The sequence below is a fragment of the Schistocerca serialis genome, chromosome 10 (genome assembly GCF_023864345.2).
Source record: "Schistocerca serialis cubense isolate TAMUIC-IGC-003099 chromosome 10, iqSchSeri2.2, whole genome shotgun sequence".
Taxonomy (NCBI): domain Eukaryota; kingdom Metazoa; phylum Arthropoda; class Insecta; order Orthoptera; family Acrididae; genus Schistocerca; species Schistocerca serialis.
In genome coordinates, this window is record NC_064647.1 from 209,005,060 (window position 1) to 209,149,238 (window position 144,179).

Genomic DNA, 144,179 nt, shown 5'->3' on the forward strand with positions numbered 1-144,179 from the left:
GTCCTTTTCTATTATGACAAATATCTCATATGCAAAGTATCTGAAATCCAATAATATTACAACCTGTCTGAACTTCATGAAACTATAGGTTCTGAAGCGGGCATATTCCATGTCCCAAAACAAATTCCACATTTTTTGAACCGAAGTTGGCCGTGAAAAGAAATGGGTTGCATTACTTATTAAACACCCCTCCTAATAATAAAATGAAAAAAAAAAAAACCATTGCCTGTCTATGGCGCATTGCGAGAGGTCAGCGATACTACGCTTTTCAACAGTTCGATAGTATGTGACAATTGTCGCGTACCTCCTGTTATTACCTAGCCAGTTTCCAAGTGAAAAAATACAAAAAAAGTAAATAACATCAAACAGAAATATTACGTGCAAGCGTGCCTAGCCTCTACGTTCGGAATGTTACGTAATACTAGAGGTTGGTGAGGGGACTCTGTCCCACATCTATTTTCTGATTGTTTTGGTAATGTGACCGCTGGTATCCGGTGAGTACTAGCCGTTCGTTTAATTTCTTACCTCCATTCATATTTGCGTGTGTACGGCAGTGAAGATATTGGCACAGTCAGGGCAAATGTTGTCCCTGTGTGCTGTGTGTCTTGTTCGCAAACAGACTTATCCGTGCACTCGTGGCATTTCCTACTTCGTGTTGACGACAGTAACGCCCGCTTTAGTCTTTGCATTCAGTACACCTCGGTTCTCTCTTGGGTTTTGTTTTTCCAGCAGTGTTAGTTGTACGTTGACAGTGGCACACTGCGGTACGGATAGGCTCATTGAGGCAAAGTTGGGCGATTAGCATCTCGTTATGCGTTGTCTGAACGCAATGTAGTATCGCCACAAACTCACTATGCTGGGCTCTTCTCGCAGCGACAGCAACCACGTCAAACTACTTTAGTATCTGAGAGTTGAAACTTCCTGTAGCTAAGCCATGTCTCCGCAATATCCTTTCTTGCAGGAGTGCTTGTTCTGCAAGGTTCGCAGGAGAACTTCCGTGAAGTTTGGAAGGTAGGAGACGAGGTACTGGCGGAATTAAAGCTGTGAGGGCGGGGCGTGAGTCGTGCTTGGGTAGCTCAGTTGGTAGAGCACTTGCCCGCGAAAGGCAAAGGTCCCGAGTTCGAGTCTCGGTCCGGCACACAGTTGTAATCTGCCATGAAGTTTCATATCAGCGCACACTCCGCTGTAGAGTGAAAATTTCATTCTATCTGAGAGTTGTTACATTCCTCCCAGTTTTGAATTGCACATTTTGCTGACTGCGCATGACAGGCTATTGTGAAGGTATTTACGCAGAAACAAAGATAATTCGCGAACAGTCCGAATAAATCACAGTTACATTATTGGAACAGAAAGCCAAATCAAACATCTTTCAGTCGTCTAATTTCCAAACTGTTATTTTATTTGGCTACCAGTTTCGGCGATTTACTATGCCATCTTCACGAACCCTGACCGACGTGTAGGAAGATTCCAACCTCGGTTCCGGTCAAAATAGGTCCAGACTTGTGTCTGTAGATTTCTGTTTGATACAGCAGATGACGGTTGTAGTGATCGCTTTAACAAGCAGAAATCTAGTCTGGACCTATTTTGACCAGAACCGAGGTTGGAATCTTCCTACACGTCGGTCAGGGTTCCTGAAGACGGCACAGTAAATCGCCGAAACTGGTAGCCAAATAAAATAACAGTTTGGGAATTAGACGGACGAAAGGTGTTTGATTTGGCTTTCTGTTCCAATAATGTAACTGATTTATTCGGTTTGTTCGCGAATTGTCTTTGTTTCTGCGTAAATACCTTGACAATAGCCTGTCATACGCAATCAGCAAAACGTGCAATTCAAAACAGGGAATAATCTAAGAACCCTCTGATGCTAATCAGATGACGTGGTTGGTGTCGCTGAGGGAAGAGTCCAGTATAGCGCTTTTGTGGCGATACTACATTGCGTTCAGAGAACCCATAACGAAATGCTAATCGCCCAACTTTTCCTCAATGAACCTATCCGTACCGCTGTGTGCCACTATCAAGGTACAACTAACACTGCTGGAAAAAGAAAACCCAAGAGAGAACCGAGGTGTACTGAATGCAAAGACTAAAGCGGGCGTTACTGTCGTCAACACGAAGTAGGAAATGCCACGAGTGCATGGATAAAGTCTGTTGGCGAACAAGACACACAGCACACAGGGACATCATTACGTATGATGTGCCAATATCTTCAATGCGGTACAGACGCAAAGATGAATGGGGTAGGAAATTAAACGAACGGCTAGTACTCTGAAATGAGTCACCTGAGACCAATGGTTACGTAGACCAAAAGAATCAGAAAATAGATCTGGGACAGAGTCCACTCACCAACCTCTAGTATTACGTAACATTCCGAACATACAGGCCTGGTAGTCTTCCGTTATTTATAGTTCACACGTCAACTTTTCTATGCTCAGAAAATGCTTGCAGAGTCTGTGCAATCACTTGGAACCACACGTTATTTACTCCAACTTAACACATTAGTCTTACTGACTATTAGTTCCTAGATAGTTGAAATCCTCATTTTCATATATTGGCTCTCTAGAAAACACGTGATCGTACACTCCACTTACGGTCTTCAGCCATCCGTTCCTCTCATTTTCCAGAGATTCAACGTCTCTGAAAGTACCACTTACACAACAGAATATATAATTATAATTAAATGGACACCCTAGCTGCAAACAGGCGTCGATGTTCTTCATTGGGGACATGTTGAAAATGTGTGCCCCGCCGGCACTCGAACCCGGGATCTCCTGCTTACATGGCAGACGCTCTGTCCATCTGAGCCACCGAGGGCACAGAGGATGGTAAGCAGGAGATCCCGGGTTCGAGTCCCGGTCGGGGCACACATTTTCAACATGTCCCCAATGAAGTACATCGACGCCTGTTTGCAGCTAGGGTATCCATTTAATTATCATTTCATTTCTAGCAAAGCTGCATGGTCATCTACGTAACTGTTCTTTCGAGAACAGACATTACCGTCATATATATAGATAGAATATATAATGTTCAAACGTGTGTGAATTCCAAGGGACCAAACTGCTGAGGTCATCGGTCCCTGGACTTAACATTACTTAAATTAACTTATGGTAAGAACAATATATATATAATTCTTACCTGCATACAAATTTATGTAGTTTACAGAAAAATAGGTAATATTCTTTTCATCGGTGGAAAGTCTGAGACTTCAGACAGCACTATCAGCTGAGTCATTAATGTAAGACATGAAGAATGCGCCCCTAAGAAACATCCGTGGTGCGCACCAGATATTACTCCTGTCCAGCGTGCTATTTGAACAGAGCAAGTAAAGACTCCCTAGAAATTACACAATGAGTTTTTATCCCATTTTTCATGACCAAACGAAAATCGGGAAATAGACGAATTGGCTATCAAACTGACCAGCGTGAGGTCGAGTTTTACATAAAACTGTTTAATTCCTTAAAAGTAGTCAGAGTAAATTACGAAAAACTTTATTAGTGGTTTGACGGAAAACTGAAATATTTCAACAATAGTGGCTGCTAGCGAAGTAAATAAAGTGCCAAAAAGTTCGTCTCTTCAAGACCTAGCTATTCCGCGCATAAAAAGTTGTATTGGTGTAACATGCAACTATCTGTAAGAAAATATTGAACTAAAAAAATTCAAAAGAAATGATCAAATGTTTTGTGAAATATTTTGTCTGAAAGTAGTAAATAAATATAGGTACAAGTGTGTTGTCCGTTCAAATGGTGCCAAATAAGAATTTAAAGTCAACGTTTAACTTAAAATCTTAAAGTCTTAAAATGTAGTGGATGGTATCTGTCTTGTGGACTATGTAGACCGTGCTGTCTTATTTACTGTGCATGATTTCGAACACCACTGGAAGGTGTCTCAATTTTTTCTAAACTGTTTTATTTTTTTAATTTTAGACACTCCTTTTCACAAAACGTTTCTCCAGTTCTTTTTCTCAACAACAAAAAAACTCATTGCGAAGAGTCAGTATTGTCGCAGACATGACATACTCACATGAATACATATTTTTAGCTAATTTAGGAGCGATACTGGTGTTTAAAAATTGTAAAACCACATGCATTCGCATGGAGCCCCTCCACTACATTCTTAGTTATGTATGTCATTGACAATAAGACAGCGAGACCAACTTTAAAACAACATTATTTTCTCACCAGTTGTCGTCGACATTTCACATTCCTAATGTCACATAATGTTGCACGCCAGAATACTTGTTGCCTATGCTCCATATTAACTGCTGCTTTCTATTTTTTGTTTCAGGTAAGTCCTGCCCGACAGTCGAGAATTGAATAATTTGCTGCTTAAATTGGTGAGTAACTCAACACAACGTTTTTAATGCAGAAAATAGTCCAGCAGTTTTAGAGGTATCGTATACGCCTACGTCATTAGAGAGTCAAAGCCTGAAAACTGTTTACTTCTACGACGCCTCGTTGTGCAAAGGAACTGTGACATTTGCCTGCCGCAAGCCCTTGTGTCAGCGATATACAACTTGTAGTACTTATTTTCTAACTTATCACACTCACCTTCCATCCTCTCACAAGTTTCATAAGCTTCGCCACTATTTCTTCTAATATTACGGTTCCAGTCAAAAAAGATCAAAAATGTACCTATATATTTTTCAATAGCAGGATGCGAGAAGTGAATTTTTGCTTCTTTGCTTTTTGCACTATAGTTTGAATGAAATACCAAAAATAGTATGCATCTTGCTATCTGTAATAAACCTACATCTTAAAATGTATCCTTGAAGTCTTTATGTATGATATGCAATAAGATGCGAAAATCGTGAATAAACATCAGTTGATCTTTTTTTTTTTCTTTATTGTTAATTACACACCTGATACAGGTAGGCCAGCAGCGGCATACTGCACTGCTCTTCGGCCACAGATGAAACCAATGATACAAAAGAAGACAGTCGCAGAACAGACGTGGTGGATATACAAACGTAGACATACATAATTAAAACACACGGAACCGTTCACGGGCGCAGAGTCCAAAATAAAAATGTTCAGGCACGTGGACACACACAGAGATGACGGATGACACGCGCGAACGTTGGAGCACAAACGATTAAACACTGGAACACTTGAGCACGAACACGACGTCAGACACAAACACTAGACAATGATCTCCGGCGCGCGAAAGCGGGTGAGGGGAATCAAGTTTGTGGGAGTTGTAGAGAATCCGTATCTGTTCGAGGAAAAGAAGGAGGTGTGGGACCGGAAAACAGAATAAGGTCATATAGGATCCGCATGGTGGAGGGGAGATGGATACGATAGGCGAGGCGGAGCACATGGTGTTCTAGCATTTGAAGGGATTTGTAAAAGTTAGGAGGGGCGGAGATCCAGGCGGGATGAGCGTAGCAGAGGATAGCGTGGATGAGGGATTTATAAGTGTGGAGGATGGTGGAGGGGTCCAGACCCCATGTACGGCCAGACAGGAGCTTGAGTCGGGAGCGTGCCTTGGCTTGGATTATCCTGAGATGGAGGGTCCAGGAGAGGTGTCGATCAAGGTTGACGGCAAGGTACTTAAGGGTGGGGGTGATGGCGATAGGACGGCCATAAATGGTGAGATAGAAGTCGAGGAGACGGAAGGAAGGGGTGGTTTTGCCTACAATGATCGCCTGGGTCTTGGAAGGATTGACCTTGAGTTGGTTGTCGTTCTTATGGATTTATACATGTCATTCGTGTGGAAGGAAGAGAGGGGGTTGACATGATAAAGTCAGAAAAATATGAAAACCGACATAATTTCAAGCCCCTGCATATCTGTAGTCGAAATGTTAAGTATAAGGGGCGTTCCATAAGCAAAGTAGTTCTTTTTTTTCTCTCAGTGAGTTTCAATCGAAATGCAGTATTTGTTGTGGGGCATCGTGGAATATTCCCGCTCAGCTCTTATTGTTTCATGACGTTCTGATAGATGGCAGCGCTATAGGTAGCCTTCAAAATTGCATCTTGCAAATTATGTGCAACAAATATGTAACATAGCTACAGCCAATATTGCCTATGTTCGTCATTGAAAATGGACTCGATAAGCAACCTGAGCTATCAGCAAACGGAATCTAACCTGCATAACACTTTTTGCGTGTTGTATGAATGTCATTTAAGCCCTTAACAGATCGTTCATGAAAAACTTAAAACTAACATTTGGAAAAGCTATGTGACTGCGTATTTGAATACGAAAACTACAGGAACAAATGAACCTGTACCAATGAATTCTTAAGCTATGTGACTGCGTTTCTGAACAAGAATCTACAAGTGATACAGAATCTGACTTGTGCAGCGGAATTTACTGGATTAGAGTAAATGTTAGTGTCTCTGTTTTGGTCCTAAGTTTTGCACTCACCTCGTTAGATGACTGCCTTTCTCCATGTTCAAATGGCTCTGAGCACTATGGGACTCAACTGTTGAGGTCATTAGTCCCCTAGAACTTAGAACTAGTTAAACCTAACTAACCTAAGGACATCACAAACATCCATGCCCGAGGCAGGATTCGATCCTGCGACCGTAGCGGTCTTGCGGTTCCAGACTGCAGCGCCTTTAACCGCACGGCCACTTCGGCCGGCCCTTTCTCCATGTGGTTTACAGCAATTCGCAGCAGCATGCAGTAGCAGTGGCTAAAGCTTATTGCTACTAAGAATGAATTTAATAAAAAGGACTTTGCTTGGATCCTGTTAAATACTAAATAACTTGTGAGAAGGGATTTCATAATTTAAGTCTGTTTATAACTTCAAAACTGCAGAAACGCGTAAACAAGTCTGTATTTGCAATTCGAGTGTTAGCAGACATACGCGACATAAAAATGAAAAAGCTTGCATACTTCGCCTACTTTCATTCCATAATGTCATATGGTATAATATTTTGCGGTAGCTCTTCAAGTCAAACAAAAGTTTTCAGAGCCCAAAAGCGTGTAATGCGTATTATTTGTGGAGTAAATTCAGGGACGTCCTGTAGAAACCTCTTCAAAGAACTGGGTATACTAACTACTGTCTCTCAGTATATTTACCCCTTCATGAAATTGTCCTAAATAATATATCTCTTTTTCCAACAAACAGCTCAGTTCATACATACAATACCAGGAACAAAAATGATCTGCACAAGGACTTAAAAGCACTTACTTTAGTTCAAAAAGGGGTCCACTACTCAGGAACACTCATCTACAATAATTTGCCAACAAACATAAAAAATTTAGTTACAAATGAAGATCAGTTTAAAAGGAGCCTGAAAGACTTACTAGTGGCCAACTCCTTCTACTCCATTGGCGAATTTTTTAATAGAAACGAATGATGTATTGTATATATTCATACTATTAGTATTGTTATTTCAGCTTAAAAAAATAATTGACATGTTCCACATCCACGAGGATCTCCTCAGCACGGATCTATGGAACGAAAAACTAATCTAATCTATCTAATCATAACCCATAACCAATAATAGACCAGTTACAGTTACAATGACATAGGTATCAATAATGGCAGAGTGTCAGAATAATACATTATTTCAATTTCAAAGTTAAATTAACATTTAATAACCACAGCATTTATTTATTAATTAGATGTGGAGAATAATTCTTATTATTTGAAGGATAAGGAGGCTTCTTTAACTGACAAGCAAAACAGGGGATTACTGCAAACTCGGACTAACAGTGACGAGCATAACCCTGTAATTATTTTAGCGCTATGATTGCAAATTTTACCTTGAATTCCATCTTCAAGCGTATTTAAGCCATCTAAATCTCTCCTGGCTATATAAATGAAATCATGCGTTGAGTGTATTAGATCTGGCATCACTGACGTGACGGCAGCGTGGCACGTCTTCAATCTCCGAGCTGTTGACCGACACTGCTACTTCCACTCAGACCTTGTCTCACAACAATACTTAGAATCGCGCTCCCACGTTTCGCCATCAGATTGTTAGTATCGATATCTGAGTGCATACACAATGCAAAGAATAGCTTTAAGTTGGATATATTGTTTTCAATGTAATGGAGAGTTCTGACACGCTCCTTACAATCTGTAACGGACGTACGTTTCAAGCAAATATCTGTCATTGAGAGTCTTTTGGCGGGAAAGCAGAGCATCGCAGATATTCATAGGCATTTTCAGAATGTGTGCGGAGACCTAGCAGTGAACAAAGGCACGGTGAGTCGTTGGGCGAGACCTCTGTCATCATCGCAACAAGGTCCTGTAAACTTGTCCGATCTCCCGCGTGCCAGCTAGCCGCACACAGCTGTGACTCCTGCAATGTTGGAACGTGTGGACACTCTCATTCGATGGGATCGACGGATCACAATAAAACATCGCGCTGCTCAACTGGCTGTCTCTGTGCTGACACACTCGTCCATCAGATGGGGTGCTCAGATGATGTTTGGTTTGTGGAGCACTCAACTGCGTGGTCATCAGCATCCGTACAAAGTTCAAATTTTGACACAATCCAAATTTTGACACAGTCCAAATTTTGGCACAGTCCAAATTTTGACGCAATCCAATCTAGCCACTGTCACCAATGATGATGATGAGGGTGAAATGATGAGGACAATGCAAACACCCAGTCCCCAGGCAGAGAAAATTCCCAACCCGGCTGAGAATCGGACCTGGGACCCCGTGATGCAGGGACAGCAAATGGTGCTCTTAAGCGTATGCTATCCTCAGGTAATCGAAAAAACGACCTCAGCATATTCGTTGCCATGAAAATGCAAATGAACTTCTCCAGGAAAATGCAATTCCTTATACAGGTCTGCGTACACTAGAGAAGCTCACAAAACTTTATTGGATTGTTTGTTCTTCCTCACCCACCCCACAGCGTGGATCTCGCAACTTCTGGCTTCCATCTGTTTGATGCAACGAAGGATGCACTCCATGGGAATCATGCAGAGGCTATCAATGCAGCAAGATATTGGCTCTGACGTCGACCAGTAGATTGGTATCATGTGGGCATGCAGGCCATTTCAGTAAGGTGGCGTAAAGCCGTCGCATTGAACGGAGATTATGTTGAAAAATTGTTTTGTAGCCAAAAGGGTGGGGAATAATATGTTGTATTGCAGTCCTGAATAAAGTCAACCTACATTCACAGAAAAAGTGTTGCATTGCTTGTTGGACGCCTCTTGTAGACTTCATTCAATCTTTTACATTACTTTTACTTATAAAAATTTGGAAAACAAATTTCTGTACCATACATATCGTTCCCTTATATGGTTCAAATGGCTCTAAGCAGTATGGGACTTAACATCTGAGGTCATCAGTCCCCTAGACTTAGAAATACTTAAACCTAACTAACCTAAGGCTATCACACACATCCATGCCCGATGCTGGATTCGAACCTGCGACCGTAGCAGCAGCGCGTTTCCGGACTGGAGCGCCTAGAACCACTCGGCCACAGCGGCCGGCTTGTTCCCTTATACAAAGTCACCTGTAGTTTCTATACATTCATTATAACCGCTTAGAGTGTTTAAGCAATCACTTTAACTACAAGTGCTATTGGTGGCTGGTTATAGTCAATCAGCTATACAGTAACACAACAATGATAGATTTGTCACATAATGTTTATTAAAAAATATATACAAAGTTTGTTAGTGATAAATGTCGGTGTATGCATGAGAGACGTGGCAAGGGGACAGCGCTGGAGAATGGACCATGCTGGATCACTGTCCAGCTGTCATCGCAGTCCTCAGGAGGAGGATACGGGGTGATGCTCAGTCGTCCTGTTGGGAGATCCTCCTGGCGATTCCAGTTCCTACCAGCTGGCGGTAGTAGCTGAGCACCACCAGCAAACTGTAGGCTGCACCCACTGGAACACATACCACCAACATGCTGGTATTTGTCACACTCTAGACATGCCAATACTGCTAGCTCCCTTTTGGCATCAGATGCTGTTACACACCCAGCTCACTTTCTGGCACACAGCACTGCATTCTAGACACCAGAACACAATCAGCGAACAGTATGCAGTGCCCTGAGGAACCTATTCCCTGGTATACGATGAGTGTGAGAGATGTACTAATTTTGTATCTGCCAAAATTTTTATTTTTTTTTCAAACATCAGTATTTTCCGCTTCAAAGTAGTTTGCTTCGGCTGCTGTATACTGTTGGAGTCATTGTCTTGGTAACTGCTCTGAAAGGCTTGAACTGGTAGGTCCTTTTACATGCCGGTCACATTCTTTCGTATGTTCTGTAGATGCCTAAAATGACATCCTCTTAAGATATCTTTCTACTTTGGGGAAACAAAATCGCCACAAGATCTCAGATCAACTGCACAGTAGGGCATAGTATTTTACAGACTAGACAGCTGAATTCCACCGCCCATTGTACCTTCTGGCGTAAGTTGAATACCACCAGCCTATTATAGACGGCACCCCTTAGAAAACACATGGTAGACCCTCTGGAATATGATACACAACAAAATTGAATACCACTACCCTCTTGTTGGCGATGCTAGCTGGAGCAGGTACAATAAACACTCTGGTACTGATCATGTAAAAATCTATCAACGTTCTTTTTTTGTCTTACTCTGAGTTTCATTTTGACGTTACTGTTGTCGTGTCCGAAACATGAGCATTTCTCTGGATTAAGGGAGTGCCTACACGGAGTCGGCTGCCCCAAGTGAGAGGGAATCTTGGCCTGACTGTGTCGTTGAAAGTCCCTTATTACAAAAGTTAAGGATTGGGATTAGTCCTGAATGACGAACATTGATTGTTTTATAATTTCTGACTTTATTCAGAGGCTATCCTCAGCCTAGTATGCATCTGTTCTAAATGAGTTGTATCCACGAAAGACCAAGTCTTTGCAAATAGACGGCGGTTAACCAGCACCATTCGGTCGCTTGTGCAGACACGGCAGGACACGCCTAAAGTCATCAGCTACCCTGGCTAGAACTCCATCTTCCGTTCGAAACTACTGCAGATACCTCTGCTCGCCCCTGCTCGGCTAATAACTTCGGCTGTTTCTGCCAATGCTGCTACCTCTCCACGTCCACTAGGACCTGCCTGCCCTGTCTATTCTCTGCTTCTCTGTGCTCTAACTGCCATGACTTCCTCTTCGGAACGTCTGCATCCGAGTTTTCCCTTCACCACCTGCCAGACTTGGCGTTATGTTGTAGGGCCCTCGCCAACTCTTTAGTTCTAGTTATGCTCTGTTTCTCAGGAAGTGCGGAAGGTGCCTGTTGTAAATGTTGCCCTGGACCTGCTATAGCTCTTCATGACGTACATATGCCCCTTCCATATCTTCTCTCGCTTAACTCTCTCTCTTGCTCTGAATGACATTTTACGGCTTACAGTGCTATTCCTTAAGTGTGGCTGCCGTCCCCATGGTGCCACCGACCAAAAACATTTCTTCTACGTAACATTGAGTATCTGTCATTTCAAGTAAGTCTCTTGTCGTGCTCTGGTGCTCTCTGCAGGCATCATAACTTTCCCCTTGTTATGGTCGTGAAGCTCTCCCCTGTTATTAAGACTTTGCCGCTATTTTCTTGACAAGGCACTTCGTCGATGTTTACTGCTCATGTTCTGTTCACACTGAATTCTATTGTGAAATTAATGACGTACGTGTGGTTTCTTGCAAAAGAGTGACTGAATGCTTTAGTCTTGTCAGGTGAAATAAATGAATAAATAAATTATGTAAAGCGCCAATCAGCAGTCTCAATTTTGCTGGAGAAGGTAGAAAAATCGTGGATATTCGTGTCTGTGGGATTGCAATACATTCCTAGCGTTGAAACTGTGTCAGTACCTTACAGAAGACATATGTGCAGACATCAGTTGCATAGTCATGCTGGGGCATTGCGTAAAGCAAGGAGCATTTTTATTTGATCGCATCCAAACAATGGTAGAGTTTTCAGCCGAGGCAGTAAGTAGATTCGTATGGCCGTGCTACTGCCGTGACCCTCCGCCCTCTGGGAAGCCATGCGCTGAATACAAACACCTAAAATGGCTCCTTGCACCTTACCAGTTGCGTTTTCTTTCACGATCTCCACAGAAATCATTGAAAACTACGACACAAATGTCCAACCTATTACAAAATGACCAATGTCCAGTGTGAAGAGGAGGAGACAGTTTTGGTTGTACACCTCCACAGGTGTTCTCCATCTATAAACATGACCTCTAGTAGGTAACTGTGTAGACATACATCCACAGGACCCCATTACAGGTTTGCATTAGTCAGTAGTCCACTTTCTTACACCTGACAGACCACTGAAGCCTCCATCTCATAGAAAACTGTGTACTGAGAGGTTTAGCAAACGTACAGGAATGGACAACATAGTATGAACTCAATACAGTCAGTTTAGGATATTATAGAATCTTAATAATTTTAAAACTACATGCTTGGATCATCCTTTGTAGACAACTTCACTTGGCACGTATCTTGTAGGCTGTGACAAGTCATAACACATGTTTCGTAAGTTATGAGCTCACCCCCTTAAAGGAGCACTGTAATTGGTGTAGAACTAGGAATACCTACTGACAGTCACATAATCATCTACACCGACAGCAGCAAAGCGTTGTGTATGTGCCAACCGCATGTACAGAATCAGTACAGTAAGATGTGTAGACGTGGAGACATAACAGAATGGCATGGATGTGCTGAAGTCCTGACCGTGAATGAAGCTGCTATATTTGTTGGTGTACCAAGATGGACTGCCCAGTTTGTCTACCACGAATGGTCCAACACTCACTGACATGTAACATGGCATAAGAGCAGATATGGATGGTACAGAACTAACATGAGAAGATCATTTCAACCACCATCATCACAGCCATTATATGTGTGTGCCAGTCGCTTCTGTAGGATCAGCATAGTAAAATGGGTAGATGTGGAGATGTAACAGAGTGGCATGGATGTGCCAAAGTCCTCACTGTGAATGAAGCTGCCATATTTGTTAGTGTGACAAGATGAACTACCCATTGTGTCTACAATGAATGGTCCAACACTCACCGCCATGTAACATGGCATAAGAGTACATGTGGATGGTAGAGAACTAACATCAGAGGATCATTTCAACCACCACCACCACATCAGCTATGTGTGTGTGCCAGTCGTTTCTGTGGGATCAGCACAGTAAAATGGGTAGATGCGAAGATGTAACAGAGTGGCTTGGATGTGCCGATGTCCTCAATGTGAATGAAGCTGCCATATTTGTTGGTGTAAAAGCACAAACTGTCCAAGAGTGTCTACAACGAATGGTGCAACACTCACTGCCATTTAACATGGCTTAAAAACAGATGTGGATGGTGAAGATCTGGTACCAGAAGGTCATATCACCACCACAGCACCAGTGTATGTGTGCTAATCCCTTCTATGGGATGAGTGCAGTAACATGTAGAGATGTAACAGAATGGCACGGATGTGACGAAGTCTCACTGTGAATGAAATTGCCATATTTGTTAGTGTACCAATACAGATAGCCCAGTGTGTCTACAACGAATGCTGCAATATTCACTGCCATGTAACATGACATAAGAACAGATGTGGATGGTGTGGATCTGGTACCAGAAGGTCATATCAGCCACCATCAACACAGCACCAGTGTATATGTGCTAATCCCTTCTATGGGATGAGTGCAGTAAGATGTGTATATGTAGAGATGTAACAGAATGGCATGGGTATGCCAAAGTCTCACTGTGAATGAAAGTGCCATATTTGTTAGTGTACAAACACAGACTTCCCAGAGTGTCTACAATGAATGCTGCAATAGTCACTGCCATGTAACATGACATAAGAACATATGTGGATGGTGTAGATCTGGTACCAGAAGGTCGTATTACCACCATCACCACACAGCACCAGTGTGTATGTGCTAATCCCTTCTATGGGATGAGCGCAGTAAGGTGTGTAGATGTAGAGATGCAGTAGAATGGCATGGATGTGCCAAAGTCTCACTGTGAATGAAGTTGCCGTATTTGTTAGTGTACCAGCACAGACTGCTCAGAGTGCCTACAACGAATGGTGCAACACTGATTGCCACGTAACATGGCATAATAACAGATGTCGATGGTGTAGAAATGGTACCTGATGGTCATATCACCACCATCACCATAGCACCAGTGTATATGTGCTAATCCCTTCTATGGGACCAACACAGTAAGATGTATAGACATGGAGACGAAAATGAATGGCATGGCCGTGTTGGTGTCCACATTGTAATTGCTGTATTTGCTGGTGTTTCAATGCGGACTGCCCAGTGCATCGATGAGAACTGGTGTACCACTTTCTGTTACGTAGCATGGCGTAAGATCGGCGACCAGCTGTGGGATCGTCTTGCAATAAATCTCTGCCTTCACGAAAGCTTTCCTGCCACTCGAAACCACGACTTTTCTTGAAAGTGCCTCGCCTGCATGTGCTTGCTTAATCATCGTCTACGTTTCACTAGGGCTTTTCCCGAGCTTAAAGCGGGACTTGGTGTCTGCTTATCACTTTTTCTAACACCTACGGTAAAGTCAGGAAGGGTAATAAGAGAGCGGACACACCTGTTAGGACGACCGCTACGGAGAGCAGGACGAAGCCTCCAGCAACGAAGTCGACGTAGAAGATGGAGCCGTCTATGACGATCTGCAGCAGCGTGCGACTGCACGTCGTGCCGAAGAAGCCGAACAGCCAGATGAGCACGTGGCGCGCGGAGTCCTGCGGCAAGACAGAAGAGCGTCCACATCACTGGTCGTTACGAGGGTTATAATCACTGCTTTTACAGAAACTACAAAGAGAAGAAATTTTTTGGTACAAATCATTTTATTCATTATATCCGTAGTGACTAAAAGAAGGGATCGATTGGTGGGACAAGTTCTAAGGCGTCAAGGGATCACCAATTTATTATTCGAGGGAAGCGTGGAGGATAAAAATCGTAGAGGGAGACGAAGAGGTGAATACACAAATCAGAAGGATGTAGGTTCCAGTAGTTACTCGGAAATGAACAGGCTTGCACAGGATAGAGTAGCATGGAGAGCTGCATCAAACCAGTCTATGAACTGAAGACCACAAAAATAACATCCATAGTGGATGACGAACTGCGACCGTCATTTAAACTGACGATCTACGTATGTGGATACTATATGCAGCAAGTTCCTTTTTTTTTAATTTAATACGATTTTTTGTTCCATTAAGTAGTTTTCCAGTCACTGCAGGCTTATCATCATTTGGAGGTCCAATTGAAACATTGTTTTTGGAGTATAGGGTCGTGGTGATGTCGGGAATAACGGAAATTTAGGTATGAGTTAACGAAATGCGTACGGAAGGAAAAAATGATTATGTTTTAGGATACTGAAGTTAATAAATCAATCAAGAAGGCTAGGAGAGTAGTGGGCAGATAAGCAAATTGCTGGCATCCCACTTAAACAGTGAATGAACGTCATTCAGCTCCAGTATGATATGCAGTCGTGGACAAAACGAGCGAGACCCCTCGCCTTTTCGTTATGCTGATGTGCACAGCTTTAAAGTCTGCTACATAGCATAACAGGCAAGGCCACGAAGTGCTACCAACATAATATGCACAGGCGTGAAATTGAAAAACTATCCGAACTTTTTCAGACTGTTTTCAATCATGTGCAAGACTATATTAATGCCGATTAGTGTTTTAAAGTAGCGTTCTCGTTTCCCACGTCCGGGTTCCCGGGTTCGATTCCCGGCGGGGTCAGTGATTTTCTCTGCCTCGTGATGGCTGGGTGTTGTGTGCTGTTCTTAGGTTAGTTAGGTTTAAGTAGTTCTAAGTTCTAGGGGACTGATGACCTAAGATGTTAAGTCCCATAGTGCTCAGAGCCATTTGAACCATTTTTAGTGTTTTAAACACAACACTTAAATATAAGATATAAATGAAAGAAGAAACGCTAATTAATATGAACTGTACTAATAAAAATGAATTTTAGCTTATCGAGATAACGTAACTGTTTTAGTAAGACAAAGTACCCCAGATCGTAACGAATTAGCAAAATATTATGCGCATTCAGTGTCACACGTAAGTCAATTCAATTATTGACAGAAGCGGAAAAATTAGGCAGTAACAAGTATGAAATTCTACAAGAGTTTCATATCGACATCCACAGGGCACCGGTACAGAATAAAGGTAGCAATAAAACGTATTGTGGGCGCGAGAATTTCTTAAAATTGCTTTACTGATAGTCAATCTGCCTTCATCGAGATTAGAACCGAAAACAAACCAGACCTCCCTTGCAGTAGCAAACATCTTTCACTACGCTAGCAGACAACCGAGGCAAACAGCCCTCTATTATTAACCCGGACATGAATAAGCCGGCAATTTCACAATGAAAATGGGAAAATGATCTGGAGTTTCTGTTCCATAGAGCTTTCTGGACTCAAAAACATGAATTTCTACCTTTATGTCACCGCTTATATGACAATCATTCGGGATGTTTATCAAATTAATAAAATACTGTTATTAGCGAGTAAATTTAGTAGGATAATTCTGAACCACCCCTGGAAATAAACGGCGACATAGCTGGCAAACGTATCCTACAATGTTTCGAATTCTCCATTAGACTCGGCACAGCCAGAAAACGTTCATTAGCCCAAGTGTTTCTTAAGCTAACTAGCAATGGGAATGGTCTCACTTCTAAAACGCGGTGGCATTAATACTGGGATCTGAATTACCACGTGTATTGGCAAATGGATTTTATTTGCATTCCTGTAAACGTGATTTGGATCGAAAGCTTGGCTGCGATTAAAATGCTTGATGTATCGACTGCAACTAGAACATTTCGAATAAAGAGTAGGGGGAATTATATCTATGCGGCCCTCATCCTCAGTAACTGTCGTAGCTATTTTCGTTGTTAGGATTTCGTCACACGGTTCGCGCGGCTCCCCCCCCCCCCCCCCCTCCCCCCGCCGCCCCCTCGCCCCGTGTGTTATCGTTACTGTTAGTTAGTTTGTTAGTTTAAGTTAGATTAAGTAGTGTGTAAGCCTAGAGACCGATGGCCTCAGCAGTTTGGTCCCACAGGAACTTAACAATTTTTTTTCTTAAGTAACTGACGACAGAAGAAGTATATAAGCTAAAGAGGCCAAGCGCAAGAAATGCTTAAAGAGATACATGTTAAGATCAAATATAAATTTAAGTGTGGGGAAGTATTTTCTACAGGTGTCGGTCTGGAGTGAAGCCTTGCATGGAAGTAGAAAGTGGACAATAAACTGGTGTAGACGAGAATAGAATACAAGCTGTTGAAATGTAGTGTTCCTGCTAAATTTTGAAGACTGGATGGGTAGATGGGGTAACTAATTTAGAGGTACTGAATGAAGGAAGAAGCTTAGTGGCACATTACATTGGGCTGTAAGAAATCATATCTGCGGATTGAAGACTGAAAAAATAACAAGTGTTTTCGATCATATCTCCGACTACAGCCAGCATTCCGTTTTGGCCATGTGTATATTTTCCGTTAGACTGTGTCATTCATTCCACAATTGTGCTTATAATATGCCGTCTTCCGGAATATTGTAGCGAACCACGAACACTAAAGGATCTACATGAAATGTATTTGCAGTTGCGATTATGGAGATCAATCAGCTGTACAATCGAATCACGACAATGAAAATTTTACCGGACCGGGACTCGAACCCGGATTTCCCGCTTATCGCGAGCGGTCGCCTTACCATTTAGCTATCCGAGCACGACTCAAGCTTTTTTTTTTCACTTTGTTCGTTATTGATCGTTGTGTTTGGTCGTTGCGGATGTCACATGACATCCAGTCAAGTTCGTTTGTTGATCCTTTCACTCAGTTTTTTATTACAGAGGCCAACCGGCTCTCTGACCGAACACGCTGAGCTACCGTACCGGCATCGGCTAGAACCAAACTTCCATATGTCGTCAAACATGTGTATACAACCTGTAATCGTACATCCATTACGTATATTACCGTACAGGGGAGACATTTTACTCGAAGCCGGCCGCGGTGGTCTAGCGGTTCTAGGCGCTCAGTCCGGAGCCACGCGGCTGCTACGGTCGCAGGTTCGAATCCTGCCTCGGGCATGGATGTTTGTGATGTCCTTAGGTTAGTTAGGTTTAAGTAGTTCTAAGTTCTAGGGGACTGATGACCACAGATGTTAAGTCCCATAGTGCTCAGAGCCATTTGAAGCATTTTTTTACTCGAAAGCCGCTTGCCCGGTATCGAGGGGTAAATACGATATTGGTGCCTGTGTTACGCATGTCCGAAGGAGCTTTGCATCGTAATTCGGAATAAGAAAGGTGCTGCAGCATCATACGAAAAGATCTCGTCAAAGGATCTGCTCCACTGGAGCTAAAAACAGGAGGAAGTTAGTGGCAAGGAAAGACTGTTGTCAAGCTTACAAATGATTCCAGCAATAAGTACAATAACGGTGATCATCATTCTGGATTTATTCCCAATTGTAGGAAGTTACCACCTTTATAGCAACACGTTTCAAACGTTTCTGCCGGCCGCTGTGGCCGAGCGGTTCTAGGCGCTTCAGTCCAGAACCGTGATGCTGCTACGGTCGCAGGTTCGAATCCTGTCTCAGGCGTGGATGTGTGTGATGTCCTCAGGTTAGATAGTTTTAAGTAGTTCTGAGTCTAGGGGACTGATGACCCCAGATGTTAAGTCCCATAGCGCTTAGAGTCATTTAAACCGAACGATTCCAGTCTCTGTTTCTGGTGCTACGGAAGAATGTTCTGTGACAAGTAGAGAGATAATGTATTGAATAAAGAAGGGTTATAATCAACAGGTCACGAATCTCCTTACATGACATATTAATGGGACTTCTGTTACGGTACTCAGGAGTAGTTAAGCTGGTACTGAATGTGCCCTAAAGGGCATTAGAATATGCAAAAAGTGTCATATCAAAGCTGGTGGTTGTAGTAGGTATGTAGAAGAGAGACTTGTAAGGTCTTACCTTATTGGCTGCGAACATGAGCAGTATGTTGAGGATGAAGTTGATCGTCTCCGTGATGCTGAGTAGTATCATGCACCACCTCCAGACTGCAAACAAAAACATGTTTCTGTGAGCAAACAGATCGCTGGCCCGTCTTAAAGGCGCTTTTGAGAAACTTTACACAGTTATCGTGAAGTGGTTAAAATTTCTGGTACAAAAGCTGTCAATTGGCTATAAGGATGGTGAAGACTTCTGCACGTGAATAAACATATGGAAGATACACGCTAGTCATGGTATCCTGGACTTCTATCAATGGAATACATAGCCATAAAAATCGAACGGGTGCTTGACTGAAATTAATTACGAGTAATATGTTGCATTGTTAGCGTTCCAAAGAGGCAATAGATTCTAGATACCTGTTAGTTATTTAACGGATTCCACGTACGCTGTGAAGTACAGAGAAAGCTACGAAGTAGTTCACATGACAGTAATAATTTGTCTGTGAACTGATAAACTTATTGGTGGATGTCTGCGCTCAAGACTTATTCTGGGTTATATACTTTTGTTTCGAAATTTGTTTGACCACGGATATAGCAATGTGCAATTATGTTACTTCGACCCTTACAGTAAACATATACCCACAAATAACTAGATTTCTGTCTTTTATTCATTGCTGCTACACGCAAAATTAAAGAAAATGAATGTAACAAAAACTGTGTCGTTTTCCCGTTACTATCGAACGACAGTGAAAACTCTTCTACATAATTCATGGGCTTTAGTGCTTAACTTATTATTTGCTTCATAGGTATTACTCACAAGCGATGTTAAACTAATACCTTTACTATCGCCTATGCCTAGAGCGAAATGCGTTATCAGAGAAAAGGTGATGCACGCCGGTGTGCAAAACTTATGGACAAAGTAACTTCCGCAAGGTATGTCGCTGGAAGGAAACATAGCTCGATGAAATTTGTACCATACATAGAAAGAACTACTGCAGTGTAATACAGAAGGTAACGGAAAGACATACGCACTGAGACGAACAGAAATGACCCTCTTATTCTGAGACAACCGATACACTGAAGTCAAGCGATTTATGACGTTCCCCCTAAGATTGCAAAAGGTGAGACATGATTCTTAACACAATGTGTGAACACCACAGGCAGCAGTGTATGCACTGAAATGTGCTGCCAAGCTGGCCATAAGCACGGCAAGGAGTTCTATAGGAGGAGTTCCATCCCTCCGTCAGCGCGGTTCGACTGCTACATGGTCGTCGGTACGCCTCTCCAATGCATCCCTCATGTGCTCCGTGGGTTTTAAATCGAGGGAACGGGTAGGTGAATCTATTCGCCGACTATCCTCTCTCTCCAACAGCTGGTCCGCATGCCCGGTTTGTTGCTCATTGTCATCCGTAAACACGAAGTCAAGACTGGATGCCCTCCACCCCACCCCCTCCGCACCAAAATACGCATATAGGGAAGTATTGCAGTGTCACAATAAAGTTGAGCTGTGGCAGTATCGTTTTGGAGGTCAGTACGTCGATGCAAGATTATACCTCCCCATATACACTACTGGCCACTAAAATTGCTACACCAAGAAGAAATGCAGATGATAAATGGGTATTCATTGGACAAATATATTATACTATAACTGACATGTGATTACATTTTCACGCAATTTAGGTGCATAGATCCTGAAAAATCAGTACCCAAAACAACCAACTCTGGCCGTAATAACGGCCTTGATACACCTGGGCATTGAGTCAAACAAAGCTTGGATGGCTGCCCATGCAGCTTCTACACGATACCACAGTTCATCAAGACTAGTGACTGGCGTATTGTGACGAGCCAGTTGCTCGGCCACCATTGACCAGACGTTTTCAATTGGTGATAGATCTGGAGAATGTGCTGGTTAGGGCAGCAGTCGAACATTTTCTGTATCCAGAAAGACCCGTACAGGACCTGCAACATGCGGTCGTGCATTATCCTGTTGAAATGTAGGGTTTCGCAGGGATCGAATGAAGGGTAGAGCCACGGGTGGTAACACGTCTGAAATGTAACGTCCACTGGTCAAAGTGCTGCCAATGCGAACAAGAGGTGGCCGAGACGTGTAACCAATGGCACCCCATACCATCACGCCGGATGATACGCCAGTATGGCGATGACAAATACACGCTTCCAATGTGCGTTCACTTCGATGTCACCAAACACGTATGCGACCATGATGATGCTGTAAACAGAACTTGGATTCGTCCGAAAAAGTGACGCTTTGCCGTTCGTGCACCCAGGTTCGTCATTGAGTACACCATCGCAGGCGCTCCTGTCTGTGATACAGCGTCAAGGGTATCCGCAGCCATGGTCTCGGAGCTGATAGTCCATGCTGCTGCAAACGTCGTCGAACTGTTCGTGCTGATGGTTGTCGTCTTGCAAACGTCCCCGTCTGTTGACTCAGGGATCGAGACGTGGCTGCACGATCCGTTACAGCCACGCGTATAAGATGCCTGTCATCTCGACTGCTAGTCATACGAGACCGCTGGGATCCTGCACGGCGTTCCGTATTACCCTCCTGAACCCACCGGTTTCATATTCTGCTAACAGTTATTGGATCTCGACCAACGCGAGTAGCAATGTCGCGATACGATAAACCGCAATCGCGATAGGCTACAATCCGACCTTTATCGAAACCGGAAACGTGATGGTACGAAATTCTCCTCCTTACACGAGGCATCACAACAACGTTTCACCAGGCAACGCCTGTCAACTGCTGTTTGTGTATGAGAAATCGGTTGGAAACTTTCCTCATGTCAGCACGTTGTAGGTGTCGCCACCGGGGCCAACCTTGTGTAAATGCTCTGAAAAGCTAATCATTTGTACATCACAGCATCTTCTCCCTGTCGCTTAAATTTCGCGTCTGTAGCACGTCATCTTCGTGGTGTAGCAATTTTAATGGCCAGTAGTGTAATAATTACTACCCTGCAACAAGACTGTTTCTTCATCGAATATTACTTTGTTTCTAAACATTACGACTAGTTCGTAATGGATCTGCACTGCTAGCACCAGCACGGCACGGTAGTCGATCGGCGTTACGTCCATCTTCGGTAGACGGCATCTTGTACACAACGGCAGGAAACTTAACTTCATCACAGCTCAGCCAAGTAGCACTAAATGTTTTTAAATTATATACACAAACCTTCCTCGTGAACCACTCTATCTTTCACTAAAAACCTGATCAAAACACCTAACGTAGTTCCTGGCATTGTTGACGGATTACGAATGCAGTTTAAGTTTCTAAGAGCAATAAAATTTTTGTGGTATAACTTAAAACTAAGAGTTTTTTCGATTTTTTTTCTTTATAAGAATCTAGGGGCATGGTTGGGAAGAAGAGAAATTTGTTAACATCGAGTATAGATTTAAGTGTCAAAGTCGTTTCTAAAAGGATTTGTATGGAGTGTAGCCATGCATGGGAGTGAAACGTGGGCGATAAATAGTTTAGACAGGAAGAGAATAGAAGCTTTTGAAATGTGGTGCTACAGAAGAATGCTGAAGATTAGATGGGTAGATTACGTAACTAATGAGGAGGTATTGAATAGAATTGGGGAGAAGAGAAATTTGTGGCACAACTTGACTAGAAGAACGGATCGGTTGGTAGGACATATTCTGAGACGTCAAGAGATCGCCAATTTAGTATTGGAGGGCAGTGTGGAGGGTAAAAATCGTAGAGAGAGACCAAGAGATGAATACACTAAGCAGATTCAGAAGGATGTAGGCTGCAGTAGGTACTGGGAGATGAAGAAACTTGCACAGGGTAGAGTAGCATGGAGAGCTGCATCAAACCAAGTCTCTGGACTGAAGACCACAGCAACAACAACATGTGCACGGGGAAGCCTTGCTTGGTACCAAATTTCATAATTCTAAATCAGTGGGAAGATCTATGTAGGTTTTGATAAGTGATGTCGCGAGTTTCAATAAATGGCTGTGTCTTTCGATTGTATTGAATTTGAAGTTTCGAGCTCTTACACTGCAAAGGGACCGTAGTGCTGAGTATTAGATATTCAATTTGATATCTCCTCAATTTCAGTTTGATACTTGTACATGTTTCTGAGAAAAAAGGGTCTTAGTAGTCGGCAGACAGACGGACGGCAAGTGTTTCTTCCTTATGGACTGAGGTATGGAAGTGGTCCCAGAATTAAACTCTGTACACTGAGGTGACAATAGTCATGGGACACCTGCTAATATCTCGTCAGACATCCTTTAGACTTGCATAGTGCAGGAGCTCGACGTGACATGGACTCAAAAGGTCGTTGGAAGTCCCCTGCATAAGTATTGAGCCATGCTGTCTCTATAGCTACCCATAATTGCGAAAGCGTTGCCGGTGGAGGATTTTGTGCACGAACAGACCTCTCCATTATGTCTTACAAATGTGCAGTGAGATTCAAGTCGGGCGATCTGCGTGGCCAAACCATTCGCTCGAACTGTCCAGAATGTTCATCAAACTAAATGCGGACATTTATGACCCACTGACATAGCGCATTGTCGTCTGTGACGGTATAAACCCCCGTTACTAGATGAATATTTCTAGTATGAAAGGATTGCTTTGTGGACAGCGAGCGCTCTACATGGTGCGCGATTCGCGGAAGCGCGTGGCGCGTTCGCGCGTGATTTGCAACGGTCGCCGGGCTGCCACGTGGCCCGCAGCTTGGGGATTGTGTGGTTTTTCGCGCATTACTCGAAAACTATGTAACTTACGGTGAAGAGCGATGCGGTAGTGGATTGGATCAGCAATATGCACCTTCTGAAAGATAGATCTTTATTTCAAGTCACGAGACGCAAAAGTTATAGTAACCTCAAAATCGGTTAATATCACGAATACTTAAAGATTGATAAAAATAGTAAATAACAACTTACAGGGATGAGCGCGCACTCATTAAAAATGTTTCGTCATAGTGGATCGAGTTTCGTAGTCATAAGTTAAGATTCATATATAATTAAGCCCGTAAAGAGCAATAAACAAAGTTTGAGGGAAAATTGTTTATAAAATTCAAAGGAAAATTTATGACGTAAAGAACGGCACTATATAATATTTTGGGTGGCATCACACGTATTTTAAACTAGTTAAGTTATACTATACACTTAACTTGCGATAGTTTTCATTGTTTGCAAATTATTATTATTATTTTTCGCCCATAATTAATTAATTATTGTAGATATGAAGATTTTGAGCGGCGCAATGTGTATATCGCTACAGATTATGTCTAAAAACGGTGCTATATGCAGTTCTATGTAAAAACTTTGCAGCACAGATGTCAATAAACAGATTTGCGCTAAGTGGCGAAATTTTGCAGAAACTAAAACTTGATTTACGGTCGATAGAATAATTCTAGAAATTAATGTAATAGTAAATAAGGTGTACTTTTTAGCGCGGTTCCGATGGTGTGCTTATTGCTGTCGAGGGATGTATGTATCAAAATTTGTAACCTTAACTGGTGAGGTTGGTACTTGCATTACCAGGGGGTTGACGTCCGAGCCCCTATAAGCGAGCGGCCATCTTGGCCAGTGGTCAGTCGTTCGTCAGTCGTTTTGGAGGGTGGGTGGCGGGCAAGCCCCACTTGAGGGTGGCCCACGTGATCGCTTGAGAATTCTTTTTCACGCCGATTCATTTCGACAAAGAGTATTGTTTGGTAGTGCAAGTGTGCAAGCATATATTTGGTGAACTGAAAGTGCTACGATTATTTGTGTGAGTACAATTTACGAGGTGTACTTCGTCGTAATTGAACATGTGGCGAACTGTGATTTCGTGCCAAAACTGTTAGAACAAAGAGGACAGTGTTACTTGCGGTTCTGTTCGAATTATTTGAATAATTTTCGTTTATAGCAGCCTACACGACTGCTATTGGGGGCTCGGAGTCAAATTATTATTAAAGTAAAACTGTAAACCGTCTCACCAGTGCTAATTTCATTGTGTGAAAGAAAAGGACAACGCCAATAAATAGTGATTGAACTGTGTCGTGAAAAACCGATTTTGCTATAATAATCGCCCAATTTTTGTTCCCTAGCATAAACTGTACTTATGTCTGAGTGAATAATTAATTCGAAAACTATAACAAATGCACGGGTGTGGAAGTGTGCTAATGCTCCAAGTGTGCGAAAGCTTGGTTTTTGCCAGATTTCATGATTCTAAGGCAATGAGAAGTAACCTGTAGATTGTGATGGGTGACTTTACGAGTTTCAATAAATGGTTGTATCTTTCAATTGCAGGGGATTGTACACTTTGGTATGTGACTTGAACATCAATTTGATGCCTTGACTCGGGTCTGAGGAAAAGTCGTCTTGGCGGTTGGACAGGCAGACGAATAACAAAGTGACCATTTAAGTGTTCCTTTTTTACCATCTGAGGTACAGAAGCTTGAAAAACATGAGTGGTCCCAAAACTGAGCCCTGTAGAACACCAATACCAATTATAGAAAGTAACGATAAAGGCCCAAGGCTTCGGAGTCGTTCGAGGTGTGACTTACTGTTAGTGATTTTCTACCTTGTGTATGCGATATTACCACCAAGTCTACATGTGCATGTCGCTATCCCGAGCTTGTCATCTCAGTGGAAGTTTGTAATGGTGAAAAACATTTTTATATGATATAATTAAAAACTGACAGTTTTCAGAATTTTCCCTTTACTTGGGCTGCGAAACCTTTGCTTTTGCCAGATTTCATGATTCTAAGGGAATGTAGGTTGTGATGGGTGACTTCACGAGTTTGAATAAATGGCCGCATCTTTCAATTGCAAGGGATTGTAGACCTTGGTTTACGACATGAACATCAATTTGATGCCTCAACTCGTGTTTGAGGAAAAGTCCCCGTAGCAGTTGGACAGGCAGATGAATAACAAAGTGTCCATGTAAGTGTTCCATTTATACCAACTGAGGTACGGAAGCTTGAAAAACATGAGTGGTCCCAAAACTGAACCCTGTGGAACACCAGTACTAACTATAGGAAATAACGATAAAGGCCCAACGTTTTGTGCTCGTTCGAGGTATGACTTACTGTTAGTGATTTTGATCCGCAAGGTAAGGGGCACAGGGTGCTCGTAGCTGTGGTGGTGGCTCGTGTCGTTGCTGCCTAGTGGCCCTTCGTCCTCGTCCCTGGACGGCATTGAGGTCCCAGTCAACTCCTGCTCCTGGAACGCCAACTCGCCGCGCAGATAGTCGTAGCGCTCCGACAGCTCCACGGCGCCCATTGAGTACATGGTGACCTGCAGGCCCGCCAGGATCTGCAACAACACACCACGCCACACTTGTCTAAAACCACACGTTTAACGACCCACCAGCCACAGTGCCTCCATTTTTTTCTTTTTATTCATCAGTAGTCTTCTTCTTAATGGTTTGATGTGGCCCACCATTTCAGAGCAGCGCTTACAACCTACATCCTCAATTATTTACTGGGTGCATTCAAATCTCTGTTTTCGTCTACAATTTTTGCCCTCTACAGCACACAGTCTAGCGTGGCTATAGCATCATCTCAAACAATACACTAGTGGCAGAAATCCACGTCACGTAGTCGAGTCGACAGGACCCATTTAGCACCCTGCATCACTTCGAACACCTTCTGTAAATGGGCATTCAAGGCACCTTTTTGACCTTCTTCTTGACCTTACTGTTACACATTTTTGAATTTATCTCGATAGCTGCTATCAGAAAATAAGTACCAAACTAGAGCATCCTATTTAAAAACAAAGTTGACCGTATCTCTGAAGTGACCCCACCTAGCAACAAAAAACCAATGTCATATTGTGGCCCCCATTGTCCCACGCAACTTTTGTCCCACAAACTTTTCAGCTCCTATCATACTTTCGAAGTTTTTCATGGTGCCAACAGTTAGTGACTCAACCTGTATACTGAACAGTAGGGGTCAATGACTACATCCCTGTCTTGTGCCCTTTTAATCCGAGCACTTCGTTCTTGGCCTTCTACTATTATTATTCCCTCTTGGATCTTGTACATATTGTGTATTACCCGTCTCTATCTATAGCTTACCCCTATTTTCGAATGTCTTGCACCATTTTACATTGTCGTTTTTCTTCCAGGCCAACAAATCGGAACATGTCTTGACTTTTCTTTAGTCTTGCTTCCATGATCTGCCGCAACGTCAGAATTGCCTTTCTGGTGCCATTACCCTTCCTAAAGCCGAATGATCGTCATCTAACACCTCGTCCGTTTTCTTTTCCATTCTTCTATATATTATTCTTGTCAGCAGTATAAATGCATGAGCTGTTAGGCCGATTGTGTTCGCTAATTCTCGCACTTGTCAGCTCTTGAAGTATTCGGAATTGTGTGCATGATATTCTTCCGAAAGTCAGATGGTATGTCGCCAGAATAAAACACACATCGAAAAATGTTTTGCATCACCCCGGTTCCCAGAACTGTGGATATTGTATTACTGACACAGTCCCTTTGACTGACCAGAGATGTCACTAAATCCGCCTAAAAATGTAAATAACCATGCATGAGCTGCGCCTGCTACACGGAGGGGGACCGACAGCCAATCAGTTCCAGTCATAACACCAAAAAGGAGGTACACGGCTCGTGTTATCTGTAGTTCAACGAGGCCTAGATGGTCAATACCACGGTTCGATCGCGTCCGTGTTGTCACTTTGTGGCAGGAAGGGCTCTCAACGAAGGAAGAAGTGTCGAGGCGTCTCGGAGTGAACCAAAGCGATGTTCTTCGGTCATGGAGGAGATACAGAGAGACAGTAACTGTCGAGGACATGCCCCCCTCAAGAGCTATTACTGCAGTGGATGACAGCTACCTGGCTTGGAGAAACCCTCACAGCAAAGCCACCATGTTGAACAATGCTATTCGCGCAGCCACAGGACGTCGTGTTACGACTCAAACTGTGCGCAATAGGCTGCATGATACGCAACTTCACTCCCAACGTCCACGGCGAGATCCACCTTTGCAACCACGACAACATGCAGCGCGGTACAGATGGGCCCAACAACATGCCGAATGGACCGCTCAGGACTGGCATCACGTTCTCTTCACCGATGAGTATCGCACATGCCTTCAACCAGACAATCGTCGGAGATGTGTTTGGAGGCAACCAGGTCAGGCTGAAGGCTTAGACACACTGTCCAGCGAGTGCAGCAAGGTGGAGGATTCCTGATGTTTTGGGGTGGCATTACGGGGGGCCGACGTAGTGGCTGTACGATACGTGCAACCATATCGGCAGCATATTGGCGAGGCATTCGTCTTCATGGACGACAATTCGCGCCCGTATCGTGCACATCTTGTGAATGACTTTTTCCAGAATGAGATTTTCACTCTGCAGCGGTGCGCTGATATGAAACTTCCTGGCACATTAAAACTGTGTGCCGGACCGAGACTCGAACTAGGGACCTTTGCCTTTCACCAGCAAGTTCTCTGGTAGAGCACTTGCCCGCGAAAGGCAAAGGTCTCGGGTTCGAGTCTCGGTCCGGCACACAGTTTTAATCTGCCTGGAAGTTTAGACTTCCTTCAGGATAACGACATCGCTCGACTAGAGTGTCCAGCATGTTCTCCAGACATGAACCCTATCGAACATGCCTGGGATAGATTGAAAAGGGCCGTTTATGGACGACGTGACCTAGCAACCACTCTGAGGGATCTACGCCGAATCGCTGTTGACAAACAGTGCCTTGAGGGACTTGTGGATAGTATGCCACGACGAATACATTGATGCATCAGTGCAAGAGGACGTGCTACTGGGTATTAGAGGTACCGGTGTGTACAGCAATCTGGACCACTACCTCTGAAGTTCTCGCTGTATGGTGGTACAACATGCAATGTGTGGTTTTGATGAGCATTAAAAAGGGCGGAAATGATGTTGATGTTGATCTCTCTTCCAATTTTCGTTGCAGGTTCTGGAACTCTCGGAACCGAGGTAATGCAAAACTTCTCTTGATGTGTGTATTTCCAAAAGTTCGAGTGGTTGTAGTAACACTAAGTTCTGTTGAGCGTGTTTTGATTCTGTTGCTGTCATCTTGGCTCTCAAGATCATGAATTTATAAGGTGCGGCGTCTCTGATCTGGATACATGCCGCAATTAAATCCGGTATATCTGTGGCATACTTTTTCTTTAGGGTTATTTGCGAAAAAATCAAATAATAGTGTTAAATAAATGAAAACATTTCTTGTTTGCTTTTATTTTCGTTAAAATGACTTAACACCCATATTAGGTACTTCATTCAGTCTAATGAAGATCAATGGACTTTATTATTAAGTATTCCCGATTATATATACCAGCCAATTACTTAAAATTTGCCGACGGGTGTGGCCGAGCGGTTCTAAGCGCTACAGTCTGGAACCGAGCGACCGCTATGGTCGCAAGTTCGAATCCTGCCTCGGGCATGGATGTGTGTGATGTCCTTAGGTTAGTTAGGTTTAAGTAGTTCTAAGTTCTAGGGGACTCATGGCCTCAGAAGTTAAGTCCCATAGTGCTCAGAGCCATTTGAACCATTTTGAACTTAAAATTTAATCGCAAAATATTGACAAAATAAATGTATACATACAGTTTTTGACGTAAAGAAAAGTAGTTTTGAGGTTTTTTAAGATGTGGCGTTTCATCCCTAGGATAAAGGATAGACGCTGCATCGTAAGGATTTTTTCATGGTCAAATATTTTGTTTAAACGTTACATTGAATAAAATCAAAAAAATTGTATCCGGTAGACAAGTGGAGTTTTCAGTTGTTGAAAAAATTTCATACTTAAAGTTCGCTGTGGGACTTCACACATGCGATTTTGAAAATGCACGCCATCTCTCCCGGATTTACACTAATTTGAGGAAAAAGTTTCTTGGACTGTACGTTTGGAATACAACATTGTATGGTAGTGCGGGCTATCCAGGAAAGAGGAGCAGCAAAGCGTTTCTACTGATACAGAAGGATATTAAAAATTAGGTGGGCTGATAAAATAACAAGGGAGGTCCTCTGTAGAACCGGAGAGGTGAGAAACATGTGGAAAATATAGATAGGACGGTGTGGCTGGATGATAGGACATGCGTTAAGACATCAAGGAAGGAGCAGTAGAGGGTAAAAACGGTAAGAGAAGAGAGAGAGTGCTATGTATCCAACAAATAAATGAGGACATTGGATGCAGGTGCTTCTCGAAGGTGAGTAGGTTGGCCTGGGTGAGGATTCCATGGCGGACCATCTCATCCTAGTCACAAGGCTAACGCCCTCTTCCTTCCCCCCCCCCCCCCAAAAAAAAAGTAAGAAAGCAGCTGTGGCAGGTACTCACCGCAAACACGACGGCGATGATGAGGGTGCCTGTCTTGAGTGTGCACCCGCAGCAGCACTGCTTCAGCATCACCACCATGGTGGACACCACGGCGTCACCAACAGTCTAGCAGGAGCGGCCGAACCAGGAGACCTGCGCGCAGAAGACAACATAGTCAGTCAGCATTGTGTAGTCTGAGTGCACGAAATCACAGTTCAAAGTTAACTGCAGTAAAGTCGGCATTTTTACCCTGTTTGAATCAAAATTCTGACGCATCAACCCCCATCATAGTTAAACAAGACAGTTGACCACAGTTAAATTTGAATGTACTTTTCGCGACATGACGAGGGTTTTATAAGCATGTGGTATAATGATGGCGGCGCGTTTCGATGTACTGAGACAGAGTGTATGCATCATATATCATACCCTACACCTCAGATGAACCCAGAGAGTTTATTAATTTATGAATAATACTTACCAGCAGCAGAATAAAATAGTGACACAAAGAATTATAGACGTTGGCTGTGAGTGGCCTGTGATTGAAATCAATATGGAAACACGAAAATTTGTACCAGACTGGGACTGAAACCCAGGCCTCCTGCTTACTAAGCAGTTACTCTGATCGCTAAGCCGTTCTAGCACAGTGGTCACTGGAACTGCATGGACTGCTCCAGCACGCCTCCCGTCGGACCGAGATGGTCAGCTTATCCAACCACTACTAATGTAGTGCCCCTCGCCTATTATCCTCATTACTCGTGGCATTTCACCGATTTACACACACACACACACACACACACACACACACACACATATATATATATATATATATATATATATATATATATATATATATATATATATATATATACAGGGTGTTTCAAAAATGACCGGTATATTTGAAACGGCAATAAAAACTAAACGAGCAGCGATAGAAATACACCGTTTGTTGCAATATGCTTGGGACAACAGTACATTTTCAGGCAGACAAACTTTCGAAATTACAGTAGTTACAATTTTCAACAACAGATGGCGCTGCGGTCTGGGAAACTCTATAGTACAATATTTTCCACATATCCACCATGTGTAGCAATAATATGGCGTAGTCTCTGAATGAAATTACCCGAAACCTTTGACAACGTGTCTGGCGGAATGGCTTCACATGCAGATGAGATGTACTGCTTCAGCTGTTCAATTGTTTCTCGATTCTGGCGGTACACCTGGTCTTTCAAGTGTCCCCACAGAAAGAAGTCACAGGGGTTCAAGTCTGGCGAATAGGGAGGCCAATCCACGCCGCCTCCTGTATGGTTCGGATAGCCCAAAGCTATCACACGATCATCGAAATATTCATTCAGGAAATTAAAGACATCGGCCGTGCGATGTGGCCGGGCACCATCTTGCATAAACCACGAGGTGTTCGCATTGTCGTCTAAGGCAGTTTGTACCGCCACAAATTCACGAAGAATGTCCAGATAGCGTGATGCAGTAATCGTTTCGGATCTGAAAAATGGGCCAATGATTCCTTTGGAAGAAATGGCGGCCCAGACCAGTACTTTTTGAGGATACAGGGACGATGGGACTGCAACATGGGGCTTTTCGGTTCCCCATATGCGCCAGTTCTGTTTATTGACGAAGCCGTCCAGGTAAAAATAAGCTTCGTCAGTAAACCAAATGCTGCCCACACGCACATCGCCATCATCAATCCTGTGCACTATATCATTAGCGAATGTCTCTCGTGCAGCAATGGTAGCGGCGCTGAGGGGTTGCCGCGTTTGAATTTTGTATGGATAGAGGTGCAAACTCTGGTGCATGAGACGATACGTGGACGTTGGCGTCATTTGGACCGCAGCTGCAACACGGCGAACGGAAACCCGAGGCTGCTGTTGGATCACCTGCTGCACTAGCTGCGCGTTGCCCTCTGTGGTTGCCGTACGCGGTCGCCCTACCTTTCCAGCACGTTCATCCGTCACGTTCACAGTCCGTTGAAATTTTTCAAACAGAACCTTTATTGTATCGCTTTTCGGTCCTTTGGTTACATTAAACCTCCGTTGAAAACTTCGTCTTGTTGCAACAACACTGTGTTCTAGGTGGTGGTATTCCAACACCAGAAAAATCCTCTGTGCTAAGGAATAAACCATGTTGTCTACAGCACACTTGCACGTTGTGAACAGCACACGCTTACAGCAGAAAGACGACGTACAGAATGGCGCACCCACAGACTGCGTTGTCTTCTACATCTTTCACATCACTTGCAGTGCCATCTGTTGTTGAAAATTGTAACTACTGTAATTTCGAAAGTTTGTCCGCCTGAAAATGTACTGTTGTCCCAAGCATATTGCAACAAACGGTGTATTTCTATCGCTGCTCGTTTAGTTTTTATTGCCGTTTCAAATGTACCGGTCATTTTTGAAACACCCTGTATATATATATATATATATATATATATATATATATATATATATACGTCGGTTCCCTGCGAATGTGTATTAACTGGATTGTGGACCAGGGTTCGTGATTCTGTCTTAAGAGCTATTATTATCAATTTTAAAGTTCTGACATATATACCGTGTGTGGGCTTCACTAATATTGTAAAGCAATTTTTATATTCTGGCTGTATATGCCACTGTACGTAACTCTCTCGGCGTAAGCAGCACCTTCCTTTTTGATGTATAACTACATTAATTGTACCAAGGCTCCCATACTGTTATAACGGGAGTGTTAAACGCTTTCCTTCTTTTTATTGTTGCTTTATCTAAGGACGTTATTAATACTGATAATTTACACGTTGCTTTTCTACGCCAATCGGCACATGGTTCGCGCCATGAGCGCCACCTGCCCTGGCCGCAGAGTAACTACGCTGGCCGATTACACTCAGTCGGTTGTGAGCTCTGCAACATCCATGTACTAATTTATATTTACGTGACAAACCCTATTTTTAGGGCTATATTTTAATTTTGACAAATGGATCTATGCAGACATTTGTAAAAACGGCGATGATACATCAGTCCATACTAATGTAAAATTGTAAGTACCAGTCGTCGTTCTCATATTTTTGTAATGCAAGAGCTCTCTAATTTGTGTTAAAATCTATTCTTTACTTAAGTTTCATACCTTTCTAATGTAAGCTATGATGTTCATTGTCCTTAGGCCACCTTCTGAAGAAGATAAATTTAAATTTGTTGAAACCTAGGTAAAGAATTCTTTATCCATTGCAACTGGTCGGCTGTTTAAAATTTATTTAAGTGGAACCGTTGCTGTTGTGCAGCTATGTTTAAAATACTTATATATATATATATATATATATATATATATATATATATCTACTCCTGGAAATTGAAATAAGAACACCGTGAATTCATTGTCCCAGGAAGGGGAAACTTTATTGACACATTCCTGGGGTCAGATACATCACATGATCACACTGACAGAACCACAGGCACATAGACACAGGCAACAGAGCATGCACAATGTCGGCACTAGTACAGTGTATATCCACCTTTCGCAGCAATGCAGGCTGCTATTCTCCCATGGAGACGATCGTAGAGATGCTGGATGTAGTCCTGTGGAACGGCTTGCCATGCTATTTCCACCTGGCGCCTCAGTTGGACCAGCGTTCGTACTGGACGTGCAGACCGCGTGAGACGACGCTTCATCCAGTCCCAAACATGCTCAATGGGGGACAGATCCGGAGATCTTGCTGGCCAGGGTAGTTGACGTACACCTTCTAGAGCACGTTGGGTGGCACGGGATACATGCGGACGTGCATTGTCCTGTTGGAACAGCAAGTTCCCTTGCCGGTCTAGGAATGGTAGAACGATGGGTTCGATGACGGTTTGGATGTACCGTGCACTATTCAGTGTCCCCTCGACAATCACCAGTGGTGTACGGCCAGTGTAGGAGATCGCTCCCCACACCATGATGCCGGGTGTTGGCCCTGTGTGCCTCGGTCGTATGCAGTCCTGATTGTGGCGCTCACCTGCACGGCGCCAAACACGCATACGACCATCATTGGCACCAAGGCAGAAGCGACTCTCATCGCTGAAGACGACACGTCTCCATTCGTCCCTCCATTCACGCCTGTCGCGACACCACTGGAGGCGGGCTGCACGATGTTGGGGCGTGAGCGGAAGACGGCCTAACGGTGTGCGGGACCGTAGCCCAGCTTCATGGAGACGGTTGCGAATGGTCCTCGCCGATACCCCAGGAGCAACAGTGTCCCTAATTTGCTGGGAAGTGGCGGTGCGGTCCCCTACGTCACTGCTTAGGATCCTACGGTCTTGGCGTGCATCCGTGCGTCGCTGCGGTCCGGTCCCAGGTCGACGGGCACGTGCACCTTCCGCCGACCACTGGCGACAACATCGATGTACTGTGGAGACCTCACGCCCCACGTGTTGAGCAATTCGGCGGTACGTCCACCCAGCCTCCCGCATGCCCACTGTACGCCCTCGCTCAAAGTCCGTCAACTGCACATACGGTTCACGTCCACGCTGTCGCGGCATGCTACCAGTGTTAAAGACTGCGATGGAGCTCCGTATGCCACGGCAAACTGGCTGACACTGACGGCGGCGGTGCACAAATGCTGCGCAGCTAGCGCCATTCGACGGCCAACACCGCGGTTCCTGGTGTGTCCGCTGTGCCGTGCGTGTGATCATTGCTTGTACAGCCCTCTCGCAGCGTCCGGAGCAAGTATGGTGGGTCTGACACACCGGTGTCAATGTGTTCTTTTTTCCATTTCCAGGAGTGTATATATATATATATATATATATATATATATATATATATATATATACTGGGTGATCAAAAAGTCGGTATGAATTTGAAAACTTAATAAACCACGAAATAATGTAGATAGAGAGGTAAAGATTGACACACGTGCTTGGAATGACATGGGGTTTTATTAGAACCACCCCATATTGCTAGACGCGCATCGTTTGGTGATGATCATGTGCTCAGCCGCCACTTTCGTCATGTTGGCCTCCCAGGTCCCCAGACCTCAGTCCGTACGATTATTGGCTTTGGGGTTACCTGAAGTCGCAAGTGTATCGTGATCGACCGACATCTTTAGGGATGCTGAGAGACAACATCCGACGCCAATGCCTCACCATGCTTTACAGTGCTGTTCACAACATTATTCCTCGACTACAGCTGTTGTTGAGGAATGATGGTGGACATATTGAGCATTTCCTGTAGAGAATGTCATCTTTGCTTTGTCTTACTTTGTTATGCTAATTATTGCTAGTCTGATCAGTTGAGGCGCCATCTGTCGGACATTTTTTGAACTTTTGTATTTTTTTTGTTCTAATAAAACCCCATGTCATTCCAAGCATGTGTGTCAATTTGCACCTCTATCTAAATTATTCCGTGATTTATTCAGTTTTCAAATTTATGCTGACTTTTTGATCACCCTGTATATATACACAGAGTGGTCCATTGGTCGTGACCGGGCCAAATATCTCACGAAATAAGCGTCAAATGGAAAAACTACAAAGAACGAAACTCGTCTAGCTTGAAGGGGGAAACCAGATGGCGCTATGGTAGCCCCGCTAGATGGCGCTGCCTTAGGTCAAACGGATATCAACTGCGTTTTTTTAAATAGGAACCCCCATTTTAATTACATATTCGTGTATTACGTAAAGAAATATGAATGTTTTAGCTGGACCACTTCTTTCGCTTTGTAATAGATGGTGCCGTACTAGTCACAAACGTAATAGTACGTGGTATCACGTAACATTCCGCCAGTGGAGACGGTATTCGCTTCGTGATACATTACCCGTGTTAAAATGGACCGTTTACTAATTGCGGAAAAGGTCGATATCGTGTTGATGTACGGCTATTGTGATCAAAATGCCCAACGGGCGTGTGCTATGTATGCTGCTCGGTATCCTGGACGACATCACCCAAGTGTTCGGGCCGTTCGCCGGATAGTTACGTTATTTAAGGAAACAGGAAGTGTTCAGCTACGCATGAAACGTCAACCACGACCTCCAACAAATGATGATGCCCGGCTAATCTGCACATCAGTAGCAGACAAATTGTGCGAGAATCGGGAATCTGGGAAACGTCGGTGTTGAGAATGCTGCATCAACATCGATTGCACCCGTACCATATTTCTATGCAACAGGAATTGCATGGCGACGGCTTTGAACGTCGTGTACAGTTCTGCCACTGGGCACAAGAGAAATTACGGGACGATGACAGATTTTTTGCACACGTTCTACACTCCTGGAAATGGAAAAAAGAACACATTGACACCGGTGTGTCAGACCCACCATACTTGCTCCGGACACTGCGAGAGGGCTGTACAAGCAATGATCACACGTACGGCACAGCGGACACACCAGGAACCGCGGTGTTGGCCGTCGAATGGCGCTAGCTGCGCAGCATTTGTGCACCGCCGCCGTCAGTGTCAGCCAGTTTGCCGTGGCATACGGAGCTCCATCGCAGTCTTTAACACTGGTAGCATGCCGCGACAGCGTGGACGTGAACCGTATGTGCAGTTGACGGACTTTGAGCGAGGGCGTATAGTGGGCATGCGGGAGGACTGGTGGACGTACCGCCAAATTGCTCAACACGTGGGGCGTGAGGTCTCCACAGTACATCGATGTTGTCGCCAGTGGTCGGCGGAAGGTGCACGTGCCCGTCGACCTGGGACCGGACCGCAGCGACGCACGGATGCACGCCAAGACCGTAGGATCCTAAGCAGTGCCGTAGGGGACCGCACCGCCACTTCCCAGCAAATTAGGGACACTGTTGCTCCTGGGGTATCGGCGAGGACCATTCGCAACCGTCTCCATGAAGCTGGGCTACGGTCCCGCACACCGTTAGGCCGTCTTCCGCTCACGCCCCAACATCGTGCAGCCCGCCTCCAGTGGTGTCGCGACAGGCGTGAATGGAGGGACGAATGGAGACGTGTCGTCTTCAGCGATGAGAGTCGCTTCTGCCTTGGTGCCAATGATGGTCGTATGCGTGTTTGGCGCCGTGCAGGTGAGCGCCACAATCAGGACTGCATACGACCGAGGCACACAGGGCCAACACCCGGCACCATGGTGTGGGGAGCGATCTCCTACACTGGCCGTACACCACTGGTGATCGTCGAGGGGACACTGAATAGTGCACGGTACATCCAAACCGTCATCGAACCCATCGTTCTACCATTCCTAGACCGGCAAGGGAACTTGCTGTTCCAACAGGACAATGCACGTCCGCATGTATCCCGTGCCACCCAACGTGCTCTAGAAGGTGTAAGTCAACTACCCTGGCCAGCAAGATCTCGGGATCTGTCCCCCATTGAGCATGTTTGGGACTGGATGAAGCGTCGTCTTACGCGGTCTGCACGTCCAGCACGAACGCTGGTCCAACTGAGGCGCCAGGTGGAAATGGCATGGCAAGCCGTTCCACAGGACTACATCCAGCATCTCTACGATCGTCTCCATGGGAGAATAGCAGCCTGCATTGCTGCGAAAGGTGGATATACACTGTACTAGTGTCGACATTGTGCATGCTCTGTTGCCTGTGTCTATGTGCCTGTGGTTCTGTCAGTGTGATCATGTGATGTATCTGACCCCAGGAATGTGTCAATAAAGTTTCCCCTTCCTGGGACAATGAATTCACGATGTTCTTATTTCAATTTCCAGGAGTGTATTTAGCGACGAAGCGTCATTCACCAACAGCGGTAACGTAAACCAGCCTATTGAAGTAGCCGTACTGACGTGTCTGAGTGTTTATCACCGAGTTTGATACGAGTGGCTAGTGTGACGTACGGCACCCACTGCGTCTGCTCCGCGTAGCCGGTGACATCACGGGGTCAGACATGGTGACCTTTCCCGGGACGGTCTGGCCGCGGCGATACCCCGGCGCGGTTCCGCTCCCACGGAAACCAAACACTGGGCACTCGGCCTGCGTGGACAAACATCACACTGCCGGCAGAATGCTGCGGACCGTTTAAGTTGTTCAGCGGGTCGCTTCAGACGGACGATCTCTCAGCCGCTAGTGTGGCAAGGAAAATACTGTTTCCGGATTCACTCTCCAGCTTACGGTGAGCAGCACACGGTACACGAGCTAACACTATCATTTCGTCACCTTCCTGTCGGATTCGCGAAAGATTGGTTGGTTGGTTGTTTCGGGGAAGGAGACCCGACAGCGAGGTCATCGGTCTCATCGGATTAGGGAAGGATGGGGAAGGAAGTCGGCAGTGTCCTTTCAGAGGAACCATCCCGGCGTTTGCCTGGAGTGATTTAGGGAAATCACGGAAAACCTAAATCAGGATGGCCGGACGCGGGATTGAACCGTCGTCCTCCCGAATGCGAGTCCAGTGTCTAACCATTGCGCCACCTCGCTCGGTTTTTTCGCAAAAGGTGCGCGGGAGGAATTACTGTGAAAAGCCTGCGTTCGATGTCGATTTCTCCGATTTTCTCATCGGGGTCTTTTCATGAGACGTGTGTGGGAGGTTGTACGAGGCTCACTCCAAAAGAAATCCACAATACATTTTCATTCTGCATTTGTGAAAGTTTTACAGTGTGTAGATACATCCTTCCCGCTTGTTTTCAAACTTAGTTCAACCTGTTCCCGTGAGTGGCGCCGTCACAGCATGTCTTCAAGATGGCTGCTACACTTGACAATCGTCAGAAGCAACGTGCTGTCATAGAATTCCTGTGCTGTGAAAACGAGACAGTGGGAAACATCCACAAGAGGTTGAAAAATGTGTATGGAGATGCTGCTGTCGATCGCAGTGCGCAAGCAGGTTACATGATGAAAGCGGGCACGGCAATATTAAGGATTGTCCTCGCAGCGGCAGGCCTCTTACTGCACACACTCCAGACAATGTGCAGAGAGTTAACGAATTTGTGACTGCTGACAGACGCATCTCAGTGAACGAATTGTCACGCTACGTTGGGACAGGGGAAGGAAGTGTTTGCAGAATACTGAAAGTGTTGGCGTTAAAAAAGGTTTGTGCCAGGTGGGTTCCCAGGATGTTGACAGTGGCTCATAAAGAAACAAGAAAAACGGTATGCAGCGAACTTTAGGAACAGCACGAGAATGGTGGAGATGACTGTCTTGGAAGAATTGTGACAGGTGATGAAACATTGCTCCATTATTTTTGACCAGAGACGAAGAGGCAATCAATAGAGTGGCATCATGCAAATTCACCCAAGAAATAAAATTCAAAAACACACCTTCTGCTGGAAAAGTTATGGCCACGGAGTTTTTCAATTCCGAAGGACTCTTGCTTGTGGACATCATGCCAAGTGGAACCACCATATATTCTGATGCATACGTGATGACACTAAAGAAACTTCAAGCACGACTGAGTCGTGTTCGACCACATCGGCATAAGCAGGATGTTTTGCTGTTGCACAACAATGCACGGCCACATGTCAGTCAAAAAACCGTGGAAGCGGTCACAAAACTCGGATGGACAACACTGAAACACCCGCCTTACAGTTCCTGACCTGGCTCCATCTTACTATCATCTCTTTGAGAAACTGGAAGACTCTCTTCGTGGAACAAAGTTTGAAGATGATGACTCCCTTGTGCACGCTGCCAAACACTGGCTCCAACAGGTTGGTCCAGAATTTTACCGTGCGGGTAGACAGGAGCTGGTTCCAAGATGGCGTAAGGCAGTTGAGAGGGATGGAAATTATGTGGAGAAATGAAAATATTGTTCCTAAAGGATGTATCTATACACTGTAAAACTTTCAAACATATAGAATAAAAGATGGATTTTAAAAAAATAGTGTGAATTTCTTTTGGAGTGACCGTCGTACGTCGCCAGACTCTTCTTGGAAGGAATGCTATGGGAATTTTAACAGTAAACTTATCAATCAACGTCTACATCTGTACTCTGCAGAACAACGTGTTCTGCATAGCAGAAGGTACATACCATTGTACAAGTTATTAGCCTTTCTTCCTGTTCCATTCACGTATGGAGCGCGGGAACAATGATTCTCTGAACGCTCCTGTGCGGTCAGTAATTATTCTGATCTTGTCCTCACAATGCCAATGTGAGTGGTATGTAGGGCGTTCCTAGTGGCATCGTTTGTAGCCAGTTCTTGAAACTTTGTTAGCAGACTTTCTCGGGATTGTTTTCGTCTGTCTTCTCGAGTCTTCCAATTCAGTTCAAAAATTGGCTCTGAGCAGTATGGGACTTAACAGCTGAGGTCACCAGTCCCCTAGAACTTAGAACTGCTTAAACCTAACTAACCTAAGGGCATCACACACATCCATGCCCGATGCAGGATTCGAACCTGCGACCGTAGCAGCAGCACGGTTCCGGACTGAAGTGCCTAGAACCGCTCGGCCACAGCGGCCGGTGCTCAGTGTTGTCTCGACATTGCGAGGAGAATTTTCGTGTCATGAAAGTACCTCGCGTTGTGAACATAGATTTTTGACTTTTTGGCATGGTTCGTGACACTCTGGCCAGGGCATTTCCAATTTGGTGATTTTCTTACTGAGTTCGGCCTGCTGTCAGGCTTAAAGAGAACAACTGAGCAGCAGGTAATTTCGATCTTCCTGTTCCGAGGGGTAATCTTTGCAATGTAGAGTGGTCAAGCCACTGATTCTGTAGAGATGTGAAGGATAACACCCGTCTCCATTACGTATTCTTATGGTTGACGTTGTATGTCGTCATGAAAGTTTTATCTCTGAATACCAAGTTATTTGGGGAATGCATTTTGAATCCCTGCAAAGTTTTGTCGTATGAGAGGTTTTGATATTCAGTTCACATAGCTCTAAGCGCTATGGGACTTAACATCTGCGGTCATCAGTCCCCAAGACTTAGTACTACTTAAACCTAACTAACCTAAGGACATCACACACATCCATGCCCGATGGAGGTTTCGAACCTGCGACCGTAGCAGCCGCGTGGTTCCAGACTGAAGCGCCTAGAACCGCTCCGCCACAGCGGCCGGCCCAATATTCAGTACCAGTCGTCAGTTACCCCATTTAGTTACAGTAATTACGATGCCTGTGTGAACTGCGACATACAAAGAAAGGTATTTCTTCCGTGATATCATCCTTTGCTAAATAGTCAACATTTTCGTTGTCTCTGATACTGGAATGCTCTTTGATCAAGACATCTTGCACTCTTTTGTACTGTTCGATACACTAACAGCTTAGTTCCTGTCATAGCGAAGAGGTAATATTACGGGCAGTGACATGAAAATGATTCTGTGTATATACGGAACTACGTCGGGTCGGCACGGGAAACCGTGCATTCGTTGTAATGCGGAAACGGAGAGATTTATCTAACGTCCAAAAGGGCGTGAAAACTCCACATTATGTTGGACACTTTTGATCGCATAATTGTACATGTAGAACTCTTTAAGAATTAAATAAGACTATCTGAGACGGCTGTTGGACCCCCTTGTTTTACAAGTACCGAAATCACCTTTTCCTGTGTCTCTGCGGCGTCTTGGCTTCTGCTTTGTGGGCGCCTTGATGTAGAGCCCTCATTGCTTAATTAGGAAGTGGCACAGAAAAAGTCGCCTCGCGTATAAAGCCCGTCGCACAGAGTGGTGCGGTATTGCTACGGAGGTCGGCTTTAAGATTTTACCCAACGGCGCTTTTGAAGTATGACTGTTCTATTGACGTAAATTTTTTCTTTCTCATTTATTATTATTAAGACAGTGTTAGCTCAGTTGTTAGCAGAATAGTTTGCTTTCATTAAGCGTTTAAGTCAACTCGCCTGTGAACGCTGGAAAAATGCTAATAATTTTCACAAGTTTAGGCGGCTCTAAATTAAGAAAAAAGTGGGCTCTTAGCAGAATGGACGTGGTAGGATAATACGAGTGTTTATTGTTCAACATTTAGATGTACAATTATCACATTGGTTCACATATTGACATTGTTACGTTTTTTGGTGAAGGTCGGCGAATTACCTTTTTTATTTGCTGGTCTTCACTTGAAATCTACGCAGTGATTATCTTACTCAGATGCCTGGGATCTGAAGTACACTTTAACAACATTGTCTAATTTCTCTGCCTCGTGATGACTGGGTGTTGTGTGATGTCCTTAGGTTAGTTAGGTTTAAGTAGTTCTAAGTTCTAGGGGACTGATGACCATAGATGTTAAGTCCCATAGTGCTCAGAGCCATTTGAACCATTTGAACATTGTCTAACAAGTAAATTACAATCATATCATTTCAGTCACAAGTTTTTTTTCTAGAAATATCTGTATCTGACAATCAGAAGTATGGCTACTTTTTTATAACGAATCAGTGTGTATTTTTCTTCGTGTTGATAGTACGTTAGTGTCTCTAGTCTGCCTTCCTCCAAGTCGTATCCTGAAACACCTCAAAAACATTCGGAACCCTAGTTCAGACAGATTTTTTGTGCATAAAATAAATGTCAGAGAGTTTTCTTCTCAGAAAATCAGGGCCGCCTTCGAGCACGTGACGCGGTAACAAAAGTATGTAAACGGAGCAGACGTGGACGGATCACCCTAGTGAAGGTATGAGCTGTAAATGGAGAAATCCAAAGAGATTAACAACTTTGACAAAGGACAGATTATTATTAAGCAGAGCCTGTGAACGAGTATCTCGAAAGCGGGGACGCTGGTCGAATGTTCACGTGCTACTGTCGTGAGCATCTACGGAAAGAGGTACAAGTACAGTGAAACTACCACTATGCGCTAAATGCTTGGACGTCCACGACTCTTCAGAGAACTTGGGTTCCGCAGGCTTGTCTGCTGTGTAAAGTAGGGTATACGGTGATCTGTGGCATCTCTGCCGAAAGACAACATTGCTGGTGCACACACAAGTGTTTCGGAGCACATCGTTCATCGTACGTTGCAGAACACGGAGCTCCGCAGCTGATCACCCCTACGTGTTCACATGTTGACCCAACGACAATTAGGATTGCAGTGGGCACAGGACCATCGGGATTCGACGGTCGATTAATGGAAACGTGTCGGCTCTTCTGATGAATCACCTTCTTGCTACACTACGTAGATGGTCGTCTCTAGAAATGCCGTCATCGAGATGAACGGCGGCTCGGACGCAGGCTGGTTGGAGCAGTATTATGCTATCGGAGACATGCTCCTGCGCTTGCATGGGTCCTGTGGTAGTAATCGAAGACACGCTGACGGCTGCGAACCTCCTACATCCCTTAGTGCTTGATGTGTTACACGACTTCGACGTCATGTTTCCGTATCTCAGTGGTTTGAGGAACATTATAGTGAACTCACGTCGATGTCTCGGCGACCAAATACGCCTGGTGTATATCCTGAGGAATCTACGAGGGCAGTTCAATAAGTAATACAACACATTTTTTTTCTCGGCCAATTTTGGTTGAAAAAACCGGAAATTTCTTGTGGAATATTTTCAAACATTCCCGCTTCGTCTCGTATAGTTTCATTGACTTCCGACAGGTGGCAGCGCTGTACGGAGCTGTTAAAATGGCGTCTGTAACGGATGTGCGTTGCAAACAACGGGCAGTGATCGAGTTTCTTTTGGCGGAAAACCAGGGCATCTCAGATATTCATAGGCGCTTGCAGAATGTCTACGGTGATCTGGCAGTGGACAAAAGCACGGTGAGTCGTTGGGCAAAGCGTGTGTCATCATCGCCGCAAGGTCAAGCAAGACTGTCTGATCTCCCGCGTGCGGGCCGGCCGTGCACAGCTGTGACTCCTGCAATGGCGGAGCGTGCGAACACACACGTTCGAGATGATCGACGGATCACCATCAAACAACTCAGTGCTCAACTTGACATCTCTGTTGGTAGTGCTGTCACAATTGTTCACCAGTTGGGATATTCAAAGGTTTGTTCCCGCTGGGTCCCTCGTTGTCTAACCGAACACCATAAAGAGCAAAGGAGAACCATCTGTGCGGAATTGCTTGCTCGTCATGTGGCTGAGGGTGACCATTTCTTGTCAAAGATTGTTACAGGCGATGAAACATGGGTTCATCACTTCGAACCTGAAACAAAACGGCAATCAATGGAGTGGCGCCACACCCACTCCCCTACCAAGAAAAAGTTTAAAGCCATACCCCCAGCCGGTAAAGTCATGGTTACAGTCTTCTGGGACGCTGAAGGGGTTATTCTGTTCGATGTCCTTCCCCATGGTCAAACGATCAACTCTGAAGTGTATTGTGCTGCTCTTCAGAAACTGAAGAAACGACTTCAGCGTGTTCGTAGGCACAAAAATCTGAACGAACTTCTCCTTCTTCATGACAACGCAAGACCTCACACAAGTCTTCGCACCCGAGAGGAGCTCACAAAACTTCAGTGGACTGTTCTTCCTCATGCACCCTACAGCCCCGATCTCGCACCGTCGGATTTCCATATGTTTGGCCCAATGAAGGACGCAATCCGTGGGAGGCACTACGCGGATGATGAAGAAGTTATTGATGCAGTACGACGTTGGCTCCGACATCGACCAGTGGAATGGTACCATGCAGGCATACAGGCCCTCATTTCAAGGTGGCGTAAGGCCGTAGCATTGAATGGAGATTACGTTGAAAAATAGTGTTGTGTAGCTAAAAGATTGGGGAATAACCAGGTGTATTTCAATGCTGAATAAAACAACCCCTGTTTCAGAAAAAAATGTGTTGCATTACTTATTGAACTGCCCTCGTATCTGGGTGGCTATCACCTCTTACGCAAATCAGCGCGAATTATTTACGCAAATTGCAAAACCTGTGCGTAGACATCTAATGCTACATGCCCCACAAACCTACCAACAAATTGTTGGATCCCTGATACTCAGAATCAGTGAAGTATTTCGTTTCAAAGACGGACAAACAAGCTATTAAGCAGTTGGTCATAATGTTTAAGTTCACCAGTATATGTGATCTGTGCCTCACCTCTGCTGTTACTAGAACTGAAACTTCTTTATTTTAATGTGTGAGTCTGTACTTAAATTGCTAAATGACTGAGAAGATGGAACTTCTACGTTATTTGATTCTGAAACAGCTGAGTAAAACTGAACGTACTGAGCCTATTTTCTCTTTACTTTTTCTTATCATGTCAACACTGACCCACAATATTCTAGCGCAATCTAACTGCTCAGAAAAATTACAACCCGACTTGAAATAATTAATTCAAAAGAATGGCCCTGGCTAAAAAGAAATCGTAACAATAACATATACATTTCATTAAGCACTTACCTCACAAGAGTCTTCATTACGCGAACTACTGCAAAACAGCGAGTGTCAAAGCTGCTAGGTAAATAAAAGATTCTAACTACTAAAGCCACTAACTACTAATAGACTGAAATGTCCCCTTAGAACAATTATACATGACTGTGCTTAAACTGACACACAATATTTTTAGCGCAACGCAATCTGACTTTCAAAAATTCCTACAAAAGAATGGCCCTGACTAACATTAACCTATACGTTTCACAAATCACTTACCTCACCAAAAATCTTCGTTACTCGAACTACTGCAATACAGCGAACGCCACTACTGCCAGCTAAATAAAAGATTCAAACTACGGAAGGCACTAACTACTGATAGGCTTAGTTAGCAAATGAAAGATTTTAATAGAGAACAAACAATGTATTTACCTCAATAGTGTTCAAAAGTCATAATGTATATAGCAGTTCATGATATCCAGTATTACAAATTTCAAACCTCCGCCATCTCTCTCCTCACATCCACCACTGCTGGCGGCTCACCTCCAACTGCGCAACGCTACGCGCTGTTAACATCCAGCTGCCCAACACTACAATGGCAGACAACAATGCAAACTAGCCACAGACTGCACACAGCACAGCCAGTGATTTTCATACAGAGCCCTAAGTAACGTTGCCAATAAGAAAACATAAACAGCCTACTTACATAGCCCCCATGCTCCCCACAAAAAATTTTACAAATTGTTCTGGGCAGTGGCCAATAATGATTTGATAAAATTTTTCATTTTTGACTTTGTGTTACTCTGCTAAGCCAGTTTACTACTGATTTATTTTTATTGTTTGCTGCTCATTGCCTTATATTAGTTGTAATATTGTTGCTTACTTTGTCAATTTGTATTTTTTTTTGTCCTTGCTGTTTGTGTTAATTTGTTATGTGCTGCTGCATTGCCTCATCCCTTGGTATATATATCTGAGCTCAGTAGATTTAAGTTAGCTTAAGAGGGTGTAGACTATATAAGAAACTAACTATGATGAATTGGAAGAAATGCATTGAGAATTTATACGAAAAAAAGTACAGAAAGCAGGTTTAGGTAGGATTTTCTTGGAAATAAATGGTGATGTAAGATAATGGAAAATAAATAATGAGGTAAGAAATATGTGAACATATAAATACAGAAACCATGCTTGAATAGGATTTTTTTGGTGGAAACAAATGTTGAAATAAGACGAAAGATCTATGGAATGAAGTTTTGGGTTGGACTGCAGTAACAAATGTTACACTGAAAACAAACCCCGTCCTGTATTTTTGTGTTATTACACTATGTGAATTTGTGTTTTTCCTGTCTGTATGTGTGTTGCTAATAAGATTTATGTTGTAGAATTTTTCTAATAATATGTTATTTACCTTGCAAAGATGCTTAGACATTATTTATTCTGTTTTGTTTTAATGCTCATGTGTGAAGTTGATGTTTCGACAGTTATTCTGATCTTTTATGTATGTAATGTCATAATTCCGGTAACACTGATGTATATATTATTTCGATTGTTTTGTAAAGCCTGTACTACAAATGTTATCTGTATTGTTTGTTCTTTAATGATGTATTTTGTACCTTTGTAATTGTATTCTTATGTTATAAAATTGTAATTGTCACCAGTTCATGATATTATTAACTGGTTAGTTACATTACACTGCACACGTTTCTGTTGGTCATAGTATATGGACAATATGTGAGAAGTAGGGACTGTTAGTGTTTGCACGTGTGTTAATAATTCAGCAAGGGATTGGATAACATCATTGCTGGTTCTAAGGACAATTCCAAAAACTTTGTGTGCACAAGTGGTGATTCATGGACTTGCTATATTCTCCGCAAGACTCTTCGATGGTGATTGTGCACCTGCACAGTCGCAACAGATGGCTGCTGGCCATCTCTACAAGGACTACAGTGGGTCTGCACCTCTGATGGCCCACCAGTACCATTATTTCTACAAGGACTGCAGTGGGTCTGCACCTCTGATGGCCCACCAGTACCATTATTTCTACAAGGACTGTAGTGGGTCTGCACCTCTGGTGGCCCACCAAAACCGTAATCTCTACCAGGACTACAGTGGATCTGCTCTGTGATGACCTACTTACCAATATTCTTCAAAACTTCGACTGACTCTGCTGTGGGTTTGCTCTGTTGTGGCCCATTACCTGTCTGCATGTCAAAAGTCAGCACTGTCTTTCCATTGGAAGGACAACACTACTTCTTCAAGATTGCATGGAACTCCACTAATTCCGTGTGCATTTTCTTTTACTGCTCAGACTTTGAGAAAAAAAACACTGCAATTTTACTGTGATGGATGATCAGGACTGTCTTTATGAACAGTGAGAAAATTTTAGCTTTTGACCAACATTGTATCAATAAGTGTGTGCATTTGATTTCTTTGTTATTGTAATTGTGAAAAAAAATTTAACAAATATGTATTGGCCAGTGCCCAAAACAATTTGTAAAATTTTTTGTGGGGAGCATGGGGGCTATGTAAGTAGGCTGTTTATGTTTTCTTATTGGCAACGTTACGTAGCGCTCTGTATGAAAATCACTGGCTGTGCTGTGTGCAGTCTGTGGCTAGTTTGCATTGTTGTCTGCCATTGTAGTGTTGGGCAGCTGGATGTTAACAGCGCATAGCGTTCGGCAGTTGGAGGTGAGCCGCCAGCAGTGGTGGATATGGGGAGAGAAATGGCGGAGTTTTGAAATTTGTAAGACTGGATGTCATTAACTGCTATGTATATTATGATTTTTCAACACTATTGAGGTAAATACATTGTTTGTTCTCTATTAAAATCTTTCATTTGCTAACTATGCCTATCAGTAGTTAGCGCCTTCCGTAGTTTGAATCTTTTATTCAGCTGGCAGTAGTGGTGCTCGCTGTATTGCAGTAGTTCGAGTAACGAAGATTTTTGGTGAGGTAAGTGATTTGTGAAATGTATAGGTTAATGTTAGTCAGGGCCATTCTTTTGTAGGGATTTTTGAAAGTCAGATTGCGTTGCGCTGAAAATATTGTGTGTCAGTTTAAGCACAGTCCTGTATAATTGTTCTAAGGGGACGTTTCAAGGCATATGGTTAGCAAAGGAAAGATTTTGGTGCAAACCAAATAATGTATTTTTTACCTTAATAATGTGACATCCATTTCAGACACGAACATAAATCGTCATTGACATCTTGTACAAAGGTATATAATCATGAATAATATTCATTCTCCAAGTCGAACATGTACAGGTCGTTAGCCTACGCTAACACTTCAGACCTCTACCCTCCATCAACCCTAACTTTCCACATCTAACATCCATCACTGCTGGCTGTTCACCTCCAACTGCCCAACAGTACTTCCATCACTGCTGGCGACTAACTTCCAACTGCCCAACACTACTGGCGATTAACTTCCAACAACGAGTCCAACCAGCCACAGAGTCTCTTACAAAGAAAGCGCAGTCAGAGGTCCAATGCAAAGCGCTACACTCTGCTGAGATAGAAGCAGCCCACTTTACAGTACAGCTGCGTAATCTTCAGGGTTTCCACCTCTCTCTTCGCTTTCATATTTTCGCACCAACAGCAAAGACCAACCCAAACGCCAAGCTATAAAACTAAAAACACTCGTCAGTCAGTCATTAGTAACAAATGTCCACAGGGCAAAAACCCTAACGAAATGACCCTCAAAAGATGAGGAAACAAAAATAGTGCGAGAGAGAGAGAGGGGGGGGGGGGGGGAGGATATGGACCCGGTACTTCGCCTGAAAATGACGAGTAGGAAACTAGTCGGAACGTTGCCGCACAACGATGCCTTGACTCGACTGATAACAGGCGGCGGCTTCATCATATTTCACATTTGTCTGTACACGTATTTCATCCGTATATCTAGTGAATTTTGCCCGGCACTTTCATCTTAACTCGGAAGAAATTTGTAGTTCTGCCAGTAATTGATCGTCGTTGGAGAAAAAAGACTTCCTTTGACAACTGCCTGGTTGTGTACTGTTTTATACAATGCGCTTCTAGAGAGGACGCTAAACATGAGTCGATACTGAGCCGTTTGGCGTGATCTCTGGCCAGTAAACACGTCGGCAAAATTATTGGCTCGCTTCAGTGCTAATTCTCACGATGTGGATGATGCACTTAACAACGCAAATAAGAGACTGAACGCGCTTCATTCTTTTAAAGTACCCCTACTTCCCATGACTTTTATCATCTCAGTATATTCTGTAATTCTGTACTAAGACCTACAACTTGCCCAGTTTCAATCATTCTTCTTTTCTGTTAGTCCGCAGCTCGTGGTCTTGCGGCAGCGTTCTCGCTTCCGGAGCACAGGGTCCCGGGTTCGATTCCTGGCGGGGTCAGGGATTTTGTCTGCCTCGTGATGACTGGGTGTTGTGTGTTCTTCATCCTCATTTCATCAACATTGACTCGCAAGTCGCCGAAGTGGCGTCAACTAAAAAGGACTTGCAATACGGCGGCCGAACTTCCCCGTATGGTACCTCCCGGCCAACAATGCCATACGATCATTTCATTTCATTTCTGTTAATGTTCTTCTTGTGTTTTTGAATTTCTACGGCCTGTCTGTAACTCTTAGAATAGTAATGATTAGAATTTGATAAAACCTTGGTATCACAATTGTTATAACCTCTAATGGCTCCTGCAGCACTGAAGACGAAGCATTAGGCAAAGAATTATGCCTCGGACCACGGCCTAATGACCATATAATGAATATCACCAAAAATGCACATATCGGCCGCGAAAGCCTGCATTATATGATTATTTACATAGATACGTATTCAAGAGCTCCCCTCATGAGTTTTAGCTATTTAATTGGTATTTTCAGAGGATTTTTATTTTAGGCCCCCAATTTCGGAGGCTCACCCGAGTCAAACAACAAAAAAACTTCAGTTTTCAAATGGCATCGCAGATCATAAATGTTTGTGTCGTTAAACCGTCTGATGATGTCAACAGCATTGGAAGACGAAAGGTTAGGGAGAGAACTATGCTTTGGACCACGACCTAATGCCCGTAAAACACAAACAATCGAAAATTTGAATAATGTTCTGTCGCTCCAGTTGTGACCCAACTCCAAAGAGTATTAGCCTTTAGAATCTGGAGTGAACACCTGTTCTAGCAGTACGCAGCAACGTAATATATAAAAATGAATGTTTCATTGCTCATGTTCTGTGCGTTCATACACTAGTAATCCCACTGCGATGAAACTTTGGTCAATTGCGTAAGCACGCTAGAATACAGCGAGAACCAGTTAACACCGCGTAGGGTTGGGTGTTAAAAAGGGATGACATCGAAGCTTAAGTCACGAACGTTTGCAGCAGTTTCATTCAAATTTGATACATTATGCCGAAGACCTTGCTGCAGCGGTAACACCGGTTCCCGTCAAATCACCGAAGTTTAGCGCTGTCGGGCTTGGCTAGCATTTGGGAGGGGTGGGGGGTGGGAGAAGGGTCACCGTCCAGGTCTGCCGAGAGCTTTCGCAAGTGGGGTGAACTCAACCCTTTTGAGGCCAATTGAGGAGCAACTTGACAGAAATAGCGGCATCGATCAGGAAAACTAACGATGGCTGGGAGAGCGGTGTGCTGACCACACGACCCTCGGTATCTGCATCCGGTGACGCTACAGGGTTGAGGATGACGCGGCGGCCGGTCGATAGTGTACGTGTACAGATTGCACGTGTACAGATTGCGTTAGTATCGCGTACACAAGGTGTAAATGGGCAGTTCATTAGTCATTTGTAGTCAGGTGATTCATGTGCGAAGGTTTCCGACATGACTGTGATTGCCCGAAGTGGAATGGTGGTTGCAGCTAGACGCATGGAGCATTCTGTTCGGGAAATAGTTAGGTAATTTAATATTCCGAGATCGTAAGTGTAAGATTGTACCGAGAATGCCAAATTTCATGCATTATGTCTCATCAAGAACAACGCAGTGTTCGACGGCTTTCACTTAACGACGAGAGCAGCGGCATTTGCGTTGAGCTGTCAGTGCTAACAGACAAGCAGCAGTCAAAGAAATAACAGTAGAAATCGATGTGGGGTGTTGGCCAATCGTATGCGTTAGAACAGTGCGTTGAAATTTGGTTTTAATGGCCTGCGGCAGCAGACGACCGACGTGGGTGCCTTTGCTAACAGCACGACATGGCTTACAGCCCCTCTCCGTGTGACCGTAGCGGTTGGATCCAAGACGATTGGAATACCGTGGCCTTGCCAGATGACCCACGATTTCAGCTGGTAAGAGCTGATAGTAGGGTTCGAGTCTGGCGGAAGCCCTTTGGGGCCAACAACCCAAGTTGGCAACAAGGCAATGTGCAAGCTGGTGATGGCTCCGTAATGGTGTGGGCTGTATTTACATGGAATGGACTGTGTCCTCTGGTCCAACTAAACGGGTCATTGACTGGAAATGGCTATGTTCGGCTTATTGGAGCCCATTCATGGACTGCATGTTTCCATGACAGTGCGTCATGTCAACGGGACACAATTGTTCACGATTGGTTTGGGGAACATCCTGGACAGGTCGAGGGAAAGATTTGGCCCCCCAGATCGTCCGACATGAATCCCATCAGACATTCATGGGACAGAATCGAGAGGTCAGTTCGTGCAAAAAATCCTGCACCGTCAACACTTTAGTGATTATGGACAACTGTAGAGGCAGCGCTGCACATTAGTTCTGGAATGGACTTCCAGCGGCTTGTTGAGTCCATGGCATGTCGAGCTGCGGCACTAAGCTGGACAAAGGTAGGTCCGACACCATATTAGCCATGGCTTTTGTCACCTCAGTGCATATGTACCACTGAGCTTCAACGAGAAAATTATATCTGCCGTTGCCGCAGTGGATACACCGGTTCCTGTGAGATCACCGAAGTTAAGCGCTGTTGGGCGTGGTCGGCACTTGGATGGGTCACCATCCAGGCCGCCATGCTCTGTTGCCATTTTTCGGGGTGCACTCAGCCTCGTGATGCCAATTGAGGAGCTACTCGACCGAATAGTAGCGGCTTCGGTCAAGAATACCGTCGTTACGACCAGGAGAGCGGTGTGCTGACCCCACGCCCCTCCTATCCGCTACTGAGGATGACACGGCGGTCGGATTGTCCCGGTAGGCCACTCGTGGCCTGAAGACGGAGTGCTTTTTTTAAAATTTATATTTATACTTTACAAGCATGTATTCAAATAATATACTGAAATCTGACAGCTGAGTTGGTCAAGATCATACTGGAAAAAATCTTGTACTATGTAAAACTGGATACCAACTTCCGAAGCTGGTAGAAACGGTCGCAATTTTATCTCCCCTCATGAAAGCGGTCAGAAATTAATAAATGTAGGCTTTACTTTTAGATCGAGACTATCCATGAATGCCATGCCTTGAATGAAAAATTTATCCGATTGCATTTGGCTTCCAATGCTGAAGGGCATCTCCCCTGTCTTCACTGAAGGCGCGCTCATAGGCGTAGAAAAAAAATGTTCAAATTTGTGTGAAATCTTATGGGACTTAATTGCTAAGGTCATCAGTCCCCAAGCTTACACACTGCTTAACCTAAATTATCCTAAGGACAAACACACACACACCCATGCCCGAGGTACGACTCGAATCTCCGCCAGGACCAGCCGCACAGTCCATGACTGCAGCGCCTTAGACCGCTCCATAGGTGTAGAATACATGGCTTCAAGAGAGGTACAAATGGCTCTGTATTGAACCGTATACAGTATACACCTAAAGAAGCTGTTGAATCCTTGTAGCACCATATTTTCGAAGCACCAGCAGAGCGGAATAAATAATTTCCGTTTTGATTCGAAGGCGTGTAAATGTGTATGAATTTTAAAAGGAGGATATTCAGATTAGCAGTAACTCGATTTGTACAAAAAGAAATTCGTTTTCCCTGTTTCTGTAAAAATGAAAAGGCATTCCTCGCAGAGGGGTATTTGGTAAATCTTTGCATTGGGTGACGCGTCTTGCGCCATCTGTAGATAAAAAAACCATATGGATCATGTAACGCGCCTTCTTATATTATTACGCTTTGCTATTGTTATTGTTAGAAAAATCTTTATTCAGTCGGTCGTTGAAATTTTGAAATAAAAGTTATTGTGGATGTCGCGTAATAAATATTTCTCGTGAAGCACTGTTGCGACACAGGCAAAGATCAATTGTAGAAACTTGTTGTTGTTGTTGTTGTTGTGGTCTTCAGTCCTGAGACTGGTTTGATGCAGCTCTCCATGCTACTCTATCCTGTGCAAGCTTTTTCATCTCCCAGTACCTACTGCAACCTACATCCTTCTGAATCTGCTTAGTGTATTCATCTCTTGGTCTCCCTCTACGATTTTTACCCTCCACGCTTCCCTCCAATACTAAATTGGTGATCCCTTGATGCCTCAGAACATGTCCTACCAACCGATCCCTTCTTCTGGTCAAGTTGTGCCACAAACTTCTCTTCTCCCCAATCCTATTCAATACTTCCTCATTAGTTATGTGATCTACCCATCTAATCTTCAGCATTCTTCTGTAGCACCACATTTCGAAAGCTTCTATTCTCTTCTTGTCTAAGCTATTTATTGTCCACGTTTCACTTCCATACATGGCTACACTCCATACAAATACTTTGAGAAACGACTTCCTGACACTTAAATCTATACTCGATGTTAACAAATTTCTCTTCTTCAGAAACGATTTCCTTGCCATTGCCAGTCTGCATTTTATATCCTCTCTACTTCGACCATCATCAGTTATTTTACTCCCTAAATAGCAAAACTCCTTTACTACTTTAAGTCTCTCATTTCCTAATCTAATCCCCTCAGCATCACCCGATTTAATTTGACTACATTCCATTATCCTCGTTTTGCTTTTGTTGATGTTCATCTTATATCCTCCTTTCAAGACACTGTCCATTCCGTTCAACTGCTGTTCCAAGTCCTTTGCTGTCTCTGACAGAATTACAATGTCATCGGCGAACCTCAAAGTTTTTATTTCTTCTCCATGGATTTTAATACCTACTCCGAATTTTTCTTTTGTTTCCTTTACTGCTTGCTCAATATACAGATTGAATAACATCGGGGAGAGGTTACAACCCTGTCTCACTCCTTTCCCAACCACTGCTTCCCTTTCATGCCCCTCGACTCTTATAACTGCCATCTGGTTTCTGTACAAATTGTAAATAGCCTTTCGCTCCCTGTATTTTAACCCTGCCACCTTCAGAATTTGAAAGAGAGTATTCCAGTTAACGTTGTCAAAAGCTTTCTCTAAGTCTACAAATGCTAGAAACGTGGGTTTGCCTTTTCTTAATCTTTCATCTAAGATAAGTCGTAAGGTTAGTATTGCCTCACGTGTTCCAACATTTCTACGGAATCCAAACTGATCTTCCCCGAGGTCCGCTTCTACCAGTTTTTCCATTCGTCTGTAAAGAATTTGCATTAGTATTTTGCAGCTGTGACTTATTAAACTGACAGTTCGGTAATTTTCACATCTGTCAACACCTGCTTTCTTTGGGATTGGAATTATTATATTCTTCTTGAAGTCTGTGGGTATTTCGCCTGTCTCATACATCTTGCTCACCAGATGGTAGAGTTTTGTCATGACTGGCTCTCCCAAGGCCATCAGTAGTTCTAATGGAATGTCATCTACTCCCGGGGCCTTGTTTCGACTCAGGTCTTTCAGTGCTGTGTCGGACTCTTCACGCAGTATCTTATCTCCCATTTCATCTTCATCTACATCCTCTTCCATTTCCATAATATTGTTCTCAAGAACATCGCCCTTGTATAAACCCTCTATATACTCCTTCCACCTTTCTGCCTTCCCTTCTTTGCTTAGAACTGGGTTGCCATCTGAGCTCTTGATATTCATACAAGTGGTTCTCTTCTCTCCCAAGGTCTCTTTAATTTTCCTGTAGGCAGTATCTATCTTACCCCTAGTGAGACAAGCCTCTACATCCTTACATTTGTCCTCTAGCCATCCCTGCTTAGCTTGTAGAAACTAAGCCACTGAATATTACAAATAATGTTATCAAAGAATACGGCCGCCTGACTACATCAAATAAGAGGGCACGTACATTCGCGAATGAGTGGTCAAAAAAAAAAAAGGAAAAAAAAAACAAAGCGTTAATACTGTGTAGGAAATATAGTTACGTTTGTACACACTCAAATGTATGCGAACGTACGAACGGGATAGAGGCACGCACATTTTGAATGCAATCGTCCCCCGTTGCCTGGATAAAAAGAATTACAGTTAAGTGCATTTATTCATCTTAGAACGTAAATGCGTGAACTTCGAAATTAAATGAAAAGAAAGACTGCAGGTTCTAAATGTCGGTAGCGGCCACGAAAGGAAAAAGATGAACACATTCGCGTACCTCTATTGTTGAGCAGCGTCGCCGTGAAGATAGTTGCCTCCATCTAAATTCTCTGCACAAAATTAAAATAGTAGTAATAATTTCCAGAATTTCAGGATCTGGGACCCATGGTATCACAAAAGACGAAATCGCTCTGCTTCAAAATCACTTTCATTATTTAACCCAGTTTTTATCAGTAAGAAATGGCAGAACACGTGTTAACACTAGGACAGGATAACAGCGAAAGGTATTCTAAAACTAATAAATGAAGAGCGTTAAGCTTCTTTTGTTCAGCAAATGCTTTACGCATTAATCTCTGGTCGTTGAACTAGTGTCTATACATTCATAAAAAAAATTTATGTAATTCCTTTACAATCACATGAGCTATTCGGCGCCGTACGGAAGTTGCTTGACGCTAAACACGTGACTCGGTACTCCCTGACCGACGCGGTCCGCTTGTTGTGCCCATTATGCAACACCGGCACGAAAAAAGACCACTCCACTTATCTCCTCACTGAATGGAAAACACAACTTCTGCCTCCACTACTATCGCTTCTCTTATTTTGCTTACCCAACCGATTCCACAGACTGGTACCCCTCTTGAGAACTTTCCATGTAACTGGTATTCCGAAAAAAGCAGTGAATCTTTACAACGATGTATCGAAACTGCACAGCTGTGATATTGAATGACATCGAATACGCTGCTAAACACTGTTCGTAATATACATTAAGCAGTAATTTATGTGGCACTCGTAAAAAATTTCAGTAAGATTTAAAGAAAACACGTCAACTTTCAGTCACGATACATTCAAGCCGATAATGATTCTTAGAGTAGTAGTAAAACTGAATGTTCGTACTCGGATATCGTACGATAAAATTATTGTAGGTGCAGTTCCCGTCAAGTTACTAATGGTAAGCCATTAACTCATCTTGACACGTTTATAACTTTATCACTACATACTCACTTAAAATTAAAAAAAAAAATTTTAAGAAAACGTGGCAATCTTTAGTTGCCACTTCAGTGTTTAATAATACATCATCTTGTATAGGGTTTTGGACGTAAATTGCCCTAGTGGGCTGGCGACCGTTAATTACTTCCTTTTCATTCATTAGTATAACTTTGGACTCATGACCAGTGGTACCCCTTTCTGTCCAGTGTTGTTCGTGAGTGAATGCACAAAATAACTTCCATTTTCCAAATTATAGCCCTGTTCGGTTTAATTACTTTTAATTTTAGTAGACTTTCCATCAGAAGAGTCGGATGTACACTTTCCTCCTACTTATCGGTATCACTTCTTCAGGAACGATAGCCTTATACAATTAGAAAAAATCCCTTAGACATACACGCGATCCACGGTCATAGTTTATATCGCAAGCAGGATAGACCGATTAGTAAGAGGGAGGTTGCACGTGTAACAGGGCTATAATTTGGAAAATGAAAGTTATTTTGTGCTTTCACTCACGAACAACACTCGACAGGAAGGGGTACCACGTGTAACCTCCCTCTCACGTTATTTCTTGGCCACCAGATTCGTCTGCTGTGGACCTGGTGGAAAACGCCTGGGACGCTTTCGGGCACAGCTCCGCGCTCATAGAACACCGTCTCGAAATTTTTCGGGAATTTCGTGCCGCGTGCGTGGACATCTGGCGTCACATACCTCCGGGAGCCTACGAATAACTTTTCGCGTTCATGCCGCGGAGAGTTGCTGGTGTATTACGTTGCAGAGATGGAGCAACACACAGCTAAGAAAGTTGGTTAGCGTATATTAACTGGAAACAGATGTGGTTTAGGGAAACTAAAACATTTCCGTGAGGTGGAGTGTTACGTGCAGTGCCTTCGGACTGTGCAAGCGAGCCTGAGTTTTTTGTTGACTTCCAGTGGTGACAGAGACACAGCTGTCAACTGCGACATGAAACGCACTCACAGACGCATGACAGATTGTGTTTTTCTTCATAGCAGTTCACTGAGTATTCCTCATGGTAACGCCCCAAGGGTCATAACTGCTTCGGAGATACATCTCCGAAAACACCCAACATCCTCCGCAGAAGGCAGTTAACGAAAGTGTATATACTTTGTTTACTGAGGATATTAGTGGTCCTGGTACGCTCACCTGAGAGACGAAAGAAAGAAACGTCCGGGGTTAACGTGCAGCTGTACCGATACCTAATGATGACATCAAATAAAGTGAACACTTTTTTTACTGAAATATTTTTGATTATACGCAAAGACTTTGATAGAGGCGTATATAAAGAAAAAAGGAACTAAAATTAATTTAATGGCTCTGAGCACTATGCGACTTAACTTCTGAGGTCGCCTAGAACTTAGAACTAATTAAACCTAACTAACCTAAGGACATCACACACATCCATGCCCGAGGCAGGATTCGAACATGCGACCGTAGCGGTCACGCGGTTCCAGACTGAAGCGCCTTTAACCGCACGGCCACACCGGCCGGCCAAAATTAATTTAAGAATATTGTCGATAAGATCGGCATAGAAATTGTATAATAATAAAGAAACTCTTTGTTGTGTGTAATTACAATGAAAAGATTATATTTGTTAATCATTGCTCAAGGATAAAGAATTCACTACTAGTTTTCTCTTGTTCTGGAATGCACGCAACGGCCTGCGATCGCACATTGTGAGTCTGTAATAATTTAATAGTTGTTAAAGTATGTTACAGATAGAGTAATTATTTTTTCACTTAAGTGGACATCCTGTCTCTAATTTTCAGTGCCTGGAGTAGCGCGGAAAGATCGCGCAATAGAAGTCATTGTTGGCCGCCATTACCGCCCGTAACATTTATTTTAATGTTTCCATAGCTTCTCTTAGGCGTAAACGCCTGAGAGTGAGTAAATAATTTCTTTTTGACAGGCCTTACTTGAATATATTACTAACTTCAAGGCATGTGCAGTATTTATCGTAATTTGTGGACTATCAGTTGGATTCAAATAGGCCGCTTCACGGCGATCGATTACCATTTCAAAGACAATATTTTGAGGTAAGAAATAATAAATAATTTACGGTCCTTAGAAAGAGACACCGATATTTTACCGACACCTGCTAATAATAATAATAATAATAATAATAATAATAATATTTTTTCATGTGTAAGTTTATCAAAGATTCCTTGAGACATTTAGTTTTTCGATAGATCACGTAAGCATTTTACATGTAATACTTTAGGGCACCTCACGCCACACATACCTAGCAATGTTGTGCGCCGTTATTTAAAACAAAAGTTATTTTAATTAATGAATCGGAGCAGATTTCAGTATATTGTTCCCCGTTTGTAACTGGAATTCTATTCTTTCCTGTAGTATATACTTCACAGATTGCTTTTCAACATAATTCCCCCCTTATGAATAGATGCCATAAAAGCCAGTATATTTAAGGTACCTGTACACATCCGCCAATGAGCCGGCACCATTGCTTTAAAAAGACGCGATCGACTTCGTTCCTCATTTTTTCTCAATGCTAGCTTGTTACAGGAAATCGAAGTAATCATACATTGGTCTGTGGCAAGATTTTGAAGCACATGAACTACTGCGGATAAAAATGACTATTGACACACAACGACGCCGATTCAGAAAACATCGTTTTTGGAAACACAGCGGACTCTTTACTTACAAGAATTAATGAGTATTACCGACAGCAGATCTCAAGTTAATTCTGTATTTTTAGATTCCCAAAAAGTTTCTAATACCGTCGCTCACAAGCGGCCTGTAATCGAATCACGTGCCTACGGTGTATCGGTATCAGCTGTGCAAGTGGATTCGTGATTTCCTGCCAGAAAGATCACATTGTGCGAAGTCATCTAGTAGAACAGACGTGATATTTGCGGTCCTCAAGGGAGTGTTTTTGGCGCTCTACTATTCTTAATGTATATAAACGATCAGCAGACAATCTGAGCAGCACTCATAGAGTTCATGCGTATGAAGCTCTAGGGACCGATGACCGTTGCAGTCTGGTCCCTTTAATCTCACAAACCAACCAACCTCATTAAGCTCTCGTTCACCGTCTAGTAGTCATCGGATGATCAAAACGAATTCGAGAATCATTTCGACACGATATCAGTATGATTCACAACGTGGCAGTTGACCTTTAACAAGAAAAAATGTGAAGTCCTTCACCTGAGTACTAAAAAAAGATCGTTCAGTTTCAGGCACACGATAAATAACACAAATTTAAAGGTCATACATTGGAAACTCCAGGTAGAAACATCAGCAATGTAGGAAAAGACAGTTTGCTACTTACTTTAAAGAAGACACGTCAAGTTGTAGATTATAGGTTCAACTAAATATCTAATAATTATAATTAAAAACAATTTAAATCTGAACCATCACAGAAATCGTTGTTGGGAAGGCGAATCAGTGACTGTGTTTTATTGGCAGAATACTCAGAAGATGCAACAGATCTACTAAACACGGCAGTGCAGTGTTTTTATTTTACAGTGTCTGGTGGCTTGATACAATGTTCCCTTGGACATGGCTAGACCGTAGGCACGCAGTTCGATTAGTAGCCGCTTGTGAGGAACGGTGTCGAAAACTTCTGGAAACCAGAAATGCGGAATCAACTTGAGATCTGTCGATAATTGTTCTAGATATTCTGCGAGGTACAAAATTCAAAATAGTCTGTCCAATCTTCCCACTCTTAATAAAGTCAGTTAAAACAGACGGATCCAAATGTTTCGATTAACGAACAGCCTTACCGCAAAGCCACGTGCTGGTCATCATACTCGTGTGACCATCCAGGTTCTGTCGGCGTGTTTGACAAATAGCGTAGTTTCGGGTGTTCAGCCAAGCTGTTTCTTAAGTGGACCAGTGGACCAGACCATTAGAACAGCTGAGTAGAGATTCAGCACAACTGACTAAAGCAACTAAGCAAATCTGCTGTCGCAGACCACTGACTGGGATGTAACCATGAAATACAATACAATACAATACAATACAATACGGCAGGTTCATAGGAGGGCGTAGTTAATTTTCCGCAACTCGCTAGCAAGAGGGAGGAGAAGGGTACCTCGTGCCCAACCGAAGAAACTTTAAAAAAGAAAAAAATCGTCAGTTGTTGTTGAATTAGATCAACAACTTGATTTTTATAAGGGTACTGATGTGTAAGTATGGTCCAGAACCTGACAATATCTTTCAGAACACTCTTAGCAGTATCAAAGTACTTTCAATAATGTGTACTACTGAATTCATGACCACTACAAAGAAGAATTTTAAAAATACAAATTTCGTTCACTGTCGTTGATTTTTACTCTTAGTATACTTCTCAAGCAGATGTTGACGTGTTAGTAAGGCTCTGAACATCGAAATATTGAATAGGGCATTCATTGGGGAAAGTTTAATATGTTATTGAGACTTAAATTTTTGTATGAGGTTTAACTGAAAAATGTAAAAGATATTTGGCATCTGGTAGAAGTCTGCCCCCGGTAGCTGAGAGGTCAGCGCGACAGAACGTCAATCCTAAGGGCCCGGGTTTGATTCCCGGCTGGGTCGGAGATTTTCTCCGCTCAGGGACTGGGTGTTGTGTTGTCCTTATCATCATCATTTCATCTCATTCGACGCGCAAGTCGCCGAAGTGGCGTCAAATAGAAAGACTTGCACCCGGCGAACGGTCTACCCGACGGGAGGCCCTAGTCACACGACATTATATATATTATCCGGTAGAAGAATTTATTACAAACAATACATTTATTTTTCAAAGTTTTAGAATATAAAGGAACTGACTAGATTACAATTTCTTCAAAAGGTGGGCATAAAGTACCACCTCCCCCCCCCCCTTTCCGCCCCTTGGCATTGCGAGGGTTAACAAGCCTGTCGTAATAAATGCGTCGGATGACCTGCTGGCGACAATAAATGTATCACGTATATAAAGAGCAGAATAGCCTTGGCAAAGCAAGCTTTCCAAAATAAAATGAATTTACTGACAGATAATCATAAGCCTGGAAAGTAGGAAAAAGTTAGCCAAAACTTTTGTCTGGAGTGTCTTAACATTCGGATGAGAAGCGTTGACTCTGGGAAAGGCAGAGAAAAAGAACTGGAACCAATGTAAATGTGGAGATGGAGAAGAATGACGAAAACAAGCTGGATAGACAGAAAAAGTAATGAATAGGTCTTAAGAGAAGTGAATGAGAACAGAACCCTGCTAAATTATATACGAAGAAGAAAATCAAAAATGACAGGGCACATAATGAGACACAACCAATTCCTAAAGAATGTATTTGAAGGAAAAGTTTTAGGGAAAAAACCAATAGGCAGGCAAAGAGCAACGTATTTTAATAACATCAAAGAAAAATGGTTCAAATGGCTCTGAGCACTATGGGACTTAACATCTGAGGTCATCAGTTCCCAAGAACTTAGAACTACTTAAACCTAACTAACCTAAGGACATCACACACATCCATGCCCGAGGCAGGATTCGAACCTGCGACCGCTCGGCCACTCCGGCCGGCCATCAAAGAAGATATGGGGATAAAATCGTATGAAGAAACTGAAAAGGATGACAATGGAGAAAGTGACGTGGCTAAATCGACAAGGCATAGCCTTTAGTTTATGATGATGATGATGACCTGTTATAACTGGACGGAGGCTTTAACTAGGCGTCCGGAACTCAATTTATTAAGTTCTAGCCGACCATCACGTCCACCAGTGCTGGGAAAATATACGTAACACGGAATGTCATTGCGGGCTCTAAAAAACAAAAAGGACATCAAAGGGCGTAGTGGGTGCGGGAGTCGAACTCGGCTATAAATAGCGGAGTGAGACCACCAACAGTTCAGTGGCGTTGCATTCCAGGCAGCGAGCACACATAACAACAAAACTGGCAGCACCTGAAGACTAGGGTTGCGTCGGTCGTCGGAATATCGTGTGTAGAACGGAATCAGCAGCTCGGCTGAATATCCGGAAGTACACCGTTAAGCCCAGAAGGTACTTCCACATTTGTCGCTGGCTCTCCCATTTGCTGCACAGCTTACCTCGGCGAAATGCACGTCGTGGTGTAGCAGAGCGCGGTGATGTGTTCGCGGAGCCGGTCACAAGGCGACTGTTGTGACCCCGCGTGCTGTGATAGCCGCGCGGGCCGCGTGATGCCAGGAGGGGGGAGGGGGAGAGGAGGAGGCTGGACCATTATGCGGGCCACAAGTGGCAGAGAGGCCCCTCTCATGTGTATTCCGCGAACGTCGGTACAAAAACACGCTGCACCAGAGTCATTCACTTCGATGTTGAAGTTTTTATCTGATACCATGGCAGAAGCTACGAAGGTTGCCCAGAAAGCAATGCGCCAACAAAGAATGGTGTTTTACCTGCACACCCTATTTTTCAGGTAATCTCCATCCCATTCTGTGCCTTTCCCCAGCGCGAAACGAGGGCGTGTATGCCCTGTCGGTACCAAACCTACCGCTATGGTCGCAGGTTTGAATCCTGCCTCGCGCATAGATGTGTGTGATATCCTTAAGTTAGTTAGGTTTAAGTAGTTCTAAGTTCTAGGAGACTGATGACCTCAGCAGTTAAGTCCCATAGTGCTCAGAGCCATTTGAGCCACATGGCATGCCTATTCTAACAGTTGTATTTCAGGAATGAAATTTTCACTCTACAGCGGAGTGTGCGCTGATATGAAACTTCCTGGCAGATTAAAACTGTGTGCCAGACCGAGACTCGAACTCGGGACCTTTCCCTTTCGCGGGCAAGTGCTCTACCGACTGAGCTGCCCGAGCACGACTCACGCCCCGTCCTCACAGCTTCAATTCTGCCAGTACCTCGTCTCCTACCTTCCAAACTTAACAGAAGCTCTCCTGCGAACCACTTCATATCAGCGCACACTCCGCTGTAGAATGAAAATTTCATTCTAGAAACAACCCCCAGGCTGTGGTTAAGCCATGTCTCCGCAATATCCTTTCTTTCAGGAGTGCTAGTTCTGCAAGTTTTCGCAGGAGAGCTTCTGTAAAGTTTGGAAGGTAGGAGACGAGGTACTGGCGGAATTAAAGCTGTGAGTACCGGGCGTGAGTCGTGCTCGGGTAGCTCAGTTGGTAGAGCACTTGCCCGCGAAAGGCGAAGGTCCCGAGTTCGAGTCTCGGTCCGGCACACAGTTTTAATCTGCCAGGAAGTTTCAGTTGTATTTCAGATTACAGTCAGTTACGCAATTTTAATAATACTTGAAGCTTCATTTATATCAAACGTACATGTTTCAGCAGGACTGAAGAGACATATTCCTTGCAGAGCTAGACGCTATAAGCAGAAAGCTAACGCATGTTCCATGTAGTCCAGTGCCTTTACGAAACAGTACCTCTGTGCAATGCACCCTCTCCAGTCACATTACTGTGAGCACCTGCAAAAAACCTGAACAATCACCTTTTGCACTGCAGACGCGCAGCAAGAGAATCAGTGACATTCTGGAAGGTACTGTCAGGCTTATGGAGCCATGTCGACTCCAGTGTTTCGGCTGGAGGAGGATCCATGGCGGGAACAGCCCGGTCGAGGTGGTCCCATAGATTTTCGATTGAGGTTAAATCAGGGGAGGTTAATGTCCAAAGGAGTGTGGTAACACTTCAGTGCGAGATGCTTTTAATAATTTCCACAACGAAATTCTGTCTCGAAATCTGGCAGAAAACCCAAAGAGATTCTGGTCATACATTAAGCACACCAGTGGCAAAATACGCAATCAATACCTTCACTGCGCGATAACAACGGTGAAGTCACTGATGACAGTGCCACTAAAGCAGAGTTATTAAACACGGTTTCCCGAAACTCCTCCACCAAAGAAGACGAAGTAAATATTCCTAATTCCAGTCAAGAACAACTGCCAAGATGAGAAACATAGAAGTAGATATCCTCGGTATAACAAAGCAGCTTAAAACACTTAATAAAGGCAAGGCCTCCGGTCCAGATTGTATACCAGTCAGGTTCCTCTCAGAGTATTAGCAGCTATATACAACCACTAGCTCACAGAAAGCTCGTACCTAAAGACTGGAAAATTCCTCAAGTCACACCAATACCCAAAAAGGGAAGTACGAGTAATCCGCTAAATTACAGGCCTATGTCACTAACGTCGATTTGCAGTAGGGTTTTGGAACATATATACTGCATTCGAACGTTATGAAGTACCTCGAAGAAAACGATTTATTGACACATAGTCAGCACGGTTTCAGAAAATATCGTTCTTGTGAAACACAACTAGCTCTTTATACTCATGAAGTAATAAGTGCTATCGACAGGGGATGTCAAATTGATTCCATATTTTTAGATTTCCAGAAGGCTTTCGACACCGTTCCTCACAAGTGTCTTCTAACCAAACTGCGTGCCTACGAAGTATCGCCTCAGTTGTACTGGATTCGTGATTTCCTGTCAGAAAGGTCACAGTTCGTAGTAATACACGGAAAGTCATCGAGTAAAACAGAAGTAATATCCGGCGTTCCCCAAGGAAGTGTCATAGGCCCTCTATTGTTCCTGATCTATATTAACGACATAGGAGACAATCTGAGTAGCCGTTTACCGTCTTGTAAAGTCATCGGTTGATCAAAACGACTTGCAAAATTATTTACATAAAATATCTGTGTGTCCGCAGCTCGTGGTCGTGCGGTAGCGTTCTCGCATCCCGCGCCCGGGTTCCCGTGTTCGATTCCCGGCGGGGTCAGGGATTTTCTCTGCCTCGTGATGACTGGGTGTTGTGTGCTGTCCTTAGGTTAGTTAGGTTTAAGTAGTTCTAAGTTCTAGGGGACTGATGACCATAGATGTTATGTCCCATAGTGCTCAGAGCCATTTGAACTAAAAGAAATCAGCTAAATTTCGATTACGCGATAAGTCACGCAAATCTGAAGGCTGTAAATTCAGCTAAATACTTAAGGATTACAATTACAAATAACCTAAATTGGAATGATCACACAGATAATATTGTGGGTAGAGCAAAGCAAAGACTGCGATTCATTGGCAGAACACTTAGAAGGTGCAACAGTTCTACGAAAGAGACTGCTTACACCACGCTTGTCCGCCCTATTCTGGAGTACTGCTGTGCGGTGTGGGATCCGCATCAGGTGGGACTGACGGATGACATCGAAAAAGTACAAAGAAGGGCAGCTCGTTTTGTATTATCGCGAAACAGGGGAGATAGGATCACAGACATGATACTTGGATTGGAGTGGCAATCATTAAAACAAAGGCGTTTTTCGTTGCGACGAGATTTCCTCATGAGATGTCAATCACCATTTTTCTCCTCCGATTGCGAAAACATTTTGTTGGCACCCACCTACAAAGGGAGAAATGATCATCACGATAAAATAAGAGAAATCAGGGCTAGCACAGAAAAATTTAAGAGCTCGTTTTTCCCGCACGCCGTTCGAGTGTGGACCGATAGAGAGACAGCATGAAGGTGGTTCATTGAACCCTCTGCCAGGCAGAGTAATCACGTAGACGTAGATGTAGTTGAACCTCTTCGAAACATGCACGTTACACTGCGAGTTTTGTGACACGTTCCACTGTCCAGATGGTAGATGCCATTGAACCGAGGAAAAGCAAATTAAATGTAGGGAAGTGCACATGGCCACAAGTAGATGCAAGTAGGTCCACTATGCATTCCAGAATGACGAGACCATCCAGGGAATGCCCTCAGATCTGGACCCTTCCGAGGATTGTTACAGGGTGTTTACTTCCAGACGTCTCACGCCATGCACGCGAACTGCCATTGTCCCATGGAGCATAAAGCGTGGTTCATTTGAAAAAACCACCTGTCGCCAATCAGTGGACGCCTGGTTGTGGTACTGGCGTGCAAATTCCAGTCGTCGTCGCCGATGATCGGCAGTCAGCGTGGGTATACACTACTGGCCATTAAAATTGCTTCACCACGAAGATCACGTGTTATAGGCGCGAAATTTAACCGACAGGAAGAAGATGTTGTGATATGCAACTCATAAGCGTTTCAAGGCATTCACACAAGGCTGGCGCCAGTGGCGACACCTACAACGTGCTGACATCAGGAAAGTTTCCAACCGATTTCTCATACACAAACAGCACGTTTCCGACTTTAATAAAGGTCGGATTGTAGCCCATCGCGATTGCGGTTTATCGTATCGCGACATGGCTGCTCGTGTTGGTCGAGATCCAATGACTGTTGGCAGAATATGAAATCGGCGGGTTCAGGGGGGTAATACGGAACGCCGTGCTGGATCCCAACGGCCTCGTATCACTAGCAGTCGAGATGACAGGCATCTTATCGGCATGGCTGTAACGGATCGTGCAGCCACGTCACCATCCCTGAGTCAACAGATGGGGACGTTTGCAAGACAACAACTATCTCCACGAACAGTTCGACGACGTTTGCAGCAGCATGGACTATCAGCTCGGAGACCATAGTTGCGGTTATCCTTGACGCTGCATCACAAAAAAATGGCTTCGAGCACTATGGGACTTAAATTCTGAGGTCATAAGTCCCCTAGAACTTACAACTACTTAAACCTAATTAACCTAAGGACATCACACACATCCATGCCCGAAGCAGGATTCGAACCTGCGACCGTAACGGTCGCGCGGCTCCAGACTGAAGCGCCTAGAACCACTCGGTCATTCCGGCCGGCGCTGCATCACAGACAGGAGCACCTGCGACGGTGTACTCAACGACTAACCAGGGTGCACGAGCGGCAAAAGGTCACTTTTTCGGATGAATCCAGGTTCTGTTTACAGCATCATCATGGTCGCATCCGGGTTCGGCGACATCGCGGTGAACGCACATCGGAAGCGTGTATTCGTCATCGCCATACTGGAGTATCACCCGGCGTGATGGTATGGGGTGCATTGGTTACATATCTCGGTCACCTCTTGTTCGCATTGACGGCACTTTGAACAGTGGACGTTACATTTCAGATCTCACGACCCGTGGCTCTACCCTTCATTCGATCTCTGCGAAACCCTACAGTTCAGCAGGATAATGCACGACCGCATGTTGCAAGTCCCTTACGGGCCTCTCTGGATACAGAAAATGTTCGACTGCTGTCCTGGCCAGCACGTTGTCCAGATCTCTCACCAATTGAAAACTTCTGGTCAATGGTGACCGAGCAACTGGCTCGTCACAATACGCCAGTCGCTACTCTTGATGAACTGTGGTATCGTGTTGAAGCTGCATGGACAGCTGTACCTGAACACGCCATCCAAGCTCTGTTTGACTCAATGCCCAGGCGTATCAAGGCCGTTATTACGCCCAGAGGTGGTTGTTCTGGGTACTGATTTCCCAGGATCTAGGCACCCAAATTGCGTGAAAATGTAATAACATGTCAGTTCTAGTATAATATATTTTTCCAATGAATACCCGTTTATCATCTGTATTTCTTCTTGGTGTAGCAATTTTAATGGCCTGTGGTGTATGAACCCGGCGCCTGCTGCAGAGGCCCATACGCAGCAACTTTCGCTGAACGATCGCTCTGGAGATACTGTCAGTTGCCCCTTGTTTCATTTTGGTCGACATTGCTCAGCAGTTGCTCTTATATTCGCCCGTAAACATCTCCGCAGCCGTCGTCACCCCTGTCATCTCCGGCCCATGGTTCACCACTGTTGACTACGCGACGGTTTTGGAAAGCGCTATTTTGCCATGTGCGGTGAACCTTAACGACTGCGGCACGCGAACGTTTCTGAAAGGCATGTACCTTCGGTCGTAAAGCCAATGATCACGTCTTTTTGGGTTTCAGATAAATCGCTCCGTTTCGGCATTGCGACTCCACTGTTTTCCGCCCTCCACTGTTAGTTTTTATTGCACGTCGACCATACGCGGTGGTCACATTAATGTGACTGGACCGTGTACAAGTATTAGAAACATTATGTGATCAAAAGCATCCGGACACCTGCCTAAAAATGATTTACAAGTTCGTATGGCGCCCTCCATCGGTAATGCTGGATTTCAATATAGTGTCGGCCCACCCTTAGCCTTGATAACAGATTCCACTCTCGCACGCATACGTTCAATCAGGACGTGCTGGAAGGTGTCTTTGGGAATGGCAGCCTGTTCTTCACGGTGTGCTGCACTGAGGAGGGGTATCGATTCGGTCAATGAGGACTGCAACCAAGTCGGCGTTCCAAAACATCCCAAAGGTGTTCTGTAGAATTCCGGTCAGGACTGTGTGCAGGTCAGTCCATTACAGGGATGTTACTGTCGTGGAACCACTCCGCACAGGCCATGCATTACGAACTGGTGCTCGATTGTGTTGAAAGATGCAATCGCAATCCCCGAATTGCTCTTCAAGGTGTGAAACAAGAAGGTGCTTAAAACATCAATGTAGGCCTGTGTTGTGATAGTGCCACGCAAAACAACAAGGGCTGCAAGCCCCCTGCATGAAAAACACGATCACAACACCACCGCCTCCGAATTTTACTGTTGGCATTACACACGCCGGCAGATGACGTTTACCGGGCATTCGCCATACCCACACCCTTCCATCAGATGGCCACATTGTGTACCGTGATTCGTCACTCCACACAACGTTTTTCCACTGTTCAATCGTCCAATGTTTACGCTCCTTACACCAAGTGAGGCATCGTATGGCATTTACGGGCGCGATGTGTGGCTTACGAGCAGCCGCTCGACCATGAAATCGTCTTTAGCTACAGTCATGGGCTGTGCGGCTAGTCCCGGCGGAGCTTGGAGTCCTCCCTCGGGCATGGGTGTGTGTGTTTGTCGTTAGGATAATTTAGGTTAAGCAGTGTGTAGGCTTAGGGACTGATGACCTTAGCAGTTAAGTCCCATAAGATTTCACACATTTGATTTGATTGATTCGACCATGAAATCCAAGTTTTCTCACCTCCCGCCTAACTGTCATAGTACTTGCAGTGGATCCTGATGCAGTTTGGAATTCCTGTGTCATGGTCTGGATAGATGTCTGCCTATTACACATTACGACCCTCTTCAACTGTCGGTGGTCGCCGTCAGTCAGCAAACGTCGGTGTGTACGCTTTGGTGCTGTACGTGTCCCTTCACGTTTCCACTTCACTATCACATCGGAAACAGTGGACCAAGGGATGTTTAGGAGTGTGGAAATCTCACGTGCATATGTACGACACAAGTGACACACAATCACCTGACCACGTTAGAAGTCATTGAGTTCCGCGGAGCGCTCCATTCTGCCCTCTCACTATGTCCAGTGACTACTGAGGTCGCTGATATGGAGTGTCTGGCAGTAGGTGGCAGCCAGACGCAGCTAATATGAAAAACCTATGTTTTGGGGGGTGTTTGAAATCTTTTGGTCGCATAGTGTATGCTGGCCCCGTTTCTTCGGTTTCGTTGAGTTTTTGAAAGTGTGCCTATATTGTGAGTGTGTAGGTGGGTATGGGTGGATGGGTGGGTGGGTATGTGTGTGTGTGTGTGAGTGTGTGTGTGTGTGTGTTTGTGTGAAAGAGAGAGAGAGAGAGAGAGAGAGATTATTTCTACTCAAATTTACAAGTTAGATACCGTCCTCGAATTGTCCTTCTGTGGCATTAGAATTCTACATTTTGCGTGTGTTGAAAGTATAAGAGCTTGACTATCACCACTTCCGTGAGCAGTCACTGTTTTTTAAACGCACACCTACCTTTCAGGTTGTGCCGTAAGACTCTGTTCTTCACAGCTATATTCCTTACCTTTTCATTAATTGTTGGATCTGCGCATCTACTCTTTAGTATTCTCGTGTAGTACCACGTTTCAGAAACTTGTATTCTCTTTGTGTTTGAACTGTTCGCCGCTCTTCTTTTCATTTACACGTAATGCTATGCTCCATACAAACATTGTCAGCAGAATAATATTAAAAATTAGTTCATAAAAAAGAAACTGACAGCACATAGTAAACACAGTCATAGTACTTCTTTATTAATAAACACAGCATCTAAAAAAGTAAACTTCGTCCAGTTTCTACGTGATTTGCTTCACAAATCGAACGCTGAATGTTACAAACTGATTTTTGACTTTTCTTTCTATGTATGACGTAGGGCACTTCTTGTCATATGAATGTTTCTTAGGAGGCAGCAGAGAGTAAAAATGCAGATCATTTTCGCCACACACATTGATTTTCTGCAATGCTTACAGAAAACGCTTAAGATATCAGCCAGAAAATCTGTTTGATTTGTAATGACACGATTGAGCAGACTTCCGAAAAGATGTTAGTTAAGTATTCAGTAAACGACAGGACAAGTTTTCGGGCATATCATTTTTTCATTCTACACAATACATTTCGATGCAACTAACAACATGTCTTTTTCTTGACACCATGCTTAGAGTACGGCAGCTCACTGAAAGTGATTTACAGTTGCAACCATTTTTAAAATAGTCACAAATTTCATTTGCAAGAAAGTAATTTTTTCCTCCTAATTGCTTACTGGATAGAGTACAAAGGAAGGAAGACATTAGAGACAGTATGACTTCGTCTAAACAAAATTCGTATCATTCCAGACCTCTGACGATGTCGAATGTGTCTGGAATGGATCCGTTCAATATTTTCTCCTATTCACGGTCGAAACTATATCCCTTTTCTAAACAGCCGTGTTCATTTTCGCCAAATAATTTTATACCAGCCTCAAGTCAAACCAAGTGATTACATCGTATTATTCTGTAAGAAAATTCGACTTTTCTTACCAGCCTTTTTTCGCCTTCGACTGTTAGCTTTATGTTCAAGCATCAGCGTTACAATTTCGACCGTCATTTTTAAGTACAAAATTTTCTCAGCAAGCACTAGTCAGCTAAACCATATAAGATCTGCCTAGTCAACTGTCATGCCCCATCAGAGGATGCCGATGAAGAAACAAAGAATAACTTCTATCTAGAACTAGAGAATGTAGTAGACAAACTCCCAAGACACTCAATTCAGTTGATAATGGGAGACTTCAATGCCCAAGTGGGAAGAGAAGTGCAGTATCGTCCAACGATAGGGCCTGATAGTATCCATGAAACAAGCAACGAGAATGGTATCAAATTAATTAACCTTGCCGATACAAGGAGAATGATCGTTAGAAGCACATACTTCCCCCGCAAAGCAGTGCATAAAGTAACCTGGATATCCCCAGATGGAAGTACGATGAACCAGATCGATCACGTTCTTGTTGACCGAAGACATCATTGTAGTGTCGAGCATGTAAGATCCTTTCGCGGGGCAGATATGAATTCAGACCATTTCTTAGTGGTAGTCAAACTACGTCTGAAACTTTCAACCATGTGGAGAAGAAATTCTGAAATGATGGTCCGCTTCGACAAGAATAAGTTGAAAGATGTAGAAGTGAGACAGCGCTATCAAGAAAAAATTGCAGAACATCTCACAATAACAGAGAACCCTACCAGTGTGGAGAACGCATGGATGCTGCTGAGGAATGCAGTGTTAGAAAGTGCAAATGAAGAACTAGTTTGCGATGCAAAACGAAGAAGTAAACCTTGGTTCGATGAACAATGTCGAGAATCTGTTGAGATTAGATCAGCGAAGAGGATAAAATGGCTACAGCAACTCTCGGAAGAAGCAAGGGTAGCTTACTACGAAGCGAGGCGTAACACGGACCAACTCATGAGAAAGAAGAAACGGGACCACCACAAAAGTCTGTTGATTGCAGTCGAAGAAGCAAAGTCGTCACGCTCGTTTTTCCAGGCCTCAAGATTCGCCAGAGGCGCATACAGACAACGTACATTGGTCCTAACGAATGAGACGGGTGAAGTTGTACCGCCAGAAGAGCAAGCAACCCTATTTAAAAAACATTTTGAAAACCTATTGAATCCCGACAACCCACCAGTAGGGACAACACAGACGGATGCCCGTTTTGACAGAGTTGAAGTCCCTGAACCATCTGAGGAAGAAATCAGTGTTGCCCTAAAAGCACTCAAGAACAACAAGGCTCCAGGAGGTAGTGGTATCACAGCTGAGATGCTTCGCTTGGGAGGGGAAACACTGGTGGGTGCTTTGAAACGATTAATTTCTACCATCTGGGAAGCAGAAGTTATTCCTGAGGAATGGAAGGGAGCAATCATATGTCCCATATTCAAGAAGGGAGATGCTACTCATGTATCCAACTACCGAGGGATTTCGTTACTTGAAATTGGCTACAAAGCTTTTACAACACTGCTACTAAACCGCATGAAACCACTGGCTGAAGGAATTGTAGGGACCTATCAATGTGGGTTCGTTGCTGGACGATCGACAATTGATCACATATTTACTCTGAGGCAGTTGATAGAAAAATTCTACGAATTCAATAAGGATCTACACCTCATCTTCATCGATTTTCGACAAGCTTATGACAGCATTGACCGCGCCACGTTATGGGAAACGTTAGAGGAACTTGGCATCCCATCAAAATACATCCGCTTAATTGCTGCTTGCTACTCTCAGTCTACGGCCCAAGTGCGGTTTGGTAATCAACTATCACCATCATTCAGTATACAAAATGGATTGAGACAAGGAGATCCATTGGCGCCAATATTATTCAATTTGGCCCTGGAAAAAGTAAGCCGTGACACTTGTCGAACCAGAGAGATGGAGATGGTGGGAGCAGACACAATCTTGGCATTTGCTGATGATGTTGTGATCCTTGGCGACACTCTAGAGCAAGTACGCAGGGATACTTCCCGATTCCTCCACAATGCAGAGAAAATTGGGCTGGTGGTGAACGAGGAAAAAACTAAATATCTTGTTGTATCACGCCGCCGAGATCTCCCTCCTTCCATTGATGTCGACAGGCATACCTTCGAACGAGTTGAAGAGTTCAAGTACCTGGGCTCCATACTAACAAATAGAAGTGAAGTAACGAAAGAAGTACAGCAACGTATAACAAATGCTAATCGCATGTTCTTTAGCCTGAACAATCTTTTCAGATCTCGGCTGATATCGCAGAAGAACAAGATCCACCTATACACGACACTGGTGAGACCAGTACTTTTATACGGCTGTGAAACTTGGGCAACATCAGCAACAGCAGAAGAAGCAATATGTGCATTTGAAAGGAAGGTACTTCGGAAGATATATGGACCCATCTACAATGCCATGGAAGGTAAATGGGAACGAAGAAAAAAAGAAGATTTATACCAGCGGTATGGAAAGCCACACATTGGACGAATATTGGCGCAGAAGAGACTCCAATGGTTTGGCCACATCCTACGGGCAGACGGATCCCTTCCAAACAGAGTCCTCCACTCTCAACCCACAGGAAAACGCCCTAGAGGACGCCCAAGAACTCGATGGAAGGATAGGATAACAACGATCCTGAAAGAAGTGGAACCAGCAGCCGTGGAGGAGGACGCCAACGACCGGATGAGATGGACTGCCATCTGCAACAGCTCCCTCCTCTCGTGTAATTGACAGACACTGCGTGTGTGTTTTTTTTGTTTTTTTTGTTTCTGTAATGTATCCCTCTTGCCTTTTAAACCTTTGATTGAATGCCCTGTTTATTTTTTCGTTTTTCTTTAAGCTGTAATGTACATATGTAACTTTTACTACTGTATAGAGTACTTTTGTAAGTCTTTTTGTCTTTACTTTTCCTTTTGTTCTTCTTGCTGTAGGCCTTAAAGGCCCGATAAGGCAATAAATGATGATGATGAAGCACTAGTCAGACGAATTTCAATCTCGGGCGTATATAAACGTTTCGTGGCACGTGGAAAAAAATGATATGTGCTAGGAGATCATTATAATTTTTATAATTTCTGGCATGTCCTTGGGAATGAAAGTTTCCTGCTCGAAAATGATCCCGCGGTCGAAATGGCAGTCTTTATTGCTGGAAATAACAGTCGAAGACAAATAGAAAAATTTGCGTCCTGTGAATCCTGCTCATTGAGAGATACAAGGTTAAAGATTTATTTAATCCAGAAACTGAACATCCGCAATTCCCAATGAAGAATGCCGTATTCTGGACTCTCATCAAAGGCTCGCTTGTTGCTAATTGCATCGGAGGGCCACCGCACAGCTTCAGGAATCAACAGTCTGGACCAATAACACAACTCTCGCTGCAGCATTACGTGTGGCCCGTCAGCTATCCGCTGAAAAACACGGACCGGAGGCCGTGGTCACAAAAGTTGTCGGTAGAGTTCCGGCGGCGGGTGCTTCGGTTGTTTTCCTCAGCAATCGGCAGCGCCGGCGGCTTTCACCGCCTGTAGTTGCTGGCGAGCTGTCCTCACCACCACCACGACACTCCGCGCCAGCACAACTGCAACACGAAAACATGGTGAGCTCACGCTATGCGCTACGACTACACGAGATGTTATGTCAGGAACCGTCCATAACATCAAACAGTTAAAACTAGAGAGATAGAGTGTACATGGAGAGTCATTCTGTGGTAGTTTCGAAAGCGAAATAATACGTGCACGAACTTTTGAGATAAGCTGTTGGTGAATTTCTTTTCGAAATCTAGCCTGACGTTTCCGTCTGCGAGGACAAAAGCAGTAAAACTACGAATTTACACTACTGCCCATTAAAATTGCTACACCACGAAGATGACGTACTACAGACGCGAAATTTAACCGACAGAAAGAAGATGCTGTGAAATGCAAATGATTAGCTTTTCAGAGCATTCACACAAGGTTGGCGCCAGTGGCGACACCTACAACATGCTGACATCAGGAAAGTTTCCAACCGATTTCTCGTACATAAACAGCAGTTGACCAGCGTTGCCTGGTGAAACGTCGTTGTGATGCCTCGTGTAAGGAGGAGAAATGCGTACCATCACGTTTATGACTTTGATAAAGGTCGGATTGTAGCCTATCGCGATTGCGGTTTATCGTATCGCGACATTGCTGCTCGCGTTGGTCGAGATCCAATGACTGTTAGCAGAATACGGAATCTGTGGGCTCAGGAGGGTAATACGGAACGCTGTGCTGGATCCCAATGGCCTCGTATCACTAGCAGTCGAGATAACAGGCATCTTATCCGAATGGCTGTAACAGATCGTGCAGCCACGTCTCGATCCCTGAGTCAACAGATGGGGACGTTTGCAAGACAACAACCGTCTGCACGAACAGTTCGACGACGTTTGCAGCAACATGGACTATCAGCTGGAAGACCATGGCTGCAGTTACCCTTGACGCTGCATCACAGACAGGAGTGCCTGCGATGGTGTACTCAACGACGAGCCTGGGTGCACGAATCGCGAAACGTCCTTTTTTCCGATGAGTCCAGGTTCTGTTTACAGCATCAGGATGGGGCATCCGTGTTTGGCGACATCGCAGTGCACGCACATTCGAAGCGTGTATTCGTCATCGCCATACTGGCGTATCACCCTGCGTATTGGTATGGGGTGCCATTGGTTACACATCTCGGTCACCTCTTGTTCGCATTGACGGCACTTTGAACAATGGACGTTACATTTCAGATGTGTTACGACCCGTGGCTCTACCCTTCATTCGATCCCTGCGAAAACCTACATTTCAGCAGGATAATGCTCGACGTCATGTTGCAGGTCCTGTACGGGCCTTTCTGGATACACAAAATGTTCGACTGCTGCCCTGGCCAGCACATTCTCCAGATCTCTCACCAATTGAAAACGTCTGGTCAATGGTGGCAGAGCGACTGGCTCGTCACAATACGCCAGTCACTACTCTTGAAGAACTGTGGTATCGTGTTGAAGCCGCATGGGCAGCTGTACCTGTACACGCCATCCAAGCTATATTTGACTCAATGCCCACGTGTATCAAGGTCGTTCTTACGGCCAGAGATGGTTGTTCTGGGTACTTATTTCTCAGGATCTATGCACCCAAACTGCCTGAAAACGTAATCACATGTCAGTTCTAGTATAATATATTTTTCCTATGAATACCCGTTTATCATCTGCATTTCTTCTTGGTGTAGCAATTTTAATGGCCAGTAGCGTATCTTATTTAAAATGAGAATTGTTTAAAAATGTTTTCTGTCAGTGGTTTTATTATTTAGCGTTATACGCCTAGCAATCAGAATTACGGGTAACTTTGATCAACAGTAGATCACGATACTGTTTGACGAAATTTGCGATTCCGTTATTTTTTATCTATGTCTTACCTGAATTTGCAAATCTGAAGTGAAAGAAACGAGCCTGTGGGATCGGTGTGTTCTATGGAAACATTTATTTAATTTTCGTCCTTTTCCAAGTTTTTCACTAACACTTTGCTACATTATTTTTATTTTTTATTTTAACAGAATTTAATTATCATATAAGTTCTATTTGTTTTATTTGACCGTAAATTGTGTATATCACGCACTTAACAGGTTGTTGTTTTGTTGTGGTTTTCAGTCAGAAGACGGGTTTGAAGCAGCTCTATTCTGTGCAGCCTCTTTATCTCCGAATAAATATTGCAGCCTATTTCCTGGATCTGTTTACATGGTTGGTTCGTTGATTTAGTTGGCAGAGGACACCAAACTGCGAGGCCATCGGCCCCAACGGATTAGGGAATAATGCGGAAGGAAATCGGTCGTGCCCTTTCAAAGAAACCATTCCGGCATTTTCCTGAAGTGATTTAGCGAAATCACGGAAAACGTAAATCGGGATGGCCGGACGCGGGTTTGAACCACCATCCTCCCGAATGCGAATCCAGAGTGCTAACCACTGCGCCACCTCGCTCGACCTATTTACATGTATTCATCTCTTGGTCTTCGCCTAAGATTTTTACCATCCACGCATCTCTCCAGCACTAAAATCGTGATAAGTTGCTGTCTAAGAATGTGTGCTAGAAATCGATCCCCTCTTTTAGTTACGTTTACCACGAATTTCTTGGCTCCTCAGTTCTGTTCAGTACTTCCTCATTAGTTATGCAGTCCATCCATGTAATGTTTAGCATTCTTCGGTAGCATTGAACATTTTATTACCTGTTAAATGAAGAACTCTTCTAGTTTTCCGTAAGGAAATTCATTTATAAAATTACAGTCATATGAAAGATTAAAATTTTATATTGTCTTTCCCTATGACTGTACTTCTATGAAAAATTATTTTGGAGATGTGACGTACACCATAATCTTTACAGAACTGTGTTTCACAATTATTTACAATAATATACAATTACTGTTATTCTTATAAATTTTACTGATCTCAAGAGGCGTGTTTTCTTTGTAACTGATCACTCATGTTTGCAGAAAACTATGTGCAAATGGTAATTTGACCAATTGCCCGTTCTAGAGCACCCTAGATGTTGATTCTGAAATATATCGCTTTTCAAGTGCGCCAAAAGTAGTTAGTCTTTGTCTCGGGGTCGAGAAATACAATCTTTGTTTGAACTTGAAGTTGTAAGTTAGTCTTCGTGCCGTGGACAGAATGTGTGTCAAGCGAGATTTTTACATCGGTAACTGTAATTTACATTGAAAATGCATTCGGTGTGTTCTAGGATTTTGTTCAAATGGTTCAAATGGCTCTGAGCACTATGCGACTTAACATCTGAGGTCATCAGTCGCCTAGAACTTAGAACTAATTAAACCTAACTAATCTAAGGACATCACACACATCCATGCCCGAGGCAGGATTCGAACCCGCGACCGTAGCGGTCACGCGGTTCCAGACTGAAGCGCCTTTAACCGCACGGCCACACCGGCCGGCTAGGATTTTGTTGATTGAGGACAGTGATCAGTGTGAAGTCTGTGTATGCTCTAAAGAAAGCCCTCTTTAGTTATGTGCAGAGTACTGATGCACAAATTTCATTGTTTTCCCTTGCCCATGAAAGAAAATGCGATGAAAAAGTATCTTCACGAATGTCACCAGACATGTACCTTTACATCATCCCTTTGACAAGAAGTAGTTTGGAGCTATAAGTACTGACACGAAATAAGATGAGAATTAAGTCTTTTGCTCATTACATCATCCAATTTACAACTGTTTTGTATTACTGTTTCTCGTACTATATAGCTACGCATTTACATAGCTGTGTGACTAGGTAAAAAAATGCAATTAATTATCATCAAATTTCGTAACAATGAGTTTCAAATTGGCATAGAGAACAGTAGTACTAGAACCAGTACAAGCAAGAACTTTCAATTATTTAAATCCATGTGAATATGTGAATTTATTGCACTACCAAAGGCTTCGTAATTTCCTTATGCTGTATCATGTACCATGTCCATTTGATTTGACTTCCAGAAACATGAGTTGTTCAGTTTGCTCTACTTAGGACGTGGTGTTACTTCTTTATGTCTTCTGTCTCTTTGGCTAAGCCGATCATCCGGTAGAAGTGCCTATATAACGGATTTCAAGTGCAACAAAAATTTGATTCACGTTACTTCACACAATTATTGACCAACTTTAAACATTTGAAATGCTTTCAACATATACATCCATGCTCCGCAAACCACCTGACGGTGTGTGGCGGAGGGTACTATGAGTACCTCTATCGGTTCTCCCTCCTATTCCAGTCTCGTGTTGTCCGTGGAAAGAAGGATTGTCGGTATGCCTCTGTGTGGGCTCTAATCTCTCTGATTTTATCCTCATGGTCTCCTCGCGAGATATACGTAGGAGGGAGCAATATACTGCTTGACTCCTCGGTGAATGTATGTTCTCGAAAGTTCAACAAAAGCCCGTACCGAGCTACTGGGCGTCTCTCCTGCAGTCTTCCACTGGCGTTTATCTATCATCTCCGTAACGCTTTCGCGGTTACTAAATGATCCTGTAACGAAGCGCGCTGCTCCCCGTTGGATCTTCTTTCTCTCTTCTATCAACCCTATCTTGTACGGATCCCACACCGGTGAGCAGTGTTCAAGCAGTGGGCAAACAAGTGTACTGTAACCTCCTTCTTTTGTTTTCGGAATGCATTTCCTTACGATTCTTCCAATGAATCTCAGTCTGGCATCTGCTTTACCGACGATCAACTTTATGTGGTCATTCCATTTTAAATCACTCCTAATCCGTACTCCCAGATAATTTATGGAATTCTGCTTCCAGTTGCTGACCTGCTATATTGTAGCTAAATGAAAAGGGATCTTTCTTTCTATGTATTCGCAGCACATTACACTTGTCTACATTGATATTCAATTGCCATTCCCTGCACCATTGGTCAATTCGTTGCAGATCCTTCTGCATTTCAGTACAATTTTCCACTCTCGATATACTACAGCATCATCCGCAAAAAGCCTCGGTGAACTTCCCATGTTATCCACAAGGTCATTTATGTATATTGTGAATAGCAACGGTCCTACGACACTCCCCTGCGGCACACCTGAAATCACTCTCACTTCGGAAGACTTCTCTCCATTGAGAATGACATGCTGCGTTGTGTTATCTAGGAACTCTTCAATCCAGTCATACAGTTGGTCTGATAGTCCATATGCTCTTACTTTGTTCATTAAACGACCGTGAGAAACTGTATCAGACGTCTTGCGGAAGTCAAGAAACACCTGGGAACCCGTGTCTATGGCCCTCTGAGTCTCGTGGCGAATAGCGCGAGCTGGATTTCACAGCATCGTCCTTTTATAAACCGTGCTGATTCCTACAGAGTAGATTTCTAGTCTGCAGAAAAGTCATTATACTCGAACATAATACATGTTCCAAAATTCTACAACTGATCGACGTTAGAGATATAGGTCTATAGTTCTGCACATCTCTTAGACATCCCTTCTTGAAAACGGGGATGACCTGTGCCCTTTTCCAATCTTTTGGAACGCTACGCTCTTCTAGAGACCTACGGTACACCACTGCAAGAAGGTGGCCAAATTTCATGATCTACTCGTTAGGAGGTACACTCTTTCGCTTCAGCCGAGCGCTGTGGCTCAGCGGTTCTAGGCGCTACAGTCCGGAACCGCGCTGCTGTTACGGTCGCATGTTCGAATCCTGCCTCGAGGATGTATGTGTGTGATGGCCTTAGGTTGTATGTTGTATTTTAACTTAGGACCTAGAAACGACGGAGAGGTTCCGTCCCCACCACAGCCACAGTGGTCCACAACCCCACGACGACTATGGACCCCCCCCCCCCCCTCCCCCAGGGAACGTCTTATACCAGACGAGTGTAACCCCTATGTTTGCATGGTAGAGTAATGGTGGTGTACGCGTACGTGGAGAACTTGTTTGAGCAACAACCGCCGACATAGTGTAGCTGCGCGGAGTAAGGGGAACCAGTCTGCATTCGCCGAGGCAGATGGAAAACAGCCTAAAACCATCCACAGACTGGCCGGCTCACCGGACCTCGACACAAGCCCGCCGGGCGGATTCGTGCCGCAGACCAGGCGCTCCTTCCCGCTCTGGATGTCCTTAGGTTAATTATGTTTAAGTAGTTCTATGTCTAGGGAACTGATGACCTCAGATGTTAAGTCCCATAGTGCTCAGAGCCATTTGAGCCACCCCCTCTGCCATACACTTCAATGGTTAGCAGAGTACAGATGTAGGTGTAGTTCTCAAGCGATGCTCATCACTGACCACAGAAATGTGTGTCCTAAGAGGGGCCACTATTTCTTTTTAACTCTCTACGTACAATCATTGTGCTAGCTGGATGCTGGTAGCCCTTTAGAGCTCACGATTGATTACTCCCACTGATTTCATACGATTATTTTAACAACGTCACTGTGCAGTGCTCGATAGTCCTTGCCTGTCATCACATGAAGCTTCCCTGGTCTTGGTTTAGCTCTGATTGTTCCTTATCGTTTCCACTTTACGACAGTTCCACCAACAGTGGACTTGAGCAGATTTAGAAAGGCTGAACTGTACCTGATGGGTTTTTTACTGGGATGACATCCAATGACTAGTCCACGTTCGAAGTCACTAAGCTCTGCTGACCAACCCATCCTGCTGTTACCGCTTCCCCACTCACAACACAACACCCCCTCCTTGTTTTACACTGGCGGGTCCACCTGTCGTGACATCTAGTTGTCAGTTGAGCGTTACAAAGATTTGTCCTGATACTTTTGACCAGGTAGTGTATCATGATACTGGACACACAACATGGTTACCTCTGGGTCGCATAGTGGGTAAGCTGGACAGCAGGCGTTGAGTTTCTGACATATTAAAGCCGATGTCCGTGTCCTATCTTCGAAGTATCGATGGCATCGTTCAGCAAGATAACACAAGACCGGATCTTTTTCTTGCTGACACGCCTCGATGCAGAAAAGTTCGATTGTTGCCCTCGTCAGCACATCGTCCTGATGATTAACCCACCCTTCCAAGGTTGTGGCACACCACACTCGCCCTCTTTACGATTGATGGACTCTAGTGTAAAGTTGAAGCGCGATGTAATGACTTAGCAGACTCCGTCATCCAAGTTTATTTCGACTTGATGCCAGTGGTTAGTGTGGTTAGTGGTTTTCTTTAACGTCCCGTCGACAACGAGGTCATTAGGGACGGAGCGCAAGCTCGGGTTAGGGAAGGATGGGGAAGGAAATCGGCCGTGCCCTTTCAAAGGAACCATCCCGGCATTTGCCTGAAACGATTTAGGGAAATCACGGAAAACCTAAATCAGGATGGCTGGAGACGGGATTGAACCGTCGTCCTCCCGAATGCGAGTCCAGTGTGCTAACCACTGCGCTACCTCGCTCGGTGACTTGATGCCAGGTTGTGTTAGAGCCATTCCTGCTGCCAGAGGTCTACTAAATTTGTCTCTTTCATACCTCCAAATCATGCAATCTTCCTAGTTTAAGACACATTCTCAGACTTCAAGGGGTCGGCAGTTTAGAATTGGAGGGAAATGTAGGGAGTCAAGGTCGTAGAGACCAGGAGAGGAATACAGTAAGCAGATTCAAACTGGTGTAATTTATAGGAGTTATCGGAGAAGAAGAAGAAGAAGAAGAAGAAAGGAGGAGGAGGAGGAGAAGAAGAAACTTGTGCAGGACAGAGTACTATGGAGAGCTTCATCAAATCAGCGTTCAGCCTGAAGACCACAACAATAATAACTACTTTACTGTATAAGCACAATAAGTCGAATTTCGCTGTAGTTCGTGGTGGTGACAATTAAATGGCTAGCAGTGTAACACATGGCTGAAGCGCAGTGGTTTTGTGTTTCGACTTACCCCCAGATATGAGGAAGAGGTAGAGCAGCACCAGCATAGCGACAATGTCCAGGTCGAAGTAGGTGCGAACCCCAAACCACAGCGCCACTGCTGTGGTGGCGACATGCATGGCCGAGAAGCCCCACACCCACGCCATCACTAGCCGCGGATCACTCTGGGAACAGCCAGCGAAAAGCTCGCTGTCAAAACAGCTAAAGCATCCAGAAGACATGGTCGGATGTCAGTGAACTTCATACACATACACATCATCGGTGGGTAGGTAGTGCGTTAGTGTTCCTGGTGTTTAACGTCGTTAGCAGGCCTGGCATGGTATATAAGAGGCGAAAACAGCATGTGAAGATGTAGCACAGTCGTGTAAGACAGCGTTATCAGGAATTAACAGACTTTGAAAGATGCCTCTTTGTGAGTCACTATTTGGCAATGTCCAGAGTTTTGGGGCATTCAGTTATGACCGTGGCTCGATGCTGGGCCACATGGGAACATGAGGACAGGTGTACACGTCATCAAGGTTCTGGTCTACTGTGTCTGACCCCCATAGTGGACGTCGTCTTACTGTGCACCAAGCACATCATAACCCCTTCACACCTGTGTCTGCCTCTGGAAACAAGTAACAGTAACATAGTGTGACATCCCACACCACTGGTCAGACACTACCTGCTGCCACACTTGGGAATACTGCCCTATGCGTAGAGTCTATCAACAGATGACTGCATTTGGAGTAGTGCCATGACCAGGATGTGTGGACTGATGATGAATGACGTTATGTTCACAATGAATCATGCTTGTGCACTTCTTCTGGGTGACCATGCTGACGACTTCAGGAGAGGTTCCATTCTTCCAATATTTTGGAGTGGCAGAGCATTGTTATTCCTGGGCTCATGGTGTGGGAAGCCATCAGCTTTGAGTTCAGGTCGTGGATGGTAGTGATAAAGGTACCCAGAGAGCACAGTGGTATGTCATGAACATCCTGTGTCTTTATGTGTTACTTCTCATACAGTAGTATCTTTGTGCCATTTTTCAAGATGACAACGCTCGTCTACACATGACAGGTATGTCTATGATATGTTTGCATGGTGTTGAGGTACTCCCATGGCCAGCAAGATCCCCAGATCTGTCCCAAATACGAAAAGTGTAGGGACAGCTCGGACGTCAACTCCTTCCCAGCGGGGTATTCAGGACATTAAGGACGAGTTACGACAGTTCCAGTTTGCCTCAGAAAGTATACGACGGCTTTATCACATCCTTCACAACGGAATCAGTGGATGCATCCAGGCCGGAGAGGGTGTAACATATACTCAGAAGTGGGCTCGTATTGCCAAGTCCTTTGTAACCGCAGAAAAAAACCACATAGCTTCTCAACCCATCAAGTTTTATTTCATCTCCTCCTTCACTTCTGGCTGCTTCACTTTGTGTGTGTCCGCCCCCGGTAGCTGAGTGGTCAGCGCGACAGAATGTCAATCCTAAGGGCCCGGGTTCGATTTCCGGCTGGGTCGGAGATTTTCTCCGCACAGGGACTGGGTGCTGTGTTGTCCTAATCATCATAAGTTCATCCCTATCGACGCGCAAGTCGCCGAAGTGGCGTCAGATCGAAAGACTTGCACCCAGCGAGTGGTCTACCCGACGGAAGCCCTAGCCACACGACATCTACACTTTCTTTCTGTGTCAGGCTCTTTATGTACAGGGAGCAGAGACGGATGGGTTCTCATTTAAGCGACTTGATGGTCTACAAATCGGAAAATTCACAAGCGACATCTGCAATGGGCAGATTTTCAAGGCACAGCTCCTTGGGACTAGCATCACAGAAACGGCGAAGCCAATCGACTGTTCGTCTGGTACTGTCGTAAGCATCTGTGGGAAGCGGTTGCTGGATGGTGAAGCCAAGAGTACGTGACAAGACGTTGGACTCCAAACTTCATCACAATACGTGAAGGTTGGAGTCTTGTCCACTTTTTAAAGCAGGATAGATGGTGATCTGTGGTTGATATAACGGCGGAGCGCAATGCTGGTGAAGATAAATGTTTCGGAACACGCCGCCCAGAGCTCATTGTTGAACATGGGCTCCGGAGCAGACAGCCCTTGCGTGTTCCCATGTTGACCCAATGGCATCATCAGCTACGATTATAGTGGGCACGAGAACACCGAAATTGGCCCGTGTATAAATTGAAGCGTATTGCCTGGTCGAATTTATCATGTTCCTTGTTACGAAAGATCGATGGTCGTACCTGCATATGCTGTCACTCAGACAAATGGTTGCTCGAAAAATGCAGCGTGCGATGGACACAGGCCAGTCGGGGTGGTACTGTGCTACATGGAGTATTCACCTTGATTTTCATGAGTTCTAGTGGTAGTAATCGAAGGAACCATCACAACAAGGAAGAACGTGAACTTCATTGGGAACCGTAAGCATCCCTTATGCTTAGTTTCTTCTCCGGCGGTGATGGGATTTTCCATCAGAGTAACTGTCGGTGGCACTAAGCCAGAACTGTGGTAGAAAGGTTCGAGGGGTACGATAGTGAAGTCACGTCGATGTCTTGGCCATCACATTTAACTAAAAAGATAACACAACCAAACAACAACAAAAGTTGATAGCAGAGATTTCATCATTTTGCCTAAGACAAGTTCAAAATGTTTCTTACCTTTCTTTGTCCAATGAGCAGGACGATGTTGAAGATCTGTTTGATGATGGTGAAGCCCGTGTACAAGAAGCACGACAACATTCTCTCTACAAAAGTCAAACAGCAACTATTAACAGGAAAATTCAGAATCGTTTACAACGGACAGCTTAGTTTGTAGTCTTATAAATACATATTAACGAAGTTTCCAAAGACGTTGATAAATGTTTTGTAGCCAGTTCTTTGACACTAAAGTTTGAAAATACACAATACATGCAGTTCATTTCCTGTAAAAGGTCTCTTTCCAATACATGCCTAAAATGTGATGCCAAACGGATAGAAGAAACTGAAGTGATAAATTCTTCGGATAATAGTATGATAATAGAGTCAACTAGAAATTACACGCCACAAAACTGCTAAAGCACCTAAACATATCATTATTTCCAGTGTGGGGTGTTTTCAAATGCAGCTGATAAGATAGTAGAAAAGCTAGTACATTCGCTTACTTTCATCACCTAGTATCATACGGGACCATTTTTTGGGGTAACTCATGAAGGCAAGCTAACGTTTTATGAATCCAAAAGCGTGTAACAAGAATTAATGTGGAGTGAAATTCCTGCACTGGAACTGGAGGTGCTTACTCCAGAATGACATTTTCAGACCAACAGTTCTGTTCCGGAATCGATATTAGAATTAAGAACAAACTACATGGAGATTTAAAATCACTTACTTCGGACCACAGTGGTGTCCATTATTCAGGAACTATACATTCACAATAACTTGCCAAAAGCCATGAGAAGTTAGCTGCTATTGCTTACGAGTGGCCTTAAGGGTTTATTGGTGGCCAATTCCTTTTACTCCACTGACGAATTCCTTAGCAGAATCGATTGATATGTTATAAATTATTAATAATACCAAGTACCGTGAGTGTTGGGTATAATATGACATCCGCACATCTTCAGTGCAGTAGTGGCATCAACGCAAATACACTGAGATCCAAAATTAAAGGCCGGCCGGTGTGGCCGAGCGGTTCTAGGTGCTTCAGTCAGGAACCGCGCGACCGCTACGGTCGCAGGTTCGAATCCTGCTTCGGGCATGAATGTGTGTGCTGTCCTTAGATTAGTTAGGTTTAAGTAGTTCTGAGTTCTAGGGGACTGATGACCTCAACTGTTAAGTCCCATAGTGCTCAGAGCCATTTGAACCAAAATTAAAGCAACAAAGGGAAATTATGCAAGGTTGCGTTTATTTTGCAACAAAACAGTATAATCAGGTGATAGTAAAGTAGAAACAATGTAAAGAAATAACGAAGGACAAAAATGTTCTTCGTTTTTCTCCAACTTAATGGATTTGCACACACATTCCGACAGCTGGTTAATGTGCACAGTGCGAGGAGTGACCACCTGTGGCAGCAGTGTAGACCTGACAACGATAGGGCATGCTGTGAATGACGTCATCAATCTCAAGTTGAGGCAATAACGTCCACTCTTCATGCAGAGCTGCTCGCAAATGTTGGAGAGTGGTTGGTGGATGGTGACGTCGTGCAACCCATATCCCAAGCCCTCCCCAGACGTGCTGTATGGGATTCAAACTGGGAGAGCGAGCGGGTCACGCTTCCGTTTCCAGGAAAACATCAACGACGCGTGCTCTATGTGGTGGAGCGTTCTCGTTCTTTAATACGAAGTTGGAGCTCACAGCACCTTGCAGGAACCGTACATGAAGTCCGAAGACCTCCTTGCGATATCTAACAGCAATTGAAACTTGCCGATTCACCCGTACAGTTTCATGACGATGTGTTCGAGCGGTCAACATAATCAGCGATGTTCCTCGATATCGATCTCTTTACACAAAGTTTGGCTCCCGAAATCGTGTTCCACGCCCCCTCCAGAAGCGAATCCGTCAAGAATCATTCTCCATACTAAATCGGGACTCATCTCTGAAGAGAACATTGGCCCACTGTCCGACCGCCCAGATGGCATGTAAACGACTCAGCTCTAGACGTTCCCTTCAGTAAAGACGCGTCAGAGATACACATACAGTAGGTCTCCAACAATAAAGGCCACTCTGCCGAGGTCTTCTGTACACCATTTACCTCCACACAACACGTCCAGGGGATGCTGGGAGGTCAGATGCCAGATGCCGTGCCGTACTGAGATGGTACCATCGTGCCCTTACAGCCAAATAACGGTCCTCTCTTTCCGATGTGACACGTGGTCGGCCCTGCCTTGGTTTTCGGAATACATTTTCGGTCTCTACAAACTGTCGCCACATCCGAGAAGCATCAGAACGATTCACATTAAGCCGTCGGGCCACATCAATCTGCGACTGTCCTGCTTCCATTCTTCCTATGGCAACACGCCGGAGAGATCCTGGTAGGTCTCTGTGTCATACTGCACCGCCTGTGCCTCTGTACACAGCGATTGTGGATGTGGGAATACATGGCAAACACTAAACAGTTTGAAACTTTTTGGCAGATTAAAACTGTGTGCCGGATCGAGACTCGAACTCGGGACCTTTGCCTTTCGCGGCCAAGTGCTCTACCATCTGAGCTACCCAAGCACGACTCACGACCCGTCCTCACAGCTTCAATTCTGCCAGTACCTCGTCTCCTACTATCCAAACTTCACAGGAGCTCTTCTGCGAACCTTGCAGAACTAGCAGCCCTGGAAGAAAGAATATTGCGGAGACATGGCTTAGCCACAGCCTGGGAGAGGATTCCAGAATGAGATTTTCACTCTGCAGCGGAGTGTGCGCTGATATGAAACTTACTGGCAGATTAAAACTGTGTGCCGGACCGAGGCTCGAATTCGAGACTTTGCCTTTCGCGAGGAAGTGCTCTACCATCTGAGCTACCCAAGCACGACTCACGACCCGTCCTCACAGCTTCAGTTCCGCCAGTACTTTGTCTCCTACTTTCCAAACTTCACAGAAGCTCTTCTGCGAACCTTGCAGAACTAGCAGCCCTGGAAGAAAGAATATTGCGGAGACATGGCTTAGCCACAGCCTAGGGGATATTTCCAGAATGAGATTTTTACTCTGCAGCGGAGTGTGCGCTGATATGAAACTTACTGGCAGATTAAAACTGTGTGCCGGACCGAAACTCGAATTCGAGGCTTTGCCTTTCGCGAGGAAGTGCTCTACCATCTGAGCTACCCAAGCACGACTCACGACCCGTCCTCACAGCTTCAGTTCCGCCAGTAATTTGTCTCCTACTTTCCAAACTTCACAGAAGCTCTTCTGCGAACCTTGCAGAACTAGCAGCCCTGGAAGAAAGAATATTGCGGAGACATGGCTTAGCCACAGCCTAGGGGATATTTCCAGAATGAGATTTTTACTCTGCAGCGGAGTGTGCGCTGATATGAAACTTACTGGCAGATTAAAACTGTGTGCCGGACCGAAACTCGAATTCGAGGCTTTGCCTTTCGCGAGGAAGTGCTCTACCATCTGAGCTACCCAAGCACGACTCACGACCCGTCCTCACAGCTTCAGTTCCGCCAGTAATTTGTCTCCTACTTTCCAAACTTCACAGAAGCTCTTCTGCGAACCTTGCAGAACTAGCAGCCCTGGAAGAAAGAATATTGCGGAGACATGGCTTAGCCACAGCCTAGGGGATATTTCCAGAATGAGATTTTCACTCTGCAGCGGAGTGTGCGCTGATATGAAACTTACTGGCAGATTAAAACTGTGTGCTGGAAAGTAGGAGACGAGGTACTGGCGGAACTGAAGCTTTGAGGACGGATCGTGAGTCGTGCTTGGGTAGCTCAGTTGGTAGAGCACTTCCCGCGAAAGGCAAACGTCCAGAGTTCGACTCTCGGTCCGGCACACAGTTTTAATCTGCCAGGCAGTTTCATATCAGCGCACACTCCACTGCAGAGTGAAAATTTCATTCTACTACCCAGTTTGATAGGTGCTGTGAAGTCATTGATGGCGTGGCTGTCCGTTGACCGGAACGTCATCTTCCGTGCAGAACGCGGTCGTACGCACATCTATTGTCAGTTCGTGTGATTACATAGTGAATTAGACACAGGACGGGGAAATCGGTTTGTTGCTTTACTTTTGGACACCAGTGTAATTGTTCCAGAATTATGGCCTGTTGGATGATGCGTAGCCCCAATAGCATGATAACTGTCATATGCACGTCAGTGTATCTTACATTTATATGTTTTGTCACAAATTTGCTATCAGTTCTTAAACGAAAATAGGAGTATTTTTAAAATTTTTGCATTATTTATCATCCATTCGGTTTTATGTGCAGCTGTAAGGAACGACCTTTTGCGAGGTATCCGACTGCAGATGTCCATTGCATACAGTTCCCTTCACAATCTTCGCTCAGAAACTAGTTGGATGCACCTCCATCGTCGACAGCAGCAATTTCTGACGGGTTTGAAACTGATTGCCATTGCCAAGGCTTGACACTCGTCTCCGGTTTCTGTCAGTTACGATCTTTATACGACCACTGTTCAAAACGGTTCAAATGGCTCTAAGCACTGTGGGACTTAACATCTGACCGAGCGAGGTGGCGCAGTGGTTAGACACGACTCGCATTCGGGAGGACGACGGTTCAATCCCGCATCCGGCCATCCTGACTTAGGTTTTCCGTGATTTCCCTAAATCGCTCCAGGCGAATGCCGGGATGGTTCCTTTCAAAGGGCACGGCCCACTTCCTTACCCGTCCTTCCCTAATCAGATGAGACCGATGACCTCGCTGTCTGGTCTCCTTCCCCAAACAACCCAACCTAACTTAATCTGAGGTCATCAGTCCCCTAGACTTAGAACTGCTTAAACCTATCCTAAGGACATCACGCACATCCATGCCCGAGGCAGGATTCGAACCTGCGACCGTAGCAGCAGCACGGTTACGGACTGAAGCACCTAGAACAGCTCGGCCACATCGGCCGGCCGACCACTGTTCTTCGGCCATATTACATGGCTGCAACTGGTGGACCATTCCTTGTAGGGACCAGTGCGCTCTTTTAAGGAGGCGACTGATACACGGTCCAGTCACTTTAATGTGACCATCCTCTATATTCGGTGTCAATGAGCAATAACCACTTTCAGAATGAGATTTTCACTCTGCAGCGGAGTGTGCGCTGATATGAAACTTCCTGGCAGATTAAAACTGTGTGCCCGACCGAGATTCGAATTCGGGACCTTTGCCTTTCGCGGGCAAGTGCTCTACCAACTGAGCTTCCGAAGCACGACTCACGCCCGGTACTCACAGCTTTACTTCTGCCAGTACCTCGTCTCCCACCTTCCAAACTTTATAGAAGCTCTCCTGCGAACCTGCAGAACTAGCACTCCTGAAAGAAAGGTTCGCAGGAGAGCTTCCGTAAAGTTTGGAAGGTAGGAGACGAGGTACTGGCAGAAGTAAAGCTGTGAGTACCGGGCGTGAGTCGTGCTTCGGTAGCTCAGTTGGTAGAGCACTTGCCCGCGAAAGGCAAAGGTCCCGAGTTCGAGTCTCGGTCGGGCACACAGTTTTAATCTGCCAAGAAGTTTCAATAACCACTTTGTCACCGCCATTGCGCGTCCACTGAGTGGCAACAGGTGACATTTTCAGATGAATCACGTTTTATGCTCCATTGGAAAGATAACTGTAGGCGTGTACTGCGTGGAACATCTGACAGCAAACACCCTGTAACAATCGTTGGAAGCGTCCAGGTCGGAGGCATCCCTGGGTGGTCTCGTCATCCTGGAAGCAGTCTATCCCTGGGGACCAGATCAACCCCTACATGCAGTTTGTTTTTACTCGGCACCACGGTATCTACCAGTAAGACAATGCAGTGTGTCACACAGCTCATAGTCTCTGTGCGTGGTTCGAAGAGCACCAAGATCAGTTTACCGTACTCCCATGGCCACCAAACTCTCCCCATTTAAAGCTAAAGGAGAATCTGTGGGTCCACCTCGATGGGGCTGTACGCATCATGGATCCTCAACTGAGAAACCTAGCGCAGTGGTCAAGGCACTATAGTCGCCTTGGCTGCACATCCCTGTCAGTGCCTGCCAGATCCCGATTGACTCTTTTTTCCGCACGTCGCGCAGTGGTCCATGCTGCAGAACGTGGCCGCGCGGGATTAGCCGAGCGGTCTGGGCTGCTGCAGTCATGGACTGTGCGGCTGATGCCGGCGGAGGTTCAAGCCCTCCCTCAGGCATGGGTGTGAGTATTTGTCCTTAGGATAATTTAGGTTAAGTAGTGTGTAAGCTTAGGGACTGATGACCTTAGCAGTTACATCCCATAAGATTTCACACACATTTGAACATTTTTTTGCAGAACGTGGTTATACAGGTGGTCGCACTAATGTGAAGATCAAGAACGAAGTCCTCAGGTTAAAAGTGGTGTAAGACAGTGACATAATCTTTCGGCTCTATTGTTTAGTCTGTACATCGAAGAAGCAATGGCTGAAATAAAAGTAAGATTCAGGAAGGGAATTACGAGGGCGAGTCAAATGAAAACCTTAAATTTGTAATAACAAATCGAAATTTCGCGCCGTTATCCTGTAAGCTGGTAAGCGTGCTACAAACAGCGTGCAGAATGGCCTGTTGGTGGCAGCATAGTGCAGATGCACACATACCGTCGCTGTATCAGTATAAAGATGGCCACCCCACTTGCGACTTGCACTAGGGAAGAACAGCGTTCTGTTATTCGGTTTTTGCGTAGTGGAGGTGTGAAACCTATTGAAATTTATCGACGAATGAAGGTTCAGTACGGTGATGCATGTATGTCACAGCAGCAAGTCTACGAATGGAGTTGGAAGTTCGCAAATGGTGTGACTTCAGTGGAAGATGCTCCTCGTCCAGGTCAGGCACAACGAGTTGTGACTCCACAGAACACGGCAGCAGTTGAAGCCATAGTAAAGGAAAACCGCCGAGTGACACTAAATGACATTGCAGCATGTTTACAGATTAGTCATGGGCCAACACATCACATTGTGCATGATGTGATCCAGTTTTACAAAGTGTCTGCAAGATGGGTGGCACGGCAGCTGACTCCTGAAATGAGAGAACGAGGTGTTGATGTTGTGAAGAACTTCTTCGGTACTTTGAACGAGAAGGTGATGGCTTCCTTGCAAGAATTGTTACTGCGGACCAAACCTGGGTTCACTTCCACCAACCGGAAACGAAGAGAGCGTGCAAGGAATGGCGCCATTCCTCATCACCAAAACCAAAGAAGTTTCGAACAGAACCATCAGCAGGAAAGGTTATGCTGACTCTCTTTTGGGACGAGAAAGGCGTCATTTTGGACCATTACATGCCTAGAGGGACCACTGTCACCAGTGCATCATACACACATCTCCTAAAAAGTCATGAGCGGCCTGCAATCAAATCAAAGCGATTGGGATTGCTGTCAGCAGGTGTCCTTTTGCAACATGACAAACAAGGCCCCACACTGTCCGTACAACAACAAAAAACGGTTCAAATGGCTCTGAGCACTATGGGACTTAACTACTGTGGTCATCAGTCCCCTAGAGCTTAGAACTACTTAAACCTAACTAACCTAAGGACATCACACACATCCATGCCTGAGGCAGGATTCGAACCTGCGACCGTAGCAGTCGCGCGGTTCCGGACTGCGCGCCTAGAACCGCTAGACCACCGCAGCCGGCCTGTCCGTACAACAGTTGCAACAATCACAGACCTGCATTTTGAGTGTCTTTCTCATCCACCATACTCACCAGACCTTCCCCCAAGTGATTTCCATATCTTTGGACCACTCAGAGACGCAATGGGTGGAAAGAAGTTCCGTTCTGATGAAGAGGTACGCCAAGCGGTGCATGAGTGGTTGCTCGGACTACCAATAGAATTTTTTTCTAAATGAATTTATGCACCTTGTAAGCGCTGGAGGACTTGCATTGAGAGTGGGGAAGATTGTACCACTTCTGCACAATAAATAATATTTAAAAAAATTTATGGTTTTCAATTGACTCACCCTCGTAAAGTTGAGAGTGAAAGGATGTCAGTCATAAGCTTCGTTGATGACGTTGCTATCCCCAGTGAAAATGAAGTAGAAAAGCAGGATTGAGATTGAATGAACAGCCTAATGAGTAAATGAAAGAAACTTGAAAGTAAAGAGGAGTAGTAATAAGCTTGACATGAAAATTGGGGACTACGAAGCAGACGAAGTGAAAGCGTTATGCCATCCTGGAAACAAATTAACAGATGAGAACGAAACAAGATGGACGTAAAAAGCAGACTGTCGCAGGTAAAGAGGTTATTTAGGGTCAAAAGCAGTGTACTAGTATCAAATATTGGCGTGAAACAGTGGAAGAATTTTTTAAGAATGTACGTCTGGAATACAGCATTTTGCGAAAGTTATCACTGACTATGGGGTCACCAGAGAAGACGGCAATCGAAGGTTTTGGTTCAAAATTGTTCCAATGGCTCTAAGCATTATGGGACTTAACATCTTAGGTCATCAGTCCCCTAGACTTAGAACTACTTAAACCTAACTAACCTAAGAACATCACACACATCCATGCCTGAGGCAGGATTCGAACTTGCAACCGTAGCAGCAGGGCGGTTCCGGACTGAAATGCCTAGAACCGCTCGGCCACAGCGGCCGGCCAGGGTTTTGGGATCCGGTGCTGCAGAAGTAGGTTGAAAATTAGGTGGAGTGATAAGATAAGAACACAGGAGGTACAGGTTGACTGGGCAGGAGGTTAGACATCAAGAAATAACTCTCATGGTAGTTGACGGAGCTATAGACGGTATAAACTTTAGAAGACGTGGACTGGAACACGCCCAGCTAGTAATTGATGACTTTGGGGGCATAAGTGCTCTTTCGAGATGAATTGGTTGGGAGAGGATACGAAGACGTGGCAGGCCGCATGAAATTAATTAAAAAAAACGGATCGGTGGACTATCGATATACACGGACGACATGTGGCCTACAGCCTGGATATGGAGTGATTGCAGAGGGGCGGTGCCTTACTGACCGTGCATGTGCCGTATCTTGCCGGGCAGAGAGGAGGCCAGCGCTCCAGGCTGTGGGTCACCGCGGAACTTCTCCAGCTGTCCCTCCAGCACGCGCTCCCGGAACGCGAATTCGTAGCACAGCAGGGGTAGCGCCACCAACTCCAGGCCCGTCGTCACCTAAGACGCAAAAGCAGGAATGACAGTAAGCCAGGAAAATAAAAAGACAACGAACATAAATTCTTCTTTTATGTGGCCATAACGTAACAGAAAAATCATAACATAAAAAATTAAACAAACAAGCCAAACAACGCCAAAACATACAAACAGAACAACCATAAGAAAATGTCATACATTGACTCGTTGTTGTTGTGGTCTTCAGTCCTGAGACTGGTTTGATGCAGCTCTCCATGCTACTCTATCCTGTGCAAGCTTTTTCATCTCCCAGTACCTACTACAACCTACATCCTACTGAATCTGCTTAGTGTATTCATCTCTTGGTCTCCCTCTACGATTTTTACCCTCCACGCTGCCCTCCAATACTAAATTGGTGATCGCTTGATGCCTCAGAACATGTCCTACCAACCGATCCCTTCTTCTGGACAAGTTTTGCCACAAACTTCTCTTCTCCCCAATCCTATTCAATACTTCCTCATTAGTTATGTGATCTACCCATCTAATCTTCAGCATTCTTCTGTAGCACCACATTTCGAAAGCTTCTATTCTCTTCTTGTCCAAACTATTTATCGTCCATGTTTCACTTCCATACATGGCTACACTCCATACGAATACTTTCAGAAATGACTTCCTGACACTTAAATCAATACTGGATGTTAACAAATTTCTGTTCTTCAGAAACGCTTTCCTTGCCATTGCCAGCCTACATTTTATATCCTCTCTACTTCGACCATCATCAGTTATTTTGCTCCCCAAATAGCAAAACTCCTTTACTACTTTAAGTGCCTCATTTCCTAATCTAATTCCCTCAGCATCACCTGACTTAATTAGACTACATTCCATTATCCTTGTTTTGCTTTTGTTGATGTTCATCTTATATCCTCCTTTCAAGACACTGTCCATTCCATTCAACTGCTCTTCCAAGTCCTTTGCTGTCTCTTATAGAATTACAATGTCATCGGCGAACCTCAAAGTTTTTATTTCTTCTCCATGAATTTTAATACCTACTCCGAATTTTTCTTTTGTTTCCTTTACTGCTTGCTCAATATACAGATTGAACAACATCGGGGAGAGGCTACAACCCTGTCTCACTCCCTTCCCAACCACTCCTTCCCTTTCATGTCCCTCGACTCTTATAACTGCCATCTGCCACATTGACTCACCATAATAAATTAACATATCAGATTAGGAAGTACACTGAAGAACCAAAGAAACTGGTACATCGTCCTAATATCGTGCAGGCCCCCGCGAGATCGCAGAGGTGCCGCAGCCCAACGTGGCCTGGATTCAACTAATACCTGAAGTAGTGCTGGAGGGAAGTGGCACCATGAACCCTACAGGGTTGTTCATAAATCCGTAAGAGTACGAGGGGGTGGAGATCTCTTCTGAATAGCTCCTTGCAAGGCATCCCAGATATGCTGTGTGGGGAGTTTCGCGGCCAGCGGAAGTTTTTAAACTCAGGAAAGCTGTCGAAAAGGACGTTTTTTTCGAAATCCACTCCTCTTCTCTATTTTGTTTTTCACTTTGATAGTTGACTAGTAGCAAAACGTATATCTTCATTAACACCGAATTCAGTCACATACGATGAAGTGGTATTCCAAAGACGCATGTGTTTGTGCTTGACGGCCGAAATGAAAGTGCATTCAGCAATTTTTTGACCCAAACAAATCTACACTTCATTATTGTACAGATTTACAACAATGTTACAACAATAATTTGCAAGCAGTTGCAAATATAACCAAATGCAAACAATTCCAAATATAATAAAATGTGAAAAGATTACGTCTGTAGGGGTGGTGGTGATTGGGAGGGGGGCGACATAGAGATATTTCTAACTTATTTTTGACGAATGCATCTTTGGAATGCCACTTCATCATATATATGACTGAATTTGGTAATAACGAGGCTATACATTTTGCTGTTAGTGAATTCTTGAAATGAAAAAAATAGTTAGGGGGAGAGACTTAAGGAAAAGATGACTTTTTGGACAAATCTGATTGCACCGTTGCAACATACATATTTTTATTTGAAGATGCTTTATATCTGTTACCGTTTCAGTGATATTTATTCAGAAGTATTAAACTCACTTATTTCCAGCGGAGTGTTTCACCCCGTTTAACGACCGATTGGGCATTTATAAATGAAATATGTGTGTCTTGTTTTGATCTGCACTACAATATATTCAAAGCTGAATAAAATCTAAGTGTATCGCTTGGGTAGGTATTTTTGTGAGATAAGACGTAGGGTGACTATTTAATTTTCACCTCGGAAAGTATAAAGTTACGTAACTACTTTTGTTTGGAGGTACACGTCTGCGGCCATCGTACATCCTGAAATCCACACTATACAGTGCTATAGGACGCCGCTAAAACAAAACGGCGAACGCATCTCTACTTCATCAATGGTTTGCGGCATTTAGCTCGGCTCCTCTAGTGGCCTGCTATAGTACGGGGATTTCAGGGTATACGACTGCAGACGTGTGCCTGCATGCAAACAAAAAATTAATTGCGTCACTTTGTTTCTTCGCAGTGGTAATTAAAACTTTAGGAGCATCTTTGAACGTGGTAGGGCTAGGATTTGTCGCACTCACCAGGAAGTATGTGGCGATGCTCCGCGCCGGGAATGCCGCTTCACTGCACACTGAGACCATCTTGCGCACCATGGCGCTACCAAGGGGTGCGTCTTGCCTGCAAAAACGTAAACACTGTCTCAGAACTTGCGCTGCAAATGCGTCTATAGTCCGATTAAAATTACTTGACCCTTCATGCGCTGTAGCTGGTTTCCTCCAACCAAAGCGCTCAACGTCACGTTCGAACTGTTCGCCATTGCCAAACTGCCACGGCAATTAGTTCATTTTCAGTTTCTTGTCTGACTTTCTTCCCGAATCTTGGGCCTGGACCTTTTATCTCGTGTTTCATCACACATGATAAACACACACACACACACACACACACACACACTAACGAAATACACACGTTTCATACATAGTACTAACCAAATATTACTGGATCCTTTCGCACAAGACGCGATTCAGCGTCGTTTATACAGTTATTCTAATCACGGAGATCATTAGATAAGCTTCGCATGACATTGTGCGAGTTTTTGAAGTGTGTCAATTAATCGTTGAGACTGGCACCTGGATTCAAAATACATGCAGTATATCAAATCAGACTTTCAAAGCAGTGCGTCCAATTAACAGTATAAATATTGCAAACTTTAGGGAAAGCCTACAGCAGCTAGACTGGGATGAAGTGTATAAGGAACCCGATGCAAACTTGAAATATGACTTATTTCACGATACATTTTTAAGGGTATTTGAAAATTGTTTTCCCAAGAAAATAGTTAAACATAATTCCAAGAAAACATATAAAAAACCTTGGCTAACTAAAGGAATAAGAATATCTTGCAACCGTAAAAGAGAACTGTATCTAACAGCAAGAGGGAGTACTGACCCCGAAATTGTTCAATATTATGAAAACTAATGTGCGGTACTAAGAAATGTTATTAAAAAGTCCAGAAGCATGTGTATCATGTCTGAGATCAGTAACTCTGATAATAAAATTAAAGCAATTTGGAATATTATTGAAAGGGAAACAGGGCAACCAAGAGCACAGGAAGACTTTAGTGCCATAAAACTGAATGTCAAGTGTACTAACAAAAAATCAGAAATTGAAAATATTTTCAATAATCATTTTTTAAATGTTGTGGACAAAATAGGATCTAGATCTTCACTAGAAGAGGCAAGGCTACTAATAGAAGAGGCCATACCTGTGCAGTTTGAAACAACTGTAATTCCACCAACCTCTCCCTCTGAAATCAGTAAAATAATAAACTCACTGAAAAGTAAAAGCTCTTACGGAATTGATGGCATATCCAGCAAGGTACTTAAAGCTTGTTCCCCACAGATAAGTAGGATTCTCAGCCACGTATGTAATAGCTTTTTGGAGCAGGGTGTTTTCCCTGATAGACTGAAATACGCCATTGTAAAACCATTGCATAAAAAGGGGGATACGTCGGATGTCAACAACTACTGCCCAATCTCTCTTCTGACAGCTCTATCAAAAATTTTTGAGAAATTAATGTATTCAAGAGTAGCCTCCCATATTTGTAAAAATAAAGTACTAACAAAATGTCAGTTTGGTTTTCAGAAAGGCTTTTCAACAGAAAATGCTATATACGCTTTCACTGATCAAATATTAAATGCTCTGAATAACCAGACATCACCCATTGGTATTTTTTGTGATCTCTCAAAGGCCTTTGATTGTGTAAATCATGGAATTCTTTTAGATAAGTTAAATCATTATGGTTTGAGTGGGGCAGTGCACAAATGGTATAATTCATACTTAACTGGAAGAATGCAGAAAGTTGAAATAAGTGGTTCATGTAATGTTAAAACAACAGCTGATTCCTCAAACTGGGGGGGGGGGGGGGGGGGCTATCAAGTATCGGGTTCCACAGGGTTCGGTCTTAGGTCCTTTACTGTTCTTGATATACATTAATGACTTACCATTCCACATTGATGAAGATGCAAAGTTAGTTCTTTTTGCTGATGATACAAGTATACTAATAATATCCAAAAACCAAGAAGTAAGTAATGTAATTGTAAATGATGTTTTTCACAAAATTATTAAGTGGTTGTCAGCAAACGGACTCTCTTTAAATTTTGATAAAACACAGTATATACAGTTCTGTACAGTAAATGGCACAACTCCAGTAATAAATATAGACTTTGAACAGAAGTCTGTAGCTAAGGTAGAATTTTCAAAATTTTTAGGTGTGTCCATTGATGAGAGGTTAAACTGGAAGCAACACACTGATGGTCTGCTGAAACGTCTAAGTTCAGCTACGTATGCTATTAGGGAAATTGCAAACTTTGGTGATAAGAATCTCAGTAAATTAGCTTATTATGCCTACTTTCATTCACTGCTTTCGTATGGCATCATATTCTGGGGTAATTTATCGTTGAGTAGAAAAGTATTCATTGCTCAAAAACGTGTAATCAGAATAATTGCTGGAGCCCACCCACGGTCATCCTGCAGACATCTATTTAAGGATCTAGGGATCCTCACAGTAATATCACAGTATATATATTCACTTATGAAATTTGTTGTTAATAATCCAACCCAGTTCAAAAGTAATAGCAGTGTGCATAGCTATAACACCAGGAGAAAGGATGATCTTCACTATGCGGGGTTAAATCTGACTTTGGCACAGAAAGGGGTAAATTATGCTTCCACCAAAGTCTTTGGTCACCTACCAAACAGCATCAAAAGCCTGACAGATAGCCAAGTAACATTTAAAAATAAATTAAAAGAATTTCTAGATGACAACTCCTTCTACTCATTGGCTGAATTTTTAGATATAAATTAAGGGGGGTGGGGGGGGGGGGTGGGGGGGAACTTAAACATTAGTGTCATGCAATATTTTGTGTAATGTAATATCTTGTGCAGACATCTTTTATTAACCTGACACGTTCCACATCATTACGAAGTGTCGTATTCATGATCTATGGAACAAGTATAATCTAATCTAATCTGATCTAATCAACACCATTTTGCAGGGTGATAACATAGAGTAGTGGTTACCATATAAACCTGACGAGTAGGAATTCGAAGGTTGCTGACACGGTCGCTCAACGTTTATGGTCAGAGGGTTAGCTGCCCTTTATAGCAAAATAACTGAGTGAGTGGATCAACAATGATCTTGAAGAGGTGTAAGGATCGAACCTCACCCAGCAGTCTCGTGCTCTATCATCTACGCTATGAGAGCAACTGACACTAACTGTATCTGGCGGGCCCCTGAATTTGAGCGTGCAACGGCCTGGTTGGCTAACTTCTTTGCTAACTAACTCGGTAACGGCGCAAGGTATCGATTTTCTTAACAATCATTTCTCAGAACAGTTACAAGCTTTTCAGGCGGTTTCTGACCACACCCTCTCTCTCTCTCTCTGTCTGTGTGTGTGTGTACAGATTTATTCAGCTGCCCCTGTTCATGGATTTTACGCCACCCGCAACTCTTTCAGATACTACACGCATGATTTTCATATTCTCTCACTCATTGCGCGCAAACTATTGATCACAGACAAACTTAGCAGAACCTTTTTGTAGCAAATGTAATGTGGCCTCTAGTGAAAACGGACCTCAGTATAAAATTTAACTACATTAAATTTAAATTTCCTACAAAACAGTCCTGCCCATTTTTATGTAGGCCTAATAATTTGTGTGTAACGAGCGAGAGAATATGAAAGTCTGTGAAGGAGTTACAAGCTGTATCAAACCTATCGACAGCGGCAGCTGAATCATCGTCATAAACAACCCACCACCGTTTGAGAACTATGATGTCCACACCTACAACACTAGAAGGAGAAAACGACAATTATTGCTCATTATGTGGCTCAGAAAGGAGCTCACCATGCAGTTAAAAAAAAAGTTTTGAGAATTTGTCCAGTAGCATAATATTATGCCTGTCAGGCAAACAAATTTTAAATCTGTCTTAAAATCATTTGTTCTGAAGAGCTCCATCTATTGTCTACTCGAATTTTATTTAAAAACTGAGAGCGTGTAAGAAAACACTAGTTTTAAATGTAGCTGCAAGAATAGGACTGAAAAATAAGACGCTCATTAATGTTAAATTTAGGCTAGGGTGACATTCAGGTGCTTGTAAATGGCAATCATGTTACCATCCATTCAAACTGATCACGTATACATGTCCTTTAAACCAACCCGTTCCACATTATTTCGATAAAAGGTTATTAGAATTATCTATGAAACATGTTAGTAAGTAATTCAGTGACTAGGAACAATTTCCAGATGTATCACTTCGCAAGCAGTGACCACACAAAAAGGTGACCAAAGTATTGAACCAGTTCTTCATGTTTCTTCTTCCACGACTAATGGATGGCATAGAGATAGTGCAAATGACAACAGGCAAATTTTAGTAGAGATTCGTGCGTCTGTAAAACAACGATGCACGCAGCATACAACTACCGCTGTTATACCTTATCAAAAGATCTTGCCGACAACAGAGAAAATTCGGGTCCTACGTAAAATCGCTAAGCAGGTCTAAGGTTTCTATGCTCTCAACCGTTGAGCTGTCTGGCGTGGCAGTAGAAGGTGGCAAAAAGGAAAGCCGAAGCTTTAAATTTCGCGTTTAAGAAATCGTTCACGCAGGAGAACCGTACAAACATACCGTTGTTTGACCATTGTATAGTCTACCATCAGGAGGACATAGCAACAGGCATACCTGGCATAGAGAAACAACCGATAGAGTTAGAAACAAATAAGTCGTCAGGTTCGGATGGCAACCTAGTTCGGTTCTAGAGTCCTCTACGGCGTTGACCTCTTACTTAGCTTGGATTTATCGCTTATCTCTCTCCCAGCGCGAAGTCCCCCAATCGACTGGAAAAAAGGGCAGGCGACTCCTATACATGGTGTAAATTTTAAGTTGACAAACCAGAATAACTCGAAAAATAAGTTCACTCGTTAGTAAGTAGGATGTTTGGTTAGTTAGTTCGCTAGTCAGGTAATTTGTTTGGTAATTAAAAGTTGTGTGGCCTCATGACCACGAAACAAACAAAACTTATCCGAATCGGCGGAAAAAATTAATATTTGGGTCAACATTTGCAAAACTCTAATTCCTCTCACTCAAACCCCACCCTATGGGGAGAGAGGGAGAGTTTTACTTTTAGCGAATCAGAATTTACGAAGTAAATAAGTATTTTTTATTTATCCGTAACCATTTTCCACGTAAAAATGAGAACATGGATTTTCTTGAATTACAACGCCAACTACGAAGAATTAAAACAAATGCAATAAAAATTGGGAGTTCCCTTTTGAAATTTTAAAGTTGCCTCCTGCCCCACCCCCAGAGGGCTGGGGTGGCGGGCTAATTTTAGCACGAGCATATGTCCCCCTCGAAAATAATCAACTTTGGATTCTACACATTTTTTCGTGTGAAGCTTATTTTTCGACTTATTCTGGTTTGTCAACTTAAAATTTACACCCTGTGTATAAGAAGCGTAAAAGAATGGACCCGCAAAATTACAGACCAATATCGTTAACATTGCTGTGCTGCAGAGCTCTTGAACATATTCCCAGTTATAATATAATAAATTTCCTTGAGGCGCAAAAGCTTTTATCCACAAATCAGCACGGTTTTAGAAAGCTTCGCTCGTACAAAACTCAGCTTGTCCCTACCTCACATAATATCCTGCGAACTGTGTATGAAGGGCAATAGGCAGGTTCCACATTCCCAGGTTTCCGAAAATCATTTAGCACAGTGATCTGCAGACTGTTAACGAACTTACGAGCATTTTGAATAGGTTCCAGATACGTGACTGTCTCGAGTACTTGTTACGTAATAGAACTAGTGAGTTGTCCTCGACGGCGAGTATTCACCAGAGACAAAGGCATCGTCAGGAGTGCCCCAGGGAAGTGTGATAAGGAGGCTGTTATTTTCTATGTACATAAATTACTCGGCGGACAGGGTGATGATGATGTTTCGTTTGTGGGGCGCTCAACCGCGTGGTCATCAGCGCCTGTACAAAGTCCAAATTTTTTCACAGTCCAATTTTGTACACAGTCCAATCTATTCACTGTTAGGAATGTTGAAGAACAAGATGATGATGAAATGATGAGAACAACACAAACACCCAGTCCCTGGGCAGAGAAAACCCCCAACCCGCCCAGGAATCGAACCCAGGACCCCGTGATCTAGAGGCAGCAACGCTAGCCACTAGACCGCGAGCTACGGACGGCGGGCAGCAATCTGCGGTTGTTTGCTGATGATGCTGTGGCGTACGGAGAGATGACTTAGACAAAATAGCTAGATTTTGTGATGAATGGCAGGTAGCTCTAAATGTACAAAAATGCAAGTTAATGCAGAGGAGTAGGAAAAACAAAACAGTAATTTCGAATACAGTATTAGTAGTGTCCTGCTTGACACAGTTACGTCGATTAAATATCTGGGCGTAACGCTCAAAATCGATATGAAATGGAACGAACATGTAAGGCTTATAGTTTATTGGAGCATTTTAGGAAAGTGTTGTTCATCTGTAAAGGAGACCATACATACGACACTAGTGCGGCTCATTCTTGAGTACGCTCGAGTGTTTGGGATCCGCACCAGGATGGATTAAAGGAAGACATCGAAGCAGTTCCGAGACAGGCTGCTAGATTTGTTATCGATAGTTTCGAACAACACCGAGGAGTCCAGCAGTATATTGCTCCCTCCTACTTTTATCTCGCGAAGAGACCATGACGATAAAATCAAAGAGATTAGAGCCCACACAGAGGCATACCGACAATCTTTCTTTCCACGAACAATACGAGATTGGAATAGGAGGGAGAACCGGTAGAGGTACTCAAGGTACCCTCCGCCACACACCGTCAGGTGGCTTGCGGAGTATGGATGTAGATGTAGATGCAGATGTAGATGCAAGTATTACTTAGAAGGTACGGGGACTCTACATCTAAATCTACATCTACATGGATTCTCTGCGAAGTGCCTTGCACAGGGTTCATCGAATTACTTTCAAAGTAATTCTCTATTATTCCACTCTCGAACAGCGAGCGAAAGAAACGAGCCTCCATAATCCACGGAGGGAAGGTGACGTCTCTTTCGAAGAACACTGTTGAGAAAATTTAGAGAACTGGCATTTACAGCTGACTGCAGAACGATTCTAATACCGCCTACATACATTTCGCGTGAAGACCACGTAAGAGAAAATAAGGCATGTAGACAGTCGTTTTTCCCTCACTCTATCTGTGAGTAGAATAGAAAAGGGAATGACTGCTAGTGGTATATAGGGTACCCACACCATTCACCGTACGGCGGCTTACGGAGTATGTATGTAGTTCTGGACGTAGATCTAGAAGCTGCAATTCATCACACCAAACAGAGATTGTATCGAAGTTACCTTCCTAATCACTCAGCGAGGAAACTTTACACTACAACGTCATCTATACGCAGCAGCAAACTGTTGCTCGCGCTCTCCGCCAGACCGATGTGTACACAGAACAAGAGCGGTTCTATCACATTGCCCTGGTGCTGATACTTCATATGGTTAAAATTAACTTTATTAGGACTTGGATTGGCATGTGCGTGCAGGAGTGCAGTGTGTAAAGAGCTCGGGCATTGTTTGCTGCGATCCCCCGCGAGCGCACCTGACTCACCTGAAAAGCGCGTGTCGTAATGTGCGGACACTCGGCCAGCGGCGAGGCGACTGTTTGGGTCCAGTGTGTGGAGCAGCGGCGTCCACAAGTGGGCCGGTGCTATCTCCAGGGTCTAGGGTCACGCAAACACTGCGGGCGCCGAGCGCGGAAGCGTCGTCCGAACAGGACATATCGAAATAAGTGGCTGCGGGAGAGAGAACCGGCTAAAATCGCCCAAAAGAGCAAAACAGTTTAGGGAACAACTACCAAACAACGACACGCACCACCTGCTGAGGCAAGGGGACACATTTAATGTCCTGAATAAGCTAGCAGATGCGATCTCAAGCAAAGTCCTCAAAGAATACCTGACAAAAAATTAATGAATAAACACCAGACTCAGACTCCGTACACCCTCCGTGTTCCGCCAGGACATGGACCTCTGGCCAGCCGCCTCACGGTTGGAACCCGCCATGTTTTAGGACTAGGTTGGGGGGGGGGGAGGTGGGGGGGGAGGGTAGTACATCATCACCGGACTTGACAACGCAGCGATCATGACAGTAGATATGGAGCTAGATTAGTTACAGGCTAAGAATTGTTGTTGTTGTTGTTGTTGTTCTTGTCTTCAGTCCTGAGACTGGTTTGATGCAGCTCTCCATGCTACTCTATCCTGTGCAAGCTTCTTCATCTCCCAGTACATACTGCAGCCTACATCCTTCTGGATCTGCTTGGTGTATTCATCTCTTGGTCTCCCTCTTCGATTTTTACCCTCCACGCTGCCCTCCAATACTAAATTGGTGATACCTCGATGTCTCAGAACATGTCCTACCAACCGATCCCTCCTCCTAGTCAAGTTGTGCCACAAGCTCCTCTTCTCCCCAATTCTATTCAGTACCCATCTAATCTTCAGCATTCTTCTGTAGCACCACATTTCAAAAGCTTCTATTCTCTTCTTGTCTAAACTATTTATCGTCCACGTTTCACTTTCATACAAGGCTACACTCCGTACAAATACTTTCAGAAACGACTTCCTGACATTTAAATCTATACTCGATGTTAACAAATTTTTCTTCTTCAGAAACCTCAGAATTAGGATAGATTAGCACAGAACTGCAGCGACAAAGTCATCGGCCAGCCCAGTGCCAGGGGCACTCCCACAGGGATCAGCTCAGTGGGAAAGGCCAGCAAAATTAGGTTTGTTTCTTCTGGCACACCTGTAACGCTGCAGGTAGAGTAGTCATAGTAACTTGTTAGTATCAAAGTCTAACAGTAGTAGAAAATTCAATGCAATAATCATAACAACATGCGTAGTAAATAACAGTAGAATAGTCCCCATAGTGGTGAAGGAATTATAGTATTAACCTGTAGTGTTAGAAAGTAAAAGCTGCAGATTGTCAATTGTAATAGTTAGAAATAGGACCTACTAATGTACTTAGATAGTAGGTTAATTTTTATAATTATAATTATTTGAATAAAGATTAAAAAGAAAAAAGGCTGAGATACCTATACGTTTCTGCAGAGAGCAGTGGCAGGCAAACTTTTTTGCTCAAGGGCCAATACTTCGGGCCGCATATGTAGCGATCTTGTTTTTAATCTGTTCATGTTTTTGTTGTGGTGCTCCTCAGTCCGAAGACTGGTTTGTCGCAGCTGCCCACGCTACTCTATCCCATGCAAACCTCTTCCTCACCAAATAAGTACTGCAACCAACATCCTTTTGAACTCTTGGTCTCCCTTTACAGTTTTAACCCCCAACTCTTCCCTCTAGTACTGAACTAGTTACACCTTGATATGTCAGAAGCATGAATGGTCAACAAAAACATTGGGAACAAGAGCCCAGCACCTTGACCCCACAAAGAAGCCAAAAGGTTTTGACCTACCAAGGAACTTTGGTGCTGCCTCAACAGGTTAAGGACTGGACATGGTTGTTGTAGCTACTTCAGGCACAAATGGGGCTGGATCAGTTCACCAATATCTGAATGTAATCAAGAAGAGCAGACAGTTGAACATTTAGTCCAACGCTGTCCACTTCATTCGTACCCTGGAATTCCCGATGACTTGTTCACTCTCACACCCAGCTTAATTAACTAGTTGAAAAACACAGACTTTAAGGTTTAATCTCGTCTAATATCATACGTATATTGTATAAAACCATTTGCCTTATATCAACTGTATATTGTATAAAATCACCATACGATTAAATAAAATAAATAAATGTCAGAACGTGTCCTATCAACTGGTCCTTTCCTTTAGTCAAGTAGTGCCACAAATTCCTTCTCTCCTCATTTCTACTCAGTGTCTCCACAGTTACCCATCGAACCATCAACATTCTTCTTTAGCGTCACATTTCAGTAGCTTCTATTCTCTTCTTATCTGAATTGTTATCATCTAAGTTTCACTTCCATACAAGGTACCCTCCAGACAAATATATTCAGGAAAAACTTCCTAACACTTACATCTATATTAGATGTCAACAAATTTCTATTCATCAGATAGGCTTTTCTTGCCATTGCCAACCAACATACTTTGTTCACTTTTCTTCGGCCATAATCAGTTGTTTCACTGCCCACATACACTATGTGATCAAAAGTATCCGGGCACCTGGCTGAAATGACTTACAAGTTTGTGCCACCCTCCATCGGTAATGCTGGAATTCAATATGGTGTTGGCCCACCCTTAGCCTTGATGACAGGTTGACTCTCGCAGGCATACATTCAATTAGGTGCTGGAAGGTTTCTTGGGGAATGGCAGCCCATTCTTCACGGAGTGCTGCACTGAGGAGAGGTATCGATGTCGGTCGCTGAGGCCTGACACGAATTTGGCGTTCCAAAACATCCCAAAGGTCTCCTATAGGGTTCAGGTCAGGACTGTGTGCAGGTCAGTCCATTACAGGGATGTTATTGTCGTGTAACCACTCCGCCACAGGCCGTGCATTACGAACAGGTGCTCGATCGTGCTGAAAGATGCAATCTCCATCCCTGAATTGCTCCTCAAGAGTGGGAAGCAAGATGGCGCTTAAAACATCAATGTAGGCCTGTGCTATGTTAGTGCCACGCAAAACAACGAGGGGTGCAAGCCCCCTTCAAGAAAAACACAACCACACCATAACCACCGCCTCCGAACTTTACTGTTGGCGCTACACACGCTGGCAGATGGCGTTCACCGGGCATTTGCCATAGCCACACCCTGCCGTCGGATCGCCACGTTGTGTACCGTGATTCGTTACTCCACACAACGTTTTTCCGCTGTTCAGTCGTCCAATGTTTACGCTCCTTACACCATGCGAGGCGTCGTTTGGCATTTACCGGCGTGATGTGTGGCTTATGAGCAGCCACTCGACCATGAACTCCAAGTTTTCTCATCTCTCGTCTAACTGTCATAGAATTTGCAGTGTATCCTGATGCAGTCTGGAATTCCTGTGTGACGTTCTGGATAGATGCTGTCTGTTACACATTACGACTCTCTTCCACTGTCGGCGGTCTCCGTCAGTCAACAATCGAGTCGGCTTGTACGCTTTTGTGCTTTACGTGTCCCTTCACGTCTCCACTTCACTATCATATCGGAAACGGTGGACCTAGGGATGTTTAGGAGTGGGGAAATCTCGCGTACAGACGTATGACGCAAAGTGACACCCGATGACCTGACCACGTTCGAAGTCCGTGAGTTTCGCAGAGCGCCCCATTCTTCTCTCTCACTATTTCTAATGACCGCTGAGGTAGCTGATATGGGGTACCTAGCAGTAGGTGGCAGCAAAATGCACCTAATATGAAAAACATGTTTTTGGGGCTGTCCGGATACTTTTGATCACATAGTGTACCAAAATTAATTTACTACTTTCAGTGTCTCGTTCCCTAATCTAATTTCATCTGTACCGGATAATTAATCCTATTATATTCCATCCACATCGTTTGGCTTTAGTTGATGTTCGTCTTATATTCTCCTTTCAAGACACTGTCCGTTCTGTTCAGTTTCTCTTCCAAATCCTTGGTTGTCTCTGGCAGAGTTAGATCGAAATTTTTACATGTTCTTTCTAAACTTTAATTCCGTCTCCTATTAATTGGTAACTCACATAAATTAGTGTGCCCCTAACAGTTTAGCAACTGTAAGGGCGCTATCAGCTGGCTACCGGCCACCAAGTACTGATCGTTAGAAATCGGCACAGTCCGGAAGTCTTTGTGTCGTCTGTTTACTGTTTCAGATTCCTGCCACCTTCGGCGACCCCAACTGCCTGACGTAGCGTTGTTTTGCTGTCTCTATGAGCGGATGATTAATCGATTCATAATGAAAACTGTACTTCTCACTGAATGCAATATGAGAAAGAATCGCAAATATTTACTAAATGTTTTGAATAACATTTCTTTTACATTGCGTTGTATTACAACAGCCTTAATTTAATTTCAGTTCCTTGATACAAATATGTACCGCATTTTACGGTGTCTCTATGATGTGCATTCGCTAATCACCGTTACTTCCGTGTCAAAATTTGCGAGGTGCCGGGGCTAGCAGTGTATTTAACACTAAATTCGTCTAGAATCTTCATATTGAAATGATGCTCTAAGCCCTCCCCCTTTTCTAACTCCGACTTGCTGTTGCACATGGATTAAGCAGAAACGCGAACTGACTGTAATCTGCCCTGCAAGTGGAGTAGAAAAGAGTTTGGCACCAGCAATAATTTAATTTGAAAGAAATTAATTTGATAAAGGAAAGTTTCATTAACGTGGTAAGAAATGAAAGGGTTGCTCTACCGATCTACAGAATGAAAGTTCTGTCCAAAATAACAATTTGATTTATTATGACTAAACTCAAAATAATAAACAAAACACATGAAACATTTACGTCAAATTGGATACTCAAATAAATCCTGTGAAGGTGAAGTAGCCCATAAACTAGCTTGCGACATTTATGACCATGTGGTATGTGGAGCCAATTCCTTGCAACTCAAATCTTAAGAGAAACACCCAGCCGACCCAACATTAATTGCTGCTACGGTAGTGAGAACTCAGACAATGAACACCCAAGACAGAACAAAGTTAGAAAAGACGGGAACAGGGGCGTTCTGCTGAGCTCTGATTGTCACATAGCAAAATTCCCTAGTCTGCCGGTGCTGCGGACATACATTACCAAACTGTCTTCTTAACTGTAGGGTCACGATCTGGCATACCGGAGGCGATGGCTGGTTGCTTCGACATCCCGTCATGGTGATGATAATGTCGCGAGTATAGTCCGAAACAAATTATCCTGGTCTGGTTGTTCCAGACTAAAGACTTCCTAGCAATACAAATGCGCCTTTGAGGGAGACGAAGAAGGCTCGCCACACAATCACTGACGGTACAGTGATCGATTTTAACAAGCGAAGCCACACAGTAACTCCGATACAGTCAACTTTAGCCAAAACTGCTCAAGACGGACAACATAGGCCGCTTGTACGCAGAAGACTCAATTGCCAACTGTACTCGGAAAGTTACGTTGAAGTCGAAACTTCAGCAACTTCGTCAAGCAGTTACGATGAAATGAAAGTGTATTAGACAGCCAACGGAAGGCAGGTTGTCCAGAGCAGGGAGAGCTCAGTCTTGTAACCTACTCTGACCAAAAGGCGAGAGCTGACTCATACAAGAGCACCTCTACAAGCCGAACACAGAAACATTCCCGCCACCACGACAGTGGCCGTGGTTAAACCCGCCAATCAGCAACTCGAAAACCGGCGGAAAATTCCACTCTATTGCCGAAGAACTACTATTCCACCAATGGAGAAACTTGGCGCCAATTTCTGCGCCGATTTTGCTACGTCACGGAGCTGTCCCCTGAGCAAGCCAGTCATAGATATGATTTCGAAGAAAACGCTGGAATTTGCCCGCCAAGACTGCCTGGGAATACAAGTCATTCCTAGGCCTCGGTGGTAGACCGTCAGAAAGTGTTTTCACTAAGTTTCTGCGAAGTAACGGAATCTCTAACCTGAGCTGCTCCGTCAGGCCCCTGTGGGCGTGTCGCCGCCGCTCTTATGACAATGTTGGCGTCTGGAAAGCATCCACTCGACTCCCTCACACCCGTCGGAATAACCCTTTCAAGATCAGCAGAACCCGCCTGTCACCCACCACCTGGTGACAAGAGACGCTGCGTGGGAAGTCCGCGTGTGACGGAATAGCAACTTTTCACTGCAAGCAATTACAGAGGAAAATATTCATGTCTTCTGAGTTCTCAATACTAGCCTTGTAATGACCATATTCGGCTATACTTCCCCAAATCGAATTACTCAGAGTAAGATATAAATATGAGAGGGGGCAAGTCACTGTGTGCATTGTAAAGGCTTGCCACCTCTCAAATTTATGCCTTAGCTGCTGATTAGTGCAACTTGCACACGTCCATGAGTTGTCAGTACAATAAAACATCCCCTCTCCCCTCTTCCACATCCTCTAATCCCACAGTGGTTGCGCTCCTTATCCCTTCGCCCCTGAGGTAAGCGGCCAACTGTATTAGCTCGTGGCCAAATAAGTTAATGTCAATTAAATTTAAGCACGCTTTAAAATATCACTCTCTCTGAAAGTATTTTTGTTTGTTAATGAGCACAAACATTGCACTCTTCCAGACTCTTACTGTTAGTTGACATATTAGAATTCGGGTGTTTCTGGCCAGATGTGTGTTACTGCAAAATACGGCTGAAAACCGTACGTCGGCCGCCGTTTGACCACCACCGACATAGGCCGACCGTTGTGACCGAGCGGTTCTAGGCGCTTCAGTCCGGAACCGCGCGACTGCTACGGTCGCAGGTTCGAATCCTGCCTTGGGCATGGATGTGTGTGATGTCCTTATTTTAGTTAGGTTTAAGTAGTTCTAAGTTCTAGGGGACTGATGACCTCAGACGTTAAGTCCCATAGTGCTCAGAGCCATTTGCACAATCTGAACCGACACAGGGCATGCGAACGAACTTGCTCCTCTGCTAGTAGGAGTCTGCTGTATGTAGGTCGCTGAAGCAGTGAATTGGCCCTACTGATTGCGAATGCGCACGTCATTCTCGTTTTGAAGAAGGATTCTAAAGCAGGCGCACAAAACTATAGGCCACTATTGCTGAAGTCAGTATATTGTTTAATTTTAGAACACGTTTGATGCTCGCGTATTATGACGTTTCTGGATAGCGAAAATCTCCGTCTACATGGCTTCAGAAAACAATGATAGTGTGAAACTCAGCGCGCTCTCTTCGTCCACGAGACCCAAGAATCAGTAGGCTGGTGCCCGGGATGATGTGTTCCTTAACATCCGGAAGGCATTCGTTACAGTTCCGCTGTGTCGCCTAGTGAACAAAATACGAGCGGACAGAATATAAGCCAGCTGTGTGACTGGACTGAAGAGTTGCCAGGAAATTCCTAACGAAGAGATATCTTCAGGTACCTTGAGGAAACTGATTATCTCGAAAACGACGCATCTTTCAATTAAAAAAATTTCCATGTGAAAAGTAAACGTTAATAAAGGGGATATCCAATTCTACCTAGAAAATACGAGGGGCGTGCAATAAGTAATGTTGTTGTTGTTGTGGTCTTCAGTCCAGAGACTGGTTTGATGCAGCTCTCCATGCTACTCTATGCTATGCAAGCTTCTTCATCTCCCAGTACCTACTGCAACCTACATCCTTCTGAATCTGCTTAGTGTGTTCATCTCTTGGTCTCCCTTTACGATTTTTACCCTCCACGCTGCCCTCAAATGCTAAATTGGTGATCCCTAGATGCCTCAGAACATGTCCTACCAACCGATCCCTTCTTCTAGTCAAGGTGTGCCACAAATTTCTCTTCTCCCTAATTCTATTCAATATCTCCTCATTAGTTATGTGATCTACCCATCTAATCTTCAGCATTCTTCTGCAGCACCACATTTCAAAAGCTTCTATTCTCTTCTTGTCTAAACTATTTATCGTCCATGTTTCACCTCCATACATGGCTACACTCCATACGAATACTTTCAGAAACGACTTCCTGACACTTAAATGTATACCCCATGTTAACAAATTTCTCTTCTTCAGAAACGCTTTCCTTGCCATTGCCAGTCTACATTTTATATCCTCTCTACTTCGACAATTGTCAGTTATTTTGCTCCCCAAATAGCAAAACTCATTTATTACTTTAAGCGTGTCATTGTCTAATCTAATACCCTCAGCATAACCCGACTTAATTCGATTACATTCCATTATCCTCGTTTTGCTTTTGTTGATGTTCACCTTATATCTTCGTTTCAAGACACTGTCCATTCCGTTCAGCTGCTCTTCCAGGTCCTTTGCTGTCACTGACAGAACTACAATGTCATCAGCGAACCTCAAAGTTTTTATTTCTTCTCCATGGATTTTAATTCCTGTTCTGAATTTTTCTTTTGTTTCCTTTACTGCTTGCTCAATATACAGATTGAATAACATCAGGGATAGGCTACAACCCTGTCTCACTCCTTTCCCAACCACTGCTTCCCTTTCGTGCCCCTCTACTCTTGTAACTGCCATCTGGTTTCTGTGCAAATTGTAAATAGCATTTCGCTCCCTGTATTTTACCCCTGCCACCTTCAGAATTTGAAAGAGAGTATTCCAGTCAACATTGTCGATAGTCTTCTCTTATTTTACAAATGCTAGAGTCGTAGGTTTGCCTTTCCTTAATCTATTTTCTAAGATAGGTAGTAGGGTCAGTATTGCGTGTTCCAACATTTCTACGGAATCCAAACTGATCTTCTCCGAGGTCGGCTTCTTCTCTGTCAAACTCTTCACGCACTATCATAGCTCCCATTTCATCTTCATCTACATCCTCTTCATGTACATTCTCTTCCATTTCCATAACTTTTTTTTCTCGACTAATTTGTTGTGGGACAACGTGGAATATTCCCGCTACAGCTCCTATAGTTTCATAAAGTTCCGATAGGTTGCGGCACTATACGTAGCCTTCTGTAACAGAGGTGCGGTCGGAGAGCAGTGCTGTAATTGACTTTCATTTGGTGGAAAATCAGAGCATCGCAGATATTCATAGGCATCTGCAGAATTTCTATGGAGACCTGGCTCTGAACAAAAGTACGGTGAGTCGTTGGGCGAGGCTTGTGTCATCGTCGCAACTTGGTCACGCAAACGTCTCCGATCTCCCGCGTCTCGGCAAGCCGCACGCAGCTGTGACTCCGGCAAAGTTGGAACCAGTGTGCGATTTGTGCTTTTGCCAGTGTGGGGGGGGGGGGGGGGGGGCGGCATGTCTTAGGGGGTTAGTATAATTACATATGTTACTAGCTTGGACCGTGGCGTTATCCATGGTTAAACAGTTATTTATAAGTAGAGGTTAATGTCGAAACTCACTATTCACGCGTATACACTACCAGAAAAGCCATCCCTTGTTATATCTTTAAAAGTACATTATAGGTAAAGCTTGGTTACGAAATCATCTACATACAGGTATACGACAGGAATTCAAAAAGTAAAGGCACATCTGTAAAAAGCTGCACTTACTCCGATGATAGAAAACTGAAACATGCGTTATTTTTCTACGTAACCTCCTTGGACTTCAATGCAGTTTTCCCGACGTTTTACGAGTTTTTTTTATTATTTCATCAGAAAATACGTTTTTCGGTTGCATCTGTAACCAATTTTGCACCGCAGCAATGACGTCTTCATCACCTTCAAATCTTCTTCCCTGTAGTGCTTCCGTTAAGGGTCCAAACATGTGAAAATCACTTGGAGCCAGGTCTGTACTGTATGGTGGATGTTCCAGCACCACGAATCTCAACTCCTTTATTGCGTCGGCTGTTCGTTTGGCAGAATGTAGGCGAGCGTTATCTTGCTGCAGGATGACACCTCTTCAGAGTTTTCCACGACGTTTGGGTCTGATTGCAGGTTTTAGTTTCGTACGCAACACGTCACATCCACCATACAATACAGACCTGGCTCTAAAGCCTCGTTTACGCTGGGGCGACATCTTGCAACATTGTGGCATGCTACGGAAATGTGGCGTGCGTCGTCTTGTAGCATGCTACAACAGGAAACATCTTGCGGCGTATGTTGCATGCGGCAGGTTAATTTATACCAGAGCAACAGAATTTGTGCCACATGTGTGTCGGTCTTGCAGTATAAAGGATGATAAAGTATCGAAGAGGCGGCCTACTTGGTACTTGCACATGCAGCTAACAACGGAAATGAAAACCAAAGGAAAAGAAAACGATGGTGGAAGAGAAGAGTATTTAAAGAAGGTCCACGAAGTAGTATCCCAGGAACTAGAAGCAGACGATGGTGCGTTATTTAGTAAGGTGTGCTTTCGTGCCAGGAGCGTTAGTCCGCGCCATACCGTTGCCAAAAGGTAAATGTTCGCACAGGTACCGGGCCGGTCACCACCCTGTGGGTGGGACTTTCAGCCCCCAGCATAACAAGGCCGTCCAGCAGTGTTAGTGACGTCACACTAAGCGGCCCATAGCCGACGCAGCAGTCCACGGACACCTCCGTACAGACGCGCCTGATGCTAACGACCTTCTGATCGTCATACAGAAAGGAGCGAACTATAATTCGAACCAAAGACCAAATTATATATATTCTTGTAAACAGCATAAAGGTTCATAACGAAATACCGATTACATATACGGGCAGGAATAAGTTTAATCGATTGAGGAACTTTGCCACTATTTTATAATTGTCAGAACACTATTTAGCTTTAAAACTCGCATACAGGTGGTGACAAATGCCAACTGACAGCAGGACTTAACATTTTCAAGCTATTACACTCAAAGTAAATTATCTTAAACACTGTCATACATAGCAAAACCCTCACAACTTTCGTTTACAATAAGGTAACAAGAGTTCGCTTTATCTCATAAAACACATGACTATTGTGAATTTACTCATATGTTCATGGTGACAGCTCTTTTCAAGAATTTTTACAAGTGTATCCCCAGTAATAAAGAATGGAAACAAAAGATAGATATCAAATATTCTCCTTTTAACATAGACATCACTGAACACAATATTCTGTCTTGCACTGTGATACTAAGGGACTGCTCTTTCCTTTAAGAAAAGCCTGACAATTTGAAGTTCACTCTGCTATTGAAGATACACTTCTTGAAACAATATTAAAAATGTTATGAAAGGTAAGGAAATGAAAAACAACCAAGTGCATTACATGTAAGAATGTGAGCAAAAGGCTCTCTTTACTTGCCATTTTCAATCTCTCTACAGCTTTTCCACGTAGAAATCACCAACTGCAAGTCTCATTATTGCTGTCTGTTACTAACAAAGTGCTTTTCTATTTAGAAAACCTGACAGTTTGATGTTCATTCTGGTACTGAAGATAAACACTTTTCAGAGGAGTTCTAGAACCTATTCCTGCCCGTATATGTAATCGGTATTTCGTTATGAACCTTTATACTGTTTACAAGAATACATATAATTTGGTCTTTGGTTCGAATTATAGTTGGCTCCTTTCTGTATGACGGACAGAAGATCGTTACCATCAGGCGCGTCTGTACGGAGCTGTCCGTGGACTGCTGCGTCGGCTATGGGCCGCTTAGTGTGACGTCACTAACACTGTTGGACGGCCTTGTTATCCCGGGGGTGTCGCCCCAGCTCACCCAACTCTGCTGTACGACTGCTGCGGTATGACTGCCACACTACTTCCCTCGCAAGCTCGCAAGTAAACGGATGACGCATCTTAGACGAAAGCAACAATGACAACATGAGAATGATGATTTAGTTCTAAATGTTTTGAAATGCTTAACTACTACATAACACTTTTTCAAAATGGGAAATAAACATTCCAGGTAGGGATGCATAAACTAAAGCCAGAAGAGGGGATGGTATGATGCAGAGGAGGGGAAATCCCCCCCATCCCCCTCTGCAAATCGCACACTGGCTGGAACGTGCGGACACTCTTACTCGAGATGATTGTCGCAACAAAAATCGAACTTCTCCTTCTCCATGACAACGCAAGGCCTCACATAAACCTGCGCACCCGGGAGGACTTCACTGGACTATTCTTCCTCGGCCACCCTCCGGCTTCCTTCCGTTCGGCTCAATGAAGGACGCAGTCCGCGGAAAGCATTATGTGGATGAAGGGGAGGTCATTGAAGCAGCAATATGTTGGCTCCATCGTCGACCAGTAGAATGGTACCTCGCGGACTTATAGGCTCTCCCAGTAAGATGACCTAAGGCCGTCGCATTGTATGGGGATTATATTGAAAAATAGGGTTTCTTAGCCAAAAGAGTCAGAAATGATATGGTGCATTGAAATGCGGAATATAACCAAACTGCTTCCAAAAAAATTTGTGTTTCATTACTTATTGAAGACCCCCTCATACAACCGGACTAATTAACCGCGAAACTCTCCTTGGATTTTCTGCAACTTCGCGACTGCAGCGCCGCCAAAGCAGCTTGCATGTATAAACACTCTGCGAAACGATTCGTAATTTGCATATGTAGTGCAGAAGCACATTCAGAACACAAATGAGGTCGTATTTCGGAAGTTATTGTGGCGCTGTAAACACGGGAAGGCGTCTTGTAATGTGAGATAAAATGTTTCAGGCAGTGTGGTATAGATAAGAGGGATATGGAAACCCACTTGTACAGTCGCAGGTTCGAATCCTGCCTCGGGCATGGATGTGTGTGATGTCCTTAGGTTCGTTAGGTTTAAGTAGTTCTAGGTTCTAGGGGACTGATGACCTCAGAAGTTGAGTCCCATAGTGCTCAGAGCCATTTGAACCATTTTTTTGGAAACCCACTTGCCTTCTTCGAAGCGAATTAGAATATTTGTATATGTTAAAACTAGAAAAGGTATAAGGTAAGGACGTTCATTGTTACAACTAATGTTTTGTTTATTGACTGGAAATGGAATAAGGGAAAATGACCGTTGTTTTTTGTCAAGGACAGAAAACTAGCACAATATGAGTCATCGATGATGCAGGAATAGTAGCCGAAAGTGAACAGCGATTGCGTTTTGTAATAAATGTAATTGAACATTTGCAACCTGTAGGGTGGACATTCTGCTGGACTGAATGTTACCGCACAGTGGGGGAAAAAAATTTGATGCGATGCCAGAAAAACATAATAGGTACAAGCAAGGCACAGAAGCAAGGACAAAGCCAAAAAGTATTTTTACAAGAATAAATAGCAGCTATGTCTATGAATGTATAAATCGTACCGGGTTTTAAATGTATTAAAATTAGTCAGAAATCTGTAAGGAAACTCGCGAAACAAACTACAATCGGCAAAAAGCATCAGAAAGCACGCAACAGCCAGGCAAGTGTACAGTTCCTTTTGAACTTAAAGAGATTAGGTAACAATTTATTTCTCTTCTTAAAGGATTTTGAATGACACCGGTACGATCACGACTGGGCTACTGTGAACTGTGGATATTGCATTGCACTCAGATTTTATTATTATACACTGCCGGATAAAATTGGAACTCCCTCTCGGACTGTGTTTAGTGGAACCAGGATATAATATGCGCATGCTGAGGGGTTGTAGTGTTTGTGATTCACATGTCACGGTCATCGGCAATCAGATGGCGCTTAAGGGGCTTGTCTGTGAGAACTCTTGTTTTGACTGCGCTGCCAACAAATGTGCTGAGTTTAGCGCTGAACAGTGTTTGCAACATTCATTCTAAGGTACAACCATGAAAGCAAACACTCCTCAAGATCGGTACGTTGTGCTAATAGCTAGCCAGTATTGAACACAATAACGTATATATTCAACAGTGCTCAATAGATGTCTCAACAAGATGCGTTTGTTTTTGGAAACGCTGGAAATTAGTTTCAAGAGTTGGTCTGTAAGTGTAGATTTATCACGCGAATGAAAGCAACAGCAGCTCATCATATCGACAGCACGTACCTTCATCGCAGTTTTGGAAGCTACTGGGAAACTATTGGTGCCGTCTCTTTCTTTGAAAGTGAGAAACCTCCAACTTCATTATTTACTTCGTTACTTACAAACGTATTTCGCAAAGTGTTTATCGACAAGTTTGCTGGCAGTGTGAAGTATGTTCTGATTTATGCCCAAAATTAGAATTCACTGCGAGAAAAGTAAGCTTATTCCTTCTGCACTCGAAAGTAACTGAAACAACGAGAACAAACGGCAGCAGATAAATTTCTGTACCAATACCAGAATACATTTCATTTGCATATGTGCTAAAACTAGAAAATACAACAAAGTGAATGTAACTCAGTGTTCGAAAAATGACAGTTCTAGTTCACATTACTGTGCAGTCACTGTGCAGATCACTTATAGAGATGTGTCAGGTGGATAGTCCCTGACTACACACTATTGCAGAGTAAATATTGCGCATGATAGGATATCAATCTGTGTTAGAGACTACCCTTATATAAGGTACTCAGTTATAGATGTTACTCCCCAATCCTCTCCCACCCCGCCCGCTGCCGCGCTTGTATTCCCACGTCCCACCCGGTCTCCATCTCTCCACCCTCCTTACCCTCTCCCAAGGTGGCTTCCGCCAGCTCCCCCTCCCTGATGATGTCCTCCTCCCCTCCATCTACCCCTCTTATCAACTTTGATCCTCCCTGCCCCACTTCCTGTGTCCTTTCCCTTAGGCACCCTCCGTCCCTTCTCTTTCCTTTTCCCCCCGTCCCCTCCCTCCACCCCTCTTCCCCCGGGATTCCCCTCCCCCTTCCTCCCTTCCCCCTATCACCACTGCCCATGGCATCTGCTCTCCCCCTCCCTTCTCCTCTCTTGGCACGTCCCCGGACTCGTACACGGTTAGTGAACATTCGCACGCCAGAGATCAACGCCTCGTGTTCTTTGTGTGCCATCATTTTGTGCTTTAGTGGTTAAGTGTTATTCGTTTTGTGCACCTCTGTTCACATGTGACAATTTTCGTCTCTGTCTGTGTCCAAGTGTCTGAACAATTTTATCTTGGACTCTATGTCCGTGAACGGCGCCTTGTATTTTAAAAAGGTGTTTGTCTCCGTTTATATGTCCACCATCTTTTTTTCTCTAATTGTCTTCATTTGTAACTTTGTGTTTCTCTGCAGCCATAGAGCGGCGTAGTATGCTGCTGCAGGCCTGCCTGTAAATAGGTTTCAAAATCACAATAAAGAAAAAAAAATAGATGTTAGTAGTCTGCATCTAGAAGGTTTATCTGGAGAATCAGTAGTGGTACTACCAACAAATCAAAATCGTAATATACTTACTTTTTTCACCACCTGCTATGGCCTCTTGACTTCAACATGGGTAGTAATCGTAACTAAACTGACTATATTAATTTAACAATATAAATTGAACTGTTTAGATATATTCCAATTTTATAATAAATAGTTTAACACTGTTATGAATGAAATAACATGGGGAAAAAAGATAGCAGTGGGAAACACATCCAAACCAACAAATTGGCTGTTGGTGCCTTTGACCACTACTTCGTTATGACTCGAGTACTGTATGTTGGCAACTTGGATGATCAACAAACGGTTTAAGAACAACAAACTGGCAGGCTCCTGTCAACATCAAGATGCAGCAATAGCCAGGTGAAAAAGGCGTCCATCTATGCACATTCAGCCTCCCAATAATACCTAGCCACAATGAACTTTACTAAGAGCCAGACCATTTCCCATTTACAATGTTGAATTAACTATAAGTTCATAGGATGATAAATTTTTTTTTTTTTAAATCTTAGGTCAGTCAGGCAAAATATCCTAGGAACTTGAAAGGGGCATCTACCTGCTTCTACTCTCATAGTTTGAGCCAAATTAATGACCCCCCCCCCCCCCCCCCCACACACACACACACACACACATCATACCATACCCTCTTCTTCTCAGATTTAATTTTACAAATCTTACTAACTCTTTAACTCTCACTTTTTCCTCCAAAGCTCTACTGGAAAAGGGTCTCTTTAGCAGATCAACAGAATTCACCAGGCCGGCTGTACAGTGCTTTACATACACTTTCAAAGAAAAATTTTGACCTGGTGCTGAGAGCAATGTAGCACCCTCCGTGCCAGCAGGGATAATATCACTTCAGAGCGTGCACAGTGTATCTCTCTTCTGAGTTGATCATAGTGCAGCTGACCAGAAAACATGTCTTTGTCCTTTTTTTTTATGCAAATACACATTCAAAGAGAAATGGCTTAATTTTAGTGAGATTTCCGGCTTGCGTTCTAGGAGAGAGCATAATTTTAGTGTGATATTTGCAGAGTGCTGTAGTACATTAGCAAGTGATCACTAGACAGCACTGCGTATCTCACTTAATAAGTACCATAAACTCAATCTATACTGCATTAGTGGACAGCCCACAAGGCCATGAGCATGTTTAGACAACATGACAACTATGGAGCTTAAAGATTATATATGATGTAGAGTTGATAAATCAGGATTGATGGATTATGTGTAAATGAATGTACCAAAAGTTTTGTAAGGCACAAAATACTAAATAAAAATGGCGTTGAGAATATGATAAGGAAACTAAGAATCAGTAAATTGGTCCTATAGATTTACCACTGAGAGAAATGTTTGTGACTGCACTAGTTCATTTTTAGACACTGTTCAATATATACTGAATTGCAACTGTTCAACCATCATACGAAAAACACTGATGATATTAAATGTAGACCTAAAGTACTAGAATATGGTATACTCTGTGACTAAATAAAATAAGAATACTGTTTATTAAAATGTTGAAACTAAGGAAATATACACAAGACTCAAATAAGTATATGAAACTGAAATTAAAATATCCAAGTACAAATGTCTGCTTGTGTCTGTATGTGTGGATGGATATGTGCGTGTGTGCGAGTGTATACCTGTCCTTTTTTCCCCCTAAGGTAAGTCTTTCCGCTCCCGGGATTGGAATGACTCCTTACCCTCTCCCTTATAACCCACTTCCTTTCGTCTTCCCCTCTCCTTCCCTCTTTCCTGATGAGGCAACAGTTTGTTGCGAAAGCTTGAATTTTGTGTGTATGTTTGTGTTTGTTTGTGTGTCTATCGACCTGCCAGCACTTTTGTTCGGTAAGTCACCTCATCTTTGTTTTTATATATAATTTTTCCCACGTGGAATGTTTCCTTCCATTATATCAAGTACAAAGAGAATTATACCTACATTTTGAAATCTAAAAATGGTCATAAAGCAGCATGGAATGACTTTAAAAGTGAAACAAAGCAATGTAAAAAAGACAATACCATTCTCATGGATTCTAATATATTAAATGAATAGTTTGTGAACTGTACAGGCAGTCATCATTCAAGCTGCAACAGCAGCTCAGTTGCTGAGACAATTCAACCAAAGCAAAAAATGTATCTACATTCCCACAGTCTAAGATTACTCCCCACAATATTAGCTAAGTGGTTAACAAGCTTGGAAATTTTAAAATATATGAGTAACTTGCTCATAAAGAGCATAACAAATGAAATTACTTTATCTAGCTAACAGAATAGCGGTAGATGGCATTTTCCCTGAAGAACTTAACATCTTTGTTACACTGCTGGTGTTTAAGAATGGAGAAAGGTGCCTCTCTACTAACTTTAGACCAATCTCAGTTGCTTCAGTTTATCAAAATAACAGAAAGCTGTGTACATAAACAAATACACAACTATTTTAAAAGTAACAGGTTACTGAACGAAGGCCTGTTTGGTTTTAGATCAAATATGTCAACAGTAAAATCAGTAGAAAATCTGTTAGATATTATACATGGTGGCGCTGAATAGAGACAAGCTGCATGTGCTATGCTTAGAGACTAGGTCACTATGGCATTAGAAATAAATCATTAGGTATATTCAGAAACTACCCAACAGGCTATGGCAAGTACATGCAAATAATCAGGCGTTACAGTTGTTGGAAATAAAACATGGAATACAATAGGGATCAGTTCTTGGACCCTTATTCTTCGTCGTTTGCATGAATGACTTCTCAAGTCCTACACCAGGTAAGAATGTGCTGTATGCTGATGACATCGAACCGATAACAACAGGTGAAAAATTATAAACTGATCAAAATTACAACAGAGAAAAAATCAAGATGACTGATTACTGATGTCTAGCCAGTCAGCTTTCTATTAATAAAACTAAAGGAGGATTATTTTATCTGAGTGTCAGTACAATGAAGTCTGAGAGTGAGAATGTGAAATTACTTAGATTTGACTGATAAAAGACTGTTACGGGATGGGCACATAATTACTAAAGCAGCAAGCTGTCAAGAGTATTATTTTTGTTACATGAATTAAGGAAAAATGTCAGTACAAATCTGCTACTGTACTCTTTATTATGCATTCTTCCACTCACTCCTGCAGTATGGAATACTGCTATGAGGAAATGCAGCAGAGCTGTTCCAATGGCAGAAGTACAGCGTTATGTAGGGTGTATATAAAGTCCGAAAGTACTTTCAATTATTTATTGCACAAGAACTAAACATTGTACATATGTTATACATATTGCATTTTGAAGAGAAACTTTGAAAGTTTTTTACAAACATTCAATATGCAAACCATGAGTGACCTGGCGGACGGCAATACGGTATTCGAATTCTTGCCATGCCCATACCAGCATGGCATCGTCAACTGTGGCAGTTGCTTCCCATATTCTCTCCCAGAACTCCGCTACATCACGTGGTAGAGGTGGTACATACACCAGATCTTTAATGTGTCCACACAGAAAAAAGAGTGAGATCTGGTGATGGGGGAGGCCATTTCATGAAACAGCTGTCCCCTTCTGTAGCACGGCTGATCCATCGATGTGGCAGCTTTGTGTTCAGGTACCCACGAACTCCATGATGAAAATGTGGTGGAGCTCCATCCTGCTGAAAGATGAACGGAAAGCCCAATTACATTTGAGGCATCAGCCATTGCTGCAACATGTCCACATAGGAATATCCAGTGACAGTGCCCTCGGCAAAGAAGAATGACCCATACAGTTTCCAATGTGACAGGACACAAACAACATTTACCTTTGGGGAATCGCTCTCAAATTCAATGTTTTTGTGTGGATGCTTTTTACCCCAGATTCGACAATTATGGCTGTTCATCTTCCCATTAGTGTGAAAAGTGGTTTTGTCACTAAAAATTAAGTGATCAAGAATACCATCCCCATCCTAATTCAGTTGTTGCAACTGCGAACAAAACTCAAAAAACTTTTCTTTTGCTGTAGTCATTGAGCTTCTGCACTATCTCCAATTTGAATGGTTTTATAGACAGTTTGTGTCGCAGGACTTTCTGCACTGTCACTGGAACCATTTCGAGTTCACGGGATGCAAGACGCACTGATTTCTTTGGACTCCTTTATGAATGTCTCTCGTACACACTCCACATTCGCTCCACTCGCACTGGGACGTCCGCTTCTCTTTGCCAGGCACAAGCAACCCATCATAAAAAATTTGTTGTTCCAGTGGTAAATGGCCTCCCTTGTTGGTGGCTTCTTACTGTATTTGGTTCTAAACATCCATTGAACAGCTGTAGCACACTTGTTTTTGTCAAACTCCAACACACAGCAAGCACTGACTATCAGCAAATTACCATATTATGCTGTGGCGATATACATGACAAAAGACTTTCGGGGTTTCTCTTCAAAATGACGTATGTATGATATCTGTACGATGTTTGGTTGTTGTGCAATAAATTGTTGAAAGTGTTCCCGGGCTTCATGTACACCCTGTATATATTCTAGATATGTGCCCCTCTCCTAAAATAATTAGCTAGTAAATTTTCTTTTATCCTTTATAGGCAGCTGAGACTATATGTTTGTTTTAGCAGGTGATCAACATGTTTTTAATATTTACTCCCATTGGTATGTTTAATGCCTAATTAATAAATTATTGACAATGACAACATACTCCTGAGAGATCTGCAACCATTATACAGCATTCTAGGTAACCTTTTTGCCTTCATCATCACGATTCTTTGTTAGTTAGTCACCATATATTACACATTTCAGATTAGTTTCAGTGGTGAAGTTACCACAAAAACTCAGTATATGGTTAAGAAAAGAATATCGTTGAGCAACACAAAGGCATTATTAATAGTCCTTAAATGTACCGGTGCAGTTGTATGAAAAGTGATAGGGACATTCCTTCCAAAAGTTTTGCTGTTCCTCCCCCCCTCCCCCTCTTGCATGTCGTTACTTTATATCACATATATAATAGATCTTAAAGATCCTCATGATACGTATTACATATTTTTCATTTATTTTCAGGTGAGTCATCTCTGATACAACTTCATACTAAGGATCTTTGGTAAGCACAACACTTTTTCTTCATTAAATTAACTTTCCAGTGTCCATCAGTAATGGTTAGAATAGCTTGGATCACAATTGCGAATTGTTCCATGCATCAACAGATTTCATTACACCTGGCTACATTTCATTGGTGTCTGTTTATTTTCAGTGTAATTGATTTTAGAATATTGCAGTTCTATCATAGGCACCACTTGCTGCAATAGTGCACAATTGCGAACTGTTCCATGCATCAACAGATTTCATTACACCTGGCTACATTTCATTGGTGTCTGTTTATTTTCAGTGTAATTGATTTTAGAACATTGCAGTTCTATCATAGGCACCACTTGCTGCAATAGTGCACTTCAACACTGATGTAATACAAATTGACATTCCATCAGTGAAGTTAGAAACCGCAGCAGATTACATCCAGAAAACTTGCTGACAGCTTCCAGTTTAAACAGCATAATGTGGTAGGCTCTCTAGCAGAAACTCACATGACTAGATATCCATCTCAAATAATTTTATATGCTGTCTAAACTAGAAGTCACTGCAATGTTTCCCACATGTCATTAATGTTTCCACAAATACATGTTTCAACTAGTTTTCTGCATATGTGAAACCGCATTTATGTTGCACAATGGTGAACTTTTTAATATTGATGTTGGCAAGCACCAGAACAGTAGGTCATGTCCAAGAATGGAAGGGTACTTTACAAAACTGAACACACAGCAAATTGTCACCAGTAAAGAACAGGTGACTAGAAAGGAACTAGTTTTTTAGTGTTCAGACACAGCAGTTTGAGTTTAATTAATTAGTGTACAATCTTTAAAATAAAGTTCCTAGATAAATACATGGCAGCTTACAAAATACATGCTATAATAGTAACAACTTCACAGCTATGTAATTAAAAGTTATAAAACATTACATATAAAGACTGCTATTGAATTCTTTCAACTGTTAGCCAGTTTAGATCATGACTGGACTAATACATAAGTAACTTTTGTACAAGAAGAATAAAATTCTCTGCCTTTTTAGATTGGTGGCATGAAGATCTCCAGGCATGCCCACAAAGATATTTAATGGCAAAAAACGTCTTTTAGATATAAATGCATGCTATCACAGCAATATCCATTACTAAAATATACTTGGATTTCAAACCCATAAGTGGGCAGTAAACCACTTCACACCACTTGAAACCTAAGAATATTTTATTAAGGTTTAGACATGTTCTGTGTTTCCCACCTTAGATTTCTCATTTCGCCTATACATAAACAGAGAGATTAAAGAGAGAAAGGGAATGCAAAAGCAAAAATGTAAAAGAGAGGCTCACATGAATAAAACTGGTGTCTGGAGTAACAAAGAGGGACAGTAAAACACAGGAAAAATAAGAGGTGGGTTGGAAGTAGGAAGAAGTGAGGTGTAAGTAGAAGACTGAGAAATGGGCACATGCAGTACAATGGAACAAAAAAATTCAGATAAAAAGAAACTTGTCTTCAATAGTGTAATATAGTTCTGTTGAATTCTCCACTTATTTTGGCTATTATATGAAATTGCTTGAAATTAATTGCATCTTTCCATATCAATCTTTTTACTTTTTTGGTTTTCTTTGTGCTATTCAAGTTTTCATATTTTTTGCCTCTTTTAGAAAGTATACCCAGGTATTTCTGTAGTGATTTTTGTTTTGTACATTTTTAACCCTTTCATCCCCCTGTTAAACCTACATAAATATTTGCATGCAAACAGCATCAATGATCTGTGAGAGTCCCTGAACGGAAGACTTTTGAAAGTACAAGGGATGTTCAGTAGGTGATGCAACACTTTTTTTTTTTTCTGGAAGCAGGTTTATTTTATTCAGGATTATAATAAATCATATTATTCACCATTCTTTTGGCTACAAAACCCTATTCTTTACCACAATCTCTGTTCAATGCCATGACATTATTCTATCCTGTGGGGAGGGTCTGTATGCCCACGTAGTACCATTTTACTGGTCGACATCAGAATCAATGTTTTGCTGCATCAATAACCTCACAACCATCCATGTACTGTTTCCTATATAGAGCATCCTTCATTGGGCCAAACAGATGGAAGTCAGGTGGTGTGAGATCTGGGCTGCCAGGAGGATGAGAAGGAGCAGTACAATTAACTCCTGTGAGCTTTTCTGGGGTGGGCAGACTTGGGTCGGGCCTTGCTTTCTCATGGAGAAGTTTGTTGGAATTTTCATGGTCACTTTTCTCACTATAACAGTCACAGCATTGTGCAGCCAGCCAGTGTCGGGTAGGTTTGCTTTACTTTGTTGCTGTGATGACACATGCTTCACTTAACACATTAAGCTTTTGTTCAGCGCAAGGTCTCTGTAACATTCTGAAAGCACCTATGAATATTTTGATACTCTTATTTTCCACCAAAAGAAACTCAACAACAGCTCTCTGCTTGGAACAGACACAATTTCGAAGGCTACTTATTGCAATGGCACGTATCAGAACTTTGAGAAACTACATGGGCTGAAGCGGAAATAGTCCATGATGTCCCACAACAAATTCTGCATTTATTCCAACTAAAATTGTCCTAGAAAAAAAAGTGTTTCATTTCTTATCGAAAATCCCTCATACATTACACATTATCATAGCAGTCAAAGTAATGCTGAATTACATTTCAAAGTAAAACTGATACAAGACACTTTTTTTCCACATATTTACCAAGTCCCTCTAAACAGTGATCAGAACATTGTACAAATCATTCATTTCCTCAAAGAAAAACTTCCACTCCTTGGTCATGAAGCCACTCGAGAAGAGCTGTGTGAACATTCTCAGGATTGGTCATCTTTCTTCCCCAGATTTTCGGACATTGTCATTAGTGGTCACTGTTGATGACCTTGCTTCCCAATCAATGTAACCCTTGTCTGTGGGACCTTGGTCAAACTGTAGGTATCATTTTATTATGGCTGGACAGGGTATTGCATTTGGTCCACATGTTTCTAGAATTTCATGGTGAACTTGTGGCCAATTTAGATGTTTTGCCTATATGAAACTGTCCCACGTCCTTCAGTTCTGGAGTATATTTTCAGTTTCTGTGCCATTTTACTCCCACGCTTTGATGCACCTGTTGTCTGTACTGCAGCAGAACTGCCTCTATAGGAAACCCAGAATATGTACTCTCTTCTGATGATGTACCACTTTTGCTGTGATAAAGGTCTTAGCATTGCACAACACATGTAACTTAATTTCTTAAGCCCCTACTTATCTCCCTTGTTGTCTCTTTCAGTGATAGATGATTTTGATTTTCAATAAATGTTAGGAACCATGGGGTAAATTCTAAAAGAGAAATAAAATCCTGTGTCATTGGTAATGGTACAAATCACTTCGTTATTCTGCCAATTCCGTGTCATTGGTAATGGAACAAATCACTTCATTATTCTGACATAGATGAGATATAAGAAATTGATGTCATAAGACCGATGTCACAAGCAAGGAAACATTCCACGTGGGAAAAATTATATATAAAAAAAACAAAGATGAGGTGACTTACCGAACGAAAGCGCTGGCAGGTCGATAGACACACAAACAAACACAAACATACACACAAAATTCAAGCTTTCCCAACAAACTGTTGCCTCATCAGGAAAGAGGGAAGGAGAGGGGAAGACGAAAGGAAGTGGGTTTTAAGGGAGAGGGTAAGGAGTCATTCCAATCCCGGGAGCGGAAAGACTTACCTTTGGGGGAAAAAAGGACAGGTATACACTCGCACACACGCACATATCCATCCACACATACAGCCACAAGCAGACATATTTAAAGACATATGTCTGCTTGTGTCTGTATATGTGTGGATGGATATGTGTGTGTGTGCGAGTGTATCCCCGTCCTTTTTTCCCCCTAAGGTAAGTCTTTCTGTTCTCGGGATTGGAATGACTCCTTACCCTCTCCCTTAAAACCCACATCCTTTCGTCTTTCCCTCTCCTTCCCTCTTTCCTGATGAGGCAACAGTTTGTTGCGAAAGCTTGAATTTTGTGTGTATGTTTGTGTTTGTTTGTGTGTCTGTCGACCTGCCAGCACTTTCATTTGGTAAGTCACATCATCTTTGTTTTTAGATATATATTTCCTACGTGGAATGTTTCCCTCTATTATAACCATATATATATATATATATATATATATATATATATATAACTCTCAGCTTAAATTGGGTAGTTCTGGACTTTTCAGTGACTTAGTACAGTTACTAGCAGTGATAAGAGCTACATTGTCAGACACTTCAATTTTTTTAATAGTAGGGTGGTGGCACTGCCTACAGAGTGCCGGAGTGGATCAATATTTCTCTGTTTTGTGCTGAACGATGAAGAGGAACGTGATAGTAACCATTTAAAAATCATCTCAAACATAATATGAAACTGGGCCTGTAACCTTGAAGAAACTGACAACTACAATACATGTATAAATCTAGCCATGGAAGTTGTGGATTTGAGAATCCACAGGGAGCTCACCTTTTATAGTGAAAAAACATAGTACAGATACATCACAGCAGCACAACAATTTGTTAACTTTCATGAAGAGGAAATCAGTGGTCAAGGACTGGAAGAGGGAAGAAAGGAAATCGGTTCTCACAGGATTCTTATGTCTTATATAATTATTCCAAAATAAAATGAATCGTGCATTTATTCATTTATTGATAATAATCATACATATTATGAATTTAAACACAAGGAACAAATACATCTGGTTGAAACATATTTTCTAGCAACAGCAAGAATCCTTCATGCATAAGCATACTGCTTCGCTCTCTTAGGAGAACTTCTCCATTCACACTTACAAACAGTACGTATCACACTCACACTTACAACTGTAGTAAGTGTCCAGTTGTCATCTGGTTGAAACATATTCTTTAGCAACAACAGGAGTCCTTTGTGCATAAGCATACTGCATCCCTCTGTTAGGAGAACTTCTGCATCTGCACTATCAAACAGCATGTATCACACTCACACTTACAACTGTAGTAAGTGTCCAGTTGCCATACTTAATCCACAAGTGTACAAACTGCTTAGCCTTGTTGGGAGAACATTTGCCACCTCCACATAATAATTGTGCTCACACTCACAACACTAGTAAGTGTCCAGTTGCTACACATGCATTATAAACAAGTTCACTGCTCCTGCTGGGGAATTTGAACACTATTTTATAGTATTCACTGCACTCACACGTACCACAGTAGTATGTGTCCTCTATGTGAATAAATTTTAACTCATTCTGTTTAAGTGAAGAGAGTATGGTTAACAAATGAAACTTACAAAAAGAAGAAAAGTTTATATTAAAGAGAACACTTTTGATCTCTGGAAAAACACATGTAAATTCCAAACTGTTTGAGGGTTTTTTCTGTTCACTATTAAAACAAGATCCAGTGTATAATTTGAATATACCTTTTATGGAATTTCATGTTAATTTTTAAGTTTTGGAGAAAATTTCCTGATCACACCACGTTACCTGTTCTAAGTGAAATAATATGTGAAGGTTGTAGTGAAGAATGACTCAACAAAGTGATAACATCTTATATCAACATTAAATAATAGTCCTATAAAAAAGGTATTGGGCAAGGAATTGTTGCACTTAGGCAAACCCACATATAAGCAAATAATCGAGACCAGAAAAGGCAGAGGTTAAAATGATTGATTACTTTTGCTTTTTAAATAGCAATGTAATTACAATGTACAGAGGAGGGGGGCCGAACACAATGAACTGTTGAACAGGTGAACAGATTCAATATGCACTTGGACACCTCATCTGATCACTGGAAAATGTAAAACAGTCTGGAAAATGTAAAACAGTCTGGAAAATGTAAAACAGTCTATGCCATGAGTTACAAAGATTAATAACTTGTACACATGAAAGTGATGCCACTGACTAGGAGTAACAGTTTCTAAAAATCAAGGGGTCCAGCTTCAACCACACAACATAAAAAATGGAAGACATATGAGAAACACATCTTTCATGCAGTAAATTCTGTATATCCGGGAGTTAATTAAGTCAAACTAACTGTCAATTATCCTCAAAAAAAAAAAAAAAATAAATAAATAATAAGTAAATAAAAAATGGAAAGTTTGATATGGTACAGCAGTCTTTGACATTGTGCAGACTTCAATACAGTGATCCACAATTTTTAAATCCAAGTGAATTTATTACAGTGGGCATTTGGGAATGAGGAAAGTCCTGGCTGATAAAAATGTCTAGCTCTACTGTGAACCTGTGAGGTATTGTTTTCATATTGTTTACTTTCTTCTTTGGATTCCAAAATTGGAATGTCAAGATGATAATTTTTCCCGCACTTGCAGCAAACTGGTTGGGGTGAAACAATGTGAATTATAAAGCACAAATTGATGATATTTGATCCCTTAAATGTGAAAAACTACTTGTCGCTGTGGGTAACAGAGAATAATAAGTACAGAAGTGGAAATTAGTATCTTACAAATTGTTCAGAAATTCATGATCTATGAAATATTTGATACAATTTCGAAATATTCATAGAGCTTATTCTGGATGACACACATTGCACTGAGGCCACCAGGTAGTATCTTACATCATGTGCTACTAATAAGTGATTGCCTATTTATCAGTTAGAAAAATGAGAGCGGCAAAACAGATTAAAGAAAACATGCTAAGAAAAAGAGAAAGTGCTGACAACATACTGCACTCTCAGACACAAATAGTAAATAGTGAAGTCATCAATCCATCCACCACCCTCTTTCCATAAGTGTTATACCTTTGGTATTTACATTCTTAATCCTTGGATATTTCCTCAAGTCAATGTTTTTGTTTAATGGCCTAATGGCTGGCTAATTCTTTGGATGAAGCTGACCTATAAATTAAAATTTCTTGAGTCTAAGGTTCTAATTTTTGTCACATGTTAGAAGCCCTTCATGATTGCTCTGGATCTCTTGACTGAATTAAGAGAGGTTTAAATGATGTGATTATCTTCTACTTTCACAGTTTTTCTCTATGCCTAGGATGAAGATATGAGGAGCGATATTGTGGTTGTTGGCACAGCTCTGTTAGCTGATTTCCAGTTTCAAAATGTGTATGTCCATCCGTATAACTGAGGTTCTCCCCTTTGACATTATTTTACATCTGCAATGTTTGATCTTGATTCTGAAGTGGGATTTGTTAGTAGTGGCAGCAACTTGGAGCAGTGGTATTTTCTGAAAAATAAACAAATAGATGAAAATTCTGATAAGAAACAACAAAACTATGGATTTTAAGCAAATGCTATTTATAATAAACTTTGTCAGGTACCAAAAATAACTGACATCAGTACAAACTATATCACCTAGAATGGTCATCTCTTACACATATATGAGACATTTTGGAGAAGTATATGTTATAGTGTAATGTAAATGACTTAATACATATGTTATGAAATTCAACAACTGTAATGCTCTTAACACAACCTCAGCAAGACTAAACCTGAGATACTAAACATCACCTTGGCAGTTGCTCATTTATGTCTTGGAATTCTTTTATTCCTTACAACTAAGACATGAAAGTTTTTTTATTAATAATCCATGCATCCAGTTTTCTGTACTGTAGTACATTTTTTGTTTGTAATCTCCACTTCTAATGAAAACAATGAGAAATTTAGAGAAATTTATAAACTATGCGCCAACAGGAAATTTATGAAGTATGTGCCACTGCAGCAACTCAGCAAGCTGTGCATGATGGGTGGCTAAAAAGCCATAAAAACTAAAAGATATGTTTGTAAAAAGTTGCCACTCACCATATAGCAGAGATGCTGAGTCACAGATAGGCACAACAAAAAGACTGTCACAAATAAAGCTTTTGGCTTGTAAGGCATTCGTCAAAAATAAATGACACTCTCTCTCTCTCTCTCTCTCTCTCTCTCTCTCTCTCTCTCTCTGCAGTCTCAGTAGCCACACTGCCACAGTTGTCTGAAACTGCAGTCACGTGTGTGTGTGTGTGTGTGTGTGTGTGTGTGTGTGTGTGTGTGTGTGTGTGAGGGGGGGATTGTCTACTTTTGACGAAGGCGTTACTGGCTAAAAGCTTTATTTGTGACACTATGTTGCCTTTTCATAATATTTTTACATTCCATCCTGGATTTTTCATTCTTTGTAAAAAGTTGTCAATATATAAAGATAAAAATACTTTAAAATCTACAGCAAAATTAAGTGTTAGTAAGTCTATTCTGAAAGTATTTCCCTGAAGCGTAGCCACATATGGAAGTGAAACATGTGAGATTAACAGTACCTATAAGAATAGGAAATTTTGAGATGTGATGCCAAAGAAAAATGTTAAAGATTAAGTGGGTAGACTGGATATGTAATGAAGAGGAATGGGATAAAATAGGAGAGAGAGAAGTAATACATGGTTCAACTTAACTGCTAGAAGGAAAATGCTGATAGGACATATCCCAAGAACAGAATAAAATAGGAGAGAGAGAAGTAATATATGGTTCAACTTAACTGCTAGAAGGAAAATGTTGATAAGACACATCCCAAGATAGCACAGAATAGTTAATAGTTCATGATTTTGTTAATGGCTGTTGTTCAACACCTGCAGAATATTTCAACAAACATAAAAAGTCAGTCGTCAACTGCACAAGAAAACCTTTGATTGGTTCACTTAACCAGGTTCAGTAGTTGAAACTGTCATCTTTAGAGGTGAAATACTCTAAAATAATTGGTAAACCAACTTCAAAATAAACACTGCACAGTAGTGGCCTGTGCTACAGAGTCAGTAAAAACAGAGTGACATCTCTAAAAATATACGATATGTGCGATGAAAGGCAAACAATTGAATGTCATATTTCACATCATACATAGTATGCATGAGAAAAGTCAACCACCAAACTGCGCACTTCATTTTTGGTCCTACACAATAGATCAGGTAACGTTCTCCAGGTATTTGCCAAACCCAAACTGATGGCTGACTTTTCTCATGCATACTATTTACAATGTGAAATCTGACATTTAATTGTTCGCCACTTCTCGCACGTATCATATATTTTTAGAGATCTCACTGTGTTTTATTGACTCTACAGCAAAGGAAACTACCGGCTGATTCTTACTTTGACATTGGCTTCCCAGCGATTTGACCCTATTTCACTACTGAAGATGTAATTTTAAACTATGTAAACCGGTAAAATGAACCCAATTAAGGTTTTCTTGTGCAGCTACCGACTGACTTTTTATCTTTGTTGAGATAGTTAACAGCACTAAAGGGTAGTTAGGAGGATAAAATTTTTAAAGTGAGACAAAGGCTTGTCTATAGCAACATCTCCAAGCAGAAAGACACTATCTGAGCAAAACAATCCAAACACCTATTTTATGCATGCATGTACGGACGCATTGAACCGGGGACCTATAAACAACAGAGGGGCTTTGTCCTGCCATAGCCCTCAGTGGTTCTCAACCCCACAACAGGCCACAGCAGTCCACCCACTCCACTGCCAACCCACACTGAACCCAGGGTTATTGTGCAGTCCGGTCCGCATAACAGGCGAGTGTGACCGCAAATGTTTGTGTGGCAGAATAATTATGGTGTATGCGTACATGGAAATGGTGTTTGTGCAACAATTGCCGACACAGTATAACTGAACCGGAATAATGGGAATCAGCCCACACTCGCCAAGTTAGATGGAAAACCACCTTTAAACCATCCACAGGCTGACCAGCACACCAGACCTCGACACCAATCCATCAGGCAGATTCATACCAGGGACCGGTACACCTTCTCACTCGGGAAGCGGCGCATTAGACTGTGCGGCTAGCCAAGTGGACCGAACACCTATTAGTTGACATTAATAAGGCACACGTCTATTCTTCACCTTTATGATGGCTTGAACTCTGCTGGGACACACTGAATTAGGTGTCTGTGGAAGGAATGGCAGCCCATTTTTCCTCAAGACCTGAAACCAAAGGTAATAATGTTGGACACTGGGATCTAGAATGAAGGTGTTCCATAGGGTTCATGTCAGGACCTCGGGCACACCAACCCATTTCAGAAATGTTATTGTCCACAAACCACTGCGTCAAAGCTCCTGCTTTGTGACAAGATGCACTGTCGTACCGATACAATCAGTCTTCATCGCTGAACTCTTCCTCTGCTGAATGCAGTACACACTGCTGTAAAATATGTTCATATCCTTCCGTATTTTGTGTTTTCTAGAGCACAATAATGGGCAGCATCCTTAACCAGAAGAAACACTTCCATACTGTAATAATACCTCCTCCACACTTCACTGCTGGTTCTAGACATGACAGCAGTTAATGTTCTCCAGGCATTTGCCAAACCCAAACCCTTCCATCGGGTTGCCGCAATGTATATTGTAATTCATCACTCCCGATCACTCACTTCCAGTCATCCACTGTTCAGTGGTGTCACCACTTCAATCATCGCTTAGCAATGACTACAAAAATATGTCACTGCTCAACCACCCCCTCTTGTGTCAGCTACTCCAGGAGTCAGTGCTGAAACACACCATGGAGGAGCTAAGTTGCGATGCCCAATGGCAGGAATCTGTCTGTACAAAATACTGGAAGAACTCTCTCTTTCTAGAATGAAAACAAAGTTAACTTAACATCTCTTGATTCCTGTGCTCCTTGTGCCTCCTATATACAAGTACTGTACTCTGTATTACTATTTGCAAAATGAAGGCCAAGTATTGTCTTCTTACTATTACATACTGATGCTTTCGAAAACTGCAACCAAACTGTGCCTACCAGCAATGGGCAGCTGGTTAAATTTGTGTTGACAAGGAGCACTGAAGTCTGTCTTACCAGAGGTGTGGTGCTGTCCACTCTTTCCACTGACATGCAGGTCGGCACCTTCTTGATGCCATTTCATGGCAATGGGCTGGCCGACGTGCAGTTGATGCTACAGGAATGCACACTCCCAATGCACAGTTGTATGCTAGATAGCCCGCAGGTAGTAATTGGGAACTCAAGAGTGATTCCTTCTACCGATTTCGTGTATTTTCACAACCGTCCTCCATAAAGCTGGACGGTCCCCGCCCGTCACTATACGTCATCTTCCTGGTCTTGGGTCAGCTGTTGTTGGTTCTTCATGTTTCCACTTTACAATCTCACCACCAACATTCAGCTTGAGCAGCTTTAGGAGGGTTGAAATCCATCAGTTGACATCCAATGACTCGGCCATATTTGAAGTCAGTGACTCTTGACTAACCCTGTGCTGTTACTACTTCTGTACTGACAACACAATACACCCCCCCCCCCTCTCCCACCTGCTTTTATACTGATGGGTCTGCTTTAGTCAATTATGCACTATGTAGTGGTGTCCAGATACTTTTCTCATATGGTTGACACTGTAGTAGTTATGCAAAAATTGAGAAACTTAAAACAGGACAGATTTAACTAGCAGAGCTGCATCAAATCTGTCTTTGGACTGAAGAAAGCATCAACACTGTAAGCTACCATTGTCAAATTAATAATAGAAGGGGTAAAGGTAACCATTCTCATTATAGTTGATGTTTTGAGTGATAGACAAGCACAAAAATCAGATTTCCAAACTAAACTGACACTGTGACACTTGTGCAGTAAATAGATTTTGTTTCTTTTATATACTTAACAAAGCAGTGGAACATAAGAGCCATCTTTCAGTTTTAATGAACAGCGTTATATTAACAATTTTTAGTCTTTAATAACTGGACTTTTTTGCTGACTTCATCGACCATTTTATGTATTAAAATACCCTATTTATTATGGTAACTAAAGTGAAAAACTACCAGTTACACGTATCAGAGATGAAAATGATACTAATACCTTATGCCTGGTCTTTTGGCAATACTTATGCACCATTTGCAAAATTCACTCTAGTGGTGCAACTTTTACTGGCATTTGTGAAGAACTATGCACGAGTTACGTACACAATTCTTACTTTTGGTTTCTTTGTCATTGAACGGCTCAGAACCCAACTAGGACCTGCAACACAAAAACAATAATGCATAGGACTATTTACATAGCAACAGCACACATAACAGCTGGATTTCACAAAAGTTAGTACTAGAAATATTGCCACAATTTTAGCTGTGTTATTCATGATGGTGCATTCACCCTGTTTTCTGTTTCACAAATGTTGTTCCTGCTCTCTGTTAATTTCATTGCTGCTATGGGCTTGTGACAATTCAGTGGAGGGACAAAGATAATAAAGATGAAGTGAGGAAAATTTGGTGTGGGGACAAATCTGGAAGCACTGTGAAGAACATGGCAGAGGGTATTTCTCATTGTACCACTTCATTGCTCCTTCCTGTCCAATTTTAGTATGCAGTATGGGAAGAATGAGTGCTTGAATGCTTCTCTGCATGCTGTAACTGGTCTAATGTTGTCATCATGATAGCTACAGGAGCAGCAAGCAGTAAGTTTTAGTACCCAGTGATTATAATTGAAGTGCATCTATTCATGGAGGTCCAGTATGGGCTGTAATTATAGTATAGCAAAACTTGGTAGACACACTAACCCATGGCACTTTACACTGTATAATGATATGACACCTATGCTGTCATTTGACAAGCCATAAAATGAGTTATCAGTATGGCTACCAAGAAGTTAGACCTTGTGCTGTTAGTGAAACTTTTTTATGGGAATGACAGCATTTACAGTGCTACATTGAGAAAATATTGCTAACTGAAAGCTCTGAGGAGAAGCCTGATGTCACTGAATGGTTTAAAGAAGAAATTAATATCATTGGAAAACCCAGGTGAGCTTGGAGTGGCACCTGGAAGAGGAAAGATTCCTATCTTGATGGACATTATTGATGAGGTTGCCGTTGCTGTAACTGACCATTCAGCATGTGCCATGGGTACTGCTGGGGCTCATAAAGTGTCATGAGAATTATCCATCCATGGCCAACAGTACAGAAAGTTTTGTGGTCTACATTACACTGGTATGCATACAAGATCCAGATGGTGGAGCAACTGAAACCTCATGATCCACAGCAACATTCTGGATCTCCTCTTCAGATTCTGGCACAGATTGAAGTTGGTGACACGTAGTTGGGCAATATTCTGTGGAGTGACAAGCCACATTTTACACTGGGTGCAGTGAATACACACAACTGCCAAATTATGGGTACTGTTTAGCCACTTGTTGTGCACAAAGAGCCACAATACACCTGGATGACCTATCAAGTGTACCACAACATCTGCACTTTATCAAGACCATCTCATACAACATGTCATTCTCACTTTCGAAGAGCGCAACTGTGAGGAAACCATCGTTATCGTTCACCTTGCGTCACTCACCCAGTGAAAAATATGTGACAAAGCACATTTGACACACAGAGCCCTTTCGTGAATCTGTTATCTCCAGAGGTGTTCCAGATGCATGTCCTGCATGATCATCTGATCTGAACCAGTGTGAATTTTGGCTCTGGGGTGTCTAAAAGATATCTCACAACAACTACTTTTGTTTCCTCTTAGCTGGGATATAGTGGCCACAAGCATTAGTTTGATTGCAGTTTTTAAACATCAATAATTTATGTAGAATAATATTCGCATGAGTAACACACTTTGAAATATTAAGTATTTTAAAATTTGTGACTAGTAAAACTCAATAGAATTAAATTCCAATGCTAGGCTAAAAACACAGAATTTCCTGAGATTTTACAAGATTCCTGAAATTCCCTAATTTTTCCAGGTAAGATGTAATTTCCTGAGAATTCCATGTTTTCCAGGTATTCCAAAAGAATAGATACAATGAGATTCTTTTTGCCAGCAATAACTAGCAGCCAAGGCTGTTGTTTTAAGGAAATATTGTGCAATTAACAAAACGTGTTCATGCAATAGGCCAGAGAGTCATATCTTGATTCTTGAATCTTTCTAAGCAGATTTCTATGGGGTAATTTGCTTCAGGTTTTTCACCATTTCCATGACACTCTCCCTTTGGTTAAACAAACCTGTGACCATTCATGTACCATCTTTGTAGGCATTCAATATTCTTTGTTAGTCCATTTGGTACAGGTTCCACCCACCTGAGCAATATTCTAGCAATATCTTCATTCTCTAATGTAATAATAGCTGACCATTCCTCACACATTTCACATAAATGTACAGATCTGTGTTCCCTGTGCCTACAAGCTGGACTTTTTCATCCCTTCCTCCTGTTCATGTGCTTTTGACATGCTGACACATTTTGCAGGAAGTGTTCCAGATCATGGAGTAACAAAAATCCAGCTCCCAGAATATGAAGGGGAACTTGCTCATTACTTTGGGCCAATGAGAACTGAATGAAGGATATGTGGGTAGTAATGAACAGTGTTGTATATTCCCAGATAGGACCCCCAATATGCAAGTCCTACAGATGGATAGATAACTATTGATAAGGTGTGGTTTGTTATTCGCTGAGACATCTTTCATTGTTACCAAGACAAAGCTACAGTATATAGAGTTGTTGCTGCACCACTTGAAGTAAGGATGATCATGCACAATGGTCAATTTCTATTCCATTACTTTAAGGTCATCATTAGACTTACTGTATCGCCACAGGCAAGGAAGCCTACTCTTACAAGGAATGACTATGTATCCATCCATTTTGTGTGTGTTATTTGTAGTGTGCATAGAGAAAATGTATCACTAAGTGGTAGAAGCAGAATACAAATACAAAGGCATAAATTTGCTAGTTTTCAGAACCAAAGACTCATTCTTCTGGAATAATAAATGGAAAATAGCATTATTCTAAAAAAGGCATCGTACATCAAAGTGCATAATGCTTTATGGAGATAAAAAATAACATCAAACAAAGATAAATTCAGTTCATCAGTAAAACAGTGCTAGGTTGAGGACTGTTTTTATCCTGAGAGAGAACCTCAAGGAAAACAGTATTGTACCATCCCCTGATGGAATATATGTAAAATGTCATCAATAATTATGTGATATTATTTCTTGCTGAATTTTTTTCAATGAAAGAAATGTCTGTAGCACTTACAGGCTCATTCAGTGTCTATACTAGATTTACAAGACTCTTACACAAATAAATAAATCCATTTTTCCTTCACATACTATCCCAGTAAGCCTCCCTTACTGTGGTTCTTGGGGGATTTTTCTGTCCCAGTAAGTCATGCCTCTTTTCGTACAGTATCTTCCTGACACCTGTCAGAAAGAACATTGTGATCTAAAACTATGCCCTTGGTCCTGGAAACTAGCAAATTTGTTTTTCTATGCATTTTCTTTTGCTATTATTTAATGATTAAATTATTTTATCAGAATTTTAAATATTTTCATTTCACTGATCGCTGCTATTTTTTTGTGTGGAAATTATACTTTTTGTCCTGAGACAAAATAAATGAAACTTTAAAGATCTGTTGATCTCTGTTTTAATTTTCAGCCCTCTCAAACAAATCATCATGCCACTATTTACTATTTCAAGATAGAGAGAAACGTGGCAGGTAAAAACGAGAGTAAGACCCATAAAGAATAGGCATAATACACTCATTCATCCTATTCTACAGATCCCATAATAAAGGAGAACCTGCTTATTCTTCAGCCACCTGTTTATAATATTAGACTAATGACAGCACATACACATGATTCTAAGCATACCATTTTCCCGTGCTTTACATGCAGTTGGAACAGGAAGAAATCCTCATAACTTCATTTGTATTCCTTCCTTGTCCAGCAGAAGGAGAGAGAAGAGAGTTGCAGTACCTTATGAGTTTGTGAGAGCATAACACAAAATACTATTCAGAAGGGTGGAAGGAGGAATCACTTCAGTTGGTTACTAAAGTGTAGAGTTACATACTTCTGATTGTGGATTGTGACCCAAAAACTGTTGGAAAATAACAACACATCACTTTACTTTCATGTTGCACACTGAAGGCAACTAGAAGTTCTGTCTCATATTTATAAACAATTCTTTAAAATATGACAAAAAATAAATAAAAGCACAGCTCTAAAGTACCTACTAATGTAAAAGTTTTTACTATCAGATAAACAAAAACATTAAAAAACATGCTTCAGCTGAAACAGGGGACGTAACCCAAGAACATAATGCAACCTTCACCATTAGACACTTAGTGTAATTTCACTTCGAGAGTCAAGTAGTGTCTAGAACTTTATGACATGTCATTAACTTACGAAAATACTCACATGCTAGAGCCAAGGTAACACAAATCATGTGCAGTGCTAAGTGGGTGTCGTAAGGCTCTATGGCCACATACAACAGAAACGCCAGCACATAATAAACTGCTAGCAGCGTATAATTCAATACGCTGAAGAGCTTCACCAACTCACTTTTAACCTGTCAGAGAAGGAAAGGAGAAAAAAAATCAGTATACGATGTTATTGCCTTGAGTTCCTGAAAAAGAATTATTTGAATTTCAAATACGATGTGGATTTTCTCCTAGTAATCCACCTTCAGTTAAATTAGTCTTTTAAAGCAAGCTGCCATTCATCCCCCCAGATAGAAATTCTGTTGCTGTCATCCCGAAGCTCCTACAATCACTCTTTCTTATTCTCTCCGTTTTTGTGCTATGGAAGCAGTTTCCATCAAAATATAGGTTAGAACCCACACGATCCCAAGAATTAGAATAACTTTTGATTGGTTTATATGGAAAATTTTATTTAAACTTAATATTATTTAATATTTCTGAATCCACAAATATATCAGTAAAGTTACTTCCATACTCAGCAGACTTATTTTGTGTTGATCACTGATAGCTGATACTCTGTACTGGAAACTGGACCTCATGATTATACTTATGTTTCGCTGAAGAGTTTCCTTACATTCACAAGTATTTATTGTTCATTTAATGACATCCTATGCATTGAAATTGGTTTGTCTCTCACTCTTAAAACACTGCATTTTTACAATTACTTCTATACTAATACATGAAGTAGTCATCGGCAGAGTTCATAGTAAAATACACTACACTCTGTCAAAAGAAAGAGAAAAATATTACACTTACACTCAAAAGTACAGCCAACAGCAAATTTGTAATAATCAATGAGATAATGACCACAACTTTTGTATACCATAGGTTGCCTGAAACAGAAGAAATATTGCTTCAGTTTATAGTTTATGAAACTGAGCCAGAAAGTTATCAAGGAGATGCTTTTATACTCACAAACACTCACTGGCAAACAGCGTTCCATACACTGTATATCAACACACTGCGTCAAGGGAACTGTAAAGAGTGTCTGAAACAAATGATATTTTACTCATAACTAGTGTTCAACTAGCAGATTTAATCAGTGTCGAGTTTCACAAAAGGTTAAACTAAGTCAACCAGAAGTAATACATGGAAACTGAAAAAGCAGAATTATGCTTCTGATACGTCAGGCTATAAATTAGGTTTTTTTTTTTTGCTTTTTTTTCTGCCAACATCACAGTCACAACTGTTAAGACATGAAATATATTATTTACACTCTAAGAGTGATAAAGGTGGGAGTTCAGCTCTTTAAAAGGTCTTCTCTCTGAAACACAGCAAGCTGTGACTTGTGCCTCTTACTAATATTCTACCCATACCAAGTAATTAACCTTTTTCTTTTCATTTATATTTCAACTGTGTATAACCAAACATAATGTGTTTTTGCCAAAACACTAGACATCCAATGTTTCTCATAAATTTATTATGAATATTGACACCATTCATTAGAAAAAGCTCATTCCATTCTTTTCAGTTTTCCAAAAACTAATCAACTTAAAAGCTGTCTGTAATTAAAGTTAGCACCCATCTCAATTATCTTTACCATTTATTGGACTCCAGGATGTGTATATCTTTTGTCCCAATTTTTTTCAACGAGATACCCCCACCCCCCACTATTCAGTGAAGTCCTTAATTAAAGAACTGACTAAATTAATTTCAAATATGGCAACTTTACTTGTAAATAAGTAATCCACCACAAAGGATTATGGTGTGCTAATGAAGTAGAACTGAAAACTTTCATAATTTTCTACCTATCTCTTATTTAAACCAAATTGTTACCTGAACCAAGAGGTTATTTACATTGTCAAATTTTCACCCTAAAGTTTTACAAACTGCAATATAATTCTCAAGATCATAAAGTATCACTACGCCAGTTTAATTAATACCCCTCTGACCCAAAAATCTTCATTTAAATATGAGCTAAAACACGAGTAACATCTCTATTAGACTCTGGCCCAGCATATGTGTAGCCAACATGTATGTGTCACTCAGGTAGCAACTTGTATTAATCTTCAATTAACTTCTTTGAGGAAGTCTGTGAGTGACTTTTATTCCAGTCGCGTCTTTCTGTCAACGTCGTGGACATCAGTATGTCATGTATCTGGAAATCTGTCCTGTTAACTAACTGTGTAAACTGAAACCAATGTTGTCGTATTTTGTGAGGACTCAATTGTGGAAATGTACTGCAGATACTCTGCCACTACCATACTGATAGATGGGATGTTCAAAGTGCCTGCCTGTGAACAACATTTCATGTGAAATCTGAAAGTGGTCATCATATTGCCATCAGCAATGATAAATGTGGAAACAAGTCAACACAATTCAATGCTGTACTGTGTGCATTATTGGGGAATAACCATACAACTAGTTTGCAGAAATTCTATGAACTTCCACTGACAAGACACCAAGTGCCACAAGAAATCACAAGTGGGTACGTTGCACCTCATCCTCTCTTCAGGTGGCTCTCTCTCATCCTAGGGTCTGAATGATCTGAATTTCTTTTTAGCTTTCCCCAATCTAGCCTCTCCTCCCCCACAAGAAGGGAAATGTCATCACTTGTATGTTTATGTGCATCTGTCAGCAGTGCTACATATTTTGCCTCCTGAAGGTAAAGTTCTGGTCAACAACTCTACATCATGAAACTTCCTGGCAGATTAAAACTGTGTGCCCGACCGAGACTCGAACTCGGGACCTTTGCCTTTCGCGGGCAAGTGCTCTACCAACTGAGCTACCGAAGCACGACTCACGCCCGGTACTCACAGCTTTACTTCTGCCAGTACCTCGTCCTACCTTCCAAACTTCTGTAAAGCTTCTGTAAAGCTCAGTTGGTAGAGCACTTGCCCGCGAAAGGCAAAGGTTCCAAGTTCGAGTCTCGGTCGGGCACACAGTTTTAATCTGCCAGAAAGTTTCATATCAGCGCACACTCCGCTGCAGAGTGAAAATCTCATTCTGGAAACTCTACATCATATTTATTATTTTTCTTGAATGAATTTTCCTTTGATACAATGACTCTCATCTCAGTATACAGTCCAAGGAACTTCATTGCTGGATTCCAAGACGTAAGCAAAGATTGAGACAATTATTGAATGGAAGTGGGCACTGGACATCACAGAACAGTGCAAATGATGTCAGATATAGGAGGTATAAAAATAAAAGAAACATTTGCAAACATTGCTTATTTTCATTGTATTAAGTCATATGGAACATGCATGAAGTAACTCATCAAACTAAGTAAAAGTTTTTAGAGTGCAAAAGATAAGACTCATTTGCGCCGTAAATTCGGGAACATCATGCAGAAACCTGTTCAAGGAACTGGGTATTCTAACCACTGCTTGTCATGGGGGAAACTCCCCATTGCAGTCCCCTCAGATTTAGTGGTAAAATGGACCAGTGGATTGCTCATCAAAAACTGAATACGGTTCAAGTATGAAAACAGGAAGTGGAAAAAAGAAGTAAAATGGAAACAGTAAATGGTCCAACCTCAAGGTGTGCAACACAGAGAACATTGCAATAATCATGGTTTCGTTCTTCTCTCCCTACCCCCCCCCCCCCCCCCCAAACAAAATTATGAACTTTCTGTTATGAGTCATGTATTAAGTACATACACTATGTGATCAACATTATCTGGACACCTGGCTGAAAATGACTTAAACGTTTGTGGCGCCCACCATCGGTTAGAATACCCAGTTCCTTGAAGGCTAATCATACTGGCAC

At 42.9% G+C, this 144,179-nt stretch overlaps 2 protein-coding genes across 2 annotated transcripts; both read right to left on the reverse strand.

The window, feature by feature from the left end:
- Positions 1 to 9,537: 9,537 nt before the first annotated feature.
- On the reverse strand, positions 9,538 to 62,556 carry LOC126425258 (uncharacterized). The gene is made up of 6 exons (XM_050088229.1): positions 62,460 to 62,556; positions 30,089 to 30,220; positions 25,860 to 26,085; positions 18,848 to 18,933; positions 14,470 to 14,623; positions 9,538 to 9,800 (listed from the first exon to the last, which is right to left on the reverse strand). Exons 2-6 carry the CDS (start codon positions 30,164 to 30,166, stop codon positions 9,706 to 9,708), a joined length of 639 nt encoding a protein of 212 aa, XP_049944186.1. The 5' UTR covers positions 30,167 to 30,220; positions 62,460 to 62,556; the 3' UTR covers positions 9,538 to 9,705.
- Positions 62,557 to 73,976: 11,420 nt separating this feature from the next.
- Positions 73,977 to 104,369, reverse strand: LOC126424698 (uncharacterized). The gene is made up of 6 exons (XM_050087423.1): positions 104,200 to 104,369; positions 96,618 to 96,714; positions 93,874 to 94,030; positions 84,971 to 85,056; positions 82,335 to 82,488; positions 73,977 to 74,601 (listed from the first exon to the last, which is right to left on the reverse strand). The coding sequence occupies exons 1-6, from the start codon at positions 104,367 to 104,369 to the stop codon at positions 74,513 to 74,515; spliced, it is 753 nt and encodes a 250-aa protein (XP_049943380.1). The 3' UTR covers positions 73,977 to 74,512.
- Positions 104,370 to 144,179: the final 39,810 nt, after the last annotated feature.

Coding starts and splice junctions, on each gene's coding strand:
- LOC126425258 (XM_050088229.1), bottom strand. CDS start 30,166: ATGGTGGTGATGCTGAAGCAGTGCTGCTGCGGGTGCACACTCAAGACA. Junction 26,086..30,088: donor TCATCGCCGTCGTGTTTGCG/GTGAGTACCTGC, acceptor GTGTTGTTGCAG/ATCCTGGCGGGCCTGCAGGT. Junction 14,624..18,847: donor TCATGTTCGCAGCCAATAAG/GTAAGACCTTAC, acceptor GTCTTGCCGCAG/GACTCCGCGCGCCACGTGCT.
- LOC126424698 (XM_050087423.1), bottom strand. CDS start 104,369: ATGTCCTGTTCGGACGACGCTTCCGCGCTCGGCGCCCGCAGTGTTTGC. Junction 96,715..104,199: donor TTACGACACGCGCTTTTCAG/GTGAGTCAGGTG, acceptor ACGTTTTTGCAG/GCAAGACGCACCCCTTGGTA. Junction 85,057..93,873: donor CAAGATACGGCACATGCACG/GTCAGTAAGGCA, acceptor TGACTTTTGTAG/AGAGAATGTTGTCGTGCTTC.